The sequence below is a fragment of the Cryptomeria japonica genome, chromosome 5 (genome assembly GCF_030272615.1).
Source record: "Cryptomeria japonica chromosome 5, Sugi_1.0, whole genome shotgun sequence".
NCBI lineage: Eukaryota > Viridiplantae > Streptophyta > Pinopsida > Cupressales > Cupressaceae > Cryptomeria > Cryptomeria japonica.
In genome coordinates, this window is record NC_081409.1 from 569,916,341 (window position 1) to 570,060,519 (window position 144,179).

The window sequence follows — 144,179 nt, forward strand, 5'->3', positions numbered from 1 at the left end:
ATTCCGCCTATGATCACCAGTCATGGGGGCAATCCTTCTTCTTCAATCAACCCTCTTCCTTCATTCAATCCAACTTCTTCATTCATTCCTTCAATGAGTGTTCCTATTATATCTCCACAAATAAACATGACGCAAGGGGGCAATTCGTTTAACTCTTCCATTCCTCCTTGTAGTGTTCCTCCTTTCCAATCATCTCTTATGACTAACTATCATAGTGTCCCACCACCTTACTCTCTACCTTCTTTCAATAACATAACACCTCCATCACAATCTAACACGTCTAATATGAACTCTTTGACTGAAGCAACCATTAACAATCTTGCACAAACTGTCTCTTCTTTACAGCAACAAATTGCCTCTATGAATCAATCTAAGTTTAGTGTGCCCACATTTGATGTTGCGAGCCCACTTTCTCTTGACATTGTTCGAGCTATCCCCCCTAAACATGTTGAAATTCCACATTTGGAGCTTTATAATGGTAAGGGTGATCCTCTAACACATGTTAAGACATTTCAAACAATATGTACCGATTTTGCTTATGACCAAAGATTGCTTGCAAAACTGTTTACTAGAACATTAAGAGATAAAGCCCTACAATGGTATTGCTCGTTGCCTTCCTATTCTATTACTTCTTTCGAACAACTTGCAAATGCTTTTATTCAACAATTTCAAAACAATATAAGTCCTAAAGTTACTTTAATTGATTTAATGCATTGTAAACAAGGTGTTAAAGAAAAAGTGATTGAATTCATTGGTAGATATAAGCATTTGTATGCTCAAATTTCCTTTCCAGTGCCTGACAATGATATTCAAAGAATCTTTATTTCTAATTTACAAAAAGATATTAGAGAAAAACTCCTGTTTTCTGAGTTTACTTCTTTCCACCAGTTGTGCGCAACTCTTCACAATTATCAACTGACTGTGAGTCAAATGGAACAAGCAAATCCTGTGGCTCCGAGTGATAAGGGTGATAGTAGTCAACAACCATTTGGGAAGTTTAAACCGAACAGAAAGTCCATTAAATTCAATGAAAACATCATCAACAACAATGTGAATGCGGCATCAGGTGTGCCTCCTATTTCTAAGTTTTTCAAGAAAGAAAGAAAGTTTACTCCTTTGAATGAATCATTGCATAGTATTATGAATAAGTTATTGGAGCAAAATGTGCTTACCCTTCCTCCTATAAGGCAAATAGATCCTGCAAAGATTAATTCACCCTATTTTGATAATAAATCTTTTTGTCAATTTCATCGTCATCCTGGGCATGATACTGAAAAATGTTTTGCTTTAAAGGGTAAAATTCAAGATTTGATTGATAATAATACTATCTCTGTTTCTGGTGTGAATGATAAGGGCAACACATCTGTAGCTCCTCCTAACCAAAATCTTCAGATTTTTACTGATCCATTGCCTTCTCATACCTCTAATGCGATTGATACTACTGATTCCTCTGTCTCACCTGATGATCTTGTGTCTATGACTCCGAATGTGATTAACTTTGTAGAGCAGCAGAAAATCCCTAAAGAACCTTCCATCACATTTGATTCCAGTGAAACTATCAGGGCACCTGATGGTCCTTTATATATAGTTGCAAAAGTCAAGAATACACCTTGCCGTGGAGTGCTTATTGATCCTTCTTGTATGGTTAATGTCATTACTGAAGAATTTCTTTTTACTTTGCAATTGAATCAAGTGATCTATGACGAAACAAATGTGGTTGTGAAACTATTTGATGCATTTTCTTCTCCTGCAATTGGTTCTGTTACATTACCTATTGAGGTCCATAACAAATCTCTTGATGTGAGTTTTGCTATTATTCCATCGTCCGAACAATTTCGTGTGAAGCTAGGCTATCCTTGGCTATCTTCCATGAAAGCTATTGCTTCTCCTATTCACAAGTGTTTGAAATTTCCCCATAATGGTGAAATTGTTACTATCAATCATAGTCTCTTTAAACCAGCTGAAAGAACTTCTAGCATTCCTATTGATTACTTTTGGCCTAAACAATTCCAATCTCTTCCTCCGCGAAGTGATCATCTTTTCAAATCTTATCAAAAGTGGAAAAAAGATATGATCCTATCTCTAAGTGAACCTAGAACACCCAAACTTGACATTCCTATCGTTCTTGAGAAGGAAGTTCTTCCTTTGAAAGATAAAACTAATGTCTTTCCTCAAGAAGATTCCCAACCCATCCCTATGAACGTGACTATGTCTATATCTAATAAACTTTCTAAAAGTAGACCTATACCTCCTCGTCATGATGGACTTGGTCTCCTTCCTAAACCAAATATTCCTCCCTTATATGGAGCAGTTCCTCCTCCTTCCTCTTATGGAGAGAAGAGACCTTCCTCTTCTCCTATTATTCAACCTAAGAGACCACAACCTAAACACCCAAGTGAAAAGGATGAGAACATCCTCCTCCTCACTCTCCTCAACTTCCTACTAAGACTAGATGAAATCGTTCTGCACGTGAACGCCGACGAAAGCTTCGTCTTAGAGCTCAGGCAGCTGCTTCTCAAACTTTGCAATCCCCAAAAACACCTTCAGCTAGTATTATTCCATTTTCTCCTCAGCCGAAAATTGAGCCAAAATCTCCTAAACATAAGATGCATGATGGTCTTGATCCTGTGCGAGTTAAAGATCCTATTTTTATAAATCTTGATGATGATATAGATGAAAATGTTATTCATGATGAAAATGTTACTCCTGTTCATTCTGATAGTGAATATGAATATGTTGATGTTGATAACCATTTATCTAACGCATTTTCTAAAGCACTTATCCTAGCTCCTAGACAAGAACAATGTGGCTCGGAACATGAACATAGCCCTTGTTTGGATCTTGTGATAGCTCCATCTGCTGTGTTGGATGTTCTTCCTCTAGCGTGTTTCCTACCTTCCCGAAATACTGATCAGCAAGATTGGGGGGTAGATGACGTGCTAGACTAGTTTCATTAGCATGGCAGACTCTCTCCTCCTCTCTTGATCTCTTTTGTTACTTCTTCTATGTGTTATTCTCATTCTTCTATTTGTTGTCCTTAGTGTTGCCTACTTGAGGACGATGCAAAGCATTGAGATCTCTTGGTCTCTCTCATGTTGACTCAAAAGACACATGTGTTCCCTTCTTCTAGGTGACCTTCCTTGATTGGGGAATGAAGAACAATTATGCATACATACATATGATAGACATGAATTATCATATAGCATACTGACCCCGAGGAAAGCGAAGTCACCTTGTGCTTTGTGTTTTGTGTTTATTATCCTTGGGCTTATCTCACACTTGGGGGCTAAATCCTTGTGATAACGTGCTCCTTTCCCTTCTCATTCTTATATGTATCACTACCTTAAAGCAATCACCCCCGGTGAGGTGTGTGCGATTGCTTTAACGTAGGGGGGCATACATCCCGTTCATATCTTTTCAAGATACTTGAAAATTTCTTGACAAATTTAGCTTTGCCTTGAAAATTTTGATATCTTTCTTGCATGACTCATAGTGAGGGAACCTTACTACTGACAGTCATGGTTCTCCCTCGTGATCTTCCCTTTTACTTTGTCAATCGAAGTCGTAAGATCCTTAGTCCACTGGGGGCTTGGTGTATCTTGCCTCCTTGACGTGGTGAAAGTTTTTCAATGTTGTTTCCTTGTACTTTACCGGAAGTATGAGCGTACGCTTATACTCCCGCTAAAGTGGGGGCTAAATGTAGTGTCCTAAAATTGCGACACTTGCAATTTCAACTGCATTTGGGTCTTCACGATGGCGATGTAACACGAAACCTGAATGGAGACCCCGAAACTTGTTCATGACATCAAAAACTGCATTTCTCAGCACCCTGGCCTGATCCTCCTTGCACCCTGCTGTCCCGGGAGGTGGGACCATGGCGCCCAGCGCCCTGGTCCCTGGCCCTATTTTGGGCCCGGTCTCTTATGGGGCTTCGGGTATTTAAGTTTGCAAATTGGAAAATAATGTTTCCTGGTCGGCCTAAGGTCGGGAAAATCAGTCTATCAGCCCTAATTGACAAGTATATAAACTACTTTTCCTCTCCTAGAAAGGGAGAGAAAGAGGAGGACATATGTGTGCAAAGGCGCGAAATTGATATTCAAACATTCAAACATTCAAGCATTCAAGCATTCCTTCAAGCAATTGAGCATTCTAAGTCTCCATTCAAGGCTAGGTGTTGCATTCAAGACAAGGATTCAACCATTGAAGAGGAGATCACTTACAACACATTACATACAACATACATTACACCTTCGCATGTAAGAATACAAACATTCTTACAACAAGGTATCAGTACTTGTTTACATTACAAACATTTACATTTACAACATTCTCATTTCTTGGTTAATTCCAAAACTGGGGTTTGACCTAAAGGCAAACCCCTCATCCCTAACCCCCCAATCGTCCTCTCTTTTCTGTGTGTAGGTTGCAGGTACGCGGCTGTAATTGAAGATCTAGAATCCTTGTGCAGAGACGAACATATCCCCCTTCGTTTCGTGGATTTTTCGGAGGACCGTGTGCACGCCGGGTGCCATCGTCCCGTCAACTTTCGCTCAAATTTGCAGAACAACACCGTCTTGACATTTTACTGCTAATTCCAGGTCCGCAACTTCATCCCATATCCCTATCTCTATTTATAAACGAATCTTTCTTACTTTACATGCATTCCTAGTTCAATCATTCTTTCCACATTTCTTTACAAAAGAGGGTATCCTTGATGTCTTAACCCTTGAAACTCATTTAGAATCCAATCTTGCATTGCGTGGGATTGGATCTTGTGGGTTTCAACCCCTCTTTTGAATGTAAAGTCTCTCCTAAGTGAAAACCATCAACCCTAGTGACTCTCCCTTCTCTCTCCTTGGAGTTGGGGAAGGGAGAACGACTAGGGTTCGATTTTTCCACTTTACAACAAGAGACACCCCCCAAATTCACTCAGTCAAAGTACCCCCCCCCAAAAAAAAAAAAAAAAATGATGATTTTGGCACTTTATACTTAGTGTGTGTACAATAGGCCACTTGCAAATAATGGAAAAGTGGATTTCTGATTTTGTTTTACAACTTGCTCCAATAGGCTAAGAACTACAATACAAAAGACCAAAAGGATAGATCTATGCAATACAAGTGCCAAATTGGCCAAAAAGGACCATATGCTAAAAGTAAAATTTCCACGCAAAATCACTAAAAAATTATAATAGATTATGAAAGTAGACAAAAAATCATGCACTTTAAAAAAAAAATGACACCTAAAAAGGAGTTCGTATGAGCCTGAACGGAGCCTTGGAAGTTGTAGAAACAAGGATTGAACAGGTACAATCATCAAAATCTGAATTTTCTGAAAAATTGTCTACTCAAATCAGAAAATAACACCACCACATGAAAGTACACAAAAAATTAGCCCAAATAAAAAAAATTGCACTAAAAAATGAGCCAAAATGAGCAAGATATGGGCTTTCAAAGCTGGGCCAAAAATCAAAACTACTCAACAAAGGGGCCTGATTTTTTTTTAAAAATGAGGACGTCAGAAAAATACGAGGTTAAATTTGACAGTCGTATGGCCTTTGCCAAAACTTAACCCCCTGTCTGCGTGGCTTTACAGACTGACACGTGGCAGAATCTTATTGGTTTGTACAAATGACGTGGTTGTACAATCATCCTGTGTGGCTTGTTGACTGGGCGTACAAATTGTTGATGTGGCAGATTAGTTGGCGTTACACCGTGACTCGACCTGTTGACTGGATCTATTGAGGTGTCGGCCAACTGGGCGCTGACGTGGACATAGACTGACTGTGTGGCATATAGCTGTCGCTACTAGAGAATGGGTACTAGCTGTCGACGAGCGGGAGCAACAGGTGTCGACGGAGAACAGTCTAGGAAAGGTCAAGTGACACAGATCGGGTACAAATTTTTAGAAAGGCAGGGTGTCGATGGGAGATTGAGCAACAACGACTGAGAGTGTATGCAACAACAATGTAGATACTGCCAGCAAAAGCCGACTGTAGAGCAAGACGTTGGAGGTAGTACATCACGGGAGGAGGAAAAGGGCGGTGGGGCCCACAAAACAACATAGACCCTATAGAGGATCGCCAGTGAAGACCGGAGTACGGGGGGTAACAGAGAACCCGATGATGGGATTGGCAGTACGGGCCGCTGCAAAAAAATAAATACAGTACAGTGGGGTTGGGGGGTATAAACCCCCCCAAAATATATAATTTTTTTGATTTTTTTTTATAATATAAAACTTTTACATGATTTTAAAAAATGCGATAAAAATATGACTATTGAATAAATTATTCGCAGAAAAAATGATTTTTTGTTTGAATTTTTTTTTAAAATCGCACCGTACAAAACTCTAGTTGCCTGAATTTTTCCTCCAAGGTCTGAAATTGCACTTTCACCAAATATAGGCTGAATTTATACTCAAAATTTATGGAAATGACCACCTGGACGCAATGGTGAGGTCAGATTTGGTCTAGGACACCTCTAAAATATGTTGCTCCTCAAATCTGCCTCTTGACCTCCTTAAAAGACACAATAAAATCTCTGCAAAGGCTATGCAATGGTGCTCCAATTGCTTTGATACCATGTGAGATTATGCTTGAATCAACCAAGATCAAAGAGGCTAAAAGATAGTACAATTAAGAGAGAATAAAATATGTGACAAGAATAAATTGTATACTCACCAAGATGCAAAAGAGATCAACTGGATCATTACTAGAGCCTGTTTATAAAGACAAGGCTAAGAGGCAAGAGAGCACACAATGATGACATGTGGCTCAATGAGATGCAAGGGTAGGTAGGAGAAATAGTAAAATATTCCACATGAGATGGATCACCCACCGAAGGTGGAATTATCATCTCACAATAAGTGGATATGATAAGTAAAAACAAGATCACACCATAAAAGGTGGAAATTCTCCTACATACACACTCTCAATGTATGCACATCTCCCTAAGTGTCTCATATGAAAACTACAATGCTATGCATGTACCTAAGTAAACTTAAGTAAAGTATAATTATATCCAAGATGAATAAATAATTACACCAACAATATCTTCTATTTTTGAGAATTTAAAATTTATTATTTTGGCAAATTTTCAAACTATTTAATAGCAATTTTTGATAAATTTATGGTTTTTAATATATTTGGAAAAATAAGAAAATTTAGTGTTTGTTATGAAATTTTATGTTTTCGTATGTAGAATTAATGGCTTACTTCATGAAAATTGGAATTCAATTCATTAGCTCAATATAAAAAATATTGCCAAAAATGTTTTTGGGCATTGTCTTTGTGCCTTGTTCATTCAATTGAAAAATTTGAATGTTTCATGTGAATTGTGAGGATTTAATGTGTGCCTTATGAAATGTTAAATGATATCCATTGTAACACATATTTTGTATTCATAAAAAAGTGGGGTTATGCATTGATTTTTGTGCCACTTTCTAGTTTTGAAAACATGATGGTTTCTTGATTTGGTCTTCTACCCTTGAGCTACTCTTGGGAAATTTGTTGGTATTCCATCTCTCATGGTCATTGAGTGAGATAATATTATTGTATTGGTATCTTACCCATCTCATGTGAGAGTAAAATGGTACTCCACTTATAGGGTACATTAGGCCATCATGGTGGCTACACTTCTTCCTATCTCTTAGTGTTAGCTCATTTGGATGTAGAGTGACACCCTATCTATTAATTGTGTTGTGAGAGTGACTGTGATGCATATTTGGATGCCTTGTCTACTCTGTGATTGAAATGAGTGTATACCTTCTCCCCATATATTTTGTGTGTGCATGTGTGTATTTGGGCCTTGTGACATCCCCTAACATGGTGGGAGTGGATCTTTTGATTCCATGTGGTAAGTTGACATGGAATCACTATTTAGGATTGGAGATTTGAAGATTGAGGATTGAGTTGGCTCTTAGATTCTTCTCCCTGCCTTGCATTTATTTTATGTGTTTAATTTAATTTATATGTAAAAAGTGTAAATTTTGAGGACATTTCAGTCCTATTACCTTGTAATTTTAATGTTTATTGGACATCCTTAATGGGTGAAATATAATAATTCCACATATGTGGTACCAATTGTATTAATAATTTTATGTTTATTGATGTTGGCACCGAGCAGGTATGCTTCCATGTATGCCTTTTGAACTTTTCATGCAAGTGGATAAATGAACTTATAGATCTTCAATTGGTCTTTAAAATGAACATAGTGCTTAAAAAATAGATATAGTAGTATTAATGAATGTAGGAACATTTCCTCTGGTCTTAAAATGAATGCAATTGTGTCCTAGTCGATTCTTGGGTGGTTTTATGAGTTTGTCATGATTTCGGGGATGTTTAATCCTTTCTAGCTTAGGATAGGAAATTTCCTATGCAATATTGGATAGGTATTTTTGGAGACTAACTTAAGGTTGCTAAAGTCTCAAGATAATTTATCCAAAAAATGATAAGGGCTAGCTTAATACACCACTTAAGTAATATACAAGCTAGAGGTAAAAAAACAATGAAGGATCCAAACTTAAATTTCAATAATTTTTTTTTTCTTTGGATATGGTTGTGGATTTCATTTGAGGATGAGGTTTAACGAATAATTTGACTAAGTCTGGATAAATTATTTGATGATGAAAAAAGAAAGTTTTTGTGTCTAGTCTAAAGTCCAAACTATGGTGATGATACTCTTGATAAAGGATGACATATGGATGATGATGTATTAAGGATTTATATGCTCTTGATGAGGTGTCAAATTTTTAAGTATTGGGTAGGTGGATGGTGATTTTATGGTTTACTTAAGATTAGGAGAATGATTGAGATGATAAATAGGTATGATTTCAGGTCTACAATCTATGATAATTTTTTATTAAGACACCTAGATGTGATGGTTTTGGTCTAAAGAAACACGTGTTGTAGAAAAAAGTGTAGGTGCCATATATCTAAATGCAGGTACTAAATTTTTGGGCATAGGTGTTGATATAGAGTGTAAAAATGCTATAAGAAAGGGCAAAGGTGCACTAAGTCAAAACATAGTCACTTAAGGGGAAAACATAAACATGGGCAAAAAATACATAGACACTCATAGATAAGATGCAAACATTTCAAAATATAACATAATACAATGAAAATGTGAACCAATATAGTAGCTCGACATTGAACTATAGTTTGGGTATGATAGTTGATTTTTTAGCAAGAGATTTAACACACACAAAAATACACTGGATGACTAGACTTTAAGGGTGATAGGGATAATTAAATTTCACTACTTGTAAAGCGGAAAATCGCGATCGAACCCTAGTTGCTCTCCCCTCTTCCAACTCCGAGGAGAGAGAAGGGAGGTTACTCTAGGGTTGATGGTTTTCCCTTAGGGGAGAGACTTTACATTCAAAAGAGGGGTTGAAACCCACAAGATCCAATCCCACGCAATGCAAGATTGGATGCTAAATGAGTTTCAAGGGTTATGACAACAAGGCTACCCTCTTTTGTAAAGAATGTGCATAGAAGAATTAAGCTAGGAATGCATAGAAAGTGAGAAAGATTCGCTTATAAACTGAGATAGGAATACAGTATGAAGCTGCGGACCTGGAATTAGCAGTAAAATGTCGATACGGCGCTGTCCTGCAAATTTGAGCGAAAGTTGCCAGGACGATGGCGCCCGAGCGCCACGGTCCTCCGAAAAATCCGCGAAACGAAGGGGGATCTGTTCGTCTCTGCACAAGGATTCCAGATCTTCAATTTCAGCCGCGTACCTGCAACCTACACACAGAAAAGCGAAGACGATTGGGGGGTTAGGGATTAGGGGTTTGCCTTTAGGTCAAACCCCGGTTTTGGAATTAACCAAGAAATGAGCAATGCTGTAAATGTAAATGTCTGTAATGTAAAACAAGTACTAATACCTTGTTGTAAGGATGTTTGTATCCTTATGTGCGAAGGTATAGATGTTGTATGTTGTATGTTGTAGTAGTATGTTGTAAGTGATCTCCTCTTCAATGGTTGAATCCTTGTCTTGAATGCAACACTTAGCCTTGAATGGAGACTTGAAATGATCAATTGCTTGAAGGAATGCTTGAATGCTTGAATGCTTGAGTATAGTTTCCATGCTTTTTCCGTCATGTATGTATCTCCCCCCAAATGAGAGAGGAAAATGTAGTTTATATACTTGTCATTTAGGGCTGATAGACTGATTTTCCCGACCTTAGGCCGACTAGGAAAGATAATTTTCCAATTTGCAAACATAAAGACCCGAAGTCCAAAAGAGACCGGGCCCAAAATAGGACCCAGGGACCAGGGCGTGGGGACCAGGGCGCTGGGCGCCATGGTCCTGGGGGACCAAGGTGCTGGGCGCTCTGGTCCCACCTCCCGGGACAACATGGTGCAAAGGAGGTTCAGACCAGGGTGCAAGAAAATGCAGTTTTCAGTGTCATAATCAGGTTTCAGGGTCTCCATTCAGGTTGCGTGTTGTGTCGCCATCGTGAAGACCCAAATACGGTCGAAATTGCAAGTGTCGCAATTTTAGGACGCTACACTACTAATGCCATCTACCACATAAAATGGATAGAAAGGGAATGCAACATGTCATGTGTTGCTTTACATTGCTTATATTGGAGGACTAGCCTTACCCAAAGTAAACTCTATCTATGTGGAGGCACATGTGAGTACTTTCCCTCCCCAATAGTGGTGCACCACAATGAGTAATGGTCAAAAGGTCTTAATCTAGGCTCTACAAGCTCTCTATGAGAATCCTTAAAATACACAAAGCATGTGAGGCACAACCATGAACACTAATCCATTGCAAGTGTGGGTCAAGAAATTTCAATGAGAAAACTTAGAACAACCTTGTACCCCTACCTTAGAATAATCTAGGTATCAGTATTTTGCTAGACACAATGTGACTAGATTAAGGTACAACTTTTGATCTCTCTCCTTTTATACCCAACCAATATACATGGTTGAGGTTGTCCTTTGAGGTGATGAAATTTCCAAGCAAGCATCCTAATTAGAAATACTTTGCTAGATGTTTTTAACCTTCCATGATTGCATGAAGCACAAAGGGAGATAATACACACAAAAATAGCAATCCTTGGGTTTTAATCCAAACACAAATAAGAAAATGTGAAATTTTTAATCTCCACAATTGCACTAAGTGCAAGGAGAGAGCATGTGTCTACACACCCCTTCAAACATGACAAAATATGTTCATTTACCCACCATTTTAACCTTAGTGCCTAAATTAGTGAGAAACAAATCTTAGACAAATGATGTCACAAAACAACAAGTTAGTAGTCTCAAACTTTGATTTTGACTAGCAAAAGAAGACAAGCTGTGCCACTATGTTACATGAAAAAAAAACAAGTTAGCTTAAAAATCAATAAACAATGAACCAAAAAAGAGGTGCAACTTTGTGAAATAAAAGTGTATAAATGCTAAACAAAAGCATTTAAATATCATAAAAGGCACAAAAAAATTATACAAAACCAATTATACTTGAGTGCAAACATGATTTAACTGAAGCACAAACACCAAAAGTCTACATAGAGGCACTACAATACAAAACATATGCACTTTTTTTGTTAAAAATTGCTAAAAGATAATTTTATAAAAAACGAAAAATTCCAATAAATAGATCTACAAACACAAATTGTTAGAAAACAATGGAGAGGCTACTCAAAATTTGCAATGCTAGATTAACAAGCAAAACCCTAGGAAAAAATGCTAAAATGCACAAACCCAAAAACCTCAAGGATCACACTATGACACCTATAGTAAAAAATTTAGATAATTTGGAAAATAAAGTGTTAGAAATCTAGAAAGAAAACCAAGTGCACGATATCCTAAAACACAAGTGCACGATATCCTGAAACACAAGTGCACAATATCCTAAAACACAAGTGCACGATATCTTGAAACACAAGTGCATGATATCCTAAAACACAAGTGCATGTCTATAGAGCAAAGGAGCCATTTTGTAGAAATCTAAATCAAATACTTACAAAACAAAATCTACATTAGACCAAAATGAAAAGATAAAAACCTTGCAAACATAGAATGTTAAAAGACACTAGAAATTTGCAATAAACCTACAAACACCAAATTAGAAGCAAAGTCTCTATGGAAAGAAATAAGATAGAACCCTAAAAAATCTAAGAGCCAAAATCCTAACACCTACAATAACCACATTAGATGACAATCAAACAAAATGTTAAAAGACAATAGGAAGCTAAGCAAAACCCTAAAGTTAGCCAAAGAAAACCAAAACCCTAAATGGAAGAAACTTCTAAATCTAGAATGAAATTGTAGTTATGTAGGACAAGAGCATGTTAAGTCAAAACATAAGTACCCCTTTGTCACAATGAAGGTACATTAGAGCTAAACACAAGCAAGGAGTATGAGAAAATAAGCACCTATCTAGGTCATATGTGGAAATGCACAGGCACAATCGAAAGACATGAACTGGAACTTACATCTCAAAACTTAAACAAAAACTTAAACAAAAGAAGTTAAAAACAAAGTCCTACCAAGCGTGCCAAAATGAAGACAATAAAATGTATTGAAGCATAAATAATAAAAGAAAATGCAATAAACTTATTTTATTAACTCAATGTATCTTTATTCTTCTAGATTGAGATAAATAGAATGCACCCAAATCCTATTGATATGCTCTAAGATTACTATGAAATATGGATTTCTTTATGCAATTTTTTGTATAATCTACTTTCAATGGAGGCAAATTAGTAGCATGGACACTTTAACAAACATTTGATGGCAAATGAGCGGGGAAGGCTTCTGTTTATAAATGCTCATTGAAAGGGATGGATGATTTAGATCTTGCCAAAAGATCAAGAGCTTGGATAAAAAAGGCTATCTCAAGCAAGAGAAAAATGACAAGAAGCAAGAAAAGTATTTTTTGAGAATATAATCAACACTTCACAAAACAAAAATAACAAGACCTATTTTCTCAAAAACTACCTTTAGCTTCATGAATGTTAAAAATATTCTATTGTACTCCACCATATTCTTAGAATCTTGTACATTATAGGTAAATTAGGAAAATGGAAGCTCTTATTCAATGAGGTCAATTAGCCATCCTAAGGTTGGGGTCCCCATGAGGTGGTCTTCAAGTTTTATTTTGAGGGAGTAGGGGGCCTCCAAACAAAAATGAAATTTTCTATAAGTTTGATTAGAATCTTTCCCTCAATAATAGTAGCCCCTACCTTTTAGTTTGATGATGCGAATAAGTGCATTTGAAGTGGGGCTAGAAATTGTCCCACCAACATAATTTTTTTTGTCACTTGTCAATCATAGATTCTTAAATTATTATCAATTAATTTTTTTATTATTTGATATTTATTTACTCTATTGAATTGAAATATAAAATAATAAAATTCACAAACCACTAAACTTAAAATACACTACAAAATTCTGACCACTTAAAAATATTATTTGATATTTATTTACTCTATTAAATTAAATATACAAAATAATAAAATTTACAAAATTCCTACTGCTTTAAAATATTCCAAAGCCTCTTTCCATGGATCCCACCCTAATTCTTAGTGCATTTGGACTACATAAAATCATCCATATTAAAAGATTGGAGCGAGCTTGCTCTTAAAAAAGGAAAAAATTCCGAAGTGGTAAATTATGATACAAATACAAGCTTCGTACGACTAAAAAGGCTAAGAAAGCATATTCCTTTTCTTGACCACCCACGCAAACCTGAACTTCCACCTTCGGTGAGAAATTTGGAGCCATGAATTGCCAGAAAGTTTTACAATTCAAAATTCTACACATTAATGAAGATTGAAACATCACAGCAACGGCGATGGCTATGAAGCTCAAGGGATTTCTTTTAATTTTAGCAGCATTTAATTTATACATACTCTGCTACTATTTTGTTCACTTTCCTACTTCAAATGAGAAATTTCTTCACAAGGCTTCAATGGGTTGGATCCAAGAGCTTCCCAGAGCAGAACATGATGGACACAAAAGCTCGTCATTCGATGGGAAGCCATGGCCAGAACTTCCGTCATATATGCCTTGGCACAATCCCGTCAAAGCTAAAGCAGGGTCTTGCGAGGCCTATTTTGGAAATGGCTTCAATCGTATTTATCGTCTGCTAGATAATAACCCCTACAAAGGCAGAAATCTGTCTGGCGGGGGTTCATTTAACTGTTTCTACAGCGAAACCCTAGACACATCGATATGTGAAGGAAAAAGAATGGCTATGTTTCCTGAGAGAATTGGGATGTCGAGGGGAGGGGAGGATGTGGAGGCTGTGTTGGGGAGAGAGGAGGAGGCCGAGCTACCCAAGTATTCGGAGGGGGCCTTTCGAATTGAGGCGCCTTTTGATCATGTAACTGGAGATGGGAGGGTCGTAAGTGACGAGTTATTAAATCAGATAATGCCTCAGGGAGCTGTTCATACGCATACTATGAGATCTCTACTGCAGGCGCTGCATCTCGTCCCCTCTGCCGACTTTGTCTGTGATCAGGTAAATCATAGATGTATTTTTTGGTTTATAAAGATTTCCTTTTCACCTTTCTTCAACGACAAGCTTTTTAGATTGATTTATAAAGGTTTCCTTTTTACTTCCTTCTTTTAACCCTCTTGTGATTTGAGAAGGAAGATGCCTCATGAACTATGTTGCAGGAAGAACCTCCTACGGTGAAAAGCAGGGGAATTGTTTCCCACATGGTTCTGAGACTCAGACTCTACTTAGGCTCGGCCACTATAACGGGCAAAAAAATGCAAAAAGTTTGCAAATTGAAGTACAAACTCAATGAAAAGTGAAGAAAATCAGTAACTAGAAGTGTATTACAAATTCTGAAATTTCTCTTGTGGGTCCAGCAAAACAGGATTTAGGCTTTTCCTTGGGTAGTTTTGTGGCTTTATTTTTGTTATGTTTAGTTCTATTTCTGAAATAAATTGTTTAAGTGGTCAGTCTCTTGAATCGATGCAGCTGGAATCCTTAGGGATCTCTCAGCTTGAGACTCGGCGAGTTTTTCAGAGACTCAAAACTACGGACTTTTAAAACACAGAACTTCCCTGTATTTCTTGGATGTTATTCAGATTGTTTCCTGGGGACTTAAACCAGAAAAACCTCTTGTAAGGATCTAATGCTCTTAAGGTTGAGTCCCATACTCACATACATGTCCTCTACGATTTACCCATTTCCATTTTAAACAAACAATAATGATGATCTGAGAAGTCTTTCAATCCAATTAATGCAGTTCGCATGCTATTGACTGGCCACAAAATGCTTTTACCGATCTTCCACTATGTCAAGCGCAGACGCATTAATTTTAAATCTTGGAGTATTAATGATCTATTCATATAAATGACAAATTGCACATAAAGGCATTAATCATCACCACTCTACAAAAATACATTCACTTGAGTCAGATTAATAGTTTTTTTTTTTGGTCGGTAATTCGGTATATTTTATTGATATTCAAAAACAGAGTACATCAGATTTAGTATTGTCTATCCATATCACAAAAAGTAATTCCAAAAAGCCTCTAAAAACAGTATCCGAAAGCTTGTAAAGACAGCCAAACCCTACCCCTGCCTTTGCCTTGTCATCACTGTGCTACCAGCTAAAGAGTTTAACAGTGAATTCAAAAATGATGCCCGTTTCAGAACATCCACCAAAGCCCTACCCCCGCCTACTATAATTCTTCCCTATATACCCAATTAAACCATATTACTGTTTTTATACATAAAACTGTTTAAACTGAAATTACAGAAACGAGCTATAAACAACACAAAAACACAAATTTCCATTCCTTTTCAATGCTTCCTCACTGTCTTCAAGGGTCCATTGACCCACTGGTCTTTCAGCTTGCTTCTGGCTCTTCCTCCAGCTTCGCCTTCCTCTTTCCTTCGGCACGTTCACGATCCTTCTCCAGTAGGTAATGGACCAGCAAATCTTAACCGATATATGCTTTGGCCCTCTTCTCATCCTTGTTTGTCCCCTTCACCTAGCAGATGAAGGGCATCAGCGGTTGAGGGGTCTCATCTATTCCCTTGGTCTCCTCTGCAGGTAAGAACCCAGCCCCTGTGATTGCCCTTTCCAACACAGATTTCAGTCCATATATCCAATCGCTTTCCACACAACCTTTCAGAATCCACTCAACATCCTCTTTCCGCCCAACTTCCAACCCCCATGCCGCCACCATTGATACAATATGTGCTCCAACTGCAAGAATACTTCACCAAGCAAAACTTCCATGATACTGAATGAAAGTATCATCATCAAATTTAAACAGATTTTTCATTCTTTTTGCAGTGATTTTTCCCTTAAAAGTGCCTTGGCATTATCAAGGAGAAGGTGGCCTCCATATTGCAAATCAGTCGCCACTCGTCCTCTGTTATGAGCACCAAGTGCTTTCACCGTAGGTTTTATTACCATCTTGGCAACCCACGTCACATCACCCCACCACCACAACTTTCCATTAACAGCTTTTGATTACAGTGGCCTACGATTACTCCTTAGATATCAAGCTCATGATTGTGAAAATCTTCCACCGTACTGCTTGGCATATCATCAAGTTGCATTGCCCATTTGGATAGCCTGTCTGCCACGTCGTTCCCTGATCTCCTCACATGCCCAATTTTAAAATCTTCAAATGTTTCTAGTAAATGCTTGGCAATGGATATGTATTTATTCAAATTCCATGCATGTATTTCACCAATTTTTAATGCATTAATAATAATCAATGGATCTCAAGCTGAATTTTCGAAAGACCCAATTTTTTCCCCAATTTCAAAGCTTCAATAGCCGTTTGTGCCTTGGCTTCATTGTTCATTCCCTCTGCCAGTTTTTGTACTCCAATTGCTGCAATATTACCTTCCTAGTCTTGCGCCACAAATACATCTTCCGACGGCCTTGGATTGCCCTTTGAAGCCCCATCAAAATTTATTTTATACCATCCTTTCCTTCATTTGGACCACTCCACCACCTTCAATTTCTTGGATTTCGGATTAACCCGATCAAGCCCATTAACGGGCTAGTCAGATTAATAGTTACAATGTGAAGATACATCCCTAGATATTATGGTGAAGGTCCTTATGAAGATATCAACTTGCCTACAAAGATGTTAACAACATTTCCATCTGAACCCTACCGAACCTGATGTAGAATTGATTGCTACTGCTTATCTAAATCTTGAAGGTTTTGCATATAAATGATAAAATTGCTGGCACCATGAAATGGAAGGTTTTGCAATAATCTGAAACGAATTTATCAGTATTAACTAAAATGTTTCATCTACCAAATACTGATCTACTTCAACTCACTTGTATGACTTCAGCAGACTTAGGTGAATGCACATTCCTCAGATTGGGAGGCCTTAGCAACTTTTCCAAAAATCTATTATTGGAATATCAGAGGTCATAATCTTCTGTTGGAGATGAATTGTAATTCTTATTTTCTAGGGTAGAATAAATACAAGAACCTTTATCAGAAAGTTTTATTTTCACTACCTAGCCAAATTGATTTCTTTAGAATAGAGTACCGGAATGACTTCAGAAAAAATTAAAGAACTACAAGCATGGCATGAGTATCAAAAACAGGAGGGGTAATAGAAAAGATAAAAGAGGACTTTTATGAGTTCAAACAATTCAAATTCTCATAGCCATCTACAGGCTGAGCGAGAAGTTTGACGAAGAGTATTGCGCAACTGTAATCAGAATCATTCATCCCTAAGCCCTAAAATTCAAGGGCATATCGAGATGGAAGCTATGGTCGCACTCATAATTATATTGACACGTCTTTAGCTAGAACACTCTGCTTATTTGTTTATTCTGTGAAGGATTTTAATGTTATGGTTGATTCATTTGTTCTGTGAAGGATTTTTTATGTCATGCTTACTGATAGTACCGCCAGAACTTACCAAGAGAAATGTTAAAGTCAAAATGATTATGTTGGATAATCAACTTCTGAATGCCTTCTATTCTTTCCCTCTTGCAGGAGTTGATATAGTTTTTCGTATTGATTGGTTGCAAGAATTGAATATGTTTTAAATAAATCTATGAAGACATTTCATAAATTTTAATTGGGAAGGTCAGCAACACGCACTTAAATATTTATACCACTACCATCTAAGGCTGTGTCAATTCATTGAATCAAGACCATGATTCGGAAAAGAGCAGCAATATTTGTAGCCAAATATTATAGTAGGAGGTATTTCTGAAAACTGGAGAATGTACCTTGGGAAGAAGCATTTGGGCAAATTCAATACTCTATGGATATGCATCCTTATTTCCCTATGCTTTGAGGGAAAGCATATCAAGCAGTGGGAACTTCTTATAGACCTGGTTAGTTATTTAATAACTAATCTATGGGTGCGTCTCTTGACATAGACCCCTTGGCATCATACGCTGACATATTGTAATAATCATCTATACTTTTACTCACTAGCATATACAGTATGATAGTAATAATAATATAATGTTCTTTTGCTTTTACAACTAAATGAGAAAAGTTATATGCCATAAATGAGCCCTAACTGAGGATTTATATATGTACTTAATGATCAGAGTCATCAGACTATCCTTCATGGTTGAGCTCAGGAAGTTTTATATTTGATTCCTAAAGGGTTGACTTACCAATGACTTGTTCATCCTCTTACATGCTAACACTATCCATTATGTGACATATGCATCTCATGCTGGTGACTAACACAATTCTCAGTCTTGTAGTCTTAATGATCAATTCTTGAGTCATGGGGTTTAAGGTGACTTTTCTCTTCATTTGTTTCATTCATGTTTACTATGCAGCCCCCTTAACTCTTCTGACCTGGGATTGAGTTGGTTTATACCTTCAATCTTTCTCTTACTCAGTTTAGTATTCCTAATGACGAATTGAGATTTTTTTTCATGCTTTTGGAGATACAATTGACTACTTCCTTTGTAATGATATGTCTGTCTTGGAGTATGACATTAATATCTCCTCTGGGTGTTGTTCTGTTGGCATGTTACAGAAATGGTCTTCTATTGCTGATTATAGCCTGCTGCAAACTCTATGAACTTCTTTAAGGTGTTCCTTGCTAATATTCTCTAGACACATCCTTTGTTATGTTAAAAAGCATGTTGCAACAATTAACCATTAGTTCAATTGATAACTTTTAAAAATTTTCTCTGTAGTTTGGCATCTGAATTACAACCTTGTTTAAAGCTTTGATGAATTCTACCTTCCACTCTTACCCAAAGTAGTTGATGTTATTGCATATTTGATTTCTTTGACATCTTCATCTACAATTACAGAATGATGAGCATAATTTTTTATGAGAGATTTCTTACAACACTACTAGTGCCCAAATCATTGACGTCTAATAAGAAAAATATTATGCTAAAATTCTCAAGGATAGAAATATTGATATCTGCTGTCTGAGAAGATGATATTATTCAAAAACATATAAATTCAATATCATACTAATATTCTCAATTATAGAAATATTGGTATCTGGGAAAATGAGATTTTCCAAAAACATAAACATTCATTTATCTATGAAGACAGATATTGTTTGAGAAAAATATATTCAGTTTTAACTTTTATGTTTAATACAAAGGACACCTTGGACATCGTGAACAGTTAATTGGTTCTTCATATTGCCTTATGTTCAGTTTAGTTTCTGACGACTATCCTGATTAGATGTCAGATTGGAGCAGGCTTAGGATGCTTAAAACATTGTATCTTCTTCCTTTTGATCAGACTCCGTGATCCATGATTGGATCACAGAGTCTGATCTGAATTGTTGGTGTAAAAACTCCCACACAGTTTTTACCAGAAGCTTTCTAATTCAATTGTCATGAACTGTGGAAATTACATGGCTTTAATTGTATATTCCTGTTTGAACTCCACAAACCAGCATAATTCTCTTTGGCAGGTGATATAAAAAACTAGAATATATTGAGTGCAAAAATCAATTATTTTGACTAGTTTAGGGAATCGAGAACAGACCATTTATTAATTATTATATTTTCCAAGATTTAAAATTTCATTATATATTCAGTTAAATGAATTTCAACACAGCTATTTCTCTTTTACTATATGGGAGCACAAATATTTCTTTTCTCTGTCTATGAAATAAAGTCAAGGCCAAGGCATTAAAGACTGCTTGTAAATTGTTAACGGAAAGCTTCATAGTAAATAACTAGTTAAAACTTACTTATATTTTTTAAAATATAGTATTTTCTCATTAGGGTCATGCTATTTGTTATTAACGACCTTAAGTTGCTCACATGAAGGGTCATAATGTACATGGTTATGAAAGGATATTGCTTTATTTCTTTTAGAGTGTTTTTTGTTTGATATTGTAAAAGAGCTTTCCTTAATTTTGTACCATTTAAACATGTATTGCCTGTGGATTGCAGTGGATTGAGGAGCCAACACTTCTGATAACACGTTTTGAGTATGCCAATATATTTCACACTTATACAGACTGGTACAATTCATACGTCACTTCACGAGTTGCTGCTTTACCCAAACGACCTCGTGTTGTTTTTGTGGATGGTCATTGCAAGGTACTGATCTGTAATTTTTTACAAGATTATGCTTGTGTAAATTAACAATCAAAATCAATTTTCATCCATACCATTCAACTTGAATTTTATAGTGAAATTCCTTGAGTAGAGTTAGAGTGTGCATTCGAAGTATGGAATGCTGATATATACTACATAAACAAGCATAACACAAGCAAATCACACCACAGAGACATAAGTTTATCTTGAAAACCTCAAGGTGAGGAAAAGTAGTTGGAAGTGGCAAATGCACATCTTTTGAGCTTTCCTTGGAATGTAGAAACAGTCACGAGTGTGAAGAACTCACTTCATGCCTTTCCTATCTTTTTAGTGCTTTTGTGCATCAAATACTTCCAACCATGCATGCTATGTGCCTGGTATTCCTTGCTTCTTTGTGATGCACTCTCACTCTCATGTATTGTGCTTTGCACTGGGAAGATTGGTTTGTTTTCTCTCCAAAGTCTATTATAGTCCAATCTGACCTCTCCATATTTTGAAATGATTAGGGGAGGACCCTCTCCATGTATTGAAATGCTCCATAATGGGAATTAGAAGACAAATTGTCAAACTGTTCATTTCAGCTTCTCACATGTTGAATACGGATTGAACCCCTTCTATTAGACTGGCAGTTTCATAACGACCCCTGGATGGAACCGATGGTTTTATACTGCTAGTTCCCATCAGGTGTTTCTGGGCCTGAAACTTAAGAAGTAAATAATCCTGCTGCTGTGTTATTTATTTCCCCAGATCTTTACACATTAGGTATGCCTAGGATATTTCTATAGTATTGTTCATTTATCTTTCTTTCAATTCTTTTACTTATTTACATTTATTTTAGACATGCTAAATTCCTCTCATTACAAGTCTCTGAATTTCCACAAGCAATTTGCGTCAGAGATAACCTAAAAAATATGGTTATTATATGTTAGTAAGTAAATAATTTCATGAAGAAGATTTGCAACGGGTTCTATTTTCTTGAGTAAGAAATTTTAAAAAATGGCATTTCAACTTCTTTTGGTCCTTTTTAAAACAAGTTGTTTTTCCTGTCTCTAATATTTCAGTAGAACTTACTGAGCCCATAGAAAAGAAAGAGAGAAGCACGCTTTATGTCATTGTTTTCCATAGCTTGGAAGCTGTTGGTGCCTTTGGTGCATATTGTCTAACCGCGTTTTTTTTGGTTATATATATGGAAGACTGTATCTTAATGGAAATCTTATCAAATACAATTAAATATTTGACTGTGGAACACATGGATCAATATTTCTTTCATTTAAACCTTAAGTAGTTTTTTTTGTTCTGGATGCAATTGGTTTTGTACATATCTATAAAGATTGTGCCTTGGTCAAGTACAACCACCATACTGCTCTTGCAGATTTTTGACTTGATTTGGTACTTATATCTTCTTAAAAATGATCTTTTCACTTCCATGCATTGGCCGAACTTGCATTTCAAGTTCAACAGTATCATAGTTCCTTTCTTTCTGTTGTTAGCAAAGTTGCATGGACACGGATGCAGATATGGATACGGCCATTTTTCAAGACCTCTAATATGGATACAGCGAGATAGGGCATTCATAAAAAAAGCATACCCATAAATATAATACCTTTAAATCTAAATTAATTAAAAAATAAAATAAAGTAAACATTTATTAATATTATTAATTGAAAATATATTAAAACTTTAAATTCAAATATAAAAAATTTAAATTTAAAAAACACTTTGACAATTAATTTTCTAAATCTAAATTTTGAAATTTTAATTGAAAATAAAAAACTATATAATAAAGAAAAATAAATATAAATTATTAAATAATAAATTATAATAAAAATAAGTAAATATGAAAATCTTAATATATATAAAAAAATATGTATTGTAAGCCATAATTTCAACCAAAAATAAAAAATGGTTTAGACTAAGAATGAGCAAAAACTATAACTCTTAGATTGCAACCTAAATTGCAACTCACCCTAAACAAATTGAAAGGTTGTTTTTAACAGCAAAGGTTTGACATTAAAAATGTTCTGAAAAAGCATAGAAAAATCATGCAGGTGGTGATAAACACACAAAAAAACCCTAGAAAAATCGTGCAGGAAAAAATGCACAAAAATTCATGTAGGAAAAAATCTTCAGAAGAAACACCCATGAAACAACTGCTGTACGAATTCTTTGTCTTTAGGTTTATTTATAACTACAAAAGTTAGTCTATCCCTCACAAATTTAGGATTTTATTGCATATTTCTGAAGATTCAGGGCAGCTTTTTTAGAAACCGAATCGTAACAAATCTGGTGTGGCTAAAAAAGCATAGATTTTTGAAAATGTGAGGGTATGGTATCCATGCAATATTGGTGCTGTATTGTACCCGTACTTGTACTAGGTACAGCATTACTTGTATCAGAGGAGGGGGTGGCATATCCAGCATTTTTATGATTACTATTTTTTTGTGTTATCAAATAATTAGACTTTGCATGAAACAATTCTGCATCTCCTTTCTTCAAATAGAGAAGATTCCTTTCATTGTGTAAGAATTCGTTGGATCTAATGTGTTCTATGAAGATTACGTTTGTAAAAATGGATGCTTATAGGTTATAACTAGTATCAGATCACATTCTTTTTTTTTTGATCGGTAAACTGTATTTTTATATTAATATTAAAAGAGTTTGTACAATAATTTTTCCAGTAAAGCAAAATCGGGGTAAACCTCTGAACCAGTCCCTGTCACATAGATCCACCAAAAACCCACATTACACCACACACAGAGGAATTACTATAAACTATTACTACCCCACCACCACAAAATTTGGTAACTGCCAATACAAACTTGACCAACATAAACGTTCAACATACAGAAAATGTCATCAAAAACACAAAAAACTAAGTTTTTCAAAGTTTCATTTTCTTTCTACCCAGCCCGTTCACCCAGAAGTCCTCACGGTCAAAATCAGCCTTCTTTGATTCATCCTTCTGTTTTTTTGCTCTCGCCATCTGCATTTCCACCTCCCTTTCTCCGATGTAATCCTTCAAATTGTCCCACCCAAGCCTTGCAGCACGATCCGCACCTTCGTTCCATAAAACAAACGGCCTCATCTCCACATCCTGACTACCCCCTTCCGGCATAATTCCTTCACCAAAGGGGCATCTCAAACCCGTGCCCGCCACCGCTCTCGCCAACAAAGAAGTCAGACCACAAAGGGAATGATTAGGTACGCAAGCTTTAGCAACCTGTTGACGTGTATTTTGTACACAACCAAACACAGAATAAAATACCCAAATGGTACCTTATCCTCTCTTGATTAAAGCCTCTGAATGCTGAAGGTATCGCAAAAAGGATCAGTCAGGGTGACTTCAAGGTTCTTCCTTGTAGGATCTCTACATGTGGATAAGCACCGGTGGTCGTTGTAAATGCTGTTTCTTCAAGGGGTCTTACGCACTTTCTAAGAAAGCTTGTCCATGTCACGCTCTTTAGATTTTCAGGAACAGGTTTTTCCTAATACTAATAGATTCTCAAAAAAGATCAAAAGATAAGGGTTTCAGGAGATGAATTCTAATCTAATCCTAAGAATGACTCAATATAGGCTAGACTTGGTAAGATTCTACCAATTTCAGTATTGCCAAAGAATTACAACTCTACTGGAATTGATGCGATCTTCTAAGGTGATTAGTGATTTTCAAATCATCAAGGACTGGAGATACTATCATAAAGATACATATCAATATTTCAATAATGATTGAATGTTCAAGCAATCTCAATATTTCCAGTTGACCACACAAGGCGTCCTTACAATCAGTAAGAAGCTAGTGGTTTGGATATGAATCTCACCAAAGATCAAGCACAACACTTAGTCCTTCAAACTTAAATACTACTTCGACTAAGAATGATTCAAGAAGATAAACAACCATGAAGATAGCCACAAGCATTGCAATAAAACACCATAACTTCAATATTTTATTGATCTCAAAGCCAAATAGACAACAATTGTTCAAAATTCTCTCTTCACTACTCAATCTTGCTACACAATAACTTTCTTCTCTCTAAGCTCTTCTAATTTCTAATCTCTCTTTCTAATCTTTAATGACACAATGAAAATGAGTGAGGGTATATATAGCATCCTCAATTACAATGAACGGTCCAGATCAAAAGAAGATCAATGGCTAAGATTTTGACACCTAAACCCTAATTAGGGTTTGTTACAAAAAGTTCCCCTTTTAGATGAACATTATTAAATGCATAGCCAAATATTAAATTGGCACAAAAGTCGAGGAAACATAGACCAATGAGAATTAAGATGCCACATCATCCTATAACAACCTTTCTTCTAGAACCTTGTTCCCTTTCCTATGTTCTTTTTTAGCATATCCAACGAATCTGGACACAATTCCTTCAATCTCAGCAATAGGAATCTCAAGAAGATTCTTCATTTGTTCCTCCAAGTGAATGACTTGATCAAAAGCCGTGAGAAGAGCTGTTTCCCATCTAGGTTCGAGTTCTTTGATCTTCTCAATCAGGAGCATGGTAGTGAACATCAGGTTTCGTTGCTCATCTGTGATGACATTCTCTTCTTTGCAAAAGATGACCTTGACTCTATCCTCCAACTCTTGGATGTCCACATTTGTCTCAATCTCGATCCGCCTGCCAAGAATGGTACACAATACTTCAAACACCTTATCTTGAATTGGATGGATGACACCTTCAACTTGACTGCATTTGGTGTTGATGTCCTCGAAAAGAACCTCTTTCATCTGGAGTAGAGCTGACCAGTGTAGGAGGTTATGAGTTCCTCCATCCATTATCTTTTCTTGCGCCAGGATCCGCCTTGGTGTTTGTCTTATTACTTGCAGGACAAGAATGATAACATCTCTAGTGTGAGCGAAAGCAGCTACAGTTATCATTAGATTATGAATAATCTCAAGAACCTGGATAGCTCGATGAATTCTCTTCATCATTCTTGTTGCAAATTCAACAGCTACTGTGTGGGATTTATCAATCCAAGAGCTCATAAGTTGTACCAAGCTTTTGACCCTTTCTGCTTCGCCAAACGATTCGAGAGGAAGTGCTTGTAAAGGAGATACTGCTGGATCTTGATGTCTCAAGGGTTGATTGAGATGACTAAAATAGCCTCTCCAAGCACCTCTCTCTCTCTCAAGTTTCCTATTCTTCTCCATTTCTTCCTTAAGTTTGTCTTTAAGTGCTTCAAATGAATCGGTTGCTTCTTCCATTGCTTGTTCAATAGTGAGTGGACCAAGCTCAAATGTTTCTAAGTCATACTCATCCGCAAGAATCTCACCTTCATACTTGTCCACTACTGGTGTAGCTATTTGCAATTTCCTGGATCTTGTCTCATCTCTTATCACCTTGGACATCTTTGTGGCCTTCTTCTTTTCCATTACCTCTTGAGAATTTCCTATGAGGCTTTCTAAATCAAATACATCTTCTTCCTCTTCAATCACGATCACCCTTGTCAGTCTTTCCTTTAACCAATCAGGAATGGTAGATCTTGTCTCTCTTACCTGTATTTCCTTAGGCAGTGGTTCATCTTCTCGGAGAGGAGATGTCGCTTCATCATCATTTTTCTCTTCATGTAGCTCATCAACTTGGGGAGATTGACTTGATGAATGCTGAGGTGTTTGTCCCTTTTCAGGCTTGTCATTTTGCACCATGAATTCCATAGATTCATCAACTTCAGGCACTATCTTCCCTTGACCTTCCCCTTGGCTTGCCTTCTTTTCATGTCGAGAAGATGTTCTTGATGGGTGATCACGATTGGCCTCTAGCTTCTTCTTGGAGGATTCCCTTTTCTTAGGTCTTTCTTTCCTCTTTGCACCTCTAGGATGGGAAATGTCCTCACTCACGCTTGCTTCTCCTTCTTCTGGCCTTGCCTCCAAAGTAAAAGTCATTGATACGTTCTGTTCTCTCAACTTCTGATGTTGTACATCCACCCATCTGCGAGTACATGATAAAACAGGAGCCATCAAAGCTCTCAAATCTAAAACCTCGGGCTCATTCCAATCTATCTTCACTGCTTTGTCTTCTTTGTCATAGGACGACTGGAGGTATTTGCCATTATCTTGGGCTTGATCAGCTACTCTATAAACCTTGCATTTCCTGATGAAATCTAAAGGTAGCCTGGAATGCATCTTTCTTCTAACTTCTAAATCACTTGAGAGATTCGTCCAAAAGTCTTCTACCTAAAACTCATGTCTGTACTTCTTACCAATTGTCTCCTCCATATAACCTTGAGGATCAAAATTCTCCCTCGAGGCAAAGAATGTGAATGAATATAAAGCTAATTCCTTCTCTGCATCTTCCGAGGCTTGAGTATTAGGACATACCTCAACTGAATTCCCCAATATGATGGGCACGAGAACTCCATTTCCACGCTTGTGTCCGGATACCTTTGCATAAGTTGCCAACTGTCTAGTTACCTCAAGTAGCACTATCCTGTCTGTCGGATACCTCGGCAACATGTAGGGAGGTGAAGGACACCCATGAACTCTGATGTATGTAAACTTTTGAAACTGGATGAACCATGCACCATACTTCTTCACAAGTTCTTGTGCATCCGGAGATAGTCGATTATGAATCCCGCCTTGCAGTATCCTAGTGATGTTCATCGTGAAGGTATCATTGACTAACTTGTAGTCACTTCTAGGCGGATGATGTAGATGAACATAAGAGTCACAAACTCTCACTTCTCCGGGTCCTCTTCCGATCACTCCTCTGTGAGGTAGCCCTGCATACTCGAAACTCCTGATTAAGGCATATATGACATATGAGCTCATATGGAACGACTTGGTAGGTCTTAGCCTTCTCAACTGCACATCCAGACTATTGCTAATAATTCTGGCCCAATGAAGCATTCCTTTTCCTTGAACTATCACTTGAATGAAGAAGAACATCCATTTTTCGAAGTAGAAGGCTTGAGGAGCCCCTGTAACTCGATTGAGCAAAGTTATCAAATCTCTGTACTCCTCCTGGAAGTCAATCCTATGCGGTGTGTTGGGAATCTTGCTTAGGCGAGGCCGACTTTTGAGCAACCAATTCTTATTGATGAGATTTAGACAAGTATCGGGATCATCTTCATACATTGATCTGGCTCCTTCTAGGCTTTTGTAAATCATATCTTTATGTTCTGGAAGATGAAGAGCTTCACTTATAGCTTCCTCTGAAAGGTAAGCTAAGGTGTTCCCTTCCTTGGATACGATCAACCTTGATTGTGAGTCATAGTGGCGGGCACACTTGATCATCAGCTCATGACACTTGACTGCTGGAGGGAAACTTGCCGCCTTGATGATGCCACTTTCAATTATCTTATTCGCAATAGGTGATGGCTTGCCAATGTAGGGGACCTCTCGAAACTTCTTCACATTGAAGTTTCCTAAGTTGGTGTCTTTGATATTACTCCATTTGGACACGATCCTGGTCTCCAATTCGTCATTCTTCTGATCTTCCTTGATGAGAGCCGGGCGACTAGTAGATGCTCCTGCGTTTGGAGTCGCCATCTTGACACCTACACAACATTTCAAAATTAGTTCTCAAGCATTATATCTTTAAGTGTAGAAATTAAGACTCAAAAGGAAGATTTAAGATTTTAATTAGGAAACCTCATGATAAATATAGAGTTATCATTTCCTAATTAACTCATCAATCACTTAGACTTTTCTAAAAAAAGTGTCCAAAAATCAAGTCTTGACCAAGGATGTTAAGATGATTTCGCCATACCTCCTCTTGAGTATTAAACTCTAAGAAATGATGCAAGAAAAATGGATTTCGCTAAGCAAAGTTTAGATCAAAGCCCTCTCTTGGATGAATTGCGCCTCCTTTAGCCTTGAAAAGAATAAACTCCACTTCTTTAGCTTTCAACACTTGAAAGAAATTTGCTCCAAACCAGCTCTATTTCGCACCTCCAATTAGCTCTCCAATTTTGCACTTAAAAGGATGATTGAATGAATGATTAAGCTTGATCAAAGCATCCCTATTATATAGAGTGCTTACCCCTTACTTCCCCTAGGCCGACTTGGCAAAAAAAATAAATAAGATCTCAAAAAAGGGGGGCCGACTTGAAAAATAAAAGCAAAATAATGCCTTGAGCGCTCACCAATGAATTTTAATTTAATAAAAAATTAGTTTTAAATGCCTCCAAAGTAATATTTCGATTTTCTCAAGGCTTAAAATTAATTTATTAAATGCCAAAATGCTTTTAATTTAATGTGAATTTAATTTTAATTTTCCAAATGCCTCGATTTTAGCAATTTTGGCGATCTAATGCAAATTGGAGAATATCAATTTTTAAAACAAGGCTTAATGAAGTTTGCAAATAATTTCGTCCTGGACCCTCTCTGAGGGTCAGGAGCGATTTTCCAATTTTAGCCTTGAATACTTCGCATCTTGACTTGAAAATCTCCTCGAGGGTAAATTGATATCCAGTTAAGGTGTTGCACTTCAAATTTTGACATTTTGCATGAGGAAAATAGGTGGAAATGTCAATTTCGCCCTAGACCCCCTCCAAGGGTCGGGAGTGATTTTTGCATTTTAAGTTGTAATCCACCTTAGATTGATTGTTAAACCCTCAACGTCACTTCTAAGATCCATTTCCTTGCACTACCAAGTTAATTCATCAACAATTTTGAAGGAAATAATGTCCTTAGAGGAAATTTCGCTCTGGACCCTCAATAAGGGTCAGGAGCGATTTTCCTAATTTTGCTCAAGATTAGCATTTTTCAACGTTCAAAATCTTTTCAAGACTGTTGGTGTAAATAAATATTCATTTTGGATATTATTACACTTAAGTTAACTTAGGATAATGCATCTCTTCGTAGTTTGGATTTGAGACACTTAGGGAAGTGTACACATAGGGATAGAGCTTGTAGGAGAAATTCCACCTTTTGTGGTCTTATTTTGCTGTTACACTCCACATTCGGTGGGTCATCCACTTTTTGTGGAATATTATATTATTTCTCCTACCTACCCTTAGTATTTCTTACCTACCCTTGTTTCTCATTGAGCCACATGTCATATTTGTGTGCTCATACATCCATATGGCCTTTTCTATATAAGCAGACTTATATTCATTGTATTGGTTAATCCAGTTGATCATTTGCATATTGATGAGAATACAGTTTGTTCTTGTTATTCTATTGTCTCTTTTTATGCTTTTCATTGTGCCCTTGATCTTGGTAAAATCCTACATGGTATCAGAGCTATTGGGGCTTCATTGATTGGTTTTTGGAGACATCGTGGAAGACTTCTATTTTCGGATTTGGGGATCTTCATTTTTTGGGGGCGTCATACAGCGATTTGGACATCACCGTTGAATCCGGGAAGCCATTTCCATAAATTTCGACTATAAAGTCGACCTATTTTGGTGAGAAATTTTTTTTTTCCCCATTTTGGCTATTATCGTACGGATTTCAAAATTTTTTTTCAAAAAAAAAAAATCGAAAAAAAAAAAAGCGATATAAAAAAAAAATAATTTTTGTCGCTGGTTTTTTGAGGGTCCGCAGACCCCCCCATACCCTGCGTGTGCCGCAGGTCGCAGGCGTACCAGTTGTACCCGCCGTCGACACGTACAGTACCGTTGGGACCCACGCCGACTAGTCTCCCCATCGGCGCCCAGGTCTCCTCTCGCCGGCCCGGATCTCCAGCCACCACCGCCCGCGCTGCCGCTGCTGTGTACGCCGCCGCCCCGCCGTGCACCTCCCGCCGGCGTCCAGGTTCCCCACCGCCCGCGTTGCCACTGCCGCCCACACCCTCCGACAGCTCCTTATGCCGCCGGTCGCCTCGACTCCCGGCTCACCGTCGGACCCCTCGGCTCCGGCCGCTCCCTCCTCTCCGGCGACCACTAAAACAGGAGGACCTGCGTCCGCCACGTGGCAAGCGGCCACTGGCCCGCGGGCAAAACCGTACACCCTACACAGTGACATCAGCATCCGTACGGCAGCACGGTCATCTGCACAGTCACCGCGTACAGTTAGCAGTCCGTACAGTACGGAAGCCCAGTCAGCAAGGAGGCGAAGTTTTCGCGACGGTCATACGACCGTCAAATTTAAGACAGTGAATTGCTGACGTCAACGCCACATCAGTAGTTTTTTGAAATTTTTTTGACCCCTCTCCATTGGGCTTTTTAGTTTTGCAGTCCAACTTTGAAAGGCCATATCTTGCTCATTTTTGCTCCTTTTTTGGTGCAATTTTTTTTGAAATGGGCTAAAATTTCATGATCTTCGTAGTGGTGTGGTTATTTTCTGATTTTGGTGCACAGGTTTTTCGGAATTTTCGGATTCTCTCAGCTATACCTGTCCAATCCTCAATTCTGCAACTTCAAAGGCCTCGTTTGAGCTCATACGACCTCCTTTTCAGGTGCCGTTTTTTTTGAAAGTGCATATTTTTTCATCTACATTCATAATCTATGATAAGATTTCAGAGATTTTGAGTGGAAATTGTACTTTCAGATATTGGTCTTATTTGGCCTATTAGGTACTTGTAAATTGCTTGGATCTTAGTTAGATCTCTTGCATTATCAGTTTGAGTCTCTTTTGGCCTTATTGAGGCAGTTGTAAAATTGTAATCAGAAGTCCACTTTGCCATTTTTTGCAAGTGGCCCATTGTATACGCACTAATTATAAAGTGCCAAATCATCACTTTTGGGGGGGGTTCTTTGATTGAGCGAATTTGGGGGGGGTGTCTTGTGTGATTGTGCCTCTCTTTGTGCTCTTTCCATTTTTGTTGCAATGAGTCCTAATAAATTTCCACCTTTAACTCCACATAATTATGTATCATGGAAAATTAAAGTATGGAGTAAATTAATGGAAAAGGGTCTCACACACTACATAGATGGAACAATAACAACACCACCTGATCCTAAGGCTGATCCAAATGCTCAATTAGAATGGCTCACAAAGAATTGCATGGCTCTTGGAACTTTACGCAAGTATGTATCAGATGACCTCATTTTTCACATTGAGAAGTGTAAAACAATCAAAGAGGCTTGGGATATGTTTCAGAAATTGTATGGTCAAGTTGATGAAATCAGAGGCTATCAGATTGACAATGAGCTCACCAACTTGGATCCCAAGAGTTTTGATACAATCCAAGATTATGTCACCAAAGCAAATGAGCTAAGAGCAAAGCTTAAGGATTGTGGAATTGACAAAAAGGATGCTCAGTTGATATTCAACTTGTTGGACAAGCTTGCACCAGAATATGCAACATTTGTGTCTAGCTTCCAAACTCATCGTTTGACAGTGGGGAATTCCTATGTTATGCCTTCATTTGATGCTTTCACAGAAATGTTGATATTGGAACAATCTAAGTTGTTGAACATGGGGTTTCTCAAGTCTTCAAAGTCCAAGGCTTTGGTGGCTAATCAAGGGAATCAAGGAAGTCAAGGCAAAGATTCCAACAAGAAGAAGAAGCACTCTAAGTCTAAGCCACACCAGGAAAAAGGACAATCATCCTCTCCATCACAAGGCGATTTTTCATCCTCTTCCAAGAAGGGGACACCACCTAAGAAGGATAAACCAACTTGTGCATATTGCAAGAAGTATGGTCATGATGAGCATCGATGCCATGCAAAACAAGTTGATGAGTTAACCAATCTTCTCAAGAAAAACAACATCAACTTGCCATCCGCCTACACAAAGAAGGATTCATCTCCTTCCTCTTCCTCACAGTCTAAGGGAAAACGGCAAGCATTTGTGGCTACAACAGGTTCTTCACAGCAATGGAGACTTGACTCGGGTGCCTCATATCACATGGGTTCTACAAAGGAGCAGTTTTCTTCATTGGAGCAATCTAAGGTACCCCACATTTACATAGGTGATGACACACGAGTAGAGGTTGAAGGGAAAGGTTCAGTTGACATGGATGATGGAATATTTGAGAATGTTCTCTATGTTCCTAACTTGTCTACCAATCTTCTCTCCATCTACCAAATCACTCACTATGGGAATGGGAAAAAGGTTGAGTTTACACCAGATTCAGTTGTGGTAAAGGAACTTGATGATGATGCCTTGGTAGCAGCGGGACAAGTCAATGACAACTCAAGGCTTTATTCATTCTCCCACTTTGTGCCAAGTTCACCTTCTAGGGCCTTGCTTACTCATTCAAATTCAGAAAGTAAGCTATGGCATGAGCGGTTTGGTCACCTCAACTACCGCTATCTTCAGCAACTCAGCACTAAAGACATGGTCACAGGTCTACCTCGAATCAGTTTTTCAGAGGGTGTATGTTCAGGTTGTTCCATGGGCAAGCATCCCGAAGAGAAGTTTGATAAAGGGAAAACTTGGAGAGCTTTGGAAGTTCTTCAACTTGTTCACAACGATGTAGTAGGTCCATTTCCAGCACCTTCATTTAGTAAGGCCCGCTATGTTTTCACCTTCATTGATGACTACTCCTGCTTCACTTGGGTCTACTTTCTCATTCAGAAGAGTGAAGTATTTGACAGATTTCAGGACTTCATGACTCGTGTGGAGAAGCAATCAGGGAAAGTGGTCAAGATTTTTTGCACAGATAATGGAAGGGAATATGTGAACAAGAGACTTGAGGATTTTTGTACATTTGAGGGGATTGATCTTCAGCATTTTGTCGCATACACTCCACAACAAAACGGGGTTGCAGAACGCAAGAATAGAACTCTCAAAGAAATGGCTAGCTGTATGATACATGCACGTTCTCTTGATCCCGCTTTTTGGGTAGAGGCTATCAGTTGTGCCACACACATCCAGAATCGGGTTCCTCACAAAGCTTTGCAAGGTATTACTCCTTTTGAAGCTTGGGCTGGTGGGAAACCGATTGTGAGACATTTCAGGGTCTTTGGGTGTCCAGCATGGGCTCGCATACCTCCGCAGAAATGCAAGGCATTGGAACCACAGAGTCGACCTTGCATATTTGTTGGATATCCTGAGGGTGTTAAGGCATACAGATTGATGGATCCAGAGACACATGAGGTGTTCATTGAGAGGAGTGTTCACTTTGAGGAAAGCTCTCCTAGCTTAGCCTCTCTACCTCCTCCACCTTCCTCCATTGTGGATAGTGATGTTAGTGATTCAGATGAGGAGACTCGTTCAACTCTGACTCGCAGGGTAACACCTCCGCAGGGTCCACTTGCAGTTGAGGAGCCTCATTCTCCACCTCCACCTAGACCTCGTTGGGCTCGACAGACACTTGAGTCCGCGGGTTCTCTTGTTGGGGATCCTTCAGATACACGGAGAACTCGATCACAACATCAGGATCTTCCACATGCATTCATTGCTACCGCTTCCGATCCACAGACATTTAGGGAAGCATCAGGGGTTCCTGAGTGGGACCAAGCTATGGAGGAAGAGTATAGTTCCTTGATGAGGAACAACACATGGGATTTAGTCCATCTTCCTAAGGGGAGAAAGATGGTTCGATGTAAGTGGATCTATCGGACCAAGTTTGCAGCGGATGGTAGTGTGGATAAGTATAAGGCTCGGCTTGTTGCGAAAGGTTTCTCTTAGGTTGCAGATGTTGACTATATTGAGACCTTTGCACCCGTAGCCAAGATGAACTCCATTCGTTTGACACTTGCTATTGCTACAGCTCATGGTTGGGCTGTACATCAGATGGATGTGAAGAGTGCTTTTCTTCATGGTGATCTTGATGAGGAGATTTATATGGAGCAACCACAGGGTTTCATCCAGGATACTTCCTTGGTTTGCAGACTAAGGAAATCTCTCTATGGCCTTAAGCAGGCCCCCAGGGCTTGGTATGCCAAGATGGATTCCTTTCTTCTCTCCGCAGGGTTCACCAGGTGTCATTCCGATCCGAATGTCTACATTTTGCGACAGGATGACTCTCACTTGATACTTGTGCTCTATGTTGATGACTTGATCATTACAGGGAGTACTTCATCCATCATTAGCAGGGTCAAATCTGCTTTGCATGACAGATTTGCTATGACTGACTTGGGTCTTTTGCACTACTTTCCCGGGATAGAGATTTCACAGTCACCTTCCGGGATTACACTATTGCAGCCCAAGTATGCTCTTGATCTACTTGCACGCTTTCATATGGCTGATTGTAAGCCTGCCCCGACTCCCTTTCTTTCAGGAGTCAAGCTTGAGGCTCAGTGTTCTTCTCCACCAGTTGATGCCACTTTGTATTGTCAGCTTGTGGGTAGTCTCATCTACTTGACTCATACACGCCCTGATATTTCATTTGCAGTTGGCATGGTTTCCCGCTTCATGCAGGAACCACATGAGATTCATTGGAAAGCCGCCAAACGCATCCTTCATTACATCCAGGGTACACATCACTATGGGATTCACTATGTAGCAGGCACAGGACTTCGCTTGGTTGGTTACACAGACTCCGATTGGGCTGGCGATCTAGTTGATCGTAAGTCTACTTCTGGTTACAGTTTTCACCTTGGTTCGGGCCCCATTTGTTGGCAGAGCAAGAAGCAACATGCTATTGCTGTCTCTTCGACTGAGGCTGAGTATCGAGGTGCTGTTAACGCAACGACTGAGACCATTTGGCTCCAGCAGATCCTCACAGAGTTTGGATTCACCACTCCACGACCGACAGTTCTACATTGTGACAATCAGAGTGCTATTGCGATCTCGAAGAACCCGGTCCAGCACCAGCGCACCAAACACATCGAGATTCATATGCACTATATCCAAGAGCTCATCCAGGAGCAGGTCATTGATTTGCAGTATTGTCCTACAACAGAGCAGGTTGCTGACATATTCACCAAACCTTTCACCGAGAGTAAGTTCCAGCAATTGCGAGCTCTCTTGGGGGTGCGGGATGTGTCATTAGGGGGGGTCAGCTGACTTCTCCTTCCTCTCTTATTGGGGGGACTTTTTCCTCTTTGAGGTTTTGTCCTTCTTCTTTGAGAGTCTTTTGTACATTCATCTCTTTTTTGGGGGGAGTTTTTTCCCACTGGGTTTTCTCCCTTTCTCCGTTTGTGAGAGATTGCATTGCATAGTTTTGCTTGCATTTGCATATTGTACATGGGTACCTATCATGGCCTAGTAGCCGGGACCCATCTTGCATTGTTGACTTGAGTCTACATTCCCCTAAGTTGCACTTAAGGGGGGGTGTTGGTGTAAATAAATATTCATTTTGGATATTATTACACTTAAGTTAACTTAGGATAATGCATCTCTTCGTAGTTTGGATTTGAGACACTTAGGGAAGTGTACACATAGGGATAGAGCTTGTAGGAGAAATTCCACCTTTTGTGGTCTTATTTTGCTGTTACACTCCACATTCGGTGGGTCATCCACCTCTTGTGGAATATTATATTATTTCTCCTACCTATCCTTAGTATTTCTTACCTACCCTTGTTTCTCATTGAGCCACATGTCATATTTGTGTGCTCATACATCCATATGGCCTTGCCTATATAAGCAAGCCTATATTCATTGTATTGGTTAATCCAGTTGATCATTTGCATATTGATGAGAATACAGTTTGTTCTTGTTATTCTATTGTCTCTTTTTATGCTTTTCATTGTGCCCTTGATCTTGGTAAAATCCTACAAAGACATTCCAAATAGATCTTCTCACTGACTTCCAGACTTTGCTCTATCCAACTTGGAAAAAAAAGTGCACTTTTGGTGTTTTTCGCCCTGGACTCTGTTGTGACCATTTCACACATCGCCCCATTGCAAATGGGGATCCCTGCTTTTTGCTTTTCTAGGGTTTGTTTTTAGGTCTTTTAGGGTTTTGTCTGTTAGCCTTTGCATTTTGAGTGTCGCCAAGGGGATCACCTAGATAGCAGGTCCTGCTGGAGTGATGTCCTTATCCTGAATTTTGGCTATGTTTGGAAAGTCCTGATCCTGAAATTTGGCTAAGTCTGGAATGTCCTGATCCTGAAATTTGACTAAGTCTGGAAACTGAAAAACCTCCAAAAACTAGATTTTGCAATATAACTCTTGGAGGTCTGAAACCACTCTCAAACATCCTGAAAGTATATATGGAATATAACTTAAAGTATAAGTGACATTTTCTTATACTTAAATGTTATATTCCATAAAATTATCCTGACAGAGAGTTCAAAAGGTCAAAAACTCGCTCCTGACCCTCAGTGAAGGCCCAGAGCGAAAATCACTCCTGACCCTCAGTGAAGGCCCAGAGCGAAAAATCGCTCCCGACCCTCAGTGAAGGTCTAGAGTGAAAATTTTATTTGAGCCTATTTGTCACTAATTTTGGCTAAATTGTGATGTGCAGGGTACCTTGGAGGGAAGCTTGGACATTCTTATTGCCTTTGAAAGGTTGGAAAGCATTAAAGATGATGAATTTTGGGCAATAAGGGAAAAATCGCTCCCGACCCTCAGAGAGGGCCCACAACGAGATTTTGATTTCCTTCATTTTGCAATGAAAAGAGACCAAGTTTTGATCATAAATGGAAAATAAATGACTTTCTCCACCCGCCTGAAGATGTTTTGACTTGAAATAATGAAGGACCTTGTTGAAAACAGAAAAATCGCTCCTGACCCTCAGAGAGGGCCCACAGCAAGAAATCTTATAAGAGTCATTGCTAGCCTTATTTGGTCGATGTGAGAGGTCAAAAGCATGGTGAAGGATAGAATGAGCATAATGAAGTATCCAGACTTGATCAAAGATGATAAATTGAAGGAGTTTTGCCCAGGAAAGGTAAAATCGCTCCTGACCCTCAGAGAGGGCCCACAACGATTTTCTTTGTGTGCACATTTTTGGACCTTTCTTGGACATGAATTTTTATTCATAGCAAAGAACAAGACGATATCTCCCTTGGCAAAGTGATTTTTAGATGAAAAGTGAAACATTTTGGTCCAGGTAGCAAAAATCGCTCCTGACCCTCAGAGAGGGTCCACAACGAGATTTTCAAATATGCATTATTCTTACAAGATCAAAGTGATTTTATGATTGGAAGGGACGAAGGAAAGCATGTCCTATCCGTTGAATATAATTTGGAGGATCAACACAAGAAGAAATCAACTGAAAATGAAAAAATCGCTCCTGACCCTCATTGAAGGCCCATAGCGAAAAATCGCTCCGGACCCTCAGAGAGGGCCCACAACGAGAAACCTAAAATGGGAATTTTTCATCCAAGTTTGAGGAAAGCTAAGGTTAGGCATGGGTTTGAAACGATGTTTGAAAAGCCTTGAAGTGAAAAGAAATCGTTGAGAATCAAAATTTTGAAGGCAATTACAAAAATTGCTACGGACCCTCAGAGAGGGCCCATAGCGAGATTTTCAAAAAAGGCATGTTTTCTTCAAAATGGTGTTAAGGCAAGGTTAGGACAAGGAGAAAAGACCTCCAAGAACAGGATGAATATTATTTTGCCTTCGAAACTTGATGATGTTGGTCAGAAAATGAAAAGTCGCTCCTGACCCTCAGTGAATGCCTACAACGAGAAATCGCTCCTGACCCTTAGAGAGGGCCCAGAGCGAAATTATTGAAAATCCTCATTTTACCTTGCAACAACAAAGCGAATTTGGATGGAGTAGATAAAGGAAGGATGTTGCTTAATGACGAATGAAGTTTCAATGAAAAATGATGAAGAATCAAGCCTAAAATCAAAAAGTCGCTCCTGACCCTCAGAGAGGGCCCATAGCGATTTTCTAGTTTTCTCTCCTTTGTTTGAAAAATTGAGGTAAGATCTTGTGTGGATAGGAAGAAGAGATGATATTTTATGTCTTGGAAGCAATTTGGAATCCAAAAGATGAAGGATTAAGAGCAAGATTGAAAAATCGCTCCTGACCTTCATTGAAGGTCCAGGGCGAAATTGGTGATATCCTTCATTTTTACATTATTGAGCGTTGATATTCTTTAAAATTCACCAAGTTGCTAACTTTGAGGCCTTTGGAAGGGCTAAATCAAATTTGCATTAAATTAAAGGCATTTTAATGTAATAAATTAATTTTTAGACGTTGAAATAATAAAAAATCCACTTTGGAGGCATTAAAATTAATTTTCAAATTTTAAATGAAGGTGAGCCCTCAAATACATTTATTTGCTTTTACAAGCAAGTCGGCCTTCTTTTGAGGGGGATTTTATTTCATTTTCATTTCCCTTTTGGCAAGTCGGCCTTGGAGGGAATCAAGGTGAGCGCTCTATATATGGGTGATGCTTTGTTCAAGTTTAATCATTCATTCATCCTTTCCTAAGTGCGAAATTGGAGAGCTATTTGAGGAGCGAAATCCAGAGGTTGAAGTGCAATTTGGTGGAGCAAAATCTAGCTAGAGTGGAGCGAATTTCTACTAAGTGTTGAAGATCAAAGAGGGTGGAGTCTATTCTTTTGAAGTTAATGGAGGCGTGATTCATCCAAGAGGAGGCTATGATTTAAACTTTGCCTAGCGAAATTCATCTATTTTTTTTACATCATTTCTTAGAGTTTAATACTCAAGAGGAGGTATGGCAAAATCATCTTGACACCCTTGTTTAAGGTTTGATTTTTGGACATTTGTTTTGGAAAAATCTAAGTATTACATGTTTACTTAGGAAATGATAACTCAAGATTTATCATGAAGTTTCCTAATTAAAATCTTAAATCTTCCTTTTAAGTTTAATTTCTAGACTTCAAGATATATTACTAATTTTGAAATGTTGTGTAGGTGTCAAGATGGCGACTCCAAAGTCCGGAGGATCTACAAGTTGGCAGGTTCTCATCCAAAAAGATCTAGCAAGGACAAGAACGACCTCCTCCAGTCTAGCATCGACAAGGATGACCTTCTTCGGTCAAGCATCATCAGGAATAACTTCTTCCAATCCAGCATTCCAAGGCGAGGTACATCAATCATCCTGCACATCAAAGACAGGAAGTTAGAGCAGGGGTTCGTTGAAGAAGCAGATAGTTTCAAAAGAGTCAATTAAAGCTAGCTTCTCATCAACATCAAATTGGCATCAACCAAGTGTCAGATGAGTTGGCATCCCAGTCATCACTCCTCCAGTTGGATTGGTCCACCTTAGCATGTCCAGATTCAATGTACCTAACTCATGGAAGGTGGCACAAACTTCGATGTACCTACCCCAGCTATCCATTGGTCGAATTTTCTAGAGAAGACGTGTCCTGAAAATGTAATTTTATCATTGGTCAAGCATTAAATGTTATGTAATGGTTGTAACAAACCCTAATTAGGGTTTTCATTATTGAATCTTTGCCATCGATCTCAAATGGATCTGAGCCATCGAATTGTATTATGGGCACTATATAAGCCTCGACTCTTCATTTTGTAAGGGCATATAGAATAGAAGATAGAGAGTCAGTAGTTAGAATAGCGAATTAGTCTAGCAATTAGAGTAGAGTAGAGAGAGAAGGCAAAGATTGTTGCCAAGATGTTGTTGTAAAAGACTTGTAAAACTTCATTGAAGAAATGGTGAAATTTATGGGTTGATTCAACAATTTGCATGGTCTCTATACTTCTCATGTTTGATTTTATGTTATTAGATGAGTGGAAGAAATGTGTTTGATTGATGGTGAAATTCGTATATCCATACTACTAACAGTTTGTTGATTGCAGATTTGCCATGTGTAGTCAACTGGAATCATTTAGCTTAAGCTTAACTTCAATTGTTGCTTCTTCATTGATATGCATCAGCCTGATGATGTCTATGCCTGTAGTGATGATTTGAACACCATAAAGCTTTCCTTCGAAGATCGCACTAACCTTGTGGAGATGGTCCTGGGATGTCAAAACAAGACTTAGTTAGAATTTCATCAAAGATCATTCATTGCTCCTACATTCTTAGTATCAGAATTAGATCCTTTCCTCACCTTCATCTTTTTTCCTTTTTTCAAATCTAAGCTAGTAAAATCTTGAGTTCCAACAATATTCAAAGCAAATCAGACGTTCAGGTCATCAAGTGTAAGTCCCCTTGTGATTCCAGCAAAATCACATCATACCACAAAGAGCTTATCCACACGTAGAGATCCTACAGAAAAGAACCTTGAAATCATCCCGATTGATCCTTTTTGCGACATCTTCAGCATTCGGAGACTTTACTCAAGAGAGGATAAGATACTTCGGTATTTTATTCTGTGTTTGCATGTGCATAAAAAACACGTCAACAGACCCTCAGCAAGGGTCAGGAGCGATTTTTTCAATTTTGACCACAAATCTTCATTTCCTTATCGAAACACTTCTTCACCAAGTGAGATCATGTTCACGCCTCCAAACTAAGCGAGAAAGTCTCCTCTCCAAGTATTTCGCCCTGGACCCTCAGCAAGGGTCAGGAGCGATTTTTGCAAATTAAACTCAATCCTCCATCATTTTTCATTGAAAACTTATTCGCCACTAGGCAATGTCCTTCCTTTATCCACTCCATCCAAATTTGCTTTGTTGTTGCAAGGTAAAATGAGAGTTTTCAAAACTTTCGCCCTGGACCCTCTCCCAAGGTCAGGAGCAATTTTCCATTTTTAGCCCAAGATCATCAAGCTTTAGAGGCGAATCCTTATTCATCATGTTTTTGAAGGCCTTTTCATCTTAGCCTATCCTTGCCTTAGCAAAATTTTGAAGGAAATATGTAGTTATTGTGATTTTCGCCCTGGACCCTCAGTAAGGGTCAGGAGCGACCTTTTGGTTTTAGGCATATTCCTTCATTCTTTAAACTTCAAATCGCCTCTAAGGCATAACACATCACGTCCTCTTCCTGTCCAAGCAAGATTTTGTCTCAATTCCACACAAAAAGGAGAGAACCTTGGAAATTCGCTCTGGACCCTCAGCAAGGGTCAGGAGCGATTTTCCAATTTTGGCTTGATTGCTTCCTCGTTGATCGTCCAAGTTATATTCAATGGGTAAAACATGCCTCCTTTCATCCATTCCAATAATAAAAATCATTTTGACTTTGCAAGATAAATGTGCTTTTGGGAATTTCGCTCTGGGCCTTCAGAGACGCTCAGGAGCGATTTTACCTTTCCTGGGCAAAACTCCTTCATCTCATCATCTTCAATCAAGTTTGGATACTTTATCATGCTCATTTCATCCTTCATCATGCCTTTGACATCTCAAATCGACCAAACAAGGCTAAAAATGACCCCCATAAGATTTTTCGCCCTGGACCCTTAGCAAGGGTCAGGAGCGATTTTGATGTTTTCAACAAAGTCCATCATTTCAAGTTAAAACCCTTTCAGGCGGGTGGAGAAAGTCATTCATTTTCCATTCATGCTAAAAAACTTGGTCTCTTTTCATTGCAAAATGAGGGAAATCAAGATTTCGCCCTGGGCCCTCAGCAAGGGTCAGGAGCGATTTTCCCCAAAACAATTTAGAAAAGTCAGTGACAAATATGCTTAAACAACATTTTTCGCCCTGGACCATCAGCAAGGGTCAGGAGCGAAATTACCCTTTTAGGCTAAACTGTTCAAAATTTGAGTCTCAAATCACTTCACAAGGCAAAGTTAGGTCATTTTCAAGGCCAGGAACCAGTTAGCAAGTCCATCAGAAAACAAGAAATTGTGCTTAGGATAAAGTTCGCCCTGGACCCTCAGCAAGGGTCAAGAGCGAATTCTCTGTTTCAGGCATCATCTCACTTTCCAAAAATTGATCAAAACTTCCCTCGGCAAGAACACACAATTTCTCCTTCAAAAATGCTAATACTTAGTCAAAATTGTGAAGCAAATCCAGTCTACAAGGAATTTCGCCCTGGACCTTCAGAGAGGGTCAGGAGCGAATTTTGACATTATTAGGCTCTTGATCTATTTCATTCCCAGTTTGACTTAGCCTACTAGACTCATTTTCTTCACTGACCTTGCCTAACTGACTCAGACTTACAAACAAACTGGACTTTACCCTAAAAAAGCCTTATTAGACCTAACCTGAGACCCATTTGACTCCCCTGACCTAACCAATTTGATTACCCTGAAAGGTTTATCTCAATATTCAATCACAATTCTTCAGGAAGACACTTAACAATTTTCAAAATTTGACTGGACTTAGCTTGAATGATGCCACAAAGGAACCCCTAAGGTTTAGCCCTAGCCCAGACAGACCTCTCACTCAGTCAAAACCCTAAAAAGAGAGAGAAGAACAAGCAGAGAGAAAGCAAAAAACAAAGCAAAAAGAGGGGGGGCCCATTCTAATGGGGCGATGTGTGAAATGGTCACAACATCTGGCGACACCACTGAGAATGTTTGCAAACATTTGGGAATCAATCCATCTTAAAGAAAAACTCAGAAAACCTCCCTCAATAGAACAAAGAGTTAAACAACACTTACAAGAAGAGATCCTCATATTGAGACAAAGTATTAAGTCCACAGTTACCCATGTGTGTGCAAATGAGTTAATTGCCCTCAACAAGACAATCATGATCTCCAGGTTCCCCTGTGACAAGCTACGTAGTTTATCTGAACTTCAAAAGCATCCTGGATAGAGCCTCGTTGCCAGTCAGACGTCCATTGTCCCGACGAGGTTATCGCCGCAAGCTCACGAACATTGCTCCACTGCCAGTCAGGCGTCCATAGCCCCGATGGAGTTATTCGTATATTCCTGCTAGCCAATTTTGGATATTTCCTTTTCAGCTCATTTTTCTTTTTTTTGATTTTTGATTTTGATTTTCTCATTTTTCCTTTTGATATTGCTTTTTCGTTCCGTCAATTCTTTTGGCTTGTGAGTAGTGAAGCTCACTAGGGTTTGAGGATTGCGGTGGCGCTGAAGCCAGATTTTAGATTTTTCACCGATCACAGCTTTGCCTGAAAATCACGACGACTCGGAGATTATAAGTGTGAAAAGATATAATAACTGGAGGACAATAATATCCGAGTCCAATAAGCTAATCCAACTTCATTGCAAATACGGCCTGACTCAAAATTTTATCAAGAGAAAACTTACTCGAATTTCCAAAAGACCTCATAATTGTCCACATGAAACAAAACAATCTAGCGAGAGGTCAGAGTGCTTCATGACAAAATCGCCCAATTTCAAATGGATACCCCTCAGGACAAACCAACCAACCTAAACCAAGACACACCTAAACTAAGACCCATAAAACAAAGCGAAGGACAAACCAAAACAAAGCAAACCAGACAAGTGAAAACGAAAGCAAACTAAACTAACTATGTACAAGGGAAGGCCCCCTGAATTCTAGGACTGGAAGTAATGTTTGAGATACCTCCCATTGACAGGCAATGGGACGTCTTCTCCGGTTAAAGTCTTCAGTCTGAATGCATTTTCTCCTAGGATCTCAGAGATTTGATAGGGACCTTTCCACAGTTTATCAAATTTATCATGTTCCCCCTTTTTCTCATGTGCCTTATCCCAGTATAAAACAAGATCTGAGATTCGGAAAGCCTTGACTCTGGCTTGACGATTGAACCATCTTTTCACAACTCCCTGATGCTTTGCAAAATTTTCCAGAGCTTGATCTCTCTTTTCCTCAAGGTTCAATAACTGTGTTAATCGTGCTTGGACAACATCCGTGTCTTCCATGTATTCTTGGATAAATCTCAAGGTCGGGATCCTAAGTTGCATGGGGAATATTGGGTCTTGGCCATAAACCAAAAAATAAGGTGAAATCCCTAATGCGTTCTTGGTCCCGATCCTATCTACCGATAGGGCAAATCTCAGTTGGGTATGCCACTCTTGTGGACTTCTCTCTAGCAGTTTCTTGATAACACTGAGTAGGTTTTTGTTAGTTGACTTAGCTAACTCATTACCCTGAGGATAATAATTTGATGAAAACTTAAGGGTTATACCGTACTCAAAAGCCCAATTTGAAAACCTTAATGATGTGAAGGCTGAGCCATTGTCACAAACCAACGCATAAGGACACCCAAATCTTGTGATAATGTTTTCCTCCAAGAACTTAATTACGGCCTCAGTAGTGCACACCTTGAGAGCTTGAGCCTCCGACCATCTGGTACAGTAATCAGTAGCAGTGATGATATACCTATGTTGTGTCGAGGATGCGGGGTTGATGACACCAATAAAATCCATTCCCCATTTGGCAAATGGTTTTGCTTCGATCACCAGATTCAAGGGCATGGCAGGATTCTTTTCTCTGAAGGCGGCGACTTGGCAAGTGTGACAAGTCCTGATATGATTAAATGTGTCTTTGAAAAGTGTGGGCCAGTAATATCCTGCCCTTAGGATTTGATGAGCTGTAGCCAGGTTAGCCCCATGTCCTGTCCCAAACTTTGAGTGGAAATGTTCAATTATTTGTTTGGCCTCTTCTTTGCCAACACACCTTAGATATATTCCCTCGTGATTCCTACGCTATAGGACGGATCCTTGAAGCATATAATGCTGACACTTTATCCTCAATGCTCTTTTCTGCGTGGGTGTCATGTGAGCAGGGCACTTGTTGTTGAGCAGGTATGTCACAATTTCCTTGTACCATTCATTTGGGGTGACATCCTCCAATTCATAAACTTGCTGGATTAACCCGGGTCCGTCAACTGCCAGTGTCTGAGCTAAAGCTTGCCCTTGAACAAGTTTCATAGGTTGGATTTCAATATCGAACTCTTGAATAATGGCGACCCACTTGCCTCTTCTCTCTCCTAGTTCATTTTGCATGAGGAGGGTTTTGACTGCTGCATCTGGTACAATTGCATAGATTTTGGCCCTTAAGAGGTAATGTCTGAATTTTTTAATGGCTTTGACCAATGCATATGCCTGTTTTTCAATATTGGGATATCTGAGTTCCGCATCTTTCAATGGGGTGCTCATGAATGCAATTGGATTCTCGTCCTTCTCTTCACTCCTCTGGGTGAGAATAGCCGCACAAGTGTATTCAGAGGCGAAGGAATATAGGTAGAAGGGCTTCATGTAATGAGGACTGATCAGTACTAGTGCTTCTGTGATTGCCGATTTTATCTCCTCAAATGCTCTCTTGGCCTGTGTCGACCATTCAATCTTTGCGTCTTTCTTCAACATCTCGTTCAAAGGCCTGACTATCTTGGCAAATCCGGTGATAAATTTCCTGACGAAGTTGATCTTGCCGAAGAATGATTTGAGTTCCTTCTTACTGGCTGGCAGGTTGATGGTTGATATAGCCTTCACTCTTTCAGGATCAATGGAGATTCCCCTTTCTGAAATGACATGTCCTAATAGTTTTCCTTCCATTACTCCAAATATGCATTTCTTCGGATTGAGAGAAACACCATATCTTTTGCACCTTTGGAATACTCTTCTTAAGTCATCCACATGATCTTCCCTTTTTCTGGAGAAGACCGTGATATCGTCCATATATATGATAATGCTTTTCCCAATTAGGTCTCTGAAGGCGATATCCATGGCTCTTTGAAATGTAGCCCCGGCATTGATAAGCCCAAAAGGCATTCTTTTGTATGCAAATGTTCCCCACTTGGTAGTGAAAGCGGTCTTGAGTCGATCTTCTGGTTCGACCAATACTTGATTATAACCTGAATATCCATCCAGAAAAGACATCATCTGTGACCCGTTGACAATCTGCAATACTTCATCCAGCGATGGCAGTGGATAATTGTCCTTTTCTGAAGCTCGGTTGAGGTTTCTGAAATCAACACACAATCTGATCTCTCCATTCTTTTTCCTGACAGGAACCAGGTTGGCGACCCACGTCGAATGTCTCACTGGAAAGATGATTTTGGCTGAGAGCAGCTTCTTAACCTCTTGATATATTAGGGGTTCCAGTAAAGGATTGACCGGCCTTTGTCTTTGTCTAAACGGTTTGCTTCTAGGCTTCAAAGGGATCGTGTGAGTGATGATTGCAGTATCATAAGTCTTGAGGTCTTCATAACTCCAAGCGATGACATATGGGAAATCTCTTATATTTTTCAAGATACCATTTCTTTCTGGTGCGGTGCAGGCCTTTCCAATGAACACATTCTTAACTTGTATACCATCACCGACATTGATTGTGTCGCACACGTTTCCTTCCATGCTATGGCTTTTCATCTCTTTCAATTTGTCGGGATCAAAGATTCTTTCTAACTCCACCATTCCTTTTGGAATAGTGTTTATCTTCAAATTCAAAACTCCTTCTGCATCCAATTCTGCTCCCTCCACCTCTTCTTCATCAATGATTTGGGCTAAGAAGACATCTGTGTTGGTCAAGAAATCCAATATATGCTTGTCATCTTCAAAGACTTGAAAATTGGTGATGTTATCTGGGACTGAAGGTACTGAGGTTAGCTCCACTATGAACTTCTTCAATCCTTTCATTGCTAATGGTATCAAAGAGCTGGTAGCTTGTGCAAGGGAATTAGCTACTTGATTTTGATGCCTGTATATGGACTTGATATTGAATGCTTCAAAACTTTCGATGAGGTCCCAAACTCGATTCCGGTATCTAGTCAGCCTTTTGTCGTGGCACACGTATTGCCTTCTGATTTGTCTTATAGCTATTTCTGAGTCTCCATACACTTGCAGTATTTTAGCTTTCTTTTTGATAGCCAGCAATAACCCATGAATCAAGGATTCATATTCAGCCACATTGTTGGTGCAAGGAAACTGTAGCCTATGGGCGGCGAGGTAAGTTTCTACTGTCGGACTAATTAATTCGAAGCCTGCTCTAGATCCTTGTTTGGATTTAGATCCATCAAACCTTAATGTCCATATTGCACTTCCTTGGTCTTCCGTCTCTTTGTCTTCTTGGCTTTCGACTGTTGTGTCGGATAGAGTTTCATCTTCTGAGGAACTTCCAACTCCTGAGTCTTCCATTTCTTCTACAATCAATGTCTGTGGGACTCTCTTGTATACTTGTTCTAATGCAGTCTGGCACAAAGCACAGGATAGTTCTAAATGGACGGCATTATGTATCCTACACCAATTGGGGAGGAGTAGATCTCGGACGGACGCCATGTTGCCAAGTTGCATACTTTGTTGTACATTCCTGTGGACAAATTTTTTAAAATTTTCAAACATTCCATCATCCTCTTGGTCAGATCCTTGGTCACTCTCCACGACAATTTCTGTAGATTCCATCACTTCTTGTTGACTGTCTTTATCGTGTAGGTTTTGTATCATCAAGTCTTCTTCCACTTTAGGTTTGTATGTCCCTAAATCCGTCTCTAAGAATAGGACTTCATTATCTTCTCCATACTCAGTTATCATAAGCCTCAATCTTGGAGTACTGTCGATTTTGATTTGGTTCGGAACTCCTCTCCAGGGCAGCCACATATGTGCAAAGTCCGTTGACACGTACCCATTCAACTTTCTTGACCAATCTCTACTCAGAAGCATCCCATATGAGTCAGGGATATCTACGACTGATATGTCAATGAAATTTTGAACCCTTGGGTCTGCAGCTAATTGCATGTGGATATTGTTCAATTCTCCCATGATTGGGACTTCTGTCTTGTCTAACTGAGTGACTTTTCTTCTGGTAGGAGCAGGAGTTATACCTAGTCTCTGATAGACAGCCAGGGGCATCACATTACTAGAAGCTCCTGAATCATAGAGGCAATTGTGCAATAATTTCCCAAAAATTCTGACTGACAGCAGGAACGGGGCTGGTTCATCTTTTCCTTGGCAAAGGATTGAAGGACCCTCATCATGTTCTTGATTCTTTACTTCATTGACCTTCGGATTGTTACTCTTTTCTGATGTTTCTTCCTTTGAATCGTCCGTCTTCTTTAAAGGTTTTCCCTTCTTGATCGCATCTTTCTTAGCGGCGACCCCCTTTTCTGGGAGAATCTGATTTGTGGTGAGACTTTCTTTGACAGTGGGCTGAGTTTTTTTAACCTTGCCTCTTTTGAGTAACACCTTTCTTTGGAAGAATCTGACTTGTAGTGAGACTGACTTTGACGGCGGGCTGAGTTTTCTTAACCTCGCCCCTTTTGAGTAACACCTTGCCTTCTAACATATCTTCCTTTTTGGCTGGGAAGGCTATGGTCTGGACCATACATTCGTCTTGTTTAGATTGTTGCTCGCTATCAGCCTCCTCTTGAATTACATTGATGGTGGCTTGAACATTGTTGGCCGTTTCTTTGGACGCATGCTGTACATTTGGCCTTACTGTGTTTGAATCATTCAGACTATTATTCACAACATCTTTAATCTCTGATACCTTCAATAGCTCATAAAGCGGTAGGCTAATTTTAACCTTCTTGAGTTCTTCCAACACCAACATAGCTAGCCTTTTCATTTCATCCCTTGCGGGAGGGGAAACATTCTTTTGCCTGTATTCTCGCGCGTCTTGTGGATACTCCGGATTATTACTAGCCCGTGGATCTGGAGGAGTAGAGAAATTGTTTGGAGGAATCGATGTTGTCAAAGGTTCTTGATTTCTCTGATTTCTATGATAGACTCTCGGACCAACACCTCCTGAGGACTGGTGGAATACCTCCTTTATTCCTTCAACTAGGACACTATTATTCAAAGGTGGGAAATAATACTCTGAGTCTTCAAAAGGTGGGAAACTGGGAACCCGGAGGTACCATTGGTCCGTTAGCCGATTCTGGTGGAAATCTCCCATTTTGAGCTTGGCTATTTTCTCCTTCTGGCAAATGCTTGTAGCTTTCCACAATCATGGCTTGATCGTACCGTGTAGTTGGGACCATTTCATATCCTGTTGTAGGCGGATTTTCAGGTGGATCGTTGCTGCACATCTCCTGCTGGAATATGTCGGCTGCAATTTTGAATTCAGGACACTGCAACTCAGAATGTTGGTTTGTATTGTGGAGTCTACACCAGCTGGACAAGGCCGCCTCTGCTAGAAATACTTTACTGGTAGGATGATTCTCTTGATTCTGTGAACTTGATGGGTTGTCTAACGGCGTCACCACGTTTCCATTATTAGGAGCTGTATTCCATGTTCTCCTTTGAAAGCCTTGGTTGTTGTTTCCCTGATAGTTATTCCTGAAACCTTGATTATTGTTTCCTTGGAAATTTTGATTGTTTGTATGTTGGCCTTGGTTGATCCTTTGCATGCTTTGAAGTTGATTATTCTGATTCCTCAAATGAGTTACTTTGGTTGATAGCTTCTTGACTTGTTCAATCAACTCTTTCATTTCATCCTTTTCTTCCTGTGTTCTTGAAGAGTTTGTTGCGTTTTGCAGGTACATAGGTTGTGCTGGTGGGGCTTGTGAAAGTGCAACTCCGGGATGAAGCACTAGCTGGTTTGCCGGCTGTACGCTAGGATATGCTGCTTGTGGAACAGGATTCATAACTGGAGTCTGGTTGGTTAATGCCATACTAACTGCTTGTATTTGGTTTGGTGCTGCAGCAGGTCCCATATGAAGTAGCGGCTCAGTAATATTCTGTCCCATGTGCTTACTGACTTCAATAGCTTTTGCATATGCTGCGTTCAGATCATTGGGGATAGGATGTGTCCTTACGAACATGGCGGTAAGATGATCTAAGGCTCCATAATAAATCTCCCTTGGGACAGCAATGAGGTAGGGATGTCGTAACATCGTGTAAGCCCTGTGGAACCTGTTGTTGAAAGAAGTGATCGGCTCATGTTCTCTCCTTCGATTCTAAACAAACTGCCTATATAGCTCCGCTGGTGTGGTTGGTATACCAAACTTTGCAATAAATGCATCCTTCATGTCATCCCAAGTTCTGATTGATCCTGTGGGTAAGTGAATGAACCAGAAGTATGCTTCTTCTCCCAATGAGTAGGGAAAGAGCCTACATGCTACATCTCCATATTCAACTCGCCTGTTATGAAGAAGATCTTCGAACATCTTGATGTGATCCTCCGCTGTACGATTGAAATCACTGACATTGAATTTGGGACAGAAATTCTTCGGATTCTTTGGCATGTCATGATAGATTGCAAATTCTAATGGGGATGGATTGTTGATCATCCATGTAGCGCCGTTGATTGCATGAGCGGGGGGAGGAGGAGGAGGAGCATTGTGTGCCATCGTGCTTCCCGAAGTTTGAAAGCTTGACAGGAGACTTGATGAACTGGCCTGGCTTGTTGGTTGAGAAATTGCCTGGATACTTGCTTGAATTGCCGCTTGTACTTGTTCTTGAAGAGATGGAGCTTGTGATGTCTCAGAAGTGCCCTCTAATCTCGGCTCAAATTCCCTTGGAGTATCCTCTCTCTTAACTCGCTTTGACCTTGAAGTGAACTGAAGCTCATTCAGGTTTTTGGTGCTTGGAGTAGACCTCAATATTCTTTGATGTTTCTCGAGCGAGAAAGAACCAATACGATCCAGCGTGAAAATCCGTTTTGTGGAGATTACTGCAGGTTCCTTTGATTGCGAAGTTCTCTGGCGGCGGCTCTTTGGCGTTCTTCAACTCTATCTTCTTCTTGTTCCAAGATGATTCTAACTCTGTTATACTCAGCTTCACTTCTCCTTAAGTTCCACGCTAGGTGATTCAATCCTGAAACAATGTCTTCTTGAATGTTACCTATCTCCAAATTAGGTTGTACTATCTCATTCAGTCCCTCATGCGGCAACACCATCGTGATACATGATCATGTTGAAAAATATATTTTTTGAATTTTCTGGATAGTACTGTTCCTTTAAATTTTTGTGTTCGGGCCCTCCTTCTAGCACCAATTCTGTTGACGTGTATTTTGTACACAACCAAACACAGAATAAAATACCCACTGGTGCTTATCCACTCGTAGAGATCCTACAACGAAGAACCTTGAAGCCACCTTGACTGATCCTTTTTGCGATATCTTCAGCATTCAGAGGCTTTAATCAAGAGAGGATAAGGTACCATTTGGGTATTTTATTCTGTGTTTGGTTGTGTACAAAATACACGTCAACACAACCCAGAGAACCTCCTCCTTTGTTGTATCAGATCACATTCTTGGCTTCATGTGGAGATACCAAAAAATAGTAATTACTTAGTAAATTATATCAAAGATTTAAATTTTGAATAAATGAATCAATAGTTTGAGGAGAAATTTAAATCAGATTTTAGGATCATCTTGTATATTCAAAGCAAGTAAATTGGAGTTCAATACCTTATCCAAATCTTAGAAGATAAAGGCTATTATTGGAATGAGCTAATGCCAAAGGAGATTTCAGTGCTAAAAGAAAGTGAAGAATATACGGACATGTTGAAAACCATAAAGGTAAAGTTAATACTACAATTGAGGATTAATGGAAAGCAGTGTTTGTTGCACAAAAATTTGATAAGGATTTTAAACTGAAATTGAAGTCAAATTTAATCTTTTTAAAATGAGGTTGTAATGCACAAATATGCTATAATATCTGAAAAATCATTATAATTTTCTGGACAAGGCTTGCTTTTTCCCATTTTTTGAGAAGTTGTAGTTTTCCAGATTCCAAATTTTCTGTTTGTATGAAGAAATGTTGGCCAATGTCAGTTCATTAATCTTGCTACAGAGTTTCTAAGTGTTTTAGCTGTGTTATGTTGAACTTTTTGCTAAGATAAGTTATGATGATGTTGATTGTACAGGATCATTATCACATTGCATATTTGAAATACTTGGGTTTATAAAAAAACTTGCTTAATCATGATGGTGATCATCTTGTTTCAGTTGTTATTAGAAAAGTTCACAGTGAAGAAACTGAAGCAAAGAAATGATAAACAACCATCAGTAAAATCCCAACATATATCACAAGATCACATTAGAATTAGAAAAAACAAAAAGTGCTGTTACTGTAAATGGTCCTTGTGGATTTAGCACAAATGCTATGTATTTCAAATATCTCTTTACTGCATTTACAACAGTTTCATGACCTGGCCTGTCCCTAAGGTCTGTTGATGCTATATGGTTAGCTCTAGGGCTGGAAAATACCTTAATGTAGCCAACAATTTCATGCAGAGTTCTTTGCAATCAATCTTCATTAAAAAATGTAGAACTGTATGTGATGTACCTGTAGTGTCGTAAATTGTACACCCTTGCTAGGGTGGTACAATTTCACACTTAGGTTAGCACCCGCATTAGTGTGTTTGCATCTTGCATTATTATTACCCTTTAAGCATTTAATTAATTAATTTAATTAAATCTAAAGTCATATTTCATCACTTCACACATTATAAAGTTGGGCCCTTTACCCTAAGTGTGCCCCTTTTCATTTTATTCCTTCAATAAATCATTTAATCATAAACCCTAATTATGTCCTATTTCGACCTTTAAGGCCCGATTTCGCATATCAAAACACCTCGAAATTAGCTATAACTTTGGGACTCGCTCTAATATCATCATATCTAACGGCCAAAAGATTGGCGGGAAATTCAGTTCCTAGGACGGCCTAAAGGCAGAATTAAGTCGAAATTAAGATCTAGGGTTTTATACATAAGAGCTCTCTTTCTTCATTTGAAGGCAACTAAGATCTATCTAATCTAAGGGAGTTTTCAGCAAAGCAAGCATAAGGAGCCTTCTATGTAGTGAAAGAGAACCCTATGTGGAGTCTTCAACAACATTCAACAACATTCATCAAGCATTTGCCAAGCATTCATCATCAATTAGGAGCCTTGAAGACATTGAAGAGTAATAGGAGATCTAGTGGCAATATCTCTCCCTTGGGGATTGGTATGATTTCATGTTATTTTCTTGTCTTTTTATGAACTTCTTTACATCAATTTGCATATTTACATTCATGCTTTAGATCATTTAGCATATTTGGTTTGAAGCATTTACATTTACATTTACATTTACATTTAGGGTTTACTCTCATGCGTAGGGTAGCTCTAGTTTCTTATCATTTAGGATCTTGCATACACACAAGGTTCTAGCACACACATTTTCAATACATTATCGGCTATTTGTGGAGGTGGAAATCACCAACACAGGGGTTTGACTAAGGCAAAACCCCATATAGCCACCCAAACCTTCCCTTTTCAGTTGTAGGTGCAGAAACAGGTACCTGGAAACACTTTCAGCTCAGCAAAAGGCACAGGAACCACCCAGAATCATTAGATCTGCTCTAATCTGCCTGGGACAGGGGCGTGGCGCCCTGGTCCTGCCCAGGACAGTGGCGTGGCACCATGGTCCCTCTGCTTTTCAGTGATTTTTAGCAAGTTATAGCTTCAGGTCATCAGATTTGTAGTTTTTCAGTTGCAGCCTCCTGTCTGCAGAAACAGGACAGTGGCGTGGCACCTTGATCCAGGTTAGTTTTGTTCAACAACATTCAACAACATTCATCAAGCATTTGTCAAGCATTCATCATCAATTAGGAGCCTTGAAGACATTGAAGAGTAATAGGAGATCTAGTGGCAATATCTCTCCCTTGGGGATTGGTATGATTTCATTTTATTTTCATGTCTTTGTATGAGCTTCTTTACATCAATTTGCATATTTACATTCATGCTTTAGATCATTTTGTATATTTGGTTTGAAGCATTGTCATTTACATTCACATTTACATTTAGGGTTTACTCTCATGCGTAGGGTAGCTCTAGTTTCTTATCATTTAGGATCTTGCATACACACAAGGTTCTAGCACACACATTTTCAATACATTATCGACTATTTGTGGAGGTGGAAATCACCAACATAGGGGTTTGACTAAGGCAAAACCCCATATAGCCACCCAAACCTTCCCTTTTCAGTTGCAGGTGCAGAAACAGGTACCTAGAGGCACTTTCAGGCTATTTCAGCTCAACAAAAGGCACATTAACCACCCAGAATCATCTGATCTGCCCTAATCCGCCTGGGACAGGGGCGTGGCGCCCTGGTCCTGCCCAAGACAGTGACATATCGCCATGGTCCCTCTGCTTTTCAGTGATTTTTAGCAAGTTGCAGCTTCAGGTCATCAGATTTGCAGTCTTTCAGTTGCAGCCTCCTGTCTGCAGAATTGGATAGTGGCGTGGCACCCTGGTCCTGGTCAGTTTTGTTCAATTTGCAACATCAGGTACACATCCAGAGTCCTCCCTCTTTCATGCTTTCAGTATCTCAGTTTCAGATCTGCTAGTTTGTTCAATTTCAAGTTCATTTGTGCTTCATTCTTTATCTCCTAGTCTAGTTGATCATTCAAACCTCAGTTTTTCTCATCATTTGCAACACTAGGAATAGAAACCCTAAGAGGTAATCCTTGGCTCTCTCTTTCTCACAAGAAGTAGCCAAAGTGATCTACCTCCCTAGGCTCTTTCATATTCCCAATGTGTTGGCAAAAGTAGGATTAGGTCCTAGTCACCCGATCTTGCTTTTCTTGCCACCACATTTTGGTGAACCCGACGTGAATCCAACCTTCTTCAATTCTGATTTATGTTCTCAGATCTGAGTGTTTTTTCTATTTCAAATTCAAATTTACATTTACAAGTTTCAATTTCTTGCAAATTTCAAAATTGAGAGGTTAATTTTGTTAAAACCCTAATTTTTCAATTCAAAATTGAACTTGTGGATAGCTTAATTTGGATCATTAATTTCAGATCTGATTTAGGAACACATTTCACTCATAAATTTCATTTTCTAAATCAACATTTAGAGTGTTTGCATTGGTTAAAATTGAACATTTTCTTCTATTTTGCATATGTTATCATTTGAAAGAGGAATTTTTTGTCATGATGCATTCATGTGATAATGGGTTAGCTTCCCTTGCTTCAATTTTTCCATCTCTTAAAGAACCTCCTCCTATCTATGCCAACATTTTAGTGCCTAAAAGAATTGTTACCAACCCCTTCAAAACTCTCCCATGCTCTAGTGATCTTGACAATTCTCCTAAAATGTGCCCTTCTCATCTAGCCATCTTAGAGGAAGAGGATGATATCATAAACACTTTTCTTAATGTTACCTTACCTTACTTACATGATGCCTCTCTAAGTGAAAAGGTAATGATGGACATTGACTTATCTTCTCCTAAATTTGGTCTTACCAATGGGGGGATGTTAGTACAACAAGAGGTTATGAGCACTTATTCCAAAGATCTCCTTCCTAAGCATGAAGCTTTGGAGAAAGATGTTCATATCCCTCCTAAAGAGTACTCCCCTCATGAGGGTACAAGAAGATGATATTGTCCCTACTTTTCCTAGTGATGGCTTTTCCTCTACTGATTCCAACAAAATTCCCACTAGAGATGATGCACTAATGAGAAATGCTTGCCCTTCTCCTAAAGATTGTCTTACCCCTAAAGATGCCTTAGAGAAAGAAGATGAAACCATGACCATTCCTTAATGCTCTCTCCCCTAAAGATCCTATTGAACACATTTTGAGGCAAGAAGATGATGTAAACACATGTATTGATGCTCTCCTTCCCAAGGATGAAGAATTAATGAACAATGTTATCCCTTCTCCCAAAATTGGCAATAACAATAAGGACATCTTTGTGCAAGATATTCTAATACTCTTCCTTTCAATGACCTCACTATTTGGGATGAACCGTTAGAAGGTGTTGATTATTCTCTCCCCCATGAGTGAACCCTAGCCAAAGGGGATAAAATCATGATTGATAACTCCCTTGATAGCATCTCACTATCCATGAATCTCAATCATTTTTTCTCTAAAAATAAAGCATCTCCCTCTCCTCAACTTGGTTCTACTCATAAGGATACCCTAGTTCAAGATAAGATGGTTAACATCTTTTTCAAAGATCTCCCTCTCAAATTTGAGACTTTAAAGAGTAATGTTGATCCTTCTCTTAGAGAGTTTATTCCCCATGTAGATCCTTTGATGATAGAGGATGATATGACCTTTCCTAGTAATACTCTTTCTTCTAAAACATCTATGCCTACCCCTAGTCTCTCTCCTAAAATTGATCTTATCCGTGATAACATTTTAGTGCAAGAAGAGACTATGAACAAGACAATTCTTCCAACAATCTTGTTCATTCTTCTTCTAAGGACACCTTTGATATTCCTAAACCATCCTCAATCAATTTGATACATGTGAATGAAACACCTAATAAACCCCTCTTCACAGTTCAAGGTGCTTTTCCTTCTCAAAATTCCCCACGTAAGCCTATCTTAGTGGTTCAAGGTGGTTATGCTGATGATTCTTTTTGCACTCCTAAGAAACCTATTATTACTGTGCAAGGAGGTTATCCTACTAAGAGCCCTTATGAATATGCTAAGAAAATTACTGGAGAGAGTTATCATACGGTTGCTCATATCTACAACACGAAACAATAGGCAACCTAGTCCTCCTCCAGTTATCCCAACTTCATTTCCTCCCTCTCAACCTATTCTTCCACAAGCACCTCTTATATCAAATCTTAGCAAGGAGTATGATCTCATTGAACAACTTAAGGCCACTCCTGCTAAGATTTCTATTTGGGATTTGGTTCAAACTTCACCTTCTTATCATGGGATGTTACAAGATGCTTTGAAAAACTTAGATGTCCCACCTGCAGTGACACCTAATAACATGTCCACTTTGATTGATCCTACAAACAAATCCAAAGCTCAAATTGTATTCACACAAGATGAGTTTCCTTCTCCTGAAATCCAAAATCAATATGATCCTCTTATGATTGTGGTTATTATCCACGATAGTGCTATAAGACGAACCCTTGTGGACAATGGATCTGACCTTAATGTTTGTGGTGTGGACATTGGATAAGATTAAAGTGGATTGTTCTCTCATCGAATCTTCTTCTCTTACTATTCGAGGCTTTGATAATGTGGCTAAACAATGTCTAGGTGTCATAACCTTGCCTGTTAAGGTAGGTCCTGTTGTGTTACCTACACCCATTCATGTTATGCCTGGTAATTTGACATACAACCTTCTATTAGGGAGACCTTGGATTCATAGCATGCAAGCTGTCCCCTCAACTTTGCATAGGCGAGTCAAGTTCATTCATAACAATACAACATACACCTTGTTAGCTGATACCAAATTTCAAGAACAATTAAAATCTAGATCTTCTTGTTCAACCACTTCCCATTCTTCTTCCAATCCCCCTACTTCTTCAAATACATCCATTCCCTTCGATGATGTTGTTCCTTCTAGTACTCTTGATTCTTCTATTCAATTGAAATCTCCTCCCAAGGATATCTTTTCTCCCGAAGAAGTGCTCGCAGATGATGATTGGGGATTTCTAGACTTTACCCTTACTTTTATAGGAGAATATAGGGTACCTTGTAACGGATCTAAGACTGAGAAGGGGAAATCTAAGGAAGATCCTAAAGAGCAACCCACCTTGTCTAAACAACTAAGTAACCACTTTGTGGCTGCTTCTAATTCAAATGATTCTTCAATTCCTTCCTCTAATTCATATAGCATTGAGACCTATGAGGCATCACCATCTCCTTCTGATTTGGCATCCCTTTATGGTCCTGGTTTTCAAATTTTAGCTAAGAGTGGCTATGATGGCAATGGTTGTGGCGCAAATGAACAAGGAATTAAAGTTCCTTTAGAACATGATACACATGAAGCTTCATTTGGACTTGGATATAATCCTTCTAAGCCCACTAAAGCATCTAAAAGACCATCTCTCAATGTGAATGCTATAATTAGTAGTGATGATAACCTCACCTCAATTAAATCGTCTTCTACATCTTCCAACATTCATCCCCCTCATAAGGAAATCTTGGTGATGAATAAATCTGTTTATGAATCTCCTCAAGAGATTTCTAATCCCACTTATGAGGCTTTATTTTGAAGGACCTTTGCCACATTTGCTTGAAGGCGGAAATTTGAAGGACCTTTGCCACATTTGCTTGAAGGCAGAAATTTGAAGGACTTTTGCCACATTTGCTTGAAGGCAGAAATTTGAAGGACCTTTGCCACATTTGTTCTTAGTCGGCCAAATAAAAAACCTTTGCAAGATTTGATCGAATTCAGTTCTTGAAGATAGCTTTGCAATCTTATTTGTGAATCAAAGCCTTGTCAAGGTATTGAGACTAAGTTTATCAAATTTCATCTTTAAGGCAAATCACGATTCAAAACTTCATCCCTTGTCAAAATCTTTGCTCACTAAATCGACCATCTAAGGTTCTTTCGCACTAGATCTTGATGTTATGACACAATTGAGACAAACCCTCATCTCAAACCCTAATTGACCTAGGCGACTTCAATGATCTCAATCCTTTCACACACCTTTTAACTCATGAAATACATCTTCAACTACTAAGATTGACGATGCCCTAGGACAAAGGGAATTTTCATCATGACAATCCTAGCAACTTTGCGAGTTTGACACAACCACATCCTTAAACTCATCTTCTTTGACAAGCAAGGACGAACAACTATTAAACCTACCAAGCTAAACACTAAGCAAAGCGAAAAAAAAGTGGGGTCCTGTTGTGACCTTTTTCACACATCGCCCCATTGCAAATGGGGACCCTCTCTTTTTCCTTCTTTCTAGGGTTTTTGTTAGTGTCCCGTGGCCTTCCGCTTCAGTTTTGTCAAGCCTTGCTCAGTTTTTGAACAATTCGAGTCCTAGAGATTGAAAGTTAGTTTTTGCAAACCAAGTGATTTTAGAGTCAGGACACTGTCAAAGTGCCTAGAAAGGCCAAAGGACGAAGATCGCAATTGATTTGGACGAATTTGAGCAACTTTCTATTTTTAGAAAGTTTTTTTTTTTGCTTTTTCCTGTTTTTAGGAAGTTTCGTTTTTGGCATTTTTAGCCCAATCCCCGGTATGGCTATTTTTAGAAAGCTTTCCCTATTTTTGAGGGATGTCTGCTTTTTGCTTTTTCGGAATGAGGACCTAGGGTTTACACTGATACCGCTGACCTACTTCGATCGTGATCCAAAATTTCCAAGTTTTGACCTAAAAAGCTAGTTTCCTACATTTTAGGGGTCATGATGCTTCAGATGGTTTGCCTAAGTATGGATTTCAAATTTCAAGTTAATCTGGTTAAATTTGGTTAAATTGTGAAATTTTGAAATTTTCCAAAACTTTTTCTCTGTCTGGCTTATGGATAATGTTGAGTGTTATGGCAGGTGATAAAACTCAGCACAAGATGGTAGCAATGGAGGTAGCATCAAAGTCCGCCATGTTGGAGTCCTTCCTAAAGTCAGCCATGTTGGAGAGATGCCTAAGGTCCGCTCAAGGAGACCTTCCTAAAGTCCGCCTTGGTAAAGAGAACATGAAGAGGGACCATCAAAAGTCCGCCTTAAAGAGGGAATATGAAAGTCTGCCTTGGTTGAGGTCACTCTGAAGTCCGCCATGCCTTGGGAAGCCTTCAAGGTCCGCCTTGGGAGTGGTTCCAAAACTCCGCCCTATGCCTTGTTGAGGTCACGCCAAAGTCCGCCATGTTGGAGACCTTCCTAAACTCCGCCTTAGAGGTTGTCCCTCAAAAGTCTGCCTTGAAAAGTAAGCCTAAAACTCCGCCCTATCATGGATAATACCTAAAGTCCGCCATGTAAAGGTAGTCAAAAGTCGCCCAACCATGATCAAGGTAAGAGATGTATCAAAAGTCCGTCCAAGGAGAATGCCTTCCAAACTCCGCCATGTGATGAGGTGCATCAAAAGTCCGCCATGTATGTTGAAGAGGCTATGAAGAGGGAGCACAAAACTCAGCCCTATGCCTTATAAAACTCCGCCCTCCTTGATATTTCATATATAGTCCGCCCTCCTTGATGCCTTCCAAAGTCCGCCATCCTTGGTGATAGACCTAAAGTCCGCTTTGAGAGGCTTTAAAACTCCGCCCTATGCCTTGAGAAAAGTCTCCAAACTCTGCCCTAGGTGAAGTGGAGAAAGTCCGCCTTGAAGAGAGAGCTCTAAACTCCGCCATGAAGTTCGCCTTCCCAAAGTTTGCCTTGATGGTGAAGATGGTAAGGTCATCAAAAGTCCGCCATGCCTTGAGGAGGTAGTCAATAGCCCTTGATGTTGGAGGGAACAAGAAAGTCCGCCAAGCATGAAATTGAAGGCAAGTAAACATGAAGAGAGTCTCCAAAAGTCCGCCCAAGCATGAAGTTGAACACTTAAAACTCCGCCCTACTCTTGGAAGTCAAATAAAGTCAACAAGAAGTCAAGTGATGTCATCAAATCTTCCCAAAAATTGAACTTATAATCAATTTAGAAAGTTGGAAAAAGAGATTTTCAAAGATCATCGAGTTGGGAAATCAAAATGGAAACTCAAAATTGAAATTAGAAAGAAGATATTTGCAGATCAAGAGGATTTTCAGACTGAGTTCCAAATTAGAAACTTTTTGGAAGATGCTAATTTATAAGCCTAGTTCAAATTTATGGACTAAAAACAATTTAGAAACTTGCCTAAGTAAAAGATTTTCGAACTAAAAGAGATGACAACACAACTCAAAATTGGATGAAACTTTCCCAAAATTTAAGTTGAATTTAGAAACATGAGTTGGATTGTTTTTTTTGCGTGTTTCTAATTATGAAATCAACTTCATTACAAATGCATCCTTTGTAACTTCATTCTTACACCAAGAAGTTCGAAATTCCTTAGCAAGTAAGGAAAACATTAAGAAGTATTTGCAGATTGGAGTTCACTTGGAGAAAATCTTGATATTGTTTGCAGCCGGGCAAGCTTCTTAACAAAGAATTCACAGATTTTGGAGTGGAGCCAGCTGGTATAAGGAAGAATTGTTAATTATTTCTAAGTTTTCTGAGAAACTTCTAGCCTTATTTCAATCTATTCGAAGGTGAAGTTGGATTGACAATGCAGATTTGTTGCTTTTTCTGAGTTTTTTTTAGTCATTGAAAATAATTTTAGTGGATCTATTCGAATTCTTAGTGAAGGAAAATCATTTTTATTGACTAAGAAAGGAGAGTTTTGAAGTTGTATCACTTGGTGTTGGATTGCGATCACAATTATCCTTAGGATTGAAGAATTTACATATGAAAATCTATTTTTATGGCTAAGTATGAAAATGAAATAGAATCTCCAAACACTTAGCCATTCGCAGCCCCTATTTTCTTCAATTCAGGAATCAATTTCTAACTTAAGCTTCATTGTTTAATTGCAGATTCTAGGCACTACGAAATTTCAAGTGGACAAAGATGCTCCTCCTGAGTCAAGGATCACTTCAAAGTGGAAGAATGTTAGCGACACTAACCTCGGGCACATCAATTTGAGGGAGTTCAAGAAGCGGATGTTTGGTTTGGACAACCTCGTGCCTACCACAACCGCACGAAAGATGATGAAGAGTGGCATTGTGCATGCTGCAGGATTTCTCCCCATCATGCTATGCACCAAATTAGTAGCTGAATGTGCTAGGCATTACAACTTCGCCAGTAGGGATATTGTTGCACCCAATAGGAGAGTATTGGCCAACATCAGCGATGAGGCCATCAGAGAAGCCTGCAGAATCCCAGTGTATCATAACGCTGTGTACGTGACCAAGGATGAAGCTGATCGCATGTATCAGGACCACTTGGAGGAGTATGACGCCATCGTCAATCATTCTTGGCTGGATAAGCCAAGGAAAGGTGCCTCCAAACTTCAGAGGAAGAGCTTGGTGAGAGCATACTTCAAGGAAGATATTGGAGATATGATCGTTCTGCTGAACAGGATAACGGGGAATCCTCAAGGTGCTCCATTCGAGCCCTGGATGTATTATTTTATAAATGAAATAATGAATGGAGTGAAGATGATAGACTGGGCTCGGATGATAAGTGACAAACTGGATAGCCAACTGAAGAACCTGGAAGCAAACAGGACCTTCTTCATGAGTTCGTACCTATTTTATTCCCAGGCTAGAACCTACAGATATAGAGGTCTCACTTGTAGAGGGGAAGTAGGAAACAAAGAAAACCACTTTCCAATCTATGATTGTTATCCCCAACTCCACATGGAAGAAAAGTTCCATTTTAAAAGGGTGAATGACACATTTCTCATGCACATCACACGGATGTTGCAAGGTGGACTGCATCAGAGACTCTCTCAAGAGTCTATGGACTTCATCAGTAGATTCGGATATTGGTATATCCAATACCCGAAATTCACTTACCTTAGAATTCAGGGGTTTACCGGATCTCCCTATAAGCTTCTAGTTTACCCTACCAACCGAGTTGTGTTACTCGAGGTTGTGAGGCAATTGGAGGGGTATATGGCAATTCAAAGAGATAAGTAGAAGAAGGCGAGAACCTCCTCTCTCACGATTGGGAATGGACTGAAAACATGTCTGTCATCACAAGCTGTTGCCATTGCTGAGAAGGAGTTGGCTTGGCACCCCTTTTATCAATACAAGGCGAGGAAGAATTTTGATCCGTTCCGCAAAATAAAAAGGATCGAAGGGATGACATCTGAGCACAGAGCTGATTTAGAAGATTATTGTTGGTTGTAATTAGGGCTGGCGGATTCCAATTGCCTTGGGCAACATTGGAATCTGCCTCCATCATATAGGGCCAGGCCCAATACACCTCGGCTCCCACCTAAAAGGGCTCCCACGCTACACTTAAACACATCACGCCTCCTTGATAGGGCCGACCCTATCCAATTCAATTAAAAGGAATTAATATAATTAATAATGTTTAATTCAAGAAGGCCGACATGTTAAAAGGAAATAAGTCTCCTATAAATGTGACATTTGCTTCTCATTATTACCACTCAACTCAAGCAGATGAAAATTTTATTCAATGAAAAGCGAACTTTATATTAAGGCATCTGGCAAACAGCGAACTACTCTAGACAGCAGCAGATCCTTAATAGGAGACAACGAACTCCATTAGTTAGCAGCAGATCCTCAATAGGAGACAGCGAACTCCATCAGACATCTGTAGATCCCTAATTAAGGGCAGCAAACTTCATAAGAAGCTGGAGACAATACAACGAACTTCATAAGAAGCTGGAGACCGTACAACGAACTTCATAAGAGGCTGTAGACCATATGTAATGTTCAGTTGAATTCAAAATCATAATCAGATCTGAGGATCCTTTGGCTGGGTTTTTCCTCCTAGGAGGTTTTCCCAGGGTAATTGTGTTTTGTCTTTTGCATTTCATTTCCTTTATTATGCTTAAGTCTGGAAAACAATAAGTTAATTAACCTTATTCTAATTTTCTGAGTTTTATTCAATCTGAAAGTACTAAAATTAACATGGTATCAGAGCTAATTGGTTAGATCAATCTTCAGATTTAAAATTCAGTACACCTTTATTTCCAGATTGCTGTAGCTTTTGCAGATCAGGTCAATGGGGCTGAAAGTTGAAGATAGGCTTGATGGGAATCTCAATTTTACTGCATGGAAAGTTCGAATCAAGTTGGCTCTTGAGGAAGAAGATCTTCTCCAATTCATTGAAGCGAAAGAGCTAACTGAGCCTTCGGATGCAGCTGAGTTGAAACAATTCAAAAGGGATGCTATCAAGGCCAAGAAGATCCTCATTGATTTAGTCAAACCTCATCACCTCTATTGCCTCATTCACCACTGCAAGGGAAATGTTCAGCCACCTACAAGGTACATATGAAGTTAACAATCTTAGTAGGGCAATTACGTTAAGACAACAACTACTTAATATCAAAATGGCTAAAGAAGATTCTGTTATTTCCTATTTCATAAAAATTTCAGAACTAAAGAATCAACTAGGTTTAATTGGCCATAACATGGAAGATAAAGACCTTGTCATGATTGCCCTTAATGGTCTACCTCTCTCTTGGGAGTCCTTTATCCAAACCGTAAGTGGTCGGTCGGAGTTACCTACTCTTGATCGCCTTAAGAATGATTGCATCCAGGAAGAGTCTCGCCTCTTCACAAGGAGTCAATCCAAGAGCCCCCATGTAGATGAACATCACATGCTTGCAGCTCAATGCAAGAAAAAGGGAAATTGGAAGCAACCTTATCCTAGAAGAAATAGGGATTTCAGATCCTTTAGTCCCCAACACCCTTGGAAGAAACCAAGAGATACCTCGCGTGTGTGATGTATTAGATGTGACAAATTCGGTCATTATGCTAAGGAATGTCAGTTTAACCCTAACCAAAGTGAAGCAAACCTAAATGAAGTCTCAGAACAAAATGATGACTTCTTATTCATCTCTGCTCTATCTAGCAGTGTTCCCTCAGATAGCAATACATGGTTGATTGATAGTGGTGCCTCCAGACACATCACAGGTTACTGCGATCATCTTTCAGGCCTAGTAGAAAAGGATACCAGCCTTCACGTAGTAATTGGTGATGACGCTCGTTATTCAGTAAGAGGTTCTGGCTCTACTTCTCTAAAATTAGATTCTGGTATTTTCTTGCTTCTTAGTGATATATTGTTTGTTCCTGGAATTAAAAGAAACCTAATTTCCATTTCTGCTCTAGAAGATAAAGGTTATCAAATTGCATTTTCTGAAGGAAAAGTTCTTGCTTGGTCTAAGAAAGATAGTTTTGAATGTGCTCGTATAATTGGTCATAGATATGATAGTCTTTATAAGCTCTCTACTAACCCTATTCAAGCCCTCATTAATGAGGCCCCAGAATCATGTGAGTTATGGCATAGAAGACTTGGACATCTACATTATCAAGCCCTTCCATCCCTTGAAAGGTTAGTCAAAGGTATGCCTAAACTCAGTCAAATTCATGATAACACTTGTAAAGGTTGTGCTATTGGTAAGAATGTTAAAAGTCCTTTTCATAAAAGTGAAAATAGAGCTAAAGACAAACTAGAACTTGTTCACTCTGATTTATGTGGTCCTATGTCTATAGCATCTCCTAGTGGATTCCTTTATTATGTAATCTTCATAGATGATTTCTCTAGGAAAACTTGGATCTACTTCTTGAAATCTAAAGAATCTGATGAAGTCTTAAGTAAATTTAAGGAGTTTAAAGCATTAACTGAAAACCTCTCTGGTAAAAGAATCAAATGTTTAAGATCTGACAATGGAGGTGAGTACACCTCCGGTAGCTTTCATGATTTTTGTGTTGAGTCAGGAATTAAGAGGGAGTTTTGTGTTTCATACAATCCTCAACAAAATGGTGTTGCTGAAAGAAAGAATAGGACCATTGTGGAGGTTGCAAAGGCTATGATTCACGATCAAGACTTGTAGACCTTCCTATGGGCTGAGGCTTCTAGAACGACAGTATATATCCAGAACAAATGTCCTCATCGTGCTCTAAAGAACATGACCCCGGAAGAAGCCTTCATGGGATTCAAACCAGACATTAGTCACTTCAGGATCTTTGGAAGTCCCGTCTATGTTCATGTGCCCAAGGAAAAGTGATCAAAGTTGGAACCCTTCGGAAAGAAAGGCATGCTAGTCGGATACAGTGAATCCTCCAAAGTATTCAGGATTTACATCCCAAGTCAAAGGTATGTTGAGGTAAGTAAGGATGTTAAATTTGAAGAAGACATTGCGTTTAAGAAATCGAAAGGTTCTTGTGTTATTGATGAATCTAATGATAATCAAAATATGAACGTTGATACTAACCCTGAGATTCAGAGTGAGCAAGTTGAACCTCCACCACAAGATGATCATGATGATCCTCTAGAACCCATGAATCCCATTGATATTCCTAGTGACATTGTCGTTACCAAGAAGAGACCACTTTGGGTAAGAAACACCATTCAAGAAGCTGAAAGATTTGCTGCTCCAAGTGGCACCTTCCGTGAAACTAAGAGACCTCAGGTATTTTCCAACTATGTTTCTTTAATGTGTAATCTCATTGAAACTGAACCTTGCAATGTTGAAGAAGCCTTAAGTCATCATGCCTGGAAGCTTGCTATGGATGAAGAATATCAGTCAATCATCAAGAATGATGTATGGGACCTTGTGCCTAGACCCAAAGGTAAGTTTGTTGTTTCCTCTAAATGGTTATTTAAAATTAAACATAATGCTGATGGTAGTATTGAAAAATATAAGGCTAGAGTTGTAGCGCGTGGTTTTTCCCAAAAGGAAGGCATAGACTATGAAGAAACATTCACTCTTGTTGCTAGATATACTTCCATTAGAACAATAATTGCTATTGCTGCTTCTAAGGGTTGGAAACTACATCAGATGGATGTTAAGACTGCCTTTCTCAATGGTGTCATTGAGGAAGAAGTCTATATTGAGCAACCTAAGGGATATGAGATTCATGATAGATTAACCCATGTGTGCAGGTTAAAGAAAGCTCTGTATGGTCTTCAACAAGCTCCTCATGCTTGGTATGAAAGAATTGATAAATATTTGCTAAGTCTAGGCTTTTGTAAAAATGATGCTGACCCTAACATTTACTTTAAAGTAGCCAATGATGAAATGCTAATTCTAGTTCTTTATGTGGATGACTTATTTTTGATTGGTAAAGATGAACTTATTATTAGATGCAAGAAAGAATTAGCTTCAGAATTTGAAATGAAAGATTTAGGTCTAATGCATTATTTTCTAGGTCTAGAAGTATGACAAAGATCTAACGAAATCTTTCTAAGTCAAGGGAAGTATACTATTGACATTTTGAAAAGATTTAGAATGATGGATTGTAAACCAATGTCTACTCCTATGGAATCTAACTTAAAGAAGTTAAGTGTTTCTGCAGCTAACTCTGAATTTGCAGATCCATCTAAGTACCGACAGTTGATTGGATCACTGATGTATCTAGTTAACACTAGACCAGACATATGTTTTGCTGTGAATGCCCTCTGTCAGTTCATGAGTTTGCCCAAGCATGTTCACCTTGTTGCAGCCAAGCATATTCTAAGATACTTGCGGGGCACAGTTGGCTTTGGACTGAAGTATCCATGTAACACTCCAATAACCTTGGAAGGTTATTCTGATGCAGATTGGGCTGGAAGCGTCAAAGACAGGAAAAGCACCTCCGGTATTTGTTTTAGCTTGGGTTCTGTAGTGATCTCTTGGGCCTGCAGAAAACAATCCTCAGTGGCATTGAGTACTACTGAAGCTGAGTATATTGCAATAAGTGTAGCATCCAGAGAAGCAGCGTGGCTTCGTAAGCTTCTTGTTGGACTGTTTGGTCAGCCATGGGACCCTACAGTTATTCACTGTGATAACCAAAGTTGTATTAAAATGTCTATCAATACAGTGTTTCATGACAGGTCAAAACATGTGGAAACCCATTATCATTTCATTCGGGATATGGTGCAAAGGAGTGCCATTCAACTGAAATACGTCAGCACTAATGAGCAGGTTGCAGATATCCTTACCAAGCCTCTATCCAAAGTGAAGTTTGTGTACTTCAGGGATAGACTCGGTATTGTAGAAAATGAAACTCCGATTGAGAGGGAGTCTCAAGTTCAGTGATACTTTGTATTGTATAAATCCACCCTCTGCGGGCAATGTAAGGTGGTAGTGTAAACTTCTCAGGGAGAAGTATAATTCTTAACCATCCTTTGCGGGCAATGTAAGATGGTGTTGTAAATGTTAGCCACCCTCTACGGGCAATGTAAGGTGGTATTGTAAACTTCTCAGGGAGAAGTGTATTTATTAACCATCCTCTGCGGGCAATGTAAGATGGTATTGTAAAAGGAAGTGTAATTGTTAAACCATCCTCTGCGGGCAATGTAAGATGGTAGAAAAGGATCCTCTCCACCCTCTGTGAGCAATGCAAGGTGGATCCAGTCTATGCTTGTGTGCAAGCTGGAAGATTATGATTATGATTCTATTCCCTAATTAAGAGGGAGTGTTGGTTGTAATTAGGGCTGGCGGATTCCAATTGCCTTGGGCAACATTGGAATCTGCCTCCATCATATAGGGCCAGGCCCAATACACCTCGGCTCCCACCTAAAAGGGCTCCCACGCTACACTTAAACACATCATGCCTCCTTGATAGGGCCGACCCTATCCAATTCAATTAAAAGGAATTAATATAATTAATATAATTAATAATGTTTAATTCAAGAAGGCTGACATGTTAAAAGGAAATAAGTCTCCTATAAATGTGACATTTGCTTCTCATTATTACCACTCAACTCAAGTAGATGAAAATTTTATTCAGTGAAAAGCGAACTTTATATTAAGGCATCTGGCAAACAGCGAACTACCCTAGACAGCAGCAGATCCTCAATAGGAGACAGCGAACTCCATTAGTTAGCAGCAGATCCTCAATAGGAGACAGCGAACTCCATTAGACATCTGCAGATCCCTAATTAAGGGCAGCAAACTTCATAAGAAGCTAGAGATAATATAGCGAACTTCATAAGAAGCTGGAGACCATACAACGAACTTCATAAGAGGCTGTAGACCATATGTAATGTTCAGTTGAATTCAAAATCATAATCAGATCTGAGGATCCTTTGGCTGGGTTTTTCCTCCTAGGAGGTTTTCCCAGGGTAACTGTGTTTTGTCTTTTGCATTTCATTTCCTTTATTATGCTTAAGTCTGGAAAACAATAAGTTAATTAACCTTATTCTAATTTTCTGAGTTTTATTCAATCTGAAAGTACTAAAATTAACAATTATTGGGCTAACGCAGCCAATAGTTTTGAGGTTAGGAAGAGATTCTGGTCAAGGATTCCCTTGAGCATGGTAAGAGCAACAAAGGTGTTTAGAGTTGCTGACCAAGTAGAAGACAACCTTGAGCTTCAGCAACTAGGCTTTGAAAAGATGAAGAATGAACCACTAGCCTTGATAGATTGGTCAGAGGGAGAGAAATCAGATTTGGCAGACCTCATGAGGTTGGTGGTCGAATATTCTAAATGGTGGACCTTTGAAAGGACAAAACCATTGAAGTCTAAAGGTGTGGCCTTGACCTTCGAATGGGAGTAGATGACTCTCTGTCCTCCAACCCTTGTGCCTTTGCAAGTAATGCTCGGAATCCAGAGAGTGTTGGGTCCCGGAAGAGGAAGGAGTTAGTTGGAAGCTTTGGAAAGGCCATAGGAAAGAAGGTTGTAGGGGAGAGACAGGAGTCCAACGAAGGTCATTCCATCCTAAGTGCCGCATCTGCCGTGCCTGATCAGAATGCAGTTGAAGAGCAGGATAGGGACATATGTATGGTAAATGATGAAGTGAGAGTGCCTTCTCCTTCAATTGAGGAAATAATGAAAGCAGTTGTCCAAAGTCCGGACAGAGAGCAAATTTTAAATGCAGCTATAGAAGTTGAAACGCCTGCATCTCCAGTAGTCTTCTTGGATGGCATAGCTACCAGACCAGGAGGGACAGATGATGGGTTTGATCATAATACCGTGGAGCAATCAACCATTCCTGATTGGCTGAGGGAAAGGATAAGGGCTAAGGTCCCGAAGGAAGCCCATTTTGAAGAGATTACAACAACATTTTTGGAGAAGGTGAATGAACCAGTCATGGTCAAGCCACCCAAGCCAGCCAAAAAGTTCTCTTTGATTCAAAGGGATAGTGCAGGATTCAAGACAGTTCAAATAGTTGTGCCAAAGGAAGGGAAAATTCGGGACAACATTGCCCCAGAGGATTATAAGATCACTACTATAGAGTTGGGTAAGCCTACCCAAGACCAAGAAGTCCAGTACTTTGACAACTCTTGTAACGCCCTCAAGGAGAGTTTAGCTCAGGAGAGAGAGAAGAGAAAGAAGGTTGAGGAAGAAAATCAGCAATGGAGGAAGTATGTTCTCCATCTTACCAGGCCACTCAACCAAGAGATACTGGTCACCCCTCCACAGTCTCTTCAACAGGAGTCAATGAAGGATTACGAGGATATGAAGGGCACATTCACGCAGGCCAAGGAGTGGATTTCAGATGCTTCAACATGGGCTGATATACTTGTGGAAAATTTAGTATCAGCATATGAGTTTGCCTCTTCGTTGGTCAGTCGTATTCAGGACCTAGCTACAAATTGGGAAGACGTGTCGGAAATTCAGGATGAAATACTTCCACATCTGAAGGTTATTTGAGGCTTGTCGAAGAGAAGTTTGGTGGATGCAAGTGTCATATAGGCTGGGGATAGGTATGACTTCAAAACCTGGTATTATGCTTTGGTCACCTGGATTGAAGTATTGAAGAAATCCGAGACTAAGTGCTTTGGAACAGAGGAGAGTGTCAGGGAGATTTTGAGTAAGGTGCTTCATGTAGCGTCTGAGATCTGGAAAAAAGAGAGTATAAGGGAGAAGCATTTGCAGGCAGAGAACCTGAGAGCCAGGATTCGGTCAAGTTTCTTCAAGAACTAAGGGATGATTGACAAGGGCGATCTTTCAAGGATTGCAAATTTTTTGTTCATTGATGAGAACTTTCTTGCTCAAGCAATTGAGTGGGAAAGCATCCTCGCCACATGTACTGATGATGTGGACATCATCGACTTCCAGATTAGCAGCTTGCCAAATGTCACTATGGAGGAGGTCAGGCTTATCGTGTTCAGGTACATCGAATCTGCGAAAGAGGAAACTGGACGCTCACCTCAGTGAGAATAGCAGCTATGCCACATGTCACTTTCTCATTCTTTCAAACTAGTAGAGTTTTGGGAAACCCTAATTAGGATTTGTAGCTTTCAATTTGGGTCCTTGATCATTGTTTGATCTCGGTCGTTCATTGATTTTTGAAAAACTACATAAGGTTACCTCCTCTCATTTGGAGAGTGTGAGGTTTTGGACATATTGTTGCGTGAAGGTCATTTCGAATAATATATTGCTTGTGCGCTTTCTCTTAAGGCTTTGTAATCCCTATTGTTTGAATGATTAGCATGGTTTCAATTTCCTCAACACTTAGTTAAAGTTAAATGTAGATTTGCTTTCATGTTATTAGAATTGAATGAAGGATTTGATAAGTGTTAATTGACGGTGTATCTCCGCTGATACTTTTGGTGAATGGATGATTTCCATTTCACTGTGTAAAGTTAGTCTGAGCCCATCCTCTGTGCATCCCAACATCTCAATCATAAGCACAATCCATTGAAGATTGCACCAGCTTTGTGTAGTTGTCCCTATTGAAAGTCTAAATCTTAGAAAATCTTAAAAAAAAAGAGAGCCTAAAATTGCTAACTCCGTCTTAAGTCCAACAGTTCAAAGACATTTGTTAACGTAAGTCCCCCTTGAGATTTTCAGCATACACTACCCAAGAAGCTATTTCACTAAAGTCGCTTGTTCGCACATATAGACCTTGGAATCAATAGTGATTTTTCAGGAGAGGATAGAATACCTTCGGGTATCCTATTCTAATGTTTGGTAGATGATAAAACAGAGACCAACAGGTCCCCATTTGCCATGGGGCGATGTGTGAATTCATCACAACAGGTACCTCAATTGGCCATCTGGCTCCACGAGTCCTTCATACCTTGGATCCTAAGAATTATCTTGAAGGGCCCCTTTGGCTTGATTATAGTATTCAACCCCTTCCAAATTCTATAGAACACGTGTTCTAAAGTTTGTGTTACCAATTACCATAGATGATAAGTGTCTCTGACATCTCAAGGCATTTGCCACTCTGTTTTCTTTACCTTTGATGTGACTGATTTCAAAATCATAATCAGAGATCAACTCCAACCATCTTCTTTGACGGGCGTTTAGATTAAGTTGGATAAATATATATTTTAGCCCTTGATGATTTGATCTAAGTTCAAATGGTTTTCCCAGTTAATAATGTCTCCACATCTGGAGAGCATGCACAATGGCTGCAAGCTCGAGATCGTGGGGTGCATGATTTTGCTTTTAGTTTTTAAACTTCCTCGACTCATAAGCAATTACTTGTCCTTCCTGCATGAGAACCCCTCCTAACCCTTCTACGGATGCATCTGTGACAACCATATAATGTCCTCGAGATCTGGCACTTTCAAAACTGGTGTTGTTGTTAGCTTCTCTTTCAAATATTGAAAAGCTTCCTGACATTTTTCTGTCCACTCAAACTTTTTCCCTTTCTTCTGAAGTGTAGTGATCGGATTGAGCTATGCAGGGGAATTCATTATGAACTTTCAGTAATAACCTGCCTAACCTATAAAACTTCTCACCTCTTGAACATTTCTTGGGACTGACCATTCTAGTATGGCCTTTATCTTTGCTGTATCTATTGCTATTCCATTAGCGAAGATAATGTGCCCCAAGTACTATACTTCCTTTTGGAAAAAGGAGCACTTGGATAACTTCCCATATAATTTGTGTTCTTGAAGCCGTTGCAGGACTATTTGTAGATAGTGTAAGTGTTCCTCCTCATTCTTAGTGTAGATTAGAATGTCATCCAGAAATACTAACACAAACTTGTCTAGGCAATCCTTAAATGCGCTGTTCATTAGATTCATAAATCCTTAAATGCGCTGTTCATTAGATTCATAAATGCTGCTGGGGTGTTGGTGAGTTCGAAAGTTAATACAGTAAACTCATAGTGCCCATACCGAGTTCTAAAAGTTGTTTTATGAAATGTCCTCTTCTTTCAATCTCATTTGATGAAATCTTGATTGCAAATCTATCTTGGAAACTACTGCAGCCCCTCGCATTTGATCGAATAGATCATCAATTTGAGGTAAGGGATACTTATTTCTAATAGTAACCTTATTTAGCATTTGGTAATCTATATATAGGCGCAGGGCTCCGTCTTTCTTCTTAACAAATATCTTTGGAGCTCCCCATGGTGATACGCTTGGTCGAATCAATCCTTTACTAATAAGCTTTTGCAATTGTGCTTTTAGCTCCATAAGTTCAATAGTTGTCACATGATAAAGAACTTTAGATACAGGTTAAGCTCCTAGCACCAAGTCAATGGAGAAATCAAACACTCTCTTTGGTGGCAATCTTGGCAATTCTTCAAGAAATACATCTTGGTAATCCTGGAGGTAAGGATATTTTTCAACGAAAGATTCTTCCTTCTTAGTGGTTTCCACTTTCCATATACTCCTCTCTCTTATGTGAAGTCATTTCATACATCATCATGTTGTCTTGGTATACAACCTCCTCAAATTCCCCAATTTCTTCCATTTTTACTGCAAACACTTGACACCCCTTTCTATTACTCCGTTTCAGTTGCATGTCAGAGATTTGCCACACTTTGACTTCATGTTGAATTCCTTGAAGGTACACCTTGTTCCCAAGGTCATTCAAACATTCCACAGCCTTGGAAAAACAATCGACTTTGACCTTGTGTTCCCACAACCAATTCATTCCTAAAATCACATTGTACGAACTTAGGGGTGCTACATACAAATTGACCTTTGTAGTTAACCTTGGAAGTTCAAGTCTTGCTTCAAACAAACATTGCTCTACCCGAGCTCTCGTTTGATTAGCATATTCTACAGTCCAAGAATTGGCCATAAAACCAGTTCTTTTAGGAAAGCTACTTAATAGCTTTGGGGATATAAATCATTCTATGGTACTAGTGTCAATTAGAATAGTTATGGAGTTTCTATAAAGCATACCTATTGTCTCAATCCGTGTAATTTGGTATTCTACTTGCTTATTATCCAGAGTTGCATGAATTCTTTGCTGAAAAGATGCTTGCTGAGTTGGTAAGGGGTTCCTCTGTTGTTGACCGCCTTGGTTCTTAGTTGGGCATTAATTTACATAATGGTCTCCTCCTTTAGGTGCCATTATGGCCATTTTGAATTTCTTGTTCTACCCTTTGGGCTAACAAACGCCTCAACCATTTTCCAGTCTTGTATGAACCACATCTTCAGGGGGCAGCTAAGGAAATTCTTATTGGTCTCCTTTGACGATATCCTACCTTATAGTAAAACTTGGGAAGAGCACCTAAGACACATAGATGAAGTGTTGGGGATACGTGAGCAACATTCACTATTTGCCAAAAAATCAAGAACTTTTGGGATGGAAGAAATTTTGTACTTAGGGCAGAAAATCAGTGCTCAAGGAGCTAGTGTGGATGAAGAGATGATTGAGGCAACAAGAAGTTGGCCAAAACCAAGAACACTAACCCACCTCAGACGTTTTTTGGGACTTTGCAGCTATTATTGAAGATTTGTCAAAGGTTTCTCAAAGTTGACTGCCCCACTAACTAACTTAACCAAGAAAGGGGTATTTTTTTGGAACGAAGAAGCACAAGCAGCCTTTGAAAGACTTAAAGTAATGAGTTCCTGCCCCGTTTTGGCAATACTAGACCTCTTCACCTTTTGAATTATATTGTGATGCTTTTAGGGAAGGTGTTGGGGTGTTGTTAATGCAAAACAAACACCTCACAACCTTCAAAAGTAGAAAACTCAAAGGAATAGAAAAAATCTATTTCGTTTACGACAAAGAAATGCTAGCGATTATGCATGCCCTAGCAAAGTTTAGACAATACCTAATCTGTGGGAGATTTGTAGTGAAAATTGATCATGATAGTATGGGGTTCTTTCTAAATCAAAAGGACTTGAATGATAGGCAACAAAAATGGGTAAGCAAGTTACAAGCATATGATGATTTTGATGTCAAGTACACGAAGGGCAAAAATAATGTTTTAGCCAATACTCTATCACGAAGACCCCACCTTGGCTCCATGACAACAAGATCCATGGAATGGAAAACATCCATAGTTACAGAATGTGGTAAGGATGCATTCTCAAATGACATAATAGAAGGAAAGGTACAAGATAAAATATACTAAGTCATTGATGACATCATCATTTAGAAGGATAGAATATACATTACTCCCAAGATCAAAAATTAAGAAAAGAAATTTTGAAAACCTACCATGACAACCCATTATCTGGGCATCAAGGATTCCACAAGACTTACAAACAAATCAGGGAAAGATTCTCATGGAAGGAGATATACTAAAACATACTAGGGAGTCCATGGTGTGCCAAAGAATTAAAGAACATACATTCCTAGGAGGTCTTGAACCCTTGCCCATACCCAATTTTAAGTGGGAAAGCATTTCTATGGACTTCTTAATAGGGCTACCTAAGGTACAAGGCAAAGATTGCATCTATATGGTGATAGAATGTCTAACCTAATATGCACACTTCATGGCCATGTCCATAGATTTTAGAACCCCTTAAGTGGCCGAAATTATATTTTAAGAAGTCTTTAGATTGCATGGTCTATCTCAAAATATTGTAAGCAATCGAGATGGCCGTTTTCTTGGCCTATTTTGACAAGAGTTATTCAAATTAGCCGAAACAAAACTAACCCCCAACACTAGGTATCACCCACAAATAGATGGGCAACAAAATGGATGGATGAAAAGGCAACATTTGGGAGAGTATTGCTACAACGCCACCCAACATATGTCTTCAGGGATGAGTCCCTTTCGAGCATTATACAGATATGCGGCAACATCTTTTGGAGATTTGATCCGCTTATAGAGTCGTATGCTGGGAACTAGAGATTTTATGCAACAAAGATTTTATCCAAAGTTGCCACCATTAGATGATGAAGGCAAATTGATTTTGGAGCTAGAAACCATCCTTAATGTGCGAGAAAAGAGATTAAGAAATAAAACTATTGAGGAGTACGCAGTTAAATGGAAGGGTCTACCTATGGAAGGTGCAACTTGGGAAGGAGTTGAGGTTCAATCATCCAAACCTTAAATTGCTCGAGGACAAGCAATCTTGGGAAGGGCAGACTGTCATGCCCCTGCCATACTCGCACCATTGTTAATAAGAGAAAATTTCTTGTACCGAGACTTCACAATTTTCTAAAACCTGACTCGAACCAACAACAAGAGAAAGTGATCGACCTTGGCTATAGAGATTGGTAATATTCATGAGAAGCAAATTCACTAAGGGATGTCCTCTATAAGAAACATGCATGATAACATTAAGGGCAGCCATCTCACATAATAACTCCAACAATCTATATACTGATTTATGCCCAGATTTATAAATTAATTAAATATCAAAAGGGTGCAATATCACACAAGGTTCTAGTGGTTTATGAAAAGGCAACATAAAAAGGGACATCTCTTGCAAAGAAACCGGTGACTTTATGAACGGGGAGGACTACTCACCTACGGTTGACTTTATGAACGGGCAGGACTACTCACCTACGGTTGACTTTATGAATGGGCAGGACTACTCACCTACGGTTGAGGAAAAGACATGACCCCTCACCCACGGTAGAGAGATATTTATACAACAAACTAACCACTCCAAGAAGGCATCAAACAAGATCAGATCTGATATGAGATTGCCAAATTCAGCCATGCAAAAATGTAGTATTACAATTTTGATTTGGTATGAAGTAATAATTCTTGTGATAGATAGCATAATGAGTCTTATGAATAATTACTCACTTATGAATAATGTGTATGAAATCTAAGGATATGATATTATTATATGGTCTTTTATATATAGAGTATAGACAATAGTGTGTAATTCTTTATATGTCTGTTTAAATGTTGCAATCAACCATGGGGATAGTAAGGGAATACAAGGAGGGCAAACAGTTATGAGGTCTTCTTCTAAGTATGCCACCTCGTGGTGGTGAGTGATAGAGGGGGTGCAAGGAGTGGGTTTAGAAGGGAAAGATGTTCTAGGCACCCTATTGTAGTATCCTCTAAACCTCTACCATGGTTGACCATTAGATCAAGGAACTCCAATCATAGAGAGGAGAATAAGAATAACAAGAAAAGGGGAACGACTATAGGATTCATCACTAGGTACACCACCTCATATGGATGGCAAAGGGCGACATGAGGCCAAGCGAGATGGTATATCTGCTCTTGGGCCTAGGGTAGAGGATCATTAAGGCACCCTAATATGCCTCTTTAGCCTAACTCTCCAATGGTTAAGTTCCACCAATAAATCAGATATATCTTATGATTAAGTTAATGTTCCCAACCCTTATAAGAAAGATCTATGCTTTTGATTTAAAACTAAGTTGCCGAGTTCACCTGTTTGAGGCCCCTAACATGAACTGGGTTCATGTGGGTCCTGGTTCGTGTTGGGTATGTGCCTGGTTCGGCCACGACTCACCCCAAGGAACCCAGGGCCCCTAGGGTGAATCTTGGCCGAACCTGAGCAAACCCAGGCCACCGGCTGGGTTAAGTCACATCAAAGTGATTTTTAAACATTAAAAAAATAATTTTTTTTGCCTTGTTAAATATTTCTTTAAATTTTTGCATATATATATATATATATATGAATCAAAAAGGCAAAAAAAAATTTGCTCAAACCCACAAATCGGGTTCGCGTCCTTGAACCCACACCCGAACCCAAACGGGTAACTTAGATTTAAAATAATGTTTCTAATAGTGAAGATCTATTTTATGAATTATGTTTCAATGATTACCTAACATATTTGCAGGATCTCAATCAGGTAAATAGTATCACAAACTCTATTCCATTTCTTGTTTTTACTTGGAAATTGTGATTTAGGGCTAAAACTAGGGCATTTACAAAAGGGGACATTACAATAAGTGAACAAGGGGTCATTGGTAAAGACATTACAAAATGAATCTAGAGAGAGTTGATCAACACCTTGCAAGATGTATCTAAGCAAATAGTTTGCTTTTCAATTTTGTTTGGTCACCATTATTGGCAAGAAATGGGGAAGAGAGTTAAGAAGTCTTCAAAAGGATACAAGGGCCTAGGTTTTTGAGGTGGTGTGCAATAGCTTATCAGCAATGTAGGTAAAACTTAAAGACAATTCATTGCAGCCTACTAGGGATTTATGGATTGAGATAGGGCTGTCCGTTTTTGATGGTTAGATTACAAAAATTGACCCTCAATCAATGTGATTGCAATGTCTTCTAAAGGGGCAATGTTTTTGAAAACAAAGGATTATTTTAAGGGTAGGTGAATTATGCACAATTTTAACATTGACATCCTCATACGAGCTATTGAGGATGTGTGACCTAAATTTTTGTTTAAATTATAATGAACCATGCTCAAAATCACAACCAGGTTTTTGGATGAGACATTATTTACACATCTTTTGGACATTTGTGATGTTCATGCACTCAACCTAATGCTACATATTTTTGGTAAAAATATTGATAGGATCAAACAAGGGTATGTTGAGGTTAAAGGAATCCAAATGTTCATCACCAACCACCACATTGCATGCTACATTTCATTCGTGAAGTTGGAATTGTTGAAGTAAGTGAAGCAATAAAAGTTTCACTTGAATACTTTTTTTAAAAAATGTTTTCTTTTAGCTTTATTTTTAATTTTTGAACAGGTTGCTGATATTTGATTTTCCTTCAGCACAATTGTCTTGAGATGACTTGCGAAGGTCAGGGAGACACTTTTGAGCATGATCATTGGCCAACTTTGATAGTATGGAGACAATTCCACATTGAGAGGGTAATGAATGCTAAGTAGATATAATGTCCCCAAATTATAAGTACCCTAATTGAGGTAGAGTAGGGTTTAGAGATACCTGTTACTTTGATTGAAACCCTGCAGGTAAGTTAGGAAATACACATTATCATAATTTATTAAATAGATCTATTACTTAGAAAACACCAATCATATATATATAAAGCATAGTCCTAATTACAAGATTAAATTATGCTTGAGAGAATTCAATCATAGAAGGGCATAGGATAGGATGACTAAGTGGGGTGTTCCAGAGACCCTCTACCCTAGGGCCAAGGGCAGACCTTATCCCCCTTGGCCTCATGTGGCTTGTGCCATCCAAATGAGGTGGAATACCTTGTGAGGTATCCTATCACCATTTTCCTCAACTTTGCCACCATTATCCTCTTCCTTGTGATTAATTCATCTATTTATCAAGACAGAGAGTATGAGGGCTCTTTACAATAGGGTGCCTAGGAAGTCCATCCTTATAGGCGCAAAGGCAGCACCCTTTGTACCCCTTTGGTCTCATGGGACTCCCTGGATATATATTTTAATATTTTAATTTATTATTTATTTTAAATAAAGAATGGAATGGTGCCAATTTTGATCTCTGTCATGTTGCTGTCAGATTTTATTTTAATGCCTGTGTACATTTCACATGCCAAGGTCACCAGTCATATCAATGTTTGCCTTGTTGACAAATGCTACATATGTTGGTTGATATTTTGGTTTCTGCTTCCAATGTACATTGGTATGCACAGTCCAGTCTCACAATTGAGTATGTCAATTAACAATATGAATTCTAGTTATTCTTTGAAATTGAGGCAGTTTTGGACATGTTGAGGTAGTTGCAAGTTCTGATTATTATGGTTGCTTATCCCTGTGATTCATTTTCAACTGATTTTTTTTGCAGTCCCCTATGGATGATGCTTGGGAGGCCTTATTTACAAGTGTCGCATATGCTAAACACTTTTCTGGGCCTGTATGTTTTCGCCATGTGCTTCTTACACCATTGGGCTATGAAACTGCTTTGTTCAAGGGACTTACTGAAAGCATACCGTGCTATGGTTGCTCTGTAAGTGAACTGAAACAGAAACCTGAGGACAGGAAAACTGCAAGGCTGGTTGAATATGGAGAGATGTTCAGGGCAGCCTTTGGGCTTTTATCTGGTGAAAACAAAAATTTCAGGTCAACTTCAGTTCACAATGTCCTTTTCATGCGGCGCGAACATTATTTAGCTCATCCTCGTCATGGAGGCAAGGTGGAATCGAGACTGAGAAATGAAGAGGAAGTTCTGGATGCATTACAAAAATGGGCTAGTAGCTATTCAAAATGTAAGGTGAAGATTGTCAATGGGCTCTTTGCTCATATGGCTATGATAGATCAAGTGCGGGCTGTGCAAGCGGCTTCAGTTATTGTGGGGGCACATGGGGCTGCTCTCACTCACATTATTTCTGCAAGGCCTGGCACAGTGGTGCTGGAGATAATAAGTAGCTTTTACAGGCGTCCTCATTTTGCATTAATCTCTCAGTGGACTGGGTTGGAGTACCATGCTATTAATCTGGAAGGATCGGTTGCTAAAATCCCTGAAGTTGTAGAAGCCCTTAGTGGGATCATGAAGAGTCTTCTATGCTAGGTCCTTTGAATAAGAGCTGTTTGTCTCATCCAGCAACTATCTTCAGAGCCTCAGCCAGTGGAAGTTTATACTTCCATTCCTCTGCAGTGTTTATGGAACGGCCATCCATGGGACCTATCACTTCAATTGGGAAGCCTATTGTTGAATTGGTCTCTGAATCATCCCAATCTGGTTCTGTGTCAACTATTAGATTTCATTGAGGTATGATTTCATGCCATAGGATACTTAATATTTCAGAGTGCGTTTTATTTTTTTAAATTTTGCTGCTTCTTCATATTAAGGCTGATTCATCAATGAGATTATAACCTACTGACATTGTCAATTCTTTTTAACTTGCAGTGAGATTGTTCTGATTCTATTTACATTATTATTATATGCACTGTAATGTTTAGCTTTTAAAATGACCTTCACACTAATAGCAAAATTGATTTAACCAAATGCATTTAATTTTCTTAAGAGCAAGGAAGTTCTTGGCAATAATGAATTAGACATGTATTCTTTTGTGGCTAGTAATGTGAACAGCTTATTATTGCATATATTAACCTTGTTTGTTTTCTCTTCCGATAGCTTCTTGTCTAGGAAATTGAGAAGTTATCCTCTGATGCTTTAGCATTTGAGAGCATACCTTGGATTTGACGTTCTTTTTAGCCTTTTAGAGCTCCTTTTTTATTTGATAAATGACAAGTCTTCAAATATGTGATTTTTTATAGGTCGTCTGTGGTAGCCTTGTATGGCCATTTAGTATTATATGTTCCCTCAAAGCATTGTGAGCATTGTATAACCTTTGAAAATATGTCCAGTTCCACTTGGAATGATTAAAACAGAAGATGGGAGTTGCATATTTGTGGAAGCTGGAATAAGCTGAAGCCGAAGATTGTTGGAGATAATCTTCCTCAGCAAGCATATAAAATGAATTTTCGTTACAATTTCTTTGCAGTTTTAAATAATAGAGAAAATCAGCCTGAATCTAACAAGGGTTCTGGATATCAAGTGGCAGAAGTATAGTATGTTGTAAACTATGCCCCACTATTTAACAGATGAAACTGAGTGTACAATCACTAATTCTTATGCTTCGTTTCTTTTACTTGCAATATACGTAGTTGTACACTGGTTCCCCTGACAGTTTTCTTCACAGAAAATGATGTCTCTGATTCCTTCTCTTTTCTAGCCTTCTAAATGGTCGCTTTACATGGTCACTTTACATTATAAATGACTGTTTGAAGATATATTTATCCAAAAGATGTTACTAAATTATGTATCTCCCTTCAATAAGAGAAGCGATGTTTTGTCTATCTTTTTAAATGGGAATTTTATATTGTAAATCATTGTTTGAAGATATGTGTATCTAAAATATGTTAATTCCTTAATTACATATTTGTGAAGGAAATTGTTGAATTAAAGAATGTTCATGTTAACATGAAATATTGCATTTACAAACATCTAAATATGCCCCATTTTGTGAGAAGTATGACAAGAGTTGTTGACCGCAATTTTAGAATTTAAAGTATAACATAGAATGATTGATGCCTTGAATCAATTTGGAGAGGAAAAATAGTTAAGTTGTTGGAAGATATTGCATGAATATAATTCATTGGCAAATGATGTTGCTTCTCCTTTCACTTCGTATAGAAGCATTGTATAGACACGGAGTTCTTGATTGCAAGATTAAATTGTTTCCTTTGTTTCTTGAGATACATCTCTTTAGGATTGTGCTTTGGTTGTTAGAATTGAACGAAATTCCCTTAGGCTATTTTGCGAAAAGATTTGAATTTATTAAGCAAATGACTTATATGGGCAGTGTTGATTATTTTGATGTGTGCGGTTAGATCATAGCTACACTACCTTATATCGGGATATTAGTTTAGAGGCTGCTCACTTGAGATGCACGTTAGGTTTAACTGGACCTCTATGTAGAGTAACACTAAGCCTATATTTTCACATGATTAGTTAAATTATAAGGTGAATAATACACACATAAGAAAAGTTCCAAGAATATGACACAATAGCATGTTTTATATTAATAAGAAATGTAATGGCATTATAGTTTTATGCATTCCCTCCAAATCTGCCCATCCATCCATACATCTCTCTTCACATGCTTTGAACTACATTATAAACTTGTGTTACATGAGTGTAACCTCCATCATTAATTGGTGTATGCATTAATCATGCCACTAAAATTTATACATTTGGAGAGTCCTTTGCATCATTCTTACAGCAGTGGAGAATTTTAGCTAGTCGATGCTCTTGTGATATCCCACAAAAGTAAAAGGTGGAAATGTTCACTCAAAACGTCAACAAGGACATTGGATATTAATTAAGAAAAGCTTGTTTGTCTACTTTTAAGGAACTCATTGAAAAGAGATTGGCAGTTGAGAAAGTCCTTATTGAGCAAGGTACCATTAAGCTATTCAAAGACAACAAAGATGACTCAAATGGGAAAGATAAACCCCGCTTTTGGAACAAAAACAAGAACATCATTAACAATGGGGTAGTAGATGCAAGTGTGGTAAAAACAAAGATAACTTTCCTTAGTGCAAGTTCATCTAATTCCAATAATCAAGTGAATGCTCAAAGGCCATCAAAGCCTCCAAGAAAATACACTCCTTTGGGTGAGCCAATTGAGACAACATTTAAGAAATTGGTTGCAAACAAGCTTATAACAATACCAAACAATCCACCTTATGAACCAAAAGTGAAGCAAAGGACATAAGACTAGCAATTGTCATAGATTGAATAACATCATACAAGATCTTATTGACAAGGGCAACATAGAAGTTGATGGTCACACTTTCAATGAGGAACATCCGATGTTCAAGGAAATATTCCCAAAGCATGATAAGGGAAAAGCTTCTAAATCGAATAACAATGCCAATTATACTACTACATACTATGATTACATAGTCAATTATATTTCAATGGACAATCATGTTTCTACCATTATTATAAAGGGCAAAACTCTCAGAGGTCCTACTCGAAGAGGTAAAGTTGTTTTGAAAGGCATTGGATCATCATCTTCATCATCCAATGATGAAACCCCTGAATGCAATGTTATGACTCAACGGGGTAAAGTTACCTTGCACGATGTTTCATCCAAGACCACAACTTCATCATCTACCAATAATGAGTACGACCTTGTAGACCAATTAGGGAAGACACCTACCCTTATCTCCATCCTTGAGCTTTTGCGCATCTCCCCTTCACATAAAGCTATTCTTGATAAAGCATTGAGAGAAACCTCCGTACCTACTGATCTAAACGTGGACCAGTTTCAAGCCATGTTGAGATACCTTTCCATTCCACATTGCCTTACATTCATAGAAGTCGATGACACATCTCCATGTCAACCACACAATGTACATCTCCATATTGAAGCCTTTCTCCATGAGAATCGTATTAAATGAGTCTTGATAGATGGAGGAGTAGGTCTAAAAGTTTGCACATTGAACACTATCAAATAATTGAGATACTCTGAACAAATCGTGGATTCAAGAAATAAGATCACCATCAAAGCCTATGATGATGATGAATGCTCATCTAAAGGAACAATCACCTTACCTTTAAGTGTTGGGCCAATGGCAAAGGATGTGGTTTGTCAAGTCCTTGATCTTGATCTCACATACAACATACTTTTGGGATGTCCATGGATACATGAAATGAGAGTAGTACCATCATAATATCATCAATGTATAAAATTACCACATAATGGAGTTAAAGTGACAGTCAAAGGTGATCCAATTCCATTCTTATGTTACAACAACGTGCAACCATGACTAGAAGTAATAGTCCCAATTAATAGAGAAGCAACTCCATCTTTAGCATATGTTGATCCAGAATCATTTAAAGTTTCTACATCAAAACAAGGAGAGCTCAAAGGAAAATACAAGGACAAAGGCATGGGAGAGTATAACTTGAATCAAACCATGTACTTGAGTCAACTAATGGATTCTCTTAAGGACTATGGACGACCACATCCTTCAAAGAAAGTATCCACAATCATAATAAAGTGGGATCCCACTACATTCAAGAAATGGGGTGAGATGGGAGAAGAAGACCTTTACAAAATGCTTTATAAGGAACCTGAAGAAGAATCTATAAACAAGACCACATCACAATACCATGCGAGAACTATGGAAAAGGTTTTAAGTTCTTAGAAAAGTTTGGATATGATGGAAAAAGGCCCTCTTGGGTTACAAAAGAAAGGTATTGTTGAGCCGTTGCAACCAGAGCTAGTACAAAAGAAGCAACACACCAATGGACTTGGATTTGCACCATTGAGATTGCGTGGTCTTAATTCCCAAACAACATTACAAATCATAGGTTCTATCTCCACTAATGACCAACAACAAGAGACACGCTATTCCATAGACTCTAATGAATGGGAATGGGGTTCACACAAGCCATCTAGTGACTATGAGCTTACAAAAATATTCAGAGAATTAGGCGAGCCTACTAAAGAAGATAAATTTAGAAAGCAATTCAGAGTTGGTCGAACAACATCATTTGATTCTACATTTAAAGAAAAGAAAGATAGTGGAGAACCATGGATAAAAATATTTTGGGATCCTAACGCCTCTACGTCTTGAAGCTCTAGGTCAAAATTGCAAAGAGTGAAGACTCCTGTTGCTGAGTGTCCTTCTAGGGACGTCGATTTGGATTCGTTTACAATCAAGACTGATGAGGAGAGTAGCAATGATGACCTCAATGATTGCATTGAAATATCTGTAGACTCTTGTGTCTTTACCCTCACACTCGTTGACTTTGAACACAGTGATGGCCTTCCCCTTGTTCATCCACAACTCATTGATTGGGACCAACAAGGACCTCCATGACTTGACACATTCCAAACCGAAGAGGCCTTTATTGACTACCTTGGTATATGAGATGATCTTCCACTCGTGGACCACAAAGAAGGATACATCATAGAACTCGATAGCGTGACATATTTTGGAGAGGTTGCCAAACCTTCTGGTTGCAAAAGTATAAAAATAAAAACAAATCATGGGTCTTATGGTGAAAATCACATTGTGGCACTGTCTGACCCCAAAAAGTAAAAATAAAGGACGCATCCGACGGTAAAAACTTCTCTGAGGCGCTTGAGGATGGAAGGTTTGACATTCTCCCCATAACATCATATGAAGAAAAATCATCCATGTTTATTGAAGAATCTATCAAAACAAACATTGGCACGAAGGATGTACCACACATCTTCTTGGTACAGTCTTTGACAGAAATTGAAAGACCAAAATTTATAACATTCTTTACAGAGCGACAAATCAACTTTGCATGGTCGTATGCCGAAATGCTTGGATTAGATCTTGATTTTGTTATGCATCATTTGATAGTCACTCCAAGTGCCAAACTGGTAAAACATAAACTTCGCAAGATGCATCTCTGGGTGGAACTATTAGTAAAAGTGGAACTTGAGAAATTGTTGGATGTTGGCTTCATCTAACTGATTGACTACCCTGAGTGGATTTCTAATCTTGTACCTTCCAGCAAACCATACCACAACATCAGAATATGTACAAATTGCAGAGATATTAACAAGGCTTGTCCCAAGATGACTTTCCATTGCCAAACATTGATCTAATAGTTGATCTCACATCTGTCCATGCAATGTTGTCACTAATGGATGGATTCTTCCGGTATAATCAAATTAAAATAACATCTGAAGATCAACATAAAACAACATTTACCTGTCCTTGGGGTACCTTTTGTTAGAATGTCATGCCCTTCGGATTAAAGAATGCAAGTGCAACATATCAAAGAGCCATGGCAACCATCTTTCAAGATCTCATGCACATCACTGTGGAAGACTATGTTGATGATCTCTTGGGCAAATCAGTCACAAGGGAAATACTTTTGGACATTTTATCAATAATCTTTGAACGCTTGGAAAAGTACAAAGTCAGATTAAATCCCAATAAGTGTTTTTTGGGGTGACTTTTGAGAAGCTCCTTGGATACATTGTCTCACAACGGGGAATTGAAGTAGATTCAGCAAAAGTCAGAGCCATATTGGAAATGCCACCTTCGAAGAATATCGGCCAACTTCGATCTTTACAAGGAAGAATTCAATCGATACGCAGATTCATAACACAACTTGCAGATAAATGTCATCCTTTTGAGCATTTCACAAAAATATCAAGTTCAAATGGGATGATAAATGTCAACACACCTTTCAGATTCTCAAAGACTATCTCCTAAGTCCACTAGTGTTGATGCCACCTGATGCTCTGCAAAAAGGGCAAGTGTTAGATCAAAACCTGTGGTAGTATAACACACAAACAACAAGAAACAAGTATTAAGGTTAGTGTTATTCAACCAAAGATCAACCTAAGCAGGCATATCAAAAGAGACACCAAGAACAAAGTAAAACATTTAACTACGAATGTAAATGCAAGAAGACATCTCCAAATGCCTTCTACCATACTCTTGGCTCCTTCTCCTTTGTTCCTCTCCTCTCCAAGTTCCAAAATAGTGTAGCTCTTAGCAGCTTTTTGCACTATGGATGCTTATGGAGGTTTGAGATTGAAGTATTTGCTCTAAATGTGAATAAAAAGCTAATACTATGCTATTGATATTAAAATGATTTATTTTAACCAAAATGACAATATATGAGTTGATTATGCTAAAATGCTCTCTCAAAATGCCTATAGCTTAAATGCATACAAGTTTTTCAGGATTTGGATTATGAAGAAATGGGCTCTATTTATAGGAAAAATGGAGCAACGGATGGTTGAGATTGAGTAATCTCAACAAGGGTCAGAATTGAATGATTTGAGATCCATGCGAGGGCTTTCAACCCAATCCCAGGATGACAAGTGTCAATGTGAGATAGGTTGAGAGGAGAGGGAATAAACATTAAATGCTTGACATGACCTGGGAGTTAACTTGGGGGTTAGGGTCAAGGTTAGTTGAATGAATAAATTCTTTTTTCAAAGAATATAGCTTTTATCCAATGGATAAACTCTTGTGCAAAGACAAAATGGATAACCATGGTCAAAACAATAAATGCTTGAGGAGACACATGAGTGCAAGTTGAAATAACCATAAATGGTTATGTAAGAGCCATTAATGGTCATGTAAGAGCCATTAGTAGTTTTGGAAGACTTTGAAGGTTAAATTGTTGAACACACAAAGCATTAAATGCTTTTTCAAAGACTTTGAAGTCTTTGAGAAGTGACTCCATGTTGCTTAGGAATGTGACAATAATTAGGGGATGGATTAGGTTAATTAGGAAGGGGTTAGAAGAATCTAGAAGGGGATTAGATTTGCAAGTGGGTTTGGTGGGTGAGGGAAAATATGATTTTTATTTAAAATAAAATTCATTTATTTGAATAAATGTGTGCAAGTTGCATTTGTAGGAAAATGCAAGTGGGGGAGGATAAATGATTTAAATGAATGTTTGATTTAATTTATTTAAAAGAGGAATAGGGGATTTAAATGAAATAAATATGATTTATTCATTTAATTGATTTGAAATTGGTTTAATGAATTAATTAAAATAAATTGAATAATTTATTTAATTAATAGGAGAATGTTTGAAGATGAATTAATTAAATATTAATTTAATTAACTGATGGCTTAGTGGATTTTTAATCAAATAAATACAAAATATTTATTTAATTAAAATGGACAGATTTATGTGACTACATTTTGGTGGCATTTCTCAAGTTATGTTGTATGTGATACAAATGTTTGGGAAGAAGTTGGGATTAATCTTGCCTCCTTGGTTTTTTGTGATAACTCAAAGTTCTATATTGCATAAAAGCCTTGCAGTTTAATGATTCTGAATCAAATTCATTTGTTTTGCCTTGAAGGTAGAGACGCATGTGACGTAAAAAAAGTCTATGAGAGACAAATATTTGTCTATTTAGATAGAAGAATTTCCTCCTTTTGGTCAAAGCCTTTGAGCTCAATGGTCTTCTTTTCAAGTTGATGTTCTGATGATGATTCTTCTTTCGCAAGATGTGAAGAATGGTCATAAAGTTTGATACTTTTCTTTGTTTTTGATCTTTTTGATTGTTTTTGAAAAATGTTTGGTTGGATGAATATTTGTTTTGGAATTGATTTTTTGATTATTCTTTGACAAGAAAACAAAGCAAGCATACAAACACAAGAATGTTTCCTTAGAGGCACAAATGAGTATGGGTCTAGATCAACCCAATCCTTGGACTTTTTATGATCCTTTTCTTTAAGTGTATTTTAGGTGCTTTTCTTTCCAAAGCCTGAAGTTGGCTCAATTTGTACTTGGTCTTGACTAAAACGAAAACACCTCAAACACTTTGTATCCCTAAGGTCAATTGGCCAGTTGTGATAAATTCAACCCACATCTTGATATTTCTTCAACTTTGGTACTACATACCTTATGAATCCCGTCGTGGCAGGTAAGGATGTGATATACTAAGTCTTGCGTGAGCATAACAAATAGATGATCTTTATGATGGGGGAGTCACCACTTTTATCAAGCCACAAGTGACTTTTCAAAAAGCTATGTTTCTACTCAATGAAATATGTATGGTGAGTATCTTGGGAGTAAAACCATCTATGCTCTTGCACTGAATTGTATCTCAAATATTCTCAATCAATAGAACGGGTAGGCTACTACTTAAAGGTGTTTAGTCATTTTCGATGTCTTTGGACATAAGTTCATTTTGCAGTGACTTAAGAGCCTTGTAACTTGTGGTGGGGCCTATTTGTCCTTTCGACAAGTTACACTGTAGGAACAACTATACTCAAGGCTACAGCTTTCGCTCTCACCTGATTTCTATAGCGGCTCGAAGGATTTACTACGCGAGGTTGTTCCCAAGAGTGATGTGTCTCTTGACAGGCCTCTCTTAAAAAGATAAAATTTTGAGTGTTACTAACACTTTTCTCTTGCACCTAGAACCACGAAAGCCAAGGGAGAGGATAGTGTGTGTTAGAAGTAGGACCACTCGACCAACTTTTTTTGCACAAGCGTGCCAAATACGAATTGCACTTGTTCTTTTTAACTTGCCATCGCAATGTGTTTTAACTATTTGGAGATGTTGCTCCAACAATCATGGTGTTCTTTTTAACTTCAAATGCAAAGTGTTGAGTAAACTAGAACTTTGAAAATCCTGGTCAACTTAATTTGAAGCACGTATGCATGAAGGAAAATCGCTTTGCAAAAAAAAAACTGAAACAAGTTGATTGTGAGTTTTATTTGCACCAAAAATTGAAGTGTGGATTGTAAATTTTTGCTAAAGTTTGATGCTAGAAAATAAGTTTGTCTTGTTGATTTTAAGCACCAAATAAAAAATTAAGCCTAAACTTGCAATAAGCAAAGTTGTTTTGTTCAATTTTAGAGCACCAAATACAAAATTTGATCCTAAGCTTGCAAGAAAACAAATTTTGTTTTGTTCAATTTTAAAACACCAAAAACAATTTTTGATTTTTAAGGAAGTTGGTTGTAGACCTGCACAAGAAATAAATAGTTAGTAAAAACTGAACCTATGGTGGGCTTCTACAAGCCTAAGAATTTTTACTTTTTCGGTTACAGGGTCTTTTTTACAACGTTCTGTTACAATAGCGCTACTCTGTGTTTAAACAAAAGCGCTATTTAACACAAACGCACTAATAAAGACACAACAATGCTAAAAGTAAAATTTTGACAGCGAAAGCAATAGCGCTAAAACAAGATCAAAAGCGCCAAAATAATTTCAAACACGCTGAAACAAGGTCAATAGCGCTAAACCTGGTACAATAGCGCTATTGTAAGAACAATAGCGCTATTGTAAGAACAATAGCGCTAGAACAACAAGTTGCAATAACGCTACAACGTGATAAAAAACGCTAAAGTGCAACCTGTGTGTCAAATTCAAAATTCAAACATGTTGTAAAAAAAGGAAGTGTTTTTTAAGTGTTTGGATTCATGCTGGGTTCACCAAATGATGCTCTGCAAAAAGGGCAAGTGTTAGATCAAAACCTGTGGTAGTATAACACACAAACAACAAGAAACAAGTATTAAGGTTAGTGTTATTCAACCAAAGATCAACCTAAGCAGACATATCAAAAGAGACACCAAGAACAAAGTAAAACACTTAACTACGAATGTAAATGCAAGAAGACATCTCCAAATGCCTTCTACCATACTCTTGGCTCCTTCTTCTTTGTTCCTCTCCTCTCCAAGTTCCAAAATAGTGTAGCTCTCAACAACTTTTTGCACTATGGATGCTTATGGAGGTTTGAGATTGAAGTATTTGCTCTAAATGTGAATAAAAAACTAATACTATGCTATTGATACTAAAATGATCTATTTTAACCAAAATGACAATATATGAGTTGATTATGCTAAAATGCTCTCTCAAAATGCCTATAGCTTAAATGCATACAAGTTTTCAGGATCTGAATTATGAAGAAATGGGCTCTATTTATAGGAAAAATGGAGCAACGGATGGTTGAGATTGAGTAATCTCAACAAGGGTCAGGATTGAATGATTTGAGATCCATGTGAGGACTTTCAACCCAATCTCAGGATGACAAGTGTCAATGTGAGATAGGTTGAGAGGAGAGGGAATAAGCATTAAATGCTTGACATGACCTGGGAGTTAACTTGGGGGTTAGGGTCAAGGTTAGTTGAATGAATAAATTCTTTATTCAAAGAATAAAGCTTTTATCCAATGGATAAACTCTTGTGCAAAGACAAAAGGGATAACCATGGTCAAAGCAATAAATGCTTGAGGAGACACATGAGTGCAAGTTGAAATAACCATAAATGGTTATGTCAGAGCCATTAATGGTCATGTAAGAGCCATTAGTAGTTTTGGAAGACTTTGAAGGTTAAATTTTTGAACACACAAAGCATTAAATGCTTTTTCAAAGACTTTGAAGTCTTTGAGAAGTGACTTCATGTTGCTTAGGAATGTGACAATAATTAGGGGATGGATTAGGTTAATTAGGAAGGGGTTAGAATAATCTAGAAGGGGATTAGATTTGCAAGTAGGTTTGGTGGGTGAGGGAAAATATGATTTTTATTTAAAATAAAATTCATTTTTTTCAATAAATGTGTGCAAGTTGCATTTGTAGGAAAATGCAAGTGGGAGAGGATAGATGATTTAAATAAATGTTTGATTAAATATATTTCAAAGAGGAATAGGGGATTTAAATGAAATAAATATGATTTATTCATTTAATTGATTTGAAATTGGTTTAATGAATTAATTAAAATAAATTGAATAATTTATTTAATTAATAGGAGAATCTTTGAAGATGAATTAATTAAATATTAATTTAATTAACAGATGGCTTAGTGGATTTTTAATCAAATAAATACGAAATATTCATTTAATTAAAATGGACAGATTTAAGTGACTACACCACCTATTCACGGAAAGCCCCTATTACTCTACATATTAGCTACACAGACAACACTAGGGGCACTCTTAGCACAATAGGATCATGATGGAAAGGAACGAGCTATATACTACATCATTCACACATTGGTTGGTTACGAGCTTAATTACACTTGAATTGAGTGCATGTGTCTTGCCGTGGTTTTTGCCTCGCATAAATTGCATCATTACATGCTAACTCACAAAACAAAGCTTGTTGCAAGAATTGACCCACTCAAATATCTTCTCAACAAGGCAACACTCACAGGTAAATTGGCTAAATGGATCATGATGTTGAACGAGTTTGATATTGAATATGTTGACAAAAAAGCCATTAAGGGACAAGCTATTGCAAATTAGCTAGTAGATGCACCTATGATTGATGACATTCTTATTGTTTCAGAATTCCCAGACGAATCTATCTTCATGGTGACAAATTCAAAGCCTTGGCAATTATATTTTGATGGTTCATACACACATGGCATAGGGGAAGGTATCCTCTTCATCACACCTCAAGGGGATTCCATTCCTAAGTCTTATCGATTATCATCCCCTTGTACAAACAACATAGCAGAATATGAAGCATTAACAATAGGTCTACGAATCGTAGTTCAATGGAAGATCCAGAAACTTCATGTTTTTGGGGACTCTCAACTTGTGATTTGCCAAGCAAATGATGACTACCAGACTAAAGATGAAAAGTTAATGCCATGCAAGAAAATAGTGGATGATTTCAAACAATATTTCACACAGATAGTCTTTGAACAAATTCCAAGGGACAATAATGGAGCTGTTGATGCAATGGCTACTATTTCCTCTTTGATTGACATGCCTCAGAAAGAGACCTGCTATGAGTTCTTGGTGGATAATCTTTTGGTTCCCTCGTATGAGATCACTCATGCATAAATGATGTGTCGTTGGTCCCAATTCCCATTGGTACAGAAGCATTTTCACTTATCTCCATAACAATATCCTTCCACCTGACTTTTCCAACAATCAACGTTGTACCTTCATTCGCCAATCTTCACGCTATGTCATCTTAGTCGATACCCTTTATTGATGGGGGTCTAAATGGTACTCTCCTTAGATGTTTAGAAAGTGACGAAGCTCAAATTGCGTTATGTGAGATTCACAAAGGTATATGTGGTGCTCACTCTAGTGGTTTGACTTTAGCCAAGAAACTCATGAGGACTGGATACTACTGGCCTACTATGAAAAAAGACTCATATCAGTTTGTTAGAAAGTGTAAGCAATGTTAAATTCATGGAGACCTTATTCATACACCAACACAAGAACTTCGGTCTATTGCCACTTTATGGCCCTTTTGCCAGTGGGGGCTCGATCTCGTGGGCAAGATTCACTCTCCCTCTTCCAATGGCCATAAATTCATCATCACAACCACAAAGTATTTTACGAAGTGGATTGAGGACATTCCTCTCACCCAAGTCACTAAAAGGCAGATTGCAACCTTTATCCTCAACTATATCAATTGCCAATACAATGTCACCCTTTTCATTGTCACAAATAATGGATACCCTTTCAAGAATCAGGACATTCGTGAGCTTTGTGATCGATTTCATATCCATCATTGCTTTTCAACTCCATATTACCCCAAGGTAATGGTCAAGCCAAGGCGTCCAATAAAACTATCCTCAAAATCCTAAAGAAGACAGTCAATGACGCTGGTCGTAATTGGCATATTCAACTCAACCTCGCACTATGGGCCTATCATACAAGTGTCCACACACCTACTAGAGCCACTCCTTATCCACTTGTCTACAGGTCTCTTTGCGCGATCTCATCAATGATGAAGACTATAAGGTCTCCTACTTACAAGATTTTGAATTACTAGATGAGCATAGACAAACTGCTTTTAGCCATTTCAAAGCATATTAGCAACAAATGAGTCGTAGCTATAATCACAAGGTAAAGCTTCTCACATTTGAGGTGGGTGACTTGGTCCTTAGAGAAAATCCTAAAAATTAGCAAGACAAAGAGTAAAAGGGTAAGTTTGAAACAAATTGGCTTGGCCCTTACATCACAACAATATATGGATTAGGTGCATATCAGCTCTCAACAATAGACAAAGAGCCTTTGGAGGATCCTATAAACATAATTCACCTTCATAGGTTTTACATTGTTTTTTAGAGTATCTCAATAAAAAAAAATAAAAAATATCAAAAATACAAAAAATAATATAAAAATCGTTACTTGGTGAAAACTTGGTAAACAGGTACCTTGTGACACAAAAAAATTGAAAAATTAATAAAGTAAAGAGAATTAATTTGTCCAATGGTGAAAACCACTTCAGTGGTGCCCATGGTGAAAACCACTTCGGTGGTGCCCATAGTTAAAACGGGTTACCGACGCCATGTGTAGGGACTTTTCCTCCTCCCTCCTTCAGGATTCAGTTTCGCCTTTTCACTTTGCACACATTCACAACCTATCATTCCATAATAAAATTTACCCATTCCCATAATGGCTTGTTATTGATCTACCTAAGATTGGTTCGCCATCCATAATAAACCTTTTTCACCCTTTCCTTTCCTGATAAATTAGGTCCAATCTGTAACTGGCAGCACATCCTAAATCTAGTGATGGAAGTGGAACCCTAAGCATCACATGTTTTTAGGAGCATTGTCTTTTCATTCCTCCTTTTTGCATACAGTCCACAATAAAAGATCACTTGCATCATTGATCCACAATAAAGTATCAGTTTCTTAGATTCAGTCAATTTCATGAAAGATGCAAGCAACAATAAGCTTTCAACAAATCGAATCTTTCAGCAAGACTTTGACAACAAGAAGATTTTCAACATTATTTGTCCTTTATCAGGATACCAATATTGTGACCAGATCAAACATGTTAACATATGTGGCAAGAAACACTAATAACTTGAGGATTTCAATTTATGTTGATGTCAAGTCTTTGATTTTATCTTTTGTGGTGATGTCTTTTAACTTTTCCAAGATGTCTCCGACTAGAGTTTCTATCTCTAGGATGTCTTTGACTGGAAAGACGATGATGGGGTATGTTCACCTATTTTTCTATTTGTGGATTGTCTTTTAGTAATACTATGGCTCGTCTAAGGATATGAAGACATTGTGAGTCTAGAGTGAACTGACACATTCCTTGTTTGTGAGTATCTGATCTCCATGCAAAGGGTATGATGATTATCTAGGTCGAACCTATACTTGGATGGTCATAACCTATTTGCCATAATAAACCTCAATGATGATAATAGCACAAGAAGCTCTTTCACCTCCATATCTTCTACCTTTCATCCTCCTTTTCTCATTTGTCCTCCATTTCCCCGTCTTGAGTCTCGTGTAGTCTGATATAGCACGATTGAGTATACTGACACGCCAAATATATCCGCATTTCATGTAGTGTTCATCTGCATCACCACATGTTAGTACATCTTATTACATGCATATAGAAATCATATTAGCATCACATCTCGCACACACCACTCATTCACACATCATATAAGCATCATTTTTATATATCCATGATTTTCATACATCCATTTGCATTATTACATATACACTTGCATCATGCATAACATAAACATAAAACGCACAAAAATAAAATGCATCACATCATTCACATAGATGGCATCTCATAGTCATGATAATCATCATATAGGCATTACATAGAAAGTGATTGCATAATCATGGTAGAACATACATCCATAACATAAAAATGTCATAAAACATATGAAAGCATCATAACATTATAGAATATGCATCACATAGGTACACATGTATATAACTGCCGCAAGGAATAGGCCATCTCATATATACACCAAAAATATAATGTGTCATGATACAATGAGGTCAAAATCATATTGCTACAAAATCACTCGAAGGAGTCCATATCATCATACAAAACTGGATCCAAGAGAGCTATGATGAACTCCCTCCCTCGGAATCGGTAGGCTTCGAAGGAATCTAAGCACTTGAAGGTCTAGCCCTTGGATGATCTCGATGGCCCCTCCCGTGGACCTTGCTGGTGGTGCTGGTGGCCCCATTAAACCTCTGCTAGTTGATGCCCTTTCTCAATCCTGACCTATTGTCATGGTCTGGGATGCCCGCCTGTACTGCTTGTTCTCAAATGAGGAGGAACTGCTGCCTCATAGAGGCTCATTCAGTAGGTGATCTCCTCCTCGAATTTGATGCAGTAAGCATAGCTCGACCTTGTGTCTCCTTGTAATGTGGCCTTGGCTGCCCTGAGTGTATCCTCAGTGACTGTACACCGCTCAATGGCCCATACTCTCTCATCCCTGGCCTCTTGTAGCTGTCACCTCAATCAAGTCATCTCTCTCTTAAGATCATCGATCTCATTAGCCAATCCCTATAAGAGCTCTTGTAACATGAGTAGCTCACCCTCCTCCTCATCCCCTCCTGCCCCTCCCTCCTCCTGTTTGACTTTCTCTAGGTCATCCTATCTAGGCTTGTCTTGTCCCTATCCCTCCTATCCTTGTCCACCATGAATAGCAACCTGCACTTGTACCTATGCCACTCTAGCCTGTAGAGGTTGTCTTCCTCCCCGTCTAGGTAGCCTCAATGGTTTGCCCTGCCTGTCCCCACTGTCATATCCCTCTCTCTGCACTCTCAGTACTCTCTTCCTCACCCCTTCTCTCCTCCGTCTCCTCCTCCCACCCTTCAATCCTCGTCATCCTCATCATCCTCATTTGCTAGGACCTCCCCTAGACCTGTCAATCATGGGAATGGATGCTCAACGAAATAAGCTGCACACTCTGCTGTCATGCTGACATTAACCACATCCGGTAGCATGTCCGATGGCATAGGGACCATCTCGTCAAACTATCAAACCACTACATCATAAGACAAATTGGTCCCCAGTGCACCTGTTCCCTCACAATCTGCGCAAACTCTCTAGAGCCTTGTGGCATTTGCTGAACTCTACCAAACTGCCTTGATACCCTATCCAGTCTATGCCTGTCCAAAATTTATGGTGTTCGCCCAATGAGATACTTTTTGCGGAAACAAAATGGTAACTCTGTAGCATCCTCCACCCATGCCTCACAATCTATATACAACCTCCATATAACCATATCTATATCATCTATAACTCGCCACCAGTACTCTAGCTTCCTAATCTATGGCTAGGAAGTAATCATACTATTAATATGTACATATGTCTGTCTATGTCCTCTAAATCTAAGGTACACAGGTTGTGTCACTGCTATATGCTCATAGGCCCATATTTATAATAGTGTCACCCTGCATCCTAATCCACAACCACTGAGGTACACAAATTGATGCAAATCATGATATAAGTGAGCCAGAAAGCTTGTCCCCCATGCAAATCTAGTCGTCTGTGTAATCAATATCTCCAGAGCCCTCCCCCAACCTGTAGCTAGATCGTGCATAACTTTGTTAGGAATTAGGAACCCGCCGATAACCTTGTCGACCACTACAACTAGCACTTGACCAATGTTGTACATGGTTTGTTGGCTAACATGCCCAACCCTAATCTCTAAATTCAAGTTTCCAAAGATGACACATTGCATCAACACCCCCCTCTCTATCATACATCACTAATTCTCCAGTGATGGGTATCCTCAGTATCCTATAGACATCCTCCAATGTCACTGATGTCTCACCAGTCGGTAAATGGAACAAGCAGGTATCTGAGTACCATCTCTCAACCAACGCAGTCAACAGTCTTATGTTCGCTCGAATCTCAGGCATGAACATAATGTGCCTCAATCCCATAGCCTCAATTGTTGCGTGATTAATCAGTAATCAAGTTTGGCCGTAACCGCTGTGTCATAATAAATCTCTCTTGAGACTCCAACTGTTCAAGATATTCCTATAATCAACCAAACCAATTGCGTCAATCATAGTAGTACACATGTGTATCACATAGTGTTGCTTATCTTATTTTATCCTATCGTAGCCTAGTGGTACCTATGTCTATCACATGGTGTTGCTCATCAGGCTCTATCCTAGTGCTTATGTTTATCACATGGAACTAAATCTTGGTGTATATGTTTATCACATTGCACTTGATCCTATCTTGCTAGAACACTCACTGAATTTTGTCAATTTGACGACTTATCCTATATTCAGCTTAGCAAACCTATTTGCTTAAGGATACTTGTTGAGTAAATCCTTTCAACAACTTATCCAATTGGCGATACGTGTCTATCACATGGTTGTTGATTCTAGCCTTGTTTTTAGTTTGTCTTTCCTAGGGCACCTATTTGAGTGAATCCTCTAAGTACCTTATCTAATTGACAACACATGTTCATCACAAAAATGCCAATTTTAGCCTTTTTAGACACAGACGAGTTGTTTTTACGTAGATGCAATTTTATGCTTCATAAATGTGTTTTTTAACACAAATGCGACACTGCTATGCCTATACGTGCCTTGGCAACCCAAAAGTGACCCTATGACATAAACATGCTTTCATGCTACCTAGACGTGATTATAATCACAAATGCATTTTAACTTGACCTAGATGCGGTTGCGTGCCACATATGCACTCAAACTAGACATAGACGCATTTTTAACCCTAAAGATTGATTTAGTGTTTTTGTGTTTTTGTTCTACCTACTTTCCTAGTCTAATAAATGCACCATAAATACAAAATGAATGTGCAAGTTTGAGTTACATACCAACTCACCCATGTTGTTTGTCTACTTGAACCGTCAGACGTGCTCGAATTGGTGCAATCTGACTACCATCTCTCCTTGACTATTGACTTCTCTCTAAGCTCTCTAAGTGCTCTGCTCTGCTTTGATTTCTCAAAAAGTTGTGGATGCAAATGATGATGTTTTCTCTCATGGCATGTATATAGGTTGTGTAACCCTAGTTTGTTGTGTGACTCTCTTGTTATCCATTGATCCCTTTTGAGTAAGTTCTTCGCTCATGTGTGACCCAGTCACCCTGTCCTTACCCTATTCAAGCTTTTCTTTCTTATCGAGAGATTGTCTGCGATATTTTTTCAAAATTTTCATCCAATCTCTCGAGGAGACATATTATTCCCATGTTGTGGCAACTTTGTATCAGTTTATCTTATCTTCTTTGAGCTAATACGACAAGTTGCATTTTCTCGAAGAGGAGCAAAATGTAGACACCTAAAATTGTCCTTAGTCTAATTAAATAGATATTAATCCTGAGCCTTATATTAATTAAATAGATATTAATTTAATTAATTCATTAAGCCTTCTCTAGCCTTTCCCTATTTAAATATTTTTATTTCTTTAAATTATCCTTTCTCTAAATTATTTAATTGTTCCCACTTCCTCTATTGATTAAATAGATCTTTATTTATATAATTAATTCTTTAGCTTTTTCCCTCCATGACTCGTGTCATTCATCTCTTAATTTTCCTCTAACTACCCTCTCATTATTTTATTATTTTTCCTACTTACCCTTAAATCTTGGTCGACCATTTATCTTTTCACCTCTTAATATTATCCCTTCATTTTCTAAGGTGTTCTCTATATAAGAGGATCCTTTCATCCTTTCACAACCCTAATGACATATGCAATCAAGCCTAATTGTGATCAAGCGACTTCACAACCAAAATCCGTTCTTTGTTGAGCTCTTGTGCACATACAAAATCTAAGAGCAAATATATCAAACATGATCAATGGAGTTCAAACCCTACTTAGCATGCGAATGGTATTATTATCTTATTTGTTGATTTGCATGTTCTTAGGTTTCTTCATTGGTGTATGGTGGATTCTTGATTGTAGAATTAGGGTTTGCTTGTGGTTGGATCTTTTGTGGTTTTGCAATAGTTTATCATCATCATTTTCACCGTAATAAATTCAAACCAACACAAATTTAATTACCAGACTTTTCTTCACATTGTCATAATTCTAATCACAAATGAAGCTCAATTTCTTCCTTTAAAATCCGCACATAATCTCCTTCCCAATCTGCATTAAAGTCTTCTTTATATTGGTTGTATTTTCATTACTGATTCTTCTTTGAATCCTAAAGTCTGATATTTATATTAGATCAATGATCTGATCGTGGTATTATCAACTTCACTTTTTAATTCACTAACACCCTTCAAAAATGATTTTTAATCCCCTTAAATATTTCTTATGTAACCTCTCAAAGAAAAGTTGTATTATTTCAATAAACACAATCAATATTGGTTATGACCTTTAATGACCATGTCACTTTATTTAGCAATTATATAAATTATACCATCTCATTTTTAATACATTCTCGTTAATGACATCATGTCTCTTCACGTACTTCTTTGATAATTCCTCCTTAACAAATCACATCACATTTTTGTAGTGTCGTAAATTATACACCCTTGCTAGGGTGGTACAATTTCACACTTAGGTTACCACCCGCCTTGGTGCGTCTTGCATCTTGCATTTCTAATTTCCCTTTAAGAATTTAATTAGTTAATTAATTTAATTAAATCTAAAGTCACATTTCACCACTTCACACATTATAAAATTGGGCCCTTTACCTTAAGTGTGCCCCTTTTTATTTTATTCCTCCAATAAATCATTTAATCATAAACCCTAATTATGTCCTATTTCGACCTTTAAGACTCGATTTCGCATATCAAAACACCTAAAAATCAACTGTAACTTTGGGATTCGTTCTAATATCATCATATCTAACGACCCTGAAAATTAGGTGAAAAGTTGGTCGGACCGTGGCAAGATTGCACATGGTCCTTGGCTTTTTTCCTGAAATTTAGGGAGCACAATTCTATAATATTATAATAATTAACCCCAAAATATTGGCGGGAAATTCAATTCCTAGGTTGGCCTAAAGGCGGAATCAAGTCGAAATTAAGATCTAGGGTTTCATACATAAGAGGTCTCTTTCTTCATTGGAAGGCAATTAAGATCTATCTAATCTAAGGGAGTTCTCAACAAAGCGAGCATAAGGAGCCTTCTATGTAGTGAAAGAGAAGCTTATGTGGAGTCTTCAACAACATTCAACAACATTCAACAATATTTCATCAAGCATTCATCATCAATTAGGAGCCTTGAAGACATTGAAGAGTAATAGGAGATCTACTGGCAATATCTGTCCCTTGGGGATTGGTATGATTTCATGTCTTTGTATGAGCTTCTTTACATCAATTTGCATATTTACATTCATGCTTTAGATCATTTAGCATATTTGGTTTGAAGCATTGTCATTTACATTCACATTTATATTTAGGGTTTGCTCTCATGCGTAGGGTAGCTCTAGTTTCTTATCATTTAGGATCTTGCATACACACAAGGTTCTAGCACACACATTTTTAGTACATTATTAGCTATTTGTGGAGGTGGAAATAATCAACATAGGGGTTTGACTGAGGCAAAACCCTATATAGTCACCCAAACCTTCCCTTTTCAGTTGCATGTGCAGAAATAGGCATCCAGAGGCAGTTTCAGATCTGGAAAAGGCATCAACACCACCCAGAAGTCTCAAAAGTGCATAAAAATGTCAAGGACAAGGGCGTGGCACCTTGGTCCTGCCGAGGACAGGGGTGTGGCGCCATGGTCCCTCCACTTTGCAGTGAAATTTGATAGGTTGCAGCTTCAGGATCTCAGATTTGCAGTTTCTCAATTACAGATTTCTGTCAGTCCATGAGGGACAATGACATGGCACCTTGGTACACATCCACAATCCTCTCCCTTTCATGTTTTCAGTAGCTCAGTTTCAGATCTGCAAGTTTGTTCAATTTAAAGTTCATTTATGCTCCATTCTTTATCTCCTAGTCTAGTTGATAATTCAAACCCTAGTTTTTCTCATCATTTGCAACAAGAGGAATAGAAACCCTAAGAGATAATCCTTGGCTCTATCTTTCTCACAAGAAGTGTCCAAAGTGATCTATCTCCCCAGGTTCTTTCGTATTCCCAATGTGCTGGCAAAAGTGGGATTAGGTCCTAGTCACCCGATCTCGCTTTTCCGACCCCCACATTTTGGTGAACCCAACGTGAATCCAACATTCTTTTATTCTGATTTATGTTCTCATATCTGAGTGTTTTTGCTATTTCAAATTCAAATTTACATTTACAAGTTTCAATTTCTTGCAAATTTCAAAAAAATTTAGAGGTTAACTTTGCTAAAACCCTAATTTTTCAATTGAAAATTGAACTTGTGGATAGCTTAATTTGGATCATTAATTTCAGATCTGATTTAGGAAAACATTGCACTCATAAATTTCATTTTCTAAATCAACATTTAGAGTGATTTCATTGGTTAAAATTGAACATTTCCTTCTATTTTGCATATGTTATCATTTGAAAGAGGAAATTTTTTGTCATGATGCATTCATTTCATAAATGTGATAATGAGTTAGCTTCCCTTGTTCCAATTTTTCCATCTCTTAGAGAACCACCTGTTATTTATGACAACATTTTAGTGCCTAAAAGAGTTATTACCAATCCCTTTAAAACTCTCCCATGTTCTAAAGATGAAGATTTGAAGAGTGATCTTAACAATTCTCCTAAAATGTGCCCTTCCCATCTAGCCATCTTAGAGGAAGAGGATGATAGCATAAACATTTTTCTTAATGTTACCTTACCTTACTTACATGATGCCTCTCTTAGTGAAAACGTGTTGATGGACATTGACTTATCTTCTCCTAAATTTGGTCTTACCAACGGGGGCATGTTAGTACAACAAGAGGTTATGAACACTTCTTCCAAATATCTCTTTCCTAAGCATGAATCTTTGGGGATAGATGTTCATCTTGTTGGCATTGCATGAAGATTTCATTAATGAAGTATAATATTGCCATTGATGTTAATAGCAACCGGTAATGGAGTGGTATTACAACTGGTAGTGATGCAGTTTTGCAACTAGTAGTAAAATAGTGTTGAAAACCGGTACTAGTATTTCAGGCAAAGTAATCAACTGGTAGCCCTAATATGTTGATATGCTAAACCCTAACTGATGGATCTTGGTGAATCAGTTATGATTCTATGATCAAATGGTGATAAAAGATGATTATGCCACGTATGCATGATGCACATGATGAGTTTCAAAGTGATTTTAGCGCGTGAAGATAACTGTTTATATTGGGAATGAGCAAGTGCATAGTATGAAGTGGAAACCACGTGATGAATTACATGATTCGATGAGCGGTGATCCAAGAGTGGCCAGAGTTGTCTAGAACAATGTGTAGATGATTACTATGTAATCCAACGGTCATGTTTGAACCGATATGTTTGTAATCTCTATGAGATCTTAGGTTTTTTGATGTGTTACCGACCTATTGTATTTCCTTTAAGGTCGATGAGTTGTTTTGTAATAGTGTTGACAATTTTGGTTAATTGTGGTAGTTTGATTGTTGCCAAACCAGAATGAGTATCTGCAGAATGTTGTGAAGGTAGATAGGAGCATAAAAGGATCTGATCAAGAAGAGCAATGCTATTACTAGATCAACAATCTGGATGAAACACATTCATGAAGGTTTCAAGTTGAAGATCTCAGAACCGGTAAAGATTTTCTATGATAACACTAGTACAATAAATATTTCAAAGAACTCGAGGTTGCATGCAAGAACCAAGCATATTGAGTTGAAGTATCATTTCTTGAGAGAGAACGTGCAGAGTAAATACGTGTCACTGAAGCATGTTTCTTCTAAACAACAACTTGCAGATATCTTTACTAAACCTCTACCTAAGACTACTTTTGAGTATCTTAGAGGTAAGCTAGGGGTTGTACCCCTACATGAAGTTCATTGAATAGATGTGGAAGACATCAGTCCCAGAGCCTATTGAAGATCTTGAAGTACGATTGGTGTTGAGTGGAGCTACTTCATAGGGGGATCAACTAGCTGCAAAACAATGAAGTATGACACTGTATGTTTTACTTTCACTTTGGCATTGCTATCAAAGGGGGAGAAGAACTGAATGATTGAAAGAGGAGAAGAACTATATCCAGTTACCAGTTGAAGACATGAAGATATAGTTGAAGGAGAGTATGTGATTGGAAACTGGTAACAAAAGGGTATTGATATTTGAATTGCCATCAATGCTAAAGGGGGAGATTGTTGGTATTGCATGAAGATTACATTAATGAAATATAATATAGAGTATCTTGGAAATAATCTAAGACTAAAAAGGAGAAATCTAAAGAGTAGTCCATCTTGTCTAAGCAACTAAGTAACCACTTTGTGGCTGCTTCTAATTCAAATGATTCTTCAAATCATTCCTCTAATTCATATAGCACTGAGACCTATGAGGCACAACCATATCTTTTTGATTTGGCATCCCTTTATGGTCTTGGTTTTCACATTTTAGCTAAGAGTGGCTATGATGGCAATGGTTGTGGCACAAGTGAACAAGGAATTGAAGTTCCTTTAGAACATAATACACATGAAGCTTCATTCGGACTTGGATATAATCCTTATAAGCCCACCAAATAATCTAAAAGACCATCTTTCAATGTGAATGCTATATTTAGTATTGATGATGACCTGACTTCAATTAAATCATCTCGTACTTCTTTCAACATTCATCCCCCTCATAAGGAAACCTTAGCGACGAACAAATCTCTTTATGAATCGCCTCAAGATATTTCTAATCCCACTTATGAGACTTTATCTTCTACTCATTCTAAAATTCCTTTTTCTAGGCATAACGCTCTTATGCATCACACTCATCCCTCTTCTAAGATTTCTTGTGTGCAAGAGAAGTATGACCTAGTGGCCTATTCTTCTCTTATAAACTTCTCTCTTTTTAAAGACCCTTTAAGCTTCATCATCTTATACATGTTTTTAATCTCACTTATAGTAGAGCATTTAACATGTCAAATTCAAATACCTCATTCAATCTATCATGTCTTTAAATAACAATAATGGCTATTATGTTGCTAATCATTATGTGACATGGGTATTTCACTTACTGGGGGCTCATTGTTATTCATGATGGTATAATTTCACCTGCAATCATACTTTTGGAAGAAACATAATAGCCTATTTCTATCTCATCTCTTCTCCCTATATATGGGGGCAAGAGTGATTTCAAACATCTCTCCTTAAGATTAAAATTTCCCCTTTGTGAAGTAGTGTCTTCTATAAGGATTTCTTATTGATTGTAGAGGTGTATTCATACTTGAATTCCTTGTCTCATATTGGAACAAGCATCCCTAATGGGGATCTTAAGTTCATATCTTTAATTGCGACCTCCTCCTTGGTGATTGGAAGTATTTGATCATTCATCAATTTCTTTTCTTCATTGTGTAGTATATTTTATGATACACCCTTCTATTTTGTGCACATGTATATCCCTGATGAGGATCTCTTGCCTTATTTTAGAAGAGTGTTGTTATAAATAATCTCTCTTTGATGTCATCTCAATCCTCTACTCTTTTCAAATATCTTCATTCATTCGTTATAGAAGATATTAAATTTGTGTAAGACAACTCCTCTTGAAGGTAGATGTCTTTTGAATAGAGACCTCTTCTCCTCCAAGGATCTCCTTTACACTTATATAGAAAGATATCTCTTTTCAACTATCTTGTCCTTGCTTGGATTTATGACATTGTTGCATGATGAATATCTTCTTGGTGTTGAAGGTAGGTATCCTTGTTCTACTTGCACACACATGCACGGGCTTGAGTGGAACTAATTGTGTTATCACTCTCCTCCCTTACATGGATCACAAAGATAGACTCTGGGGGCTAGTTTTCCATGTCCTTCTCTCCATGGATCACCTAGTTTTAGGGGCGAGATGTCCATGGTTCATTTTCTCTTCTCATGGATCACCAAAGTGTGTATTCATGCTTTCTATCTCTTCTTCCTTCTCTTTGCATTTATCTCCATTTAAATATTTCATCTTGTGTTAGAGAGCTCTAAAATCCTCACACTCTTTGTTGTGTTGGAATTAATGCTTAGTTCTCTTTCTTACCAAAATGATTCTCCATTGGTTTTTTTGATTTTGTATCAAATCTTCTTGTGAGCATTTATCATCAATTTTGTTTCACAATTCGATGTGGTAAACATGATACCTTGTTTCAACTCACTAAAGTTAGCAAGCCGTAATAGGGGGGGCATATAGCTACCCTCGATTTTTCATCACCTTCCTTAGTAAGCATTTAGGTGATTTTGTGATTTTATTTAATAGGTGTTTTTGTAGGGTGTGGATCCTAACTGTGTACTGCAGATACTACTGGGGGCTTTATTCGACAACTTGTGGGTATATCCTTTTTCATGAATGTTTACTTTTCTTTACTTTATCTTTCATATGTATGTAGTGTCATATGCCGCTAAAGTGGGGGCTAAATGTAGTGCGTCTTGTATCTTGCATTTCTAATTTCCCTTTAAGCATTTAATTAAATATAAAGTCATATTTCATCACTTCACACATTATAAAATTGGACCCTTTACCCTAAGTGTGCCCCTTTTTATTTTATTCCTTCAATAAATCATTTAATCATAAACCCTAATTATGTCATTTTTCGACCTTTAAGACCCAATTTCGCATATCTAAACACCTCGAAATCAGTTGTAACTTTGGGATTCTCTCTAATATCATCATATCTAATGACCTTGAAAATTTGGTGAAAAGTTGGTCGGACCGTGGCGGTAGTGCACATGGTCCTCGACTTTTTTCTCGAAATTTTGGAAGCACAATTCTATGATATTATAATGCTCAACCCCAAAAGGTTTGCTGGAAATTCAAATCCTAGGTCGGCCTAAAGGTAGAATCAAGTCAAAATTAAGATATAGGGTTTCATACATAAGAGCTCTCTTTCTTCATTGGAAGGCAACTAAGATCTATTTAATCTAAGGGAGTTCTCAACAAAGCGAGCATAAGGAGCCTTCTATGTAGTGAAAGAGAAGCCTATGTGGAGTCTTGAATAAGATTCAACAACATTCAACAATATTTCATCAAGCATTTATCGTCAATTAGGAGCCTTGAAGACATTGAAGAGTAATAGGAGATCTACTGGCAATATCTCTCCCTTGGGGATTGGTATGATTTCATGTTTTTGATTAAGGAAAATCAGGTTTTAAGGGACCTGAAACCCGCTTACATAACAAGAAGATAAGCATAAAAGAAACTAGAGAAAAAAGGATAGAAAGAAAAGCCGTGAAAGACCAACAGAGAAAACAATAGCTAAGAAAAAGAACAACAAAAAGCTAGCAGGAGACTGGCAACCAAAGACCCAATTACAAGTTAGATAAAAACTTTATAGACTCTTCCGCGTCCTTAACCAACATCATCATAGCATTAGCAGCTTCTTTCAGGTCTTTGTTATCCTACATCTGATGGGTGTCTTTAGTCTTCATCTCCATATCACTGGTAGTTTGCCTTGTTCTTCGTTTGGAGGAGTGAGGAGCAGAACTGGTGGCCGACACATCGTCAATGATCACCATCTCTTTATTCTGCTTGTTCTTCTCCAAACAAGCAACCAGAGCGTTCATGTTTTGAGACAAAACCTTCAAAACCTCAAGGTTATGCTCCATAAATTTCTTCAAGGCCTTCTCAGTTTTAGTAATCTGGTTGATGATAATTTCATTATCAACCTCTCCCTTTTCTTTGATGATTCTTATCACATCTTCAAGATGCTTCAAATCTCCCTTAATCATTTCTTTTTCCGGCCAATCCTGCATTTCTTCTTCATCCTTTGCCTCACTAGTATCCACCGCCGCATCCTCTTTACCTATAGTAATGGTATCCTTAATCAAATTCTGAATTTTATCATCCAAATCTCTTTGTTTATTCTGAATACTGGAGATATTTTCAATCACCCATTTCTGGAAATTGAAAGTTTCTAGAGTGGTAGGGTTTACCTCCTTCGCAGTCTCCATACCCAGAACAGAGCTCACAGACCTAGGGTTTACCTCCTCTGTAGTGTGCGAAGCTTCATTTCTGCTATCTGAGACTTCTGACTCTTCAAAATACTCTTTTCTTTGCACCTTCTCTTCCTCTCCCTCAGCCTCTTTCTTCTCACTCTCCACCTCAACATCAACTGCCTTCCCCTGTTCCTCCTCAGAACCAGCTTTCACTTCCGTGTCATCTTTAATTTCATGTTATTTTCATGTCCTTGTATGAGCTTCTTTAAATTAATTTTCATATTTACCTTCATGATTTAGATCATTTATCATATTTGGTTTGAAGCATTGTTATTTACATTCACATTTACATTTAGGCTTTACTCTCATGCGTAGGGTAACTCTAAATTCTTATCATTTAGGATCTTGCATACACACAAGGTTCTAGCACACATATTTTCAGTACATTATCAGCTATATGTGGAGGTGCAAATCACCAACACAGGGGTTTGACTGAGGCAAAACCCTATATAGCCACCTAAACCTTCCCTTTTTAGTTGCAGGTATAGAAATAGGTATCCAGAGGCAGTTTCAGATCTGAAAAAGGCATCAACACCACCCGAAAGTCTCAAAAGTGTTGAAAATTGTCAAGGACAGGGGTGTGGCGCCCTGGTCTTGCCCAAGACAGGGGTGTGGTACCCTAGTCCCTCCACTTTACAGTGAAATTTGATAGGTTGTAGCTTCAGGATCTCAGATTTGTAGTTTTTCAGTTACAACTCCCAGTCAATCCATCAGGGACAATGGCGTGGCACCATGGTCCTGGTCAATTTTGTTCAATTTGCAGCATTAGGTACATATCCAAAATCCTCCTCCTTTCATTCTTTTAGTATGTCACTTTCAGATCTGCAAGTTTGTTCAATTTTCAGTTCATTTATGCTTCATTCTTTATCTCTTAGTCTAGTTGATCATTCAAACCTTGGTTTTTCTCATCATTTGCAACAATAGGAATATAAACCCTAAGAGATAAGCCTTGACTCTCTCTTTCTCACAAGAAGTAGCCAAAGTGATCTATCTCCCTAGGCTCTTTTGTATTCCCAATGTGTTGGCAAAAGTGGGATTAGGTCCTAGTCACCCGATCTCTCTTTTCCCGCCACCACAATTTTGTTTAGTTGAAATCGCACCATCATGAGGAATATAAACAATTTTTTTTTCAATGTAATCACTAACATTAATAATTTATAACAAGTCTTTAAGTCTTTTGACAAGTTATTTTTGTCTTCTTAACTTATTATTGTTGCGGTCAGAATCACTATTAAACCTTTCACAAACTAGATTATGAGTATTGGTTATTTTCTAAACACACAGTGTGTTGTCTTTGATGTATGATCTATTTTTGTTTGGCACTTGAAACAAACTGTGTGTTTTGATCAATATATTTGTATTCAACATATATTGAACATTGCATCTTCAATATAATTAACATTATATCTAACTTAGTCAAGCAACATCTTGTTTTCAATAATATCAATGGATAGTAATCTGATCAACATAGTGATGATATAGTCCATGTTGACCGACATCAATGACAAATTTCAACAGGTTCTAGGCTTGTGGCTGGGTTGTTAATGTTGGGATTAAGGTGTCTCAACCTTAGGAGTCACAAGGGTATTTAATTCAATTATTTAATGGTCCTATGTTACCAATTTTATTAAATTAGTGTTATATTATGTTTCTAAATTGCAAAACGTAATTGCAGGGCTCGATGACAAGTTGGGTGCAACAAGCGTTGAGTAGAAAGGGAAATTGTGACACTTGTCATAAGGAGAGAACTTTGAAGATGAACAGTGCTTAGGAGTTCCTTAAAGTTTCCTTAGAGTGACATGTGACAATTGTTTTTTTTAATCCTTTACCATATTTTTGGAAAGTTTCTTTGCAAGACCATATCATCCACACAAATAGGCTTGGAGCAAAATAGAAAGTTCTATTTTGGTAGAAGGCTTTATTTTCTTGGACACCTTGCACATGTGGAATAAATAATATTTGTATTAAATATTTTTATGTAAGAGTTATGCACAAAGGAAGTTTATAATTATATGTTATAGATACATTGAACTTAGACACATTTGCAAGTACATTGAATGTGGACACTTTTGAGAACTTGCTCCTTTTTGTATTGAAAACTCTATAAATACAATGTGTTGTAGGAGAGAAATAAGATGATGCATTTTTTAAAGAAGTTGTTATGTTATCGAAATTATTCTAGATTTTTATATCATAGTTGAAGACACCTGCAAGAGCATATATTTTGTATTTGTATGTAATAGCGTTTATTGTAATACAAAAATGATCTATGTTTGGTGTGCAAATCTCGAAAGTGTTTTCCCATGTTAAATCTTCTGGGTGAACTCACAATACTGGTTCCCACCTTTTGGCCAACTTTGACACTTAGATGAACATTTTGAAAAAAAACCTTCCCTTTTCAACACCTATAACTTTTAAACCGTTAAGAATTTGAAGATGAAGTAAGCTGGTAATTTGTAACATCTTGTTTATAGATTTATATATTTTTTTCAATTTTTTTGAAAAAAATTGTATTGATCTTTCCATCTCCCTCGAAAAGAAGTTTTTACAACAAACAACATTTTTTAAGAGTGATGTGCATCCTGAAACACAACTTTTTTTTTTTATAAATGATAAATACTCAATTCTTTCAAATTTTTGTTTGTAACATCAATACCCAGTGCATGCAATTGGTTTGATAGTGATATGTTGAATATTTTATATTTTATTAAGTTTTGAAGTCAAACTAATTATAATTTAGATATAGGTGTATGTTTGACCACATAACTTGTTCTATATATATCAAATTTGTTTTTTTTTTGTTAGAAAAAAGATATCAATACCTAGTGCATAAACATTTTTCAATTTTTTTTGAATTAGCTTACTATTTTTCCCAATGTGTTGAACATAGAAGTTCATGATCGGTAAAAAGCCTATATTTGGCAAAATCTAAAAAATAAGATCATATTAAACTCAATATGTAATAAAATTATAGTCATTGGAAATATTTCTTTGAGGACTACCATCTTACATTTTGGGTTGTCAAGATTGATCGATTTGAGCCCTCAACCAGAGGTTTGAAGGCCAAAATTCTGTAGAAAGTTGAAGAGTTTGGGGGAGAGAAGCATAGAAAGGGGGTTCGAATGAACACCCCTTCAAATGAAGGGAGTTCATTGAAGGTTGTTTCTGCTCCTCTGCTTTCCTTTCAATTGGTATCAGAGCCTAGCTACTTTGTTATCCTTGGTGGGTTGTAGGATTTTTTGTGAAAATATTTTTCAATGAGATTTTTTGCAAGTAGAAGTTTCTTAACCTTGTTGCAGAACTAAGACGGAAAACAGATCTAGAAGGATAGAGATGGAAAAATTTAATGGTGGCAATTTTGAGTTGTGGAAACTCAAAATGGAGGAAATGCTTGTAGACAAAGAGCATTGGGTTGTGATAGCTAGTTCAAAACCTCAGAATACAACCCAAGGTTCTTGGAATACAATGGATCTTGGAAAGCTAAAGGTATGATAAGGCTCTGTCTAGTTGACTCTATCCTCCTTAATGTTCACGAGGAGAAGATTGTAGCTGAGCTATGAAAAAAGCTGGGTGATATTTATTAAGGTAAATCCTTAGTAAATAATCTCTTCCTGAGAAAAAAGTTATATTCTCCATGAATGGAGGAAGGAGGATCCATCGCAGATCATATGAATGCTTTTAACATTATGGTTTCCCAACTAAACTCCATTGGTGTAAAAATTGATGATCAAGAAAGATGGATGCTTCTATTGTGTTCTTTGCCTAATTCATGGGACCACTTGGTAGTGGTTATTGGAAGCATACCAACCACTTTCAAGATGGAAGATGTGGTTGCTTCATTGTTGTTTGAAGAAATGTAGAGGAAGTCTTCCTAGATGGCGAAAGAGGCCCTTGTTGCTCATAGAAGGTCAATAAAGAAAGGCAAGAAGAAGGACAAGAAAGGCAAGTCAAATTCTCTAGGGAGATCTAAATCTCATGGTAAACACTTACAAGGCTAAATGCCTATGGCAAACATGATCATTTTCAAAAAGATTGTAAAGAGAAGAAGAAAAAGAAAAACAAGAAAGCCTCTAAATTTGATTTTGATAAATCCTCAAAAGATGATACAGATGCTTTTGATATTGCCTTGGCAACCCATACATCTAAAGATGCATGGTTGATTGATTCAAGGGCTTCCTTCCACACGACCTCTCATATGGGTTAGTTCTCAAAGTATGAAGAATATGACAGTAGGACGATATACTTGGGTGATGACTCTCACCTAAAAATTGTTGGTCATGGAAGAGTCAAGATTTAATTCTTTGATGGTAAAGTTAAGGGGATTGATGGTGTACTACAAATTCTTGGTTTGGCATGAAGCCTTCTTTCAGTTAGAAAGATAAGTGATGTGAGAGTGTAGCTTTTTTTCTCGCAAGTTGGATGCAAGATGACAAGAGGTTCTGTGGTGCTCGCTAATGGTGTTTGGTTAAGCATTCCATATAAGTTGGATGCATGCATAGTTTAGTGCAATAACACTTCTATGAATTCCAAGAAATGGGCTTTAGATTCTTCATCCTAACCATTAGACCAAGTAGAGAAGAATACTATTGTATCTACATCTGATGGTTGTGCTTTTTGGGTATCTAAGGGTGCTAATGCTTTGGAGAGGAAGCTCCCAACTGAGAAGACAAAGCTGTGGCACCAAGGACCTAGAAACATAGATGAAAAGGGCCTACAAGACTTAAAAAATAAGAGCCTTGTTGAAGGCCTTGGTGATTAGAACCCCGAGTTTGAATTTTACAAACATTGTATACATGGAAAGCAACATCATGATTCGTTTTATTCTAGTTCTCTTAAATCTTATGGGGTTTTGGAATACATTCATTATGATGTGTTTGGTCCTAGTAATTTGTATTCTTTAAATATATCTGTGTACTTTGTTTCATTCATAGATGACTATTCTAGAAGGACATTTGGATATTCCTCAAAAGAAAATATGAAGTTTTTAGTTGGTTTAAGGAATTTAAGTCCTTGGTTGAAAATTAAATTAGTGGGAAAATTAAGTGCTTGATGATGGATAACAGTGGTGAGTTTTATTCTAATGAGTTTGATAGGTTCAGTAAGGACTACGAGATTGAGATATAAGACAACTCCATACACCCCACAAAAAAAGGGAGTTACAGAGAGGATGTACAAAACATTGATAAAGAGAGCTAGGAGTATGTTGACTGGTGTCAGCCTTGAACAAAAGTTTTGGGTTGAGGCAGTAGCCACTACATTTTGTATGATAAATAGATCTCCTACTTCAACAATTATTGGAAAGATCCCCATGTAAGAATGGTCTGGTAAAAATCCCTCGATGAGACATCTCTTAGTCTTTGGTTGTGAGACACATGCTCATGTTCCTAGTGAAAAAATATCTAAATTGGAAAACAAGGTGGTTAAATGTATCTTTATCATCTAAGGTGTCAATGTAAAGGGATACAAGCTTTGGGATCCAGTTGACAAGAAGGTTCTCTATAGTAGGAGTGCAATCTTTCATGAGATGAAACCTTCCATAGTTGATTTGCAGCTAGAGAAGGAAAATAAATAGATGGAGGTAGTTTAGATTCCACCCACTCCCGAGAGAGATGAACTATGTACTCTTGTTGGATACTGTTGGTCATTGCTACTGCTAGGATATGTTGTTGTCATTGATGTCAACATATTCGTGTGTATTTCTCCAGTGTGTTTAGGAAGATCTTATGATCCAGTTTGTTGTTTTGTTTTGCTGATCACTATTTTGCAGAGCTCGATAAATCCTCCGGTATATTTCGGTGTCATCAGATCTTGTGTTGAGTTTTTGGGATATTTCTTGGAATGATCTTGTGTATCTTCATTTCAGATGGATCATGATTTGGTGGTCCGCAAGTTATCTTTCTTCGTGATAGTTTCCGATTGGTTGTGTTCTTGAGCTTTCAGATGTTGATCGATGTAGATTTGATAAGTGGTGTTGGTGCAACTATTCCTAATGTTTCTAAGGTGTTTGATGGTGTTTCCTAGTTGTGTCCTATTTTTTTTGATGATCTGCATTGATCGTTGTGCAAGATTTTGATGGTTTCTATCAACCAGTGATGATTTTTGTGTTATGTAATTTTCCTGGTTGTGTAGCGTGTTGCGGTTTATCTTGGCGTGATTTTCGGTGGAGTTGAGCGGTTGAGAATTTGTTTTAGGACCATGTTATTCTATGTAAACCATTATATTGGTCTAGTGGTCAATCTTTGTATCGTGTGATGGAATTTTGTATTTGAGGGTTGAGGGTTTAGCCGACCTTGTTATCAAGGTTGATGACTTGTATATATATAGGTGATATATTCATGTAATTTGTGTGTCGATGTTATGTTTGCATTATCAGAAAGAGGTTTATGTGCGAACAAGTGACTTATCATTCAGTGTTGAGTTTGAGGAGAGATTGGTGTTGTAGAGCAAACATCTATGCTTAACCAGAACTATAATCAAACATTTGGAAATGCTATTCTTTCAGTTCATTTCTTCCAGATTGTAGTCCGAATCTTATTGTAAGTCAGTGAGACTTTCCTGAGGGTTGTAGCCTTCTGGGCCATTATCATTTGAGCAGTGAGCTCTAGGAAGTGTGCCTGAATGCATGTGCATTCCCCATTGTAATATTTTCACATACTACTACAGAGTATCATCTTACTCTGGGTAGCTTCCCACTGTGGTTTTTCCCTTATCCGGGTTTTCCACGTCTAAATCTTGGTGTTGTGCCTTCAATTTTCTTATCTGTCTTATTACTGTAGTATATCAGATCTGTGTTTTGTGTTTAAGTTTGGTATTCTGATGAATACTGATTCACCCCCCCTCTTAGTCTTTCTTCTTGGTTGCTGCTAACAATTGATATCAGAGATAGATCCTTTGGTAGAAGATTAATTGATTGAGGAGATCCGAGATGGTAGCTCAAGGTGTTATCTTTAAGAAGGACAATCCGAGATTTGATGGAAGTAACTATGCTATATGGAAGGACCAGATGGAAGTATACTTGAAATGTCTTGGTGAAGACTATTGGAAGATTACAAAGAATGCCTACACTGCTCCTCCGAATGTACTGTCTACTCCTGATGAGATCAAGGACGATGAACATAATATTAGAGGGAAGGAAGCATTGCTTAGTGCCCTGACTGATTTTGAGATGACAAATGTAATGGGACTACATACCGCACATGAGATCTAGGTGAAGCTTGAGATTCTGTATGAAGGTGATAAACATGTGAAGGTAGTTAAGTTACAGAGTTTGAAAGGAATGAATGAGACATTGAAGATGGAAGATGATGAGGACGTACACTCTTTCATGGCTAAGGTGAATGACCTTGTCCTAAGTATCAGATGTGTCGGTGGAACCATTGAGGGAGATGAAATTGCTGGTAAGGTGCTAAGATATTTTCCTCCCGCCTATAAACATAAGGTTGCTGCTATTGATGAGATCTAGTGTGTGACTACAGTGACAAGAGATATGCTGGTTGGAAAGCTTGCTGGATTTGAGCTAAGTGAGTTTGGAGAATCACATGGAAAATCTGAAACAACATTTAGAGCATCTGCATCTATATCCGGTAAGCATAGATATGATCCTGATGAGTGCAAAATATCTAGATATGAAAGAGAGAAGAGAGATGAAAGAGAAAGAAAGGGAGTTGGATGAACTTGAAGCATTGATTGTTCGGAGATTGCCCAAACGTGCTGGTAATTATGATGGAAAGTTGCCTTTGAAATGTTTCTCTTGTAATAAGATAGGACATTTTGCTTCTAGATGCCCAAAGATAATGACTAAGTATGATAGGCATGATAAGTTTGATAAGCATGATAGGAATGATAGATATGAAAAGCATGAGAAGTATGATAAGCCTTACAAGCCTAACCGAAAGTATAAAAATCAGAAGAACTATTTCTATGTTGTTGATGAAGGTATTACAAATGAAGAATTAGAAGGAGATGAAGTTGTATATCTTACCATTAAGGAAGATGGAACTGTACCTATTGATTCCACAATATGTACTATTGAGGAGAAAGCTTTAGCTGCTAAAGTTGAAGAGAAAGATGAATGGGTAATTGACAGTGGTTGTTCACATCATGTGACCAGTAATAAAACTAAATTTGTGAGTATGGAAAGATACAGTGGAATACTTAGATTTGGAGATGACAAAGCCTGTGTGATCCATGGGAGAGGTTTTATTTTTTTGATGGTAAGCATAACATTGATGATGTCTTGTATGCTGAAGGTTTGAAGCATAATATTTTGAGTGCTGGACAAATGGTTGATAAAGGTTATGATCTACAATTAAAGGATGAAAAATGCAAAATCTTAAATGCCTCCGGTATAGAGATTGCATTTGGAACTAATACCGAAGGTAACATTTTTCATTTGAATGCTGGTGAGAAAAGCCGTTTGATTGCTCAGATTGATGAGAGTTGGTTGTGGCATAGGAGATTGTGTCATATAAATTTTGATTCAATGATTAAGATCAGTTCTACACATGCTGTTAGAGATCTGCCTAAAATTGTCAAGCCTGCTAATCTGGTATGTAAGGAATGTCTGTTGGGTAAGCAAACAAGGATTTCTTTAAAAAAAAACCAGTATACATCAGAAGGATTACTAGATCTTGTGCATACTGATCTATGCGGACCTACAAATGTTAGAAGTGTGCAGGGTGATAGATATTTTATGCTACTAATTGATGATTATTCTAGGATGATGTGGTTGTCTTTTTGAAGGAGAAATCAGAAGCATTGGACAAGTTCAATATATTCAAAGAAAAGGTTGAGAATAAGTCTGAATTGAAGGTGAAGTGTCTAAAATTTGATAGAGGTGGAGAATTTTGTTTTGGTGAGTTCAATTCATTATGTGAGAAGCATGTGATTAGAAGACAATTATCTGCTCCTAGAACCCCTCAACAAAATAGAGTTGTCGAGAGGAAGTACAAAATTGTCTTGGATGCTGCAAGGACTATGCTGATTGAAGGAAATGTTTCGAAGATCCACTGGAAAGAAGCCATTAGCACTGCTGTTTACACATTCAACAGAGTTCACATCAAAGGTGATACCGAAAAGACCCCTTATGAGCTATGGTTCGGTATGCCATAACCCTCTTTTTAGGCTTCGATACAACTTGCTAATAATACTATTATTATTATTATTATTATTATTATTATTATTATTATTATTATGAGTTAGAAATCAAAATTTTAAATAAAAAGGAGTAATAAGTGATGACTCGCATGTGAGGTCATAATCTACTTGGAAATTATTTATTTCCTCAATTTTCTAATTGAGCACATGGTGTAGGAGAAATAAGAAGATTCTAGAAAATAAATTTTCAAATTCGAAATATTAAAGAATAAATATTATTTTTAGCAAATATATGACAGGGGAGTTACAAATTATTCTATGACAAAAATAATTCTATTCATGGTCTTTTATGACAATGGAGTTATGAAATTCATTTTTGATAAAATGAAGGAAAATTCAAATTCAAATTTTGAATGCATGGTCAAATGTAACCCTTCCAATGCCAATAATTATTTTTGTATAAAATTAATTTAGAAATTAATTATTTTAATTTAGCACATGTTGTAGGAGGAAATGAGAAGATTCTAGAAGAGAATTTCAAATTCAAATTTCGTGCATGTAACTCCCACTTTGTCAATAATTAATTTTACATGGAATTATGTTGGGAGAAAGAATCTGAAAATCATTTAATTCTTTTGTAGTGGGAAATGAATCTCTTTTCCTATATATTGAATTCTAGATTTTTGAAAAAGGGGAGTTCATTGGTTTTTGCTGTGATGAAGTATTTTCTCAAATTTTTGTAATTGCTTGTGAATAGTAGTAGGATTTTGTAGTCATACTTCATTATAGAATTGTTAAGTTGTTCTTGAATAAATTCTCATCAAGCTACAAGAAGTGATGAAGAAACTAGTTGAGGGATTGGAGACAATTCAGCAACAAAGAGCTTCATCAATCAGGTTCCCCTCTTTGCATTCGTTCATGTGTAAATTTTATATAAATATCTACTAATTCTCTCTTAGATTTTTTATTTGTGTGATAATATTCTTCAAGAAATAATTTTCTAATTATTTAGGTATATTAAATCAAATAGGGAAATGCATTTGAAAAAACAAAAACAAAAAAAAAGCTTCTTTCAATAATGCACATGTAGATCTTATTAATCTATTTTAAAGAAAAGAAAAAAAAAGATTTTTTTACTTTTTGTTTTTCCTAAATTTAAAACTTAGACAAAGATTTGTGAGAAAAATCTTTTCTTTCAAACTTATTACTCCCTTGATTTCAAACCTCTGTATGTGATTATCTCTAGAGTAGTTTTTCTTCCTTTCCTCAAAAAAATTGCATAAAAATATATTGTACATTTTTTTGTTTTGTTTTTGAGAGGTCCTTCTCTGTGATTTCTATGTCTTAGATCTATTTGTTTATTTATTTTAAATGAATGTATAAACTATCATTTGTTGTGAGAAATCGCCCCTCTATGGAAACCTTATTCCAATCACATTAATTCAATTTGTTTCTCTTTGGAATCTTTTTCCCTATGAAACAATATTTCAGCATGATTAATTCATATCTAGCATTCTCTTGAGAAATTCCTTATGTATTTTTTTTATATTAATAAAAAAAAAAAGAAATGTACAAATCGCTCTCCTAAAGAATTTTTCTCTCTGTGATATCTTATCTCCTTATCTCAATAGATTCTCTATCTGAGAAATAACTATCCCCGTGAAAATTTATTTTTAGCATACCCTGTATAAATTATTCCTCTGTGAAATCACCCTGTGTTGCAGTCAAATTCAGATCAATATATATATATATATATATATATAACATTTGTGCTTATATCCCTATGATACTCTACCCTTTTTACTTTTAAATTAAAATAGCATACTGTGTAAATTTTTATTTTCTGTAAAAAAACCTTCTCTGGTAGATTCAATTGAAAGGCTTCTATGTAAATTTTTATTCTCTGTAAAAAAAACCCTCTCTGGTAGATTCAATTAAAAAGATTGATTTGATCACTGAATATTTCTCTTTATATAAATAAAAATGATAACAAAAATCAATTATATTAAAAATAGGTGTGTGTGTGTGTGTGGGGGGGGGGGGGGGGGGGGTGCGGGTTTCCTTTCTCCACTCCCCCTTGTGTGGGGGGGGGGGTGCGGATTTCCTTTCTCCACTCCCCCTTCCCTTTTCGGTTATTAAAATTTCAATTTATTAAAGTTAAACTTATTTATATTAACCTTATAATATAAAAATTGTTTTAGTTTGTTTTTAATTAAAAATTTATTAAATTTTGATTTGTACTAGTTAAATTGCAATCAGCCTTTTTCTTTAAAATTTTACTTGTATTAATTAGTGGAAATTAAGATTATTAATATGAAATTTTAATTGAATTAATTTAAATTTATATTATAAAATTTGATCTATGAGGGTAGTTTATTATTGAAAAGTTTATGAATAAAATTTTATTAATATAAAAGTTGTATTTCTTTCACCATTAAAATTAGATTATAAAAGGGAATAAACTTGGGGATTAATTTCGTATCAAATGATTGGGGCAATTATTAGAAGAATTAATATTAATGAACCCTTCAATCTTGCGAAAACAAGGGAACTAAATTCGTAAATTGAGTTGTAGCTAATTTTATAGTTTAGACTCGTCTAATTAGTTTTAGATTTAATTGGGTTATTTGGTTGGTATTTTTATTCTATTATTAATTTATATTGATTTAGATTGTCTAAAGGGACCTCCTCTTTAAGTAATCATAGCCACCTTAGTCAATTATTTATTTCAAGCAAATGATTCAAATGAACATTGTTAATCTTTCATGCAAGTTACATTATTATTATTATCAAGCAAGTTACTTATTTACCGCTATCATGCAAGTCACTTAATTATTGTTTCCATGCAAGTTACATACTTATTGTCATCATACCAAATACATATTTTTGATTATCATGCAAGTTGCATAACTGAAGTTACCATAGTCCTTCTCATTTTGAATATAAATCTCTTAGTAGTAGTAGGTTGAGAATTGGATTGTTCCTTATTAGATTCCAAGATGCAAAATAAACAAGGTATTTAGTATAGTCAAACCTAATAATGGTCAAATTTATTTTCTAACCTTAAGAAAACACAAGATTAGTAAAAGGGGGAAATTACATTTAATGTAGGGGTGAACCTCATAATAAAGCTTCATACAATCTACATGGTATAATCTATGTTGTTATAACATTTATAGTATCAAATCTGAAATCATTTACCATGAGACTTGTCTTAGCTTGCGAACCTCAAATTAGGTTTTAGTCTTTTGTTGTAAATGTCTAATGAAACTTAGCTTCAAAGATGAATGAGTTATAATTTGTTATTGTTGGATTCTTTCCTTAATATGGGTTTTGAGAACCCCTTTCCATGATCACTTAGAAGATTAAACAACAATTTTAATTGAGGAAGATCTAGGAGCGAACCTTAGCTCCCATCTAAGAATTTGAGATTGATAAAGTTATTAAATAACCAAGGGTTACATTTATTCAAGTGGGAGGGTTAGTTAGTTATCTCCTTATAATCTTGCGAAGGTTTTGGCATTGGCTCAAGAGCAACTAGACAAAGATTATAATTATTTAGGAACCTTTTGTATTTTGGTTAGTTGGAATTATTTAGGAACTTTTTGTATATTGGTTAATTGGAATTATTTAGGAAGTTTTTGTATATTGATTAATTGGAATTACTTAGGAGCTTTTTGTATATTGGTTAATTAAAATGGATTGATTGTAATTATTTTCATTGGTTAATTAAAAGTGAATTGATTGAGATTATTTGAGAATCGTGTTCATATTGGTTAATTAAAAAGAATTGATATTCATAACGGTTGATTAAAGGTAGATCGATTGGTATTAATTAGGAGCCTTATTCTTACTGGTTAATTAGCAAGAAATCCGTCTCTCTCCTAACCTCATATTTAAAACATGGGTAATGTGGTTATCAATATCTTTTCCCTTCAAGCAAGTAGGAACTAAATTGGTTGGTAACCTTCTTGCAAGCAATTTAATATCTTTAATGTATTAAGTGCTTATTAAAAGTGTAACAGTTAGTAATTCAAATCATTTTGTAAGCTATTTCCTACAAGTATCCTAGCTTTCAAGAAATTGGAATTTTCATGTATTTAGCTCAAGAATTAGAATTTTATCATAGTTATTTTCACGAGAATGTTACTCCAAGGTAGTTGATTTATTTATTTTTCATTCTTGTCAAATGTTCCTTTCGATTATATCTTATTTTTAATGTCAAGCAATAATTTATTTTCCATGTAATAGTTTCGTAATTGTTAAGTAAATGTTTATTCAAGATTTCATGAACTTATGGTTCATTCCTAGTTAGATAACTAAATAAGTGGAGTTGAAACCAAAACCTTAGCAGCGTTTGGTATCTATGGTGCCTCTGGGTCATGCTTACGTGTAAAACCCTCGTGTTGAACTACTGCACTTAACGCCTAATAAAGCTGCATCATTGACGTCCGTGGCATCGTCCCTATAAATCATCAAGAGTAATAAGGGACACTTGGAAGTTAAAATCAAAGGGACATGCAATCCCCCTTAGATTGATAATCTAATAAGATAATTTGTGAATGAATTTACATCCACTAGTTAAACCTTAGTAAACCCATTTAGGGTTGATTGAGTGAAATGCTTTTATAAACTTGGCTTAATCTCGAATAATTGTTGACAATTGACAATTGGGTCAAGGGTGACGCTTATGATAGGCGTTAGGACCTAGATGTTTTAGGCCACAAGCAATAGGCCACCTTGAGCCTTTTCTTAAAGCTACCATCATGGGTAGCAACCACAGAGAAATTGTTTGGGACATTGACCCTAGAAAGGGTTGCGTACCCACCAAAATAGTTTACATTAAACCATAGATTAGAAAATAGAACTACATACTTTATGCCTTGATCTTGTGCCGAAACGGGTATGCAGGCAGTCTAGGGATGAAGTTGTCCCTAGTACTCAAGCGTTGGGGGATGGGGTCTAGGATTTGGTAAAGTAGATGGATTGTGAAGTCTCCTAATTAAAAGATAAGGGAAATTAACGAAAAAGTAATTCAACACATACTCGGAAGGAATCCCATATGGATTCGCTTGACTTATTGAGGCTTTAGGCTAAATTCTGAGGCAGAATTCAAGCTTGCATTATGTTTTTTTTTTATTTGCTCCTAAGGACAGTGACCTCGGTGCACTCCTATTAGAGAAGTGTAGTTATTAGTGAGTGACTCATGACCCAGATGGTCCGGATGAGTCTAAGTCTCTGGCTAGAGCACCTCTTATCGCAAGTTGGATAGATGCCTACCCCGTTTGGGTAGATGCCTATCCCGTATTGGATAGATGAAACCTCCTATCCCGTATGGACAGGTGCCTAACCCATATGGTTAGATTCTCATCCCGAATAAATGAATGCCTAATCCAATTGGATAGATGCCTAGAGTATGCGATTGAATCAAACACAAATGACTAAATAAGTAAATAAAAAAAAATAGTCAAAAATTCTTGGGTTATGCAGAGTGGGTTATTACATGGTCATGTTGCTACTGTGAGGTATTTCAGAGTATTTGGTAGAAAATGTTATATCAAGAGAGATGAGGATATAGGAAAGTTTGATGCTAGAAGTGATGAAGGAATTTTCTTGGGGTATTCTTCAAAGAGAAAAGCCTACCGGTGCTACAACAAGAGACCGAGGAAGATAGTGGAGAGTGCAAATGTGAAGGTTGATGAGAATCTTGGAAAAAAAATCAAAGCATGTGGTTATGATGATGGTTTTCATATTGTTTCAACACCTATTCAGACTAAATAACCTAAGTAGGATGATTCGCTAGAGACAATTAACCCGGATGTTGTTGCTGCTGGTGAAGGAGTGTAGGAACCTGATAATCAGAAGAATCAGAAGACTCTGAGGTATGTAAGAATGAATCATTCAAAAATTTAGATTATTGGTGATAAGAATAAAGGTGTAATGACTAGAAGAAGGTTAGCTGGTGAAGAAGTATGTTTGATTTCTAAAGTTGAACCTAAAAGTGTTGCTACAACTTGCAAAGATGAAAATTGGATGAGAGCTATGGAAGAAGAACTAGATTAGATTGAAAAGAATAATACTTGGGAACTTGTGCCTAGACCTAAGGATGAAAATGTTATTGGTACTAAATGGGTATTCAGGAAGAAATTGAATGAAGCCGGTGAAGTTGTCAGAAATAATTTAAGGCTAGTTTGCAAAGGATATTCTCAGAAATAAGGAATTGATTATGAGGAGACTTTTGCTCTGGTTGCCAGACTTGAAGCTGTTAGACTATTGCTTGATTATGCTCCTTACAAATATTTCAAGGTATATCAGATGGATGTCAAATCTTCCTTTTGAATGGTGATCTGGAGGAAGAAGTTTACATTGAGCAATCTGATTGATTTTCATTGTCAGATGATGGAGACATGGTATGTAAATTGAAGAAATATCTTTATGGATTGAAACAAACTCCTAGAGCCTGATATGCTAGACTAGATAAATATTTATTAAATTTGGGATTTAGTAAAGGTGCTATTGATAGTATTCTATATTTCAAGATTGAAAATGATAATATCCTTATTGTTGAAGTCTTTGTTGATGATATTATTTTTGGAGGTGATGATGACTTGAGAAAGAAGTTTGTCGATGATATGTACAAAAAGTTTGAGATGTCTATGATTGGTGAGATGAAATTTTTCTTAGGTTTGCAAATTTCACAGACTGGAAAAGGTATATTCATATCTCAAACTAAGTATGTGAAGGAATTGCTAAAGAAGTTTGGGTTAGATGAATCCAAACCAGTTGGAACTCTTATGGTGACTTGTTGTAAATTATCTAAGAATGACGAATCTCCGAAAGCTAATCAGAGTTTGTACAGATCTATGGTTGGTGGACTGCTATATCTTACTCAGACTAGGCCGAATATTATGCATGCTGTGTGCATGGCTGCTAGATATCAAGCTGATCCAAAAGAGAGTCATGTCATAGTTGTGAGGAGGATATTCAAATACTTGAAGGGAACTATGGACTATGGTTTATGGTATCAGAGGAATGATGATTTCATGCTATGTGCTTATACTGATGCTGATTGGGCTAGTGATATTGATGACCAAAAGGGAACTATCGATGGAGCATTCTTTTTGGGTAAGAAATTGGTTTCATGGGCTAGTAAGAAACAAGATTCAATGTCCTTATCTACTGCTGAAGCTGAGTACATTGCTGCTGCTAGTAATTGCAGTCAGGTAGTCTAGATGAAAGAAAATGTTGAAGGATATCAGAGTTATTTTTGATGAGCCTATTGTTATATACTATGATAATTTGAGTGCTATTAACATGTTAGAGAATCTAGTGCAACATTCAAAGACTAAGCATGTGTCAATCAAATATCACTACTTGAGAGAGAAAGTCAATGATGAGAAGGTGAAGTTGGAGTATGTATCTACAAAGGAACAAATAGCCGATATTTTCACTAAGCCTTTGCCTACAGATACATTTGTCTATTTGAGCGAGTTAGGGGTATCCACCCCTCCTGATGAGAACTAGATGCATTGACTTGCATCAATCCAGTGGACTTCACAGTCTTATCCTTTTTTCGAGATTGGTGTGTTGGTGCTGCTCTTCTGCTAGAGTAGTTTGTGTTTTTGGAGAGACCTCTGAGACTCATGTCTCTATTTTGGGGAGAGAGATTTTGGTTTTCTATTTTTAGATCTTTGGCATTGTTGTTAAAGGGGGAGAGAGATCATGTGAAAAACTATTTTATATGTCCTGATCTTAGGGGGAGTTTACAAGAGATATCTTTTTTCTTTGCATTGATTGTTTTTCACATTCATATGTTGCCATCAATGCCAAAGGGGGAGATTATTGGATATTGTTGATCATTGCTACTATTAGGATATGTTGTTGTCATTGATGTCAACATATTCTTGTGTATTTCTCTGGTGTGTTTGGGAAGATCTTATGATCCGGTTTATTGTTTTGTTTTGCTGTTCACTATTTTGTAGAGCTCAGTATATCCTTCGGTATATTCCAGTGTGATCAGATCTTGTACTAAGTTTTTGGAATATTGATTGGGATGGTCTTGTGTATCTTCATTTCAGATGGATCATAATTTGGTGCTCCACAAGTTATCTTTCTTCCTGACACTTGCCGATTGGTTGTGTTCTTGAGCTTTCAGATGTTGATCGATGAAGATTTGATAAGTGGTGTTGGAGAAGCAATTCCTAATGTTTCTAACATGTTTGCTAGTGTTTTCTAGTTGTGTCCTATCTATTTTGATGATCCGAATTGATTGTTGTGCGATATTTTGATGGTTTCTATCAACTGGTGATGATTTTTGTGTTATGTGATTTTCCTGGTGGTGTAGCATGTTGCGGTTGATCTTGACATGATTTTCGGTGGAGTTGAGAGTTTGCGAATTTATTTTAGGACCATGTTAAATGCTATGTAAACCATTATATTGGTTCGGTGGTTTATCTTTTTATCATGTGATGTAATTTTGTAATTGAGGTTTGATGGTTTAGTTGGCCTTGTTATCAAGGTTGATGACTTGTATATATAGGTGATATATTCATGTAATTTGTGTGTCAATGTTATGTCTACATTATCAGAAAGAGGTTTATGTGCGAACAAGTGACTTATCCTTCTGTGTTGAGTTTGAGGAGAGATTGGTGTTGCAGAGCAGACATCTATGCTTAACTAGAACTGCAATCAGGCATTTAGAGATTCTATTCTTTCAGTTCATTTCTTCCAGATTGTAGTCTGAATCTTATTGTAAGTCAGTGAGACTTCCCTGAGGGTTGTAGCCTTGCGAGCCATTATCATTTGAGCAGTGAGATCTAGGCAGTGTGCCTGAATGTATGTGCATTCCCCATTGTTATATTTTTACATACTACTGCAGAGTATAATGTTACTATTGGTGGTTCCCACCGTGGTGTTTCCCTTAATCGGGTTTTCCACATCAAAATATTGGTGTTGTGTGTTGTGCCTTCAATTTTCTTATCTGTCTTATTACTACAATTTATTAGATCTATGTTTTGTGTTAAAGTTTGGTATTTTGGTCAAGACTGATTCACCCCCGCCTCTCAGTCTTCCTTCCTGACTGATGCTAACAAATCCTACTAGACCTGATGATGATGAGAGTTCTAGTAAATCAATTTTTTTTGAAGAGGAACAAACTACTCAGCCTTAATTTGTGAGACAGTCTATGCGTATTAGGTGTCAACCTAATATATATGATTATTCAACAAAAATGTTTGGTTATTCATTGTTAGATTCTAGTTGCATATTTGCTTTGATTGAAAATGTTGATGAGCTTATGAATGTTAAGAGAGGAAATGGGTATACATGATGCAATTTCCTAAATGGAATCCATGAAGGAAGAGATGACTGCATTAAAGAAGAATGCTACATGGGATTTGGTACCTTTGCCTGAGGGACAAAAACCCATTGGTTGTAAATGGGTGTTCAAGAAGAAACTTGGTTTAGACGACAGTGTTGAGAAGCACAAGGAATGGTTGGTTGCTAAGGGATATTCCCAGGTGGAGGAAATTGATTATTTAGAGATATTCTCTCGTGTAGCTAAGGTGATATCCATTAGGCTCTTATTATCACTCACAATAACTCATGACTTGGAAGTCAAGAAGATTGATGTGAAGAAAATTTTCATTCATGGTGACTTGGAGGAGGATATTTACATGTGACAACTAGAGCACTTCATGGAGAAAGATAAATAAAACATGGTTTGCAAGTTGAAGAAATCTCTTTATGGTCTTAATAAATCTACTAGAATGTGGTACCAAAAAATTTATGCCTATGTGTTGTCCTTGGGAGATTTGAGATCTAAATTTGACCATTTTGTCTATTATAAAGCTGAAAATAGTTACATTCTCATTATTGTCTTGTATGTGGATGATATGTTTTTCTTTGGGAATGGAAAGAGAATGATTTCAGATTTGAAGTCTTAGTTGTTAGCATAGTTTGAGATGAAAGATCTAGATGTAGCTAGGTACATTTTAGGTATGGAGATCAAAAGAGATAGAGCTTACAAATTTTTCTAGGTTAGCTAGAGAAAGTATGTGAACTCTGTGTTGGAGAGATTCAACATGTCAGATTGCATATAATTAGTGGTTCCTATTCTTCAAGGGATGAAGCTTTTTGTTGAGGATTGTCCAATGTCTCCTTTCGAGATGGAGGAGATGACTAGAGTTACTTATGCAAATATTTTTGGTAGCCTAATGTATGGTATAGTTTGTAAAATACCATACATTGCACAAGTAGTGGGAGTCCTTAGTATAGCTAATCTTGGATGGTGCATTGGGTTGCAGTGAAGAGAGTGTTCAAATTTTTGTGGGGTACGTCTAAGTATTCCTCGTGTTTCTATGGTAATCCTATTGGACCTCAACAATCCTTAAGTATTTGTAGATATGTAGAATCTAATTGGGAAAGTGACATTGACAACAAAAGATCCATCAGTGAATATGTGTTCACGATGTTTGGTGGTGCAGTAAGTTAGATGAGCAAGCGAAAAACTATGGTCACTTTATCCATAACTGAATTAGTGTACATGATAGCTACTCATGCTTACAAAGAATCCATTTGTCTTAAGAGACTATGTTTAGATATTGGTTTTTATGTGGGACAAATCACTCTCTATTGTGATAGCTAGAGTCCCATTTTCTTGGCAAAGAATCCTACTTTCCATGCTAGGACTAAGCAGATTGATGTGCATTTTTATTTTATTTATGATATGGTGGAAGATGTAAAGGTGAAGTTGGAAAAGATAAACACTTTGATGAATGTTGTTGATGCATTAACAAATCTAGTGAGCACAAAGAAGTTCAAGTGGTGTGTTGGTTTGCTGGGCCTTAGGGCTTGAGCTGTGATATGGTGACTCTTGTAAGGTCTTAGTCAAGTGGGAGATTGTTGGGATTAAATTACCTCTTCCTTAGGAGTCCCAAGGGTATTTAATTCAATTATTAAATGGTCCTATGCCATTGATTTTATTAATTTAATTCTATATTATAAGTTTCCAAAGTGGAAAGCTTAATTGCGGGGTTTGATGGGAAGTTGGGTGCAACAAGCGTTAAGGAGAAGGGAAATTGTGACACTTGTCACAAGGAGGGAATTTTGAAGAAGATCAATGCTTAGGAGTTCCTCAAAATTCTCTCAAATAGATGTATGTGGCAATTGTTTTGTTTTATCCTTGAGCACATTTTTGGAAAGTTTCTCGGCAAGACCATATCTTCCGCGTGAATAGGCTTGGAAAAAAATAGAAAATTCTATTTTGTAGAAGGCTTGATTTTCTTGGACACCTTGCATTTGTGGAATAAATAATATTTTTATTAAACATTATTTATGTAAGAGTTGTGTACAAAGAAAGTTTCTAATTATATGTGGCAGATACATTGAACTTGGACACATTCATAGATACATTGAATGTGGACACATTGAGAAGGTATTCCTATTTGTATTGAGAATTTTATAAATACAATGCTATAGAATAGAAATAAGATGCATTTTTGAGAGAAGTTGTTATGCTACCAGAATTATTCTGAATTTCTGTATCACAGTTGAAGACACCTGGAAGAGCATAGAATTTGTATTTTTATGTAATAGATTTTACTGTAATACAAAATGATCCTTGCTTTGGTGTGGTGGGTTTTTGATGAAATGGTTTTCCCACATTAAATCTTATGTACTATGTATTTTGTTAAATTTGAAATTTATTTTGTGTTTTTTAATTATTAGTAATGTGATTCAGGGGTTCACAAAGAAATTTGCATTGACTCTCTTAGGGGTTTGCATAAGGAAGGTTGTCTCCACTCCTCTACTTTCCTTTTAATTTAGGAGTTTACAATAGGGTTACATTTCAATATACACACTAAATATAGGAAGTTCATTAGAAATTTCAATGGAATTTGTGCATCTATTATAAAGATAATGAAAGATAATAGGCAAGAATTTATTTTGAAAACAAAAACAAAAAAGAGTTTTAGTTGTCGAAGGAGAAAGTAATTGAACAACCAATGTTGGATTTCTTTCTGTTCTTTCTGGATTCTTTTGTGTTTGTATTTTTTGCATTGACGTTTCGGATCACACCTTGTGAACCATCATTAAGATGATAGAGAGATAAAGGATTAGAATGATAGCCCGTTGCAGACCCATGGTGAATAAATAGATGTAGGAGAGGGAGAGGAGAAGGATAGGTTGCACATGGCCCAATGAGGTTGGACATCAAATAAAATAAATAAAAAATATGTTAAAACAAACACAATGACAAGCAAGATATATATTATCACATAGGCATATGCAGTAATATATATCTTACTTCTCTTTGTTTGTTTTAACATATTTTTTCTTTTTTTCTTTAATGTCCAACCTCTTTGGGCCATGTGTAACCTCCCCTTCTCCTCTCCCTATCCTACATCTATTTATTCACCATGAGTCTGCAATAGTCTATCATTCTAATCCTTGAGCCCTCTATCATCTTGATGATGGTTCATAGAGTGTGATCTAAAACGTCGATGCAAAAAATACAAACACAATCGAATCTAGAAAGAACAATAAGAAGCATAATGGATTGTGGAAAACTGATTACTTCAACCAAAGTTGGAGTTGTCAGTTTGGAAAAGTATTTCAAGTGAATTGTGATGCCAATGGAAAAATAAGTTGTGGAGTGTTAAGTCAAGAGGGAATACCAATTGCATACTTCAGTCAGAAGTTGAATGATGAAAAATGAAAATATTTTATGATCAATAATTTTATTTAATTGTATAGGCAATTAATAAGTAGAGACATTGTACTTTCGATCGAAATAATTTGTATCATATACTAATAATCATACTTTATAATTCGTAAATAGCCAGGATAATTTAAATCAAAGGCATATGAAGTGTACTATTTTTTTGCAAAGTTATTCTCTTATTTTGAAACATGGAAGTGGAGAATACAATTGGGTAGCTAATGCATTAAATACAGGATGTATTGTGTTGAATGATTTGTGTATAAATTTTGTTGGATATGATTCTATGTAAGAGTTGTATAAAGAATATGCATAAGTTAAAGAAGCATGGGTAGGTTGTAATAATATAGTAGATAAATATAGAGTGTCATGATTGGAATATTCTATTCAAGAAAGTTTATTGTTCAAAGGAAAGAGATTGTGTATATCTCAAGGATTGATAAGGGGGTTTTATATGAGAGATAAGTATAGTGGAGGCATGAGTGGACATTTTGGAATTGATAAAACATTGGCACAATTGAGTGAAGGGTATTTTTAGCTTGGATGAGCATGGATATAAAAAATATGGTGTGAGGCTACATAATTTACCAACATGTTAAATGGGTAAGGCATAATAGAATGTTGTATCAACCATTGCCTTTACTAAAGACACAGTGGGAAATATTTATAACTGTGGTATTTGTTTTTGGGTTTCCTTGAATACAAAGAGATTATGGAAGAAATTGAGAAAATTAGTAGGATTTATTTTATCCTACCATCCTTAGATTGATGGTCAAATTGAGGTTGCAAATAGAATCTTGGTGTAATGTATGAAAAATTAGGGTTTCACAAGTTAAGCCTTGTAAACTAGGAAATGACCTAGCTTTCACACAAAAGATATTAAATGGAGAGTAAACCCAATAGATCCAACCTTAATTCTATTAGGAAGAGGGTTGAATACTGATTGTATTCTATTCCTTTTTTTTGAGTTGAAAATGATTAATTGAAAGGATGCAAATTGAATGTAAAGAACTAGGCTAGAAGGTACATGCATGAACTAGCAACTTAGACTAACTATGTTATCTGACATTGACATAGAAAATTCAGAACAAGTATTGAAATGGATAGAAAATGTAGTGGTGCACCTGTAGTAGGAATTTGGAACTAATTTCACTGGATTAGGGTGCTTAGAACATCTTGGTCTTCTGACTGTTGCACACCCACCAAGATTCGACTTCTCGGGACCCAAAACTCACTCCCTATCAAATTTGAAGCTATTTCTAGAGGACATGGATCCCCAAAATTCCCTAGTTTGTACAAGGGTGCCCCAAGTGCCTTGGTCTAGACAGGGATGCCCCAAGCACCATGGTCCAAAGTGTCATGGTCTCGGCTTGTTGTGGCGACTTGTTTTTGACTCTTGGATATCCTCAAAACTTCCTGTCTCCATCAGAAACCTATAGTTGCACTTAAGAGAGGAAAAATGGTGTTGTGGATAAGGATTTACTAGGTCAAACCTTGGGTTTTGAATCAACCCTATAATTGCAATAAAATTGAATTGGAAAATATTTTCTTTTGAGGGCAAGGCAACATTTGAATTGAAATGCTTGAACGTAGATTATACCTTCAGTAGGTGACACAATGATCCTAGGATAAGTCCTCCATGTGTTGATGCAAACATGATAAATCACATTAAATCCATCATAAAATCATAATTGAAACATAAATGAAGATGGTTTGATGTAGTTTATTGCTCCTTGAATTAGATCTTCTCTTGAAGTATCACTCTTGAATTGGAATGATATCATAATGAGGAGGTAAGAATGAGATTATGAAATGAATTGAGAGGGATGCCTTATATAGGGATTTCATAATAAAATCACCATTAGGTCGACTTAGAATTATTATAGTTTTGCAAAGAGATAGATTTAAATAAGATAGGACCATATTATTATCCTCTCAAAATTCAGGACAAAAAGTGGAAGAGCATGTTAGAAAATTTTGCCACGATCTTGACAGTTTCAACCCGACTTTTTAGGGATGCAAGATAATAGGGTCTTAATGCCAAAATTAAGCTTGTGTGACCATATATGATGTCTAGATGGGGGAAACATGTCTTAAGATTTAATATGGGGTAGGAAATATGATAAATCAAGATAATAAAAGATAAAGGGGACACCTAGAATTAAGGGCCCAAATAAGAGTGTGGTGATATATCAAAGTGGCTCATAATATTGAATTAAATATTAATTTAAACCAATAAAGGTCCATTAATGCATATATGAATGAGAAATACCAAAATTAGTGCTAGGAGAGTGAAATTGGACACCCTAATTAAAGGTGTACAATTTTCATCGCTACATGAGTAATTTGTTGTGATATTTGGTAGGGAACATGCCTAATATGTGAGATTTTATATTGGCTCATGCATAATTTGCATACAATAATTTAATTAAACTATAAGAAAAATGACCCATTCAATATTTTTTATGGTTACAATCCTATATGTGTTGACAAGTTGAGGGACAGTTTACTTTTTAGTAGGAAGAGTTCTATTGGAGAATATTTTTTGATTACCTTCATGAGTTGCATAAAGAGGTGAAAGAAAAATTGGACAAAAGTGCCATCAAATAGAGGGAGTATGCAAATGTGAAAAAGAGGGAGCAAAGATTTGAGGTTGGTGATTTTGTACTGATGCATTTGTAAAAAGAAAGGTTCCCTTAGGGAACATATGACAAATTGAAGTGGAAGAAGATAGGCTCATGTAGGATGTTGTAATTTTTTTCATCGAATGCATATGAGATATAACTTCAAATAGGTACAAATATATCCCATATTCAATGTTACTGATTTGTATATATATTATGAAGGGGAAACATGTGTACAAGGGGATCTATATATAATTTTTAAGAATACACAACTATTTTCACAAGAAGAAATTTGAAGAAATAGATAAGGTAATAGATTCCCATTTGGCTAAAAGAACAAGAGCAAAGGATTATTAAGTATATATGAGAAGAACATAGTAGCAAATGAAGCTTCATGTGTGACTGCCTCAAATTTGGTTAAGTATGCAATTACCATTCTATACTTACCTAAATACTCATGAGTTGCACACTCATGTAACATTTTCTCTTACATGGTGTGTTCAATGCAAGAGAATTTGGATTCATAAGAAATCTTATGTCACCCAAAATGTATATATTTTAAATTTTTTTCCTTTTAATTATCTTCTTTGTTATTGTGTTACGATTGGTTTTTGACATTCAATTTAGGAGAAAATTATAACTTGAATTTTTGTCAAGTTAAGACCTCATGTTAAGGAAGAACCAGAAGTATATCTCTAGTTCAAATTTGGTAGAAATTGGATGAAAATTGGCAAGGTTATTGATGTTCAGAGTTTGACTATATCTAGGAACAAAATTGGGATATCATTTAAATCTTTCCTCTTGATCCAAAATCCTCCAATGGGTTCCCTTTTGGTTGCTCAATTCCAATTTAGTTGGAATTATTTGATGGTAATCGATATTTCAAAATATTCTTGAAACAAAAAATAATTCTTGTTCTAACCTTATCTTCAATTAAGTTACAACGCTTAAAAGTTTTCATTAAATTTTGAATGGTCACAAAGTTTTTAATAGAGTGGAAAATCCCAACAACATTAAATAATTCCTAAATATCTTATAAATTTTAATAGAACCTTCTTTATAAAAAAATAAAAACTTTGAATAATTCTTCAAACATTAGAATTCTTTGATAAGTTTTGATTACATCACAAATACCCATCGAAGGTTCAAAGGATGTCTTAAGTAGAAAATTAAAAATTCTAATAGTTCTCAAAACATCATAATTCTTTGATGAGTTTCAACTACCAGGGCTCAACAAAGTCTGAAATAGTGTTTAAGTAGACCTGAGTATGAAGCTGACTTAAAAACACATGGAATTCTTGTTAAAAGCAAAGTCAACTCTTCACTTCCTTAGGAACTGAAGATTTTCAGTATTGTTCTTTAGGTGCTTTGAGATACAAATGACTTTGCCAACCTTTCTAGCATCATAATGTGATTGACTATGAACATAATGTTTGTGGCATTCAATTGCTGGTCAACAATTGAACTTCATCCTTTTCAACAGTTGAACTTCCTCACGTGGAAGTATATAAGGTGGGAAAGTGATTTGTTTGGGGTTCAAAATTTTGGAACAAGAATGTAATTGGAGACAAGAATACTGTAATTGATTAATTTTTGGGGTTAGATCTAATATATTATGAAAATACTTTTGCACCTATAGCTAAAATGAATATTATTAGATTTATGATTTCTAAGTTGGTATCAGAGTCAACTTTGAGGAAAAAAGGTATCTTGTTGAGCAAAAAAGAACATTGAAGGAGTTGCAAAAAAGCAGTATTGTGCCTCAGTGTGCTGTTGAAGAGTGCTTATTGTGATAGTGTCCAAGGTGACTAAGAAGAGCTGGCCTCAAGGTGTAAGAAACTGGTAAAAGTTTCTCTTTGTTGATTTGTATTTTAAATATGGCAAAGCTTTCGGATACTTATCTAATTGAATCAAATAATTTAGATGGTTCCAATCATGTTAATTGGAAGTTCAAGATGCATATTTTAATGGAAGGATACAATGTTTGGAGCATTATAATTGGCACTGAGGCTAAACCTACAACACCTCCCGATGTTGTTAGAGATTGGGAGAAAAGAGAGTCAAAAACTAAGATTCTCTTGCCTATGTCAGTAAAGGATTCAATCATCCCTCATATGAGAGATATCTCTACCTCTAAAGATACATGGGCAACTTTGAAAGGTTTGTATGAGATTACAAATACAAATAGAATTTTCTTTTTAAAGAGAAAATTGATTTCTATTAAAATGGAAGTAAATGAAAATATTAGTGATTATTTATCCAGAGTTAAGGAGTTAAGGGATAAGTTAGCTGATATTGGTGATCAAGTCTCTAATAATGATCTTGTAACAGTTACTTTGAACAAAATGGTTAGTGATTATCATGTCTTCATTACTAGTTTGGCTGCAAGGGAAAAACCACCTTCTTTTGAGAGTTTGGCAGGTATCCTCCTACAAGAATAAGAGAGGAAGAAGCACATGGACAAAATAATTCAAAATGCTGATTCAACTTTGATGGCCAAAGACAATAAACTATTCAAAGGAAAGCAATGGCCAAAGAACAAAGGAGGAGTTAACTTTGAGAACCAACGGTATAAGGAAGACAAAGGGTATCAAGAAGGGGCTTCATCCAAATCAAATGTAAACAAAAATAGAAATTATAATTATTGTGTTAAAATTGGGCTTTATGCTTATGAATGTTGGAAAAATAAGAATAATGAGTGGAAAAATAAGAATAATGATTCCAAAAATAACAAATATGAGGGTATATCTGTGAATGGTGAGGATGAAATAAGTGAAAATCTTCATAATTTAAAGTTGTTTATTTCTAATGTTGCTCTTTCAGCTGAAATAGATGAGTGTAATAATTTGTTTATAGATTCAGGGGCATCTATTCATATATCATGTCATAGAAATTGGTTTGCAAATTTTCATGAGAAAAATGATGGTAGTAAGATCTATTTAAGAGATAATAGGTCTCATGATGTAAAAGGATATGATGATATAAGTGTGCAACTTTCTAATGTTATGTATGTTCCAAGAATTAAGAAGAATTTGACTTCAATTTCAGCTATTAATGATCAAGGTCTTAACATTGAGTTCTTGAAAACATCTTGCCAAGTAAAGGATATGAAAGATAATTGCAGTGTGATTAATGAAGGTATTAGAATAGGAGGCTTGTATAAACTTGATGTGAAAGTGGAAAACCATCAAGTATTGGCTTCTACTTGTGTATCCACCAAAGAGATATGACCCAAAAGGTATGTTCATTTAAATCTTAAGGATCTTATTACACTACAAAGAAAAGAGATGGTGCAAGGTCTTCCCATATTAAAGGATGAACAAATTAGTTGTGGTGGTTGTGCATTGGGTAAACAACATAGAAATGAATTTGCGAAAAGGTCCAATCAAAGGCAAAGGGATATTCTTGAATTAGTACATTTAGATGTGGGTGGTCTCACACAAACTCAATCACTTGGGGGAGCTTCTTAGTTTCTTATATTTATTGATGATTGCACGAGATATACTTGGGTGTATTTGATAAGAAATAAGAGTGAATTGTTTGAATATTTCAAAGAGTTTAAAAGTATGATGGAAATACAAACATCTCACAATATTAAGATTCTTAGATCAGAGCAAGGGGGAAATATACTTCAAATTTTTTTGTGAACTATTGTAAAACTAATGGTATTATTAAGCAATACACAGTTTCCTATAGTCTAGAGAAAAATGATGTTGATGAAAAGAAAAATAGGACAATTGTTGAGTGTGCTAGGAGTATGCTAAAAGCAAAGAACCTCCCTAATGATTTGTGGGCTGAAGCAGTTAGTACGGTTGTTTATTTGTTGAATAGAAGACCTACAAAGTATCTAGCAAATAGAACTCCTTATGAAGCTCTTATTGGTGCTAAACCTATTGTTAGTCATTTGATAATTTTTGGAAGTAAGGCATTTTGTCATATTACAAAAGAGAATAGAAAAAAACTTGATGCAAAGTCTATCAAATGTATTTTTATTGGTTATTGTGTTGATCATAAGGCTTACAAGATGTACAATCCATCTACTCACAAGATGTTTTCTTGTAGAGATGCTATATTTTATGAGTTTGCAGATGATGTTCAAGAGGAAGAAAAGGAGGATAACACTACATCATGGAAACTACTTGAAGAAGATATTGATCGATAAATATTGGGGGGAGAAAAGGGAAAGAATGGAAAACTTAAAGAAAAACTATTCTATAGCGATGCGCTGAAATGATTTTTAGTATACTATAAGCACAGAGAAACTTCACTACGTGCAGCTCTAAGGCCCATTCAACAATTTACATGCCCAAAAAATAAATATTGAAACATAAACAACAATTCATTCAACATAAAGTAACAAATGCCATTCATCCACTAGATAACAAGTTCAAAAAGTGTTTAATCTATGGAGTCTTACAACATATATTACTGAAGTTGCACAAAATTACAAAATGCACAGAAAGATGCCCTTGCGCACTGAAATATAGTAATCATAAAGGCCGAAGGCACAATTCAATTATCAAAGTCTCAAACGTACAAATTAAAGGCGTAATTACACAACATTTGTTTATATTCTTCTTCAAATTTCAAACCCTTACAAGAGCAAAAAGCATTACTCAAATAGAAAGGGGGCCAATGGCCTGGCGGAGAAAACAAAGAGAGAAAACCAAAACCAAAACACCGCTAGCAGCGCCATTAGCAACCATAAAAAACACTTGATCAGAAGCTAGACTAAGACAACTTTGACCTCTATTACAACTGCCACCAAATCTTCTAACGATGGATTGAAAGGTAGAATCTGCAACCACTACTCAACCACATGCTGTCGGAAACAAAACCCCACTACTTCGAAAACATACTAAAACCGACCAGTGGTCAATTCAAAAGCAATGTGGTAGTAGGAGGGAGCATCTTGGGGATGAAACAAAACTGTATAAGATGTCTTGAGAGGATCTGCCACACAACATGAATGCAAACACCTTTTAGAGATGTGGGCCCACCAACAAAGAGAGAAAAGGTGACTTGCCACACGTCAACATCTCTTGGTTTTGTGGTGATGGGAAAAAGGGAACTCAAACAATGTGAGTTGTTCCACCACGTAGAAGACGTGAGGAAGAAAAAATAGAACTTTGGCTGAGTGAAATAATAAAAACAACCCCCCGAAAGGGGCATGGCAGATGAAAGTCTACATTTCTTGGCAACTTCTGGGAAAATCTCACCCGTAGGATGCCGATACCCAGAATCTTGGTTCACAGTCCAGGCTTATATCTTAGCAAGCTTGAAAATCTTGTCGAAAAGCTATTGCAGGGGAGACCAATCTTCCTCAAAAGGGATATCGTGAACCTTGAGAGCTTGGAAAATTTGATCTAGCAAGCTACCATCCTTGAAAGGAACTGCTTCTAACTTTTTCTGGGCTAATTTGAGCACAGTAAGGAGTTTGGCCAAAGGATGAAATAAGGCCTCAAACTCATCAACTTCAAGGGAATCATTCAATGCTTGAAGGGGTGACCGATCCTACTGATTCTGTGCTATCAAGCTTGAGAGTTGCCCAACTCCCATGACTAAGCCATCTGGAAGAAAAGGAGAGGGTAGGCCAAGCTTGACGAAACCTTCAAGGCATTCTATAACAAAGATGATGGAGTGTTGTAATACCGTCAGACTTGAAGCAACTTGTTTAGCCATTTTGCTGCAATTGATGAAATGGTTAGTCTTTTGAATTACTTCTTCGAAATCTATGATTCCTACTACAATTAACTCTTGGGAAGAAGTATCATAAATCCAACTGACTAACTTTTGAGCCTCAGATACTTTTTGGACCGATACCTACATGGTGTGTTCAATGAAAGGGTTAGTCTTAGCACACAAACCATGAGAAACTACTAAGAATCACAAAGATGGTTCTAGGGAGGGAACAAACTATTTTATCTTTTTCTAGTATGCGTTATGAAGCACCCACGCTAGGTAAGTGAAATCTTAGGGGGGGGGGTGGAGGCAAGTTGAGAATCTAATGTTTTTGAAAGTAACTCCACCTCATCCTCTTTGGATTCCAACCGCTCATGCATTTCTCACAAATCTTGTGCTTTCTTTGCTACCTAGTGTTGCAACGTTATTATCCCGGTCTGCTTATCCTGTATCTATTCCTGCAGTCACTTTCCTTCTTCCCATTGATTCATGATAGCTGCTCGGGATTCACAAAGCTCTTGAGGATACTGAGTTTTGAAAGGTCTAGCGGTCTTGCAAATCTTTATCTTTTGCTGCGCTCTCTTCTACAAGAAGGTTTTGAATGCTGACCAATTCTTGATGTTCCTTCTCTTTCTTTGTAATAGCCTCTTGTAGTTGAGCTTGCATTTGACCCAAATCAGAAGAAGTAATTTGGATTCACAATAACTCTTGCATTTTATCATATAACTCCTAGAATATTATCTCTTTAGCAGTCTTCTCTACTCATAGCTAGTCCTTAAAGATTTTTTAACGCTTTCTAGAGCTTGTCTCTCTTGCCCTTTTCTTGAAGTATTGCAGACTGTAAGTGAGTCATCTATGATTCTCTGGCCTTTCCCTCCTTCATCAATTTATCATTGGTAGCTTTTACTCTCTCTAGCCCAACCGTGAGCTTCTCCAAGCACCGGGGACACTTTAGATAGTCCAAAGAGACCACCTTTTGTGATTCCTCCATGATTTCCACTCTGTCTTGCGGTCGGGCTCTACTTAGATCAATACCATTGGCATGCATAGAATGGTCTTTGGGTCCCATTTGATTGGCTGGTTTGACAACATTCAATGTCATGGCTGCAAACACCAAATTCTGATGATCCTCCCTAAAGATAGTCTGAATGCAAGGCTCCGCGGGCTTCTGAGAATCTTTAACCTTTCTCTTCTGTGCCCTTTGAGCTCGCGCAAGCTTACTTGAATGTGCATACTGATAGAAATTTGATGGGGAAGGGATCATTTTCCCTATAAAAGGAGCTCTTGTAGGTGGGAAAAAAGGAACACGAGCCACACTAGCTTGCAATTGGGATGGAGCTGTCAAAGAGAGTGTAGTTAGGGAAAAAGGAGGGATCCTAGGGAAAACACCAGTAGGTGATGAGAACAACAACCCAACATTAGACAAGGTAGCAAGTGAAAAACTTGAAAGCTTGAGGACAAGCAAAGTAGAAGATATCTTAGTTGGCTGGCTTGGGGTCTCAAGAGAGTGGGTCATGCCAATCGAGTTGTCGAAAGTGCCAATGCTTGGTGAGGAAGACACAAATGGGCTAGCAGAGGATTCAATTGATTGGGTTTGCAAAGATAGCACAAAAGACGCGATTGTCTCAGGATTACTTAGCGCATTAGTAGGGTTGATTGAGGACGATGCTGACACAGAAACCAAAGATTGAGAAGAAAGAAGAGGGGGAGGAAAAAGTACCTACGCTGGAGAGGTTGTTGCTGTAAGCAAAGCTTGTGTTGATATAGGGGCCCGAGTCTGCAAAATCTCTGGGTTGCTAGAAATGCTCTTCTACTTCTTCTGAGAGGCTGTGACTTCCTCTAGAGAATCTTGCTAGTTTAGGGCTGGACTTGGCCATTTTTTGAAAGTCTGAGATCTAGGCCTTCTGACAGGCTTCTTTATATAGTGAAAAGTAGTGTCAGGCGTGGAGCCCGGGACAATGATCTTGATTTTCTTTCCTTTCCCTCCGGACGCCTCAACCACTTCTGTAATAGATCCTTCATTAGTGGCACCCAGAGGAGGATCATAATCATCATCTTCATCGTTGTTATATTTCTACCACTCTTTCTCGACCTCATCATTGTTGAGAAGATTTCTTAATTCTAGTTTGTTTTCTTTGACTTCTTGCCTATATCTGCAAAAGGCCTACCTCTTATCCTCAGACCAATTCTCTTCCTGCATCTTTTTGTATAAATGGAGTGGTAATTTCTTGGTTGGGTCTTACTTTCCTTTCACACTATAGAAGGATAAGCAAGGTGGTCTTTCTTCTTTGAGAATGAGATGCAGATTCACATATAGTGCTGAGCTATCTTCTTGTGGGTTTCTCCATGAATCCCAAACAGGGCCACATGAAATATGCACTATTGAGTTTTTCCTTGAGGTAGACATCCGTTTGGGTCATAATTCCATTTATCATCAATAACCACCAGGCCTAGCTGAACCATATTTGAAGTGAGTACACTTTCTGCTTTGCATCTTTTGATGACAACAATGGGTCCAATTATCTCATGGTCCTTAAAAATGCCAACCCCATGCTTTCTTAACCCTATACGCTGTTCAATAATGACTAGTTGCCTGAACATTCCTAGAGACAAAGTGTGATCTGGGACAAATTGGAGGAGGTGAAAAGGTTCTTCAGTGAACCCATGAGTCTTGATGAAAGAAAAATATGACCCTAGATACCAATCACATGGGAGAAAATTATATTTCATCCAGGCGATTTGCGTATTTGAAAAGTGTGTGATTGAATATGTATCTATCTTAATCAAATCTTACATTGCAGGGGCCAAGAAGGAAACTAATAATGCATAAGCATCATATGTAGTAGACAATAAGGGAGGCCATATTGTTACCGGATTCTTTCTATTCCTATTGTCATACATTGCAAGCTCCATGGATTCCTTAAAGAATTTAGGCTTCTGGTGCAGAAACATGTGGACAAGAAAAGAGGTGTACCTAAACCTATGACGGATTTTGAAGTTTGCCAGCTGCTCCAACATCTCATGTACCCAGACACCCACAAAGTCAAAACAAAAAACTTCCTTTTGCTTGCAGAATTTGAACAGGAAACCCATTTGAAATGGGTAAATCTCTCGATCATCATCTAGGCCAAAAATGTATGCCAGCATAGATGCAACATCTTTCACATCTTGATGTTTGAAAGAGCCATAAGCTATTGGGAATTGAGGAAGCTCGACAGTATCTAGATCTCTTTGCATCAATTCATTAAAAAAACTAACAATAGTGTCTCTGTTCCTCCAATAACCTTCCAAAGCCTTTTTCTTAAAAAATGTTGTATTGTTGTCAATCTGAAGAATACACAACATATCCCTGATGGATCCAACACTTATCACTACCTTTAGTTGTTCTCCTTCAATTACAGGAGGTTCTAGGGTAAATTTATCATTGTACTTATTAATGAAATCAGAGCAATGATGCACCATAGGAACCATGTACTGCGGGAGACCAGAGTACCAAAGTTGAAAAGCAGGCCTACCTGTACCACCCTTCTTCCATCTTTGATAGGTGGTTTCTCATAGGGTATTTGTCTGAACACGAAGATCTGGGTCAAAAAAATCTTCGAACCTATCCACAACCATGATTCTATCCTTGACATGGCTCTTTTATTTTGGTTTTGTGAAAGGACAGTCGGGCTTAGGAGGCATGTCATGGGTAGAAAATGACGCCTCTCAGAAAATGTCCACATACTAGTTTTTGAAAGCGGTACCCAAAACTCTCGCGGATGATGCCATTTTCTGTGTGTTTCTCAGGGTCTACACCTAGAGGCTGAAAAATTTTGTTCTTATTTCACTTTACTGTTGCATGCACTTCATTCTTGATAAAACTGTATTCATGACGATGGGGTCCTTGAAAATCACGCTGCATGGTACTTTAGTTGAGAGTTATCTTGATGAAACAACCAACTCACATATACGTGCAAGATTATTTTGCATGTCGCATGCCTTATTGACAACTCCCTAAGGAGTGAAGTAATTATGCCCTTTAACGCTGCCATTTGAAAATATTTTGCACTGGCTCGTACGATCTTCTTGGATTAAGAACTCCCCACTTTATGACATATTTACAAATACCCGTCCAGCATATCAATGCAATAGATTACCTAAGATCTTCCTCAAAAGGAAATATTACGGCTAGACGCGTGGTAGAAGCTCGTAATTCACACATCCTCTGAAAAGAATGCGCATGAGGGATGATTAAGGCTTATTTGTGTAGTAATATCACTCATTAATCACCAACTTGTACTAATGCAAGAGCCATTGATACTATTTTTGGCATAATCTTTTCTATAAATATCGCTTGAGAAAGTAGTTTTGATCATATTGAGAATAAGTCCCTAGCAGTTTAGGATAGGAGTGAGTAGCTTCTTAGAATAGGAGTAATGGATACCCCTGTTAGGATAGTAAGCACAGATAGTCAAGTTGCTTTTCTAGGAATTATCTTAGACCGACGTCTGCAGAGGATGACAGACCATACTAACCCTATTATCATAGCTGCTATGAAGTGGGTCCCAGGGGAAGACTTCGTAGGTTTTGAGGACTGCTACCGTGTGAACATAGACATTACCTTCCACTTTGTAGCTTTCATGCTTGACATTGTTGTGCCTAAACACCTTTTTATGTGTCTCACGGATGAGATTTTCCATGATAAGTATTTAGGTGGGTTGGATGAGATAGTCCATTATGAAGACCCCATTTGGGGTATCCCCACTGCTTCAGATTTGAGGTGATTCATCGATGATGGTGAGGTGGTCCCATGGTTGCCTTTAGTTTCTGGTTTTAAAACCATGTCCATAATAACACACCGCTATCGAGCATGGCAAGAAATTGATTTTCTGCTAAAAGTACACATGTTGATTGAGGCAAATGGAGTAGCATGGTACTCAGATTTTTTAGAACTACATCTTTCCAAGAATTATGACCCCTGAGAACCCTCCAATCCTCCAGGTGGTTCTGCGCTTCTTTGATTCAGACTTGGATCTGGATTTTGATCTTGGGGATGGAGGCAATGAAGAAGATTATGATGACGCTAACTTTGACGAACACGAGCTCGAGTTCGAGGATGATGACTAAACAAGACAACTTCTTGCAGTTGCCTTTCTCTCTATCTTTTTGCATTTTGCTTTGAATGATATGAGGACCTAAGAACCCCTCTCAAGATGTATATATATAATAAAACCATACATATAATATAAAAGATATTTTGTTTTTTGGCTTAACATGGCTTCTTTCACTAATACATTTGGCCTCAAATTCCGATGGAGATTTCCAACAGACAAGACATTTTGTGATCAAATTTGATTTAAAAAAAAAAATTGCTCGATAACGTCGAAATGCCGACGACGATGACGATGACATTTTCCGATGAAGCCCATATTAGTCAAAATTCTGATGACTAGAGGCATTATTAAAAAGAAAAGAAAAGCGTGGGTTCATTTGAAAACCATGTACAATGGATTGAATTAACTCTCAACTTCCTCTGCCTCTGCCAATTCGTTTGTTTCTTTTGCCTCTTCCTCTGCCTCTGTCTCTGCAAATCGGGTTTGACGTTTCCTTTGCCTCTGCCTCTTCCTCTGCCTTTGCCTCTGAAATTGGGTTGTCTAACAGGTGAAAATGAAGGATTGATTCTCTAGTTTGGAGGGTATCGAACTATTGGAGATGGCAAAATTCCTGAAGATTTTCGCATGCCGTTAAATTCCTATGGAGTTGCAGGTTGTGTGTTTGAATCATGTAAAGTTGGTTGCAGACAAGTTCATTTCAGAGTGTTTCTCATAAATTTGAGGTTGTCATCCTATCAATATGTTCTCATTTATATGTTTTTCTTTACTTTCCTAATGCTGCAGTTCCTAGTTATTGAAAAGTCTTCCAATTATCAATTATGTTAGATAAAGGCTAAAAGTATTGTATAAAAATTAAAAAATAAGTAAGCCCTATTTACTATACCAAAATCAATCTGCTTGCTTGCTTTTATATGAATGTTTTCGATCCCTAGTTATTGAAAAGTCTTCCAATTATCGATTATGTTAGATAAAGACTAAAAGTATTGTATAAAAATTAAAAAATAAGTAAACCCTATTTACTATACTGAAATCAATTTGCTTGTAAATAAATGTTTTCCATCTGCTTGCTTGTAAATGAATGTTTATAAGGTAGTGATTGTATGAATTAGAAATATGATTCCTTAATGAAACTTGCTTTAGAAATACTTGATTCAAATATATAAAATGAATAAAAGACCAGTGCCTTAATTCCTTACCATTTTCATATCATTTCAAATGAAAAATCCTACATTTAACATTAGAGACACTTTTAATAACTTGTTAATGTAACAAGACCATCATCTCAAAGGCTTCCATATGAATTGCAATTAAAATGTGACATCTAGTTAGTCTTACTGAATTTAACGTTAGTTTGAAAGACCAATAAGACAATTCAAAGTTTGCCAACCAATCCTTCAAACTGAAAATCAATCTTAATTAAAACAGCATAAGATTGCACAATGAAACAACCTATGTAAATAGATTTATCCAATGAACTGATCAATCCATTGAAAAGACAGATACCATCATGAATGAGAAACACTTGAATCTTTATATTGAAAATAAAATACTTAAACCAATTGATTTCGGTACACATCCTCCATCAAATTGGTAGTTCCAGACAACAAGTTCATAAGAAAATCATAGAGATTGTCTTGATAAAAAAAACTATAAAATTTTGATATCTGTCTCTCCTAAAAGATCCTCCACATATAGATGAGGATTTGGTTTGAAAAATGAAAGGGCATACCCTTTCATTAAACTAAAATTAACAAAAAACTAACTAGAAACTAACTACCTAAAAACTGCCCTAACAAACTAAAACTATAAAATACAAAGTCACATCTTTAAACATCTTTTGATATCTATGGCTAGTCTCCAAGCATCTAATCACACTTCTGAATGTGCTTCAAATATCCCTATGATTTGTAGATATTTGCATCATAGATAATATCTCTGTCCACAATCTCCAAAGTGATGAAGTTTTCCATCAGCTCGATTCTGTCTGTCATGTCAAGTACAT

The 144,179-nt window shown here is 37.4% G+C and overlaps 1 protein-coding gene across 4 annotated transcripts; it reads left to right on the top strand.

Annotated features, from left to right (window-relative positions):
• The first annotated feature begins 13,586 nt into the window (after positions 1-13,586).
• Positions 13,587-81,064, top strand: LOC131073742 (beta-1,2-xylosyltransferase RCN11). 4 transcript variants are annotated; one of them, XR_009112977.2, is made up of 4 exons: positions 13,589-14,480; positions 20,366-20,515; positions 79,052-79,975; positions 80,485-81,064. XR_009112977.2 is itself a non-coding variant. In XM_058010245.2 (3 exons), the coding sequence occupies exons 1-3, from the start codon at positions 13,812-13,814 to the stop codon at positions 79,772-79,774; spliced, it is 1,542 nt and encodes a 513-aa protein (XP_057866228.1). In that variant the 5' UTR covers positions 13,589-13,811; the 3' UTR covers positions 79,775-80,106. The 4 variants fall into 4 exon arrangements, 1 of the variants encoding a protein (XP_057866228.1); XR_009112978.2 differs by having other exon boundaries at positions 80,575-81,064; XR_009112979.2 differs by lacking the exon at positions 20,366-20,515 and having other exon boundaries at positions 13,587-14,480.
• The last annotated feature ends 63,115 nt before the right edge of the window (positions 81,065-144,179 follow it).

Excerpts from the sequence above, each read along its gene's own strand:
- LOC131073742 (XM_058010245.2), top strand. The coding sequence starts at position 13,812 with ATGGCTATGAAGCTCAAGGGATTTCTTTTAATTTTAGCAGCATTTAAT. Across the intron at positions 14,481-20,365 it reads CCGACTTTGTCTGTGATCAG|TGGATTGAGGAGCCAACACT; the intron begins GTAAATCATAGA and ends TGTGGATTGCAG. Across the intron at positions 20,516-79,051 it reads TTGTGGATGGTCATTGCAAG|TCCCCTATGGATGATGCTTG; the intron begins GTACTGATCTGT and ends TTTTTTTTGCAG.